General features: G+C 32.3%; 19 protein-coding genes and 1 pseudogene across 22 annotated transcripts in view; 5 read left to right on the top strand and 15 right to left on the bottom strand.

The window, feature by feature from the left end:
• Positions 1 to 3327, top strand: part of LOC125839395 (uncharacterized) — a 7079-nt gene extending 3752 nt beyond the window's left edge. The window contains exons 3-6 of one of the 2 annotated variants that reach the window (XM_049518381.1): positions 1802 to 2084; positions 2170 to 2255; positions 2361 to 2452; positions 2561 to 3327. In XM_049518381.1, the coding sequence (XP_049374338.1) occupies positions 1802 to 2084; positions 2170 to 2255; positions 2361 to 2452; positions 2561 to 2823 (724 nt within the window). In that variant the 3' untranslated portion in view covers positions 2824 to 3327. Of the gene's footprint in view, positions 1 to 1798; positions 2085 to 2169; positions 2256 to 2360; positions 2453 to 2560 lie in introns of both variants that reach the window. The other variant, XM_049518380.1, reaches the window with a different exon arrangement.
• Positions 3328 to 5300: 1973 nt separating this feature from the next.
• LOC125839394 (protein DEHYDRATION-INDUCED 19-like) lies at positions 5301 to 10050 on the bottom strand. Of its 2 annotated transcripts, XM_049518379.1 has the most exons (5): positions 9754 to 10050; positions 9212 to 9411; positions 8381 to 8458; positions 7334 to 7587; positions 5301 to 5829 (listed from the first exon to the last, which is right to left on the bottom strand). In XM_049518379.1, the coding sequence occupies exons 1-5, from the start codon at positions 9800 to 9802 to the stop codon at positions 5721 to 5723; spliced, it is 690 nt and encodes a 229-aa protein (XP_049374336.1). In that variant the 5' UTR covers positions 9803 to 10050; the 3' UTR covers positions 5301 to 5720. The 2 variants fall into 2 exon arrangements, 1 of the variants encoding a protein (XP_049374336.1); XR_007443681.1 differs by lacking the exons at positions 8381 to 8458; positions 9212 to 9411; positions 9754 to 10050 and having other exon boundaries at positions 5301 to 5826; positions 7334 to 7740.
• Positions 10051 to 15078: 5028 nt separating this feature from the next.
• LOC125839588 (tlg2p-like protein a) lies at positions 15079 to 19619 on the top strand. Of its 2 annotated transcripts, XM_049518578.1 has the most exons (8): positions 15079 to 15355; positions 17158 to 17431; positions 17785 to 17874; positions 18115 to 18186; positions 18534 to 18611; positions 18703 to 18768; positions 18846 to 18926; positions 19229 to 19611. In XM_049518578.1, the coding sequence occupies exons 1-8, from the start codon at positions 15165 to 15167 to the stop codon at positions 19334 to 19336; spliced, it is 960 nt and encodes a 319-aa protein (XP_049374535.1). In that variant the 5' UTR covers positions 15079 to 15164; the 3' UTR covers positions 19337 to 19611. The 2 variants fall into 2 exon arrangements, with proteins under 2 accessions (XP_049374535.1, XP_049374536.1); XM_049518579.1 differs by lacking the exon at positions 18115 to 18186 and having other exon boundaries at positions 15158 to 15355; positions 19229 to 19619.
• Positions 19620 to 19672: 53 nt separating this feature from the next.
• LOC125839587 (COBRA-like protein 7) lies at positions 19673 to 22264 on the bottom strand. The gene is made up of 2 exons (XM_049518577.1): positions 21579 to 22264; positions 19673 to 21365 (listed from the first exon to the last, which is right to left on the bottom strand). Exons 1-2 carry the CDS (start codon positions 22162 to 22164, stop codon positions 19933 to 19935), a joined length of 2019 nt encoding a protein of 672 aa, XP_049374534.1. The 5' UTR covers positions 22165 to 22264; the 3' UTR covers positions 19673 to 19932.
• Positions 22265 to 33685: 11421 nt separating this feature from the next.
• On the top strand, positions 33686 to 38343 carry LOC125839561 (cellulose synthase-like protein D5). Its single transcript, XM_049518549.1, has 3 exons — positions 33686 to 34619; positions 35415 to 36225; positions 36571 to 38343. Exons 1-3 carry the CDS (start codon positions 33721 to 33723, stop codon positions 38341 to 38343), a joined length of 3483 nt encoding a protein of 1160 aa, XP_049374506.1. The 5' UTR covers positions 33686 to 33720.
• Positions 38344 to 45125: 6782 nt separating this feature from the next.
• Positions 45126 to 45946, bottom strand: LOC125839455 (uncharacterized). The gene is made up of 2 exons (XM_049518429.1): positions 45644 to 45946; positions 45126 to 45569 (listed from the first exon to the last, which is right to left on the bottom strand). The coding sequence occupies exons 1-2, from the start codon at positions 45944 to 45946 to the stop codon at positions 45126 to 45128; spliced, it is 747 nt and encodes a 248-aa protein (XP_049374386.1).
• Positions 45947 to 54480: 8534 nt separating this feature from the next.
• Positions 54481 to 56159, bottom strand: LOC125839568 (probable galacturonosyltransferase-like 7). Its single transcript, XM_049518556.1, has one exon. The coding sequence runs from the start codon at positions 55764 to 55766 to the stop codon at positions 54663 to 54665; it is 1104 nt and encodes a 367-aa protein (XP_049374513.1). The 5' UTR covers positions 55767 to 56159; the 3' UTR covers positions 54481 to 54662.
• Positions 56160 to 70695: 14536 nt separating this feature from the next.
• LOC125839553 (uncharacterized) lies at positions 70696 to 71416 on the bottom strand. The gene has a single exon (XM_049518540.1). The coding sequence runs from the start codon at positions 71179 to 71181 to the stop codon at positions 70741 to 70743; it is 441 nt and encodes a 146-aa protein (XP_049374497.1). The 5' UTR covers positions 71182 to 71416; the 3' UTR covers positions 70696 to 70740.
• A 5079-nt stretch (positions 71417 to 76495) lies between these two features.
• On the bottom strand, positions 76496 to 79896 carry LOC125839454 (uncharacterized). Its single transcript, XM_049518427.1, has 6 exons — positions 79801 to 79896; positions 78169 to 79611; positions 78058 to 78103; positions 77429 to 77982; positions 77012 to 77260; positions 76496 to 76918 (listed from the first exon to the last, which is right to left on the bottom strand). Exons 1-6 carry the CDS (start codon positions 79894 to 79896, stop codon positions 76496 to 76498), a joined length of 2811 nt encoding a protein of 936 aa, XP_049374384.1.
• Positions 79897 to 87171: 7275 nt separating this feature from the next.
• On the top strand, positions 87172 to 87570 carry LOC125839453 (sulfated surface glycoprotein 185). Its single transcript, XM_049518426.1, has one exon. It carries the CDS (start codon positions 87172 to 87174, stop codon positions 87568 to 87570), a length of 399 nt encoding a protein of 132 aa, XP_049374383.1.
• Positions 87571 to 90742: 3172 nt separating this feature from the next.
• On the bottom strand, positions 90743 to 91219 carry LOC125839621 (extensin-2-like). The gene has a single exon (XM_049518615.1). The coding sequence runs from the start codon at positions 91217 to 91219 to the stop codon at positions 90743 to 90745; it is 477 nt and encodes a 158-aa protein (XP_049374572.1).
• Positions 91220 to 91966: 747 nt separating this feature from the next.
• On the bottom strand, positions 91967 to 93541 carry LOC125839575 (uncharacterized). Its single transcript, XM_049518563.1, has 2 exons — positions 93376 to 93541; positions 91967 to 92636 (listed from the first exon to the last, which is right to left on the bottom strand). The coding sequence occupies exons 1-2, from the start codon at positions 93511 to 93513 to the stop codon at positions 92061 to 92063; spliced, it is 714 nt and encodes a 237-aa protein (XP_049374520.1). The 5' UTR covers positions 93514 to 93541; the 3' UTR covers positions 91967 to 92060.
• Positions 93542 to 95274: 1733 nt separating this feature from the next.
• Positions 95275 to 95829, bottom strand: LOC125839581 (GATA transcription factor 23-like). The gene is made up of 3 exons (XM_049518570.1): positions 95801 to 95829; positions 95643 to 95732; positions 95275 to 95549 (listed from the first exon to the last, which is right to left on the bottom strand). The coding sequence occupies exons 1-3, from the start codon at positions 95819 to 95821 to the stop codon at positions 95340 to 95342; spliced, it is 321 nt and encodes a 106-aa protein (XP_049374527.1). The 5' UTR covers positions 95822 to 95829; the 3' UTR covers positions 95275 to 95339.
• A 1794-nt stretch (positions 95830 to 97623) lies between these two features.
• Positions 97624 to 100129, bottom strand: LOC125839572 (uncharacterized). Its single transcript, XM_049518560.1, has 3 exons — positions 99724 to 100129; positions 98730 to 99110; positions 97624 to 97991 (listed from the first exon to the last, which is right to left on the bottom strand). The coding sequence occupies exons 1-3, from the start codon at positions 100127 to 100129 to the stop codon at positions 97624 to 97626; spliced, it is 1155 nt and encodes a 384-aa protein (XP_049374517.1).
• A 4071-nt stretch (positions 100130 to 104200) lies between these two features.
• LOC125839501 (protein FAR1-RELATED SEQUENCE 11-like) lies at positions 104201 to 108082 on the bottom strand. The gene is made up of 3 exons (XM_049518476.1): positions 107011 to 108082; positions 105528 to 105971; positions 104201 to 105429 (listed from the first exon to the last, which is right to left on the bottom strand). Exons 1-3 carry the CDS (start codon positions 107977 to 107979, stop codon positions 104569 to 104571), a joined length of 2274 nt encoding a protein of 757 aa, XP_049374433.1. The 5' UTR covers positions 107980 to 108082; the 3' UTR covers positions 104201 to 104568.
• A 4894-nt stretch (positions 108083 to 112976) lies between these two features.
• Positions 112977 to 113882, top strand: LOC125839579 (uncharacterized). The gene is made up of 2 exons (XM_049518567.1): positions 112977 to 113312; positions 113604 to 113882. Exons 1-2 carry the CDS (start codon positions 113229 to 113231, stop codon positions 113841 to 113843), a joined length of 324 nt encoding a protein of 107 aa, XP_049374524.1. The 5' UTR covers positions 112977 to 113228; the 3' UTR covers positions 113844 to 113882.
• Positions 113883 to 114994: 1112 nt separating this feature from the next.
• On the bottom strand, positions 114995 to 115849 carry LOC125839562 (uncharacterized). Its single transcript, XM_049518551.1, has 2 exons — positions 115510 to 115849; positions 114995 to 115424 (listed from the first exon to the last, which is right to left on the bottom strand). The coding sequence occupies exons 1-2, from the start codon at positions 115693 to 115695 to the stop codon at positions 115041 to 115043; spliced, it is 570 nt and encodes a 189-aa protein (XP_049374508.1). The 5' UTR covers positions 115696 to 115849; the 3' UTR covers positions 114995 to 115040.
• Positions 115850 to 116265: 416 nt separating this feature from the next.
• Positions 116266 to 126609, bottom strand: LOC125839578 (hydrolase 3-like). The gene is made up of 3 exons (XM_049518566.1): positions 126159 to 126609; positions 125773 to 125847; positions 116266 to 116660 (listed from the first exon to the last, which is right to left on the bottom strand). Exons 1-3 carry the CDS (start codon positions 126607 to 126609, stop codon positions 116266 to 116268), a joined length of 921 nt encoding a protein of 306 aa, XP_049374523.1.
• A 3502-nt stretch (positions 126610 to 130111) lies between these two features.
• On the bottom strand, positions 130112 to 131319 carry LOC125839510 (2-hydroxyisoflavanone dehydratase-like). The gene has a single exon (XM_049518493.1). The coding sequence runs from the start codon at positions 131280 to 131282 to the stop codon at positions 130326 to 130328; it is 957 nt and encodes a 318-aa protein (XP_049374450.1). The 5' UTR covers positions 131283 to 131319; the 3' UTR covers positions 130112 to 130325.
• A 5923-nt stretch (positions 131320 to 137242) lies between these two features.
• Positions 137243 to 138226, bottom strand: LOC125839566 (2-hydroxyisoflavanone dehydratase-like; annotated as a pseudogene).
• Positions 138227 to 143723: the final 5497 nt, after the last annotated feature.

Below are 143723 nucleotides of genomic sequence, written 5' to 3'. Positions count from 1 at the left end.
TAAATATCCGGTGCAGATAAGCTTTATTATTATTGTAAAACAAACTTTCTTCTTATATATAACTTTTAATAAAAGTAATCTATTGCTTGTTCATAAATCCTCTAATGTAGTGGTAAGGTCTGTGCATACTCTACCCTCCCCAGACCTCGCTTTGTGGGATTACACTGGTTATGTTGTTGATTGTTCATAAATAATTAATTGAAGATTTATGTGCTTTGCACGTACATAGAAACTAGTACTGATAAAAACAGTAAAATACTAGTTAATATACTCATTCCATCAACAGACCTTCATGTTTCACTTCATGTGCTGTTGAGTACTTGCGCTTGCCGGTCCTCAATTATCCCGAAAGGAATTCTTGTCCGTGTGAAAAAGATATCTCAGAAGTCAAACTAGCAAGTAGTACTGTTTCACTTTCTTGCTCTCTTGATCATACTCACCACAAGGTCTTAATGAAACAAATATCAGGTAATATAATTAAAAAAATAAATAGATAGTAGGTAGTATGGTCATATTGCACTAGTTGAGGCTGTTGTGTTCCAACAGTGCCAGATTCAATGTGGACTGGATGATTAAATTTGCTCATAACTTGCTTGTGGAAAAAGTTCTTGCAAGAGTTATAAGTACCTAAGCATCAGTAATATCTGTGTTTAGCTGACTCATTCCATGTACAAATCAAAGTTCCATTTGATCTTTGAATAAATTCGTGGTCAGCTTTGTATGTTGCTTGTAATTTCTGTTTTCCTGCTGATACTTGTTAATCTTTAAAAAGTTATAATGAAATGATAAACATGTTTTGTTGCTACAACACAAGTTTTTTTTAATCACATTTGTCATGACTTGCTTGAGCATTGTTGAGATTCTAGTCTGGGTTCCCTTTAAGCTTTATTATTATTGAACTAGTAGCTGTATTTTAGTATATTCTACGTCATCTCGCTAACCATTTAAAACCTTTTTTACTCGATTGGATTAACATTTGTTTCTGAAAGTAAATGCATGGTTCTCTCTCCTTATTTTACTATTATTATCTTTCTGCTCTGTAAAGGGTGTGTTATGGGGGTTGACTTCACCCTACTGTCTTACCTGGATAGGTTATTCGGCGATTCCCTTGCTTTGTAAATGGTGGATGTACTTTTTTAGGGCACCCAGCAGTTCACAAGTTTCTGAACTAACTTCTGCAACTCATGTTGGTTCTGCTAATCCTTTTCATGAAACTAAATTTTTTGGTTTCAAGGCAAAATTTTGTATCGACAACTTTGGATTTTTTATCTGTTTGGTACTTTCCATAGGCTAGTGCAATGCTTTTTGTTAGAGATTCATGATCTGTTTCATGATTTTACCATTCCATGGTAATGAAACACACATGCCAAATTAGCAGTATTCCAAATGTTCTAGGGTTTATTTTATTGTGATAACTGATACCTGTGAGATTGGAACCTGGAACAGCACCTGAAAATGGTTCAGTGAGAAACTAGGTTAGCTTCAGAACTTTAGAAACCCTCTTTAGCTACTGAAGTGACTAAAGTAAATTGGCACTCGGTACATCTTCCATGTATGATGTTGAAACTTGTTCTTTTAGTACTTATCTGGATATGTTCTCCAGAACTAAGCTGTAAACCGAGTAAGAACTGATTGCTGCATGTTAACGGTCTGTTTTACTTGTATGATTGTTAATGTGAAATTTAATTTGATATTTTAGGTAATATTTCTTTCTTTCACCTAAAGGTAACTTGAATGTGGTGCGTCTGGGTATTTAACTTCTATCCTACCTTGTATCTTGTGCTCCTGTTTTGTCCAGCAGGCCTGGTGAAGAGGGTGATGCTGAGTCATCAAGGGAGACCAGCAGTGGTGGAAGCAGTGACTGTGAAGTGGAGAGGCGGTCCATATCCTCTTCTGATGGGCTGCGGAACCAGCATAGTCTTGTAAATCTAAATGCTCAACGACTAAATAGACTATCATTGAGCGACAAGGCTGTCACGGTGTCATCGAGTGATGAAACTGAAATTTCTAAGTCTCTTGGGCAACTCATGTTTGAGTATTTGGAGCATGAGCAACCACATCATCGAAGACCATTGGCTGACAAGGTACATCACTTGTTAGTGTTTAAGAAAAATTCACATTTTAATCCTAAATGGGTGTTTTTTTCTGCATTCTTCTTTTCTTTATCAGATAGCAGTTTTGGCATCTCAATTTCCAGAGCTGAAGACCTGCAGGAGCGCTGATTTACTGCCTTCTAGTTGGATTTCTGTAGCTTGGTATGTTGAAAATTCTGTAGGAGTCGAGAGTAATCTGCAACATGATGAAGATATTTGAAGCTCTTGTTTTGCATTTTAGTTTGCAACTGACACAGTCTATTATAGGTATCCAATTTATAGAATACCCATGGGTCCAACATTGCGGGATTTGGATGCTTCTTTTCTAACCTTTCATACTTTGTCCACGCAATCAAGAGGTATGTCCTGTCCAGTCTCAGTGTGCACAACATATGTATTTGTTTTATGCATGTGGATTTCTACTTCCCGGTGCTTATTCTGAAGTAATGTTTTTGTCATTTTCCCAGCTTTGAGCACAGTTCAACCACGCTATCATGGTGCAACTGGTAGGAAAGTTCTTGGAAATGTAAATGCATGCTCAAGAATTTCTTTACCAGTCTTTGGTCTTGCTACATACAAACTGAAAACCTCAATCTTGAGTCCTGGTGGACCTCATGAATCCGAGCAAGAAAATTCTCTATTGCAAGATGCAGACAGTTGGCTTCGGCGCTTGCACGTAATCCTTCCTGATTACCAGTTTTTCCGTATGCACTATTCTCCTTGGAAATGACACAGCTGTTGATGCTCCTAATTTTCTGCTGATCAGTGGGGAGAAGTTTAGATTGTCAGTTCGGTTGAACAGTTTTGAGATCTAATACCCCAGATTCTGACACCAATTAAAGCTTGGTCAAAGATCCATATCTCCGTTAAGCCTTCCATTCTAGTAGTGTGGAAGGTTTTTGTTTTGAACTGAAGGAGAAAAGCTTGGACAGGCCTGAGAACTCTCAAAGAGTGAGTCTATTTGACTCTCACTGTGGAAAAGTTGCTTCGTTGTACTTTATGATTGTTTCCTGAAATGTGGCAGGAATCCTCATCCCTTGTTACCCTGCCTGTTTTGCTTTGCTAGGGTGGCTGAAACATTATTATGTTCTGTTATGGATAGGGATGATGTCTTTGTTCAGTCAGGAGCAGAAGTTCTTGACAAGTGATAGTGACGAAAAATTTGGAACCTGTATTTTGGATTGCACATACAGATTGATAGAAATACTTCTTATAGTTTGTCAAATGCATACAACCAATATGCTGCATTCTTTCCTTAGAATGTTGTGCTGTAACTCTGTTTTAGAAGATCTTGACTTTGGTCTATGGTACCAAGTATTTCCGAACTTCTACAGACGTTCATGTCAAGAGCTGCATATGCAGCTGAATGATTTTCTGAGTTTGTGCACAAGGCAAAATGCTGCTATTTGATAGGATCATGATCAAATTTTAAGGGTCATATCTTTCTCCATACTTACTCTTTTCTTGCATGCTAAGTAGAGTCTTAGCTGAAATGATCTGTGTACCTCGAGAATAGAAGCTAGAGAACCTGAGTCTGAAGAAGAGTTTCAGTTCGAAGTATAGGGAGAGAGGGAGACTACTGAAATCAGTTGGCTCAACTCTGAAATTTGAGAAGACAAGAATCTGTCTTCACAAACCTGCGGTGCATGAGTGGTGCTTTTTCTTTGCAGCAGTAGAATCCAGTTCAATGACTTATAAGTGAAGTAGGGAAGTAGGAACTGCAATGGATAAGAGGTTTAGGTACCAATATCTTCAGTAACCACACAACACTCTGTGGATTGGGTTGGTAACTATGGTGGAGCTTTAGTGTTTTTTTTTTCTGTGTGTGTGTGTGATATTCTACTCACATACAAAGCGCAAGGTTTAATGGAATAGTGAGAAGGAAAAACAACTATTTTCCAGGATGAAGGCATAGAAAACCTGGTGCCAATATTTAGTACTATTAGATTGGAATTTGGATACAAGACACTAATCCCAATATAATTAACTACCAACATTGACTAATTTTGGTCAAAATGTTATAATACAAGACACTAATCCCAATATAATTAACTACCAAAATGTATTTCTTTACAAACTCATTTTTAGTTTTATAAATTTTTTACAAGAGATCATTTTTATACCTAAAAGGCTAAAAGATTTGAAAATGTCATTTTCTTTCATTCAATTTGGTCACAAGAAAATATTTATTCAGTGAAAGAAGTATATCCTGTAATCTTGCGACAATTTATATTCATGCTTTGCCTTTAGAATATCATAAAATGTTAAAACCGTTTTGGTGAACAATGTTTCTTTGTAACTTATACAAACCTGAAAACTTGATGAAATATTCAAATTAAATTGAAGTGATTTTTACTCCAAGTGACTTTTCAATAACTAATTTAATATCCTCTCTTTACCATGACTTATTAGATTTTTTTTTTCTATAAAGATAAAATGTAACGTTTTGAACTCTGTGTTCAACAAAAATGGTGTCGGGAAGTAGCAAAACTTCTACAAATACAAAAGTAAATCTTGATAAAGGTAGAAAGTGAGTGCTTATGATGACTGGAAAAAGGGAACATTCGTTTAAGTCATTTTGTTGACAAGAGAACCCGCAATCGCTACCCTTCAGATGCGCATGAACAGTCTGCCGACCACCAACCCCACACTAGAGAGGTAAACCGCACTAGGAAATTCTACGCAACAAACACAACTGAGAATGTCTGCAAAGGGTTTCGAACCTGAGACCTCCCATTCCGGAGATCACTTGCTCAACCAACTCGACCACCCTTGCATTCGTTTAAGTCATTTTGTTGACAAGAGAACCCACAACCGCTACCCTTCATATGCGCACGAGACAGTCTACAACCTACCAACCCCAAACTAGAGAGGTTTACCGCACTAGGAAGTTCTATGCAACAATCACAACTGAGAATGTCTTGCAAAGGATTTTGAACCTGAGACCTCCCATTCCGGAGATCACTTGCTCAACCAACTCGGCCACCCTTGCGAGTAAAACACCTCTAAGTCTTTCATGACCCAACTTATAGAACTCACTTTAGATAATTCTCAAACAACATTCAAGTCATAACCCCATTGAACCTCTATTCACTCTACTTTGAGACTAATACAAGGATAAAATAGCATGAAGCTAGGGACTACAACAACAAAGCTGAAGAAACTTGCACCTGATAGTCATCACAATGAATCGAAAGAATTACATCTAATTTCTTTTGCAGAATGTGACAATAACTGTAAACATGCTACTTCATAATCAAATCATTTTGGATCTGACTATAAGAATGAAGAACTTCTGTTTTTTAGTCGGGGATATATATAGTCAAGAAGCCATAGTATATGCTACATCAGTTGGCAGAAAAAAAAAAGGAAAAAGAAATAGCATGCCAAAGTCACGTCATTTGAAACAAGTTCTTCTGTTAAAGCATATCAATTGGACATATCTTCACATAAGCAACCACGTCATCCAAATGGGAGCAAGTCAATAGGAGACGAGGAAAGCTTTAACTCCATCTAATTAACAGCCTCTAGCTGCTAGTAAATTTATCAGCATGTATCGAGGAGCATCTTCAAAAAGCTTCTGTGCTAGTTAGCCATAGAACGGAAAAGCAGCAGGGTGGTTCAATTTCATAACCAGTCTTCGAGTATGGTGGAGAACAATAGTCCTTTCACGAATTCAGATCTCTGGACCTTCTCTTCCTGATCCTTGTCCATTGAAGGAAATGCTTGGGAGCTTCTTTGACAAGGTTTTGAATGAAATAAAAGGAGTCAAACTTTTTTCAATCCAGGCACATTAAAGTTAGGAGATAGCAGGAAATCAAAAAAAATAATACATGCTACTTAGGATAACATGTAGCAATAATCAAGTGAGGAAAAGATGCAGCTAATATTCTCAAAACACTCAAGTTCCAAATTCAGCTCCATGGACACTTGAACAAAAACTTTTTCTAGCTTCCCAAGCTAAAACATTTTGGAGAAAGACCAATCATCGGTTATGTAGTACATTCTCATCACATGCTTCCTGCTATGTTCATTTCAAATAATCTTTATTTCTATCTATACTCGAGTTATTCATGAAGGAAAAACACTGATCTTGCCAATTGAAGGAAAAGAGCATCAGAATTAAAAATAAACCAGCTTCTTTGTCAGTGAAGGTTTAGTTCAGGAGGGTGTTTGCCATAGGGCTAATGAATAAATGTGCGAATCACTAGAACAATTAGAAAAACGGAAGGCATTAAACTGATGAAAGGACAAATTGAAGAAGGACGATGAATTGTCAAGAAGAAATCTAGTAGAAATGAAGTTAGGAAGAAAAGGAGGAGTGAACTTTTGAATGGAAGCATCAGGATTCAGCTATCAGGTTCAACCTTTCCTGGTGGCGCTAAGCAGATTCTCTCTGACAAATTTAAAGAGAAGATGCATAAATCACCTTTTTATTGCCCTACTGTTCTCTGTGATAAGAAAGTTATAAATTTGGTCGAAATCACAAAACAAAAGAGGTTCCATGATTCTCGAAGTTGGCTCTATGTTAAAAACCTTCTGACTGAGGCATTTTCACCTTTTAGCAAATGGATCTAGAGTGTTTTCCATTGCAAGGAAAAAACAAAATCCAAAAACTCAGGGATCAAGCATTGGTATTCCTACCCCACTCCTTGCAAATGGCTGGATTTGGTTCTCTCACAATTCGAGATATATGTAAAGTACTCCTACAAATCCAGCATAGGCAAAATATCTAAGGACGCCTTGTTCTTGAATTCATCTAACTTACCGCTAAGCTCACTACTGGCATAATCCAGAAATGCAATGCGTACAATTACAATAATGCAGCAATCAAAAGAAAATCCAAGTAACAATTCCCAGTATAGATAATTATCCATTTCCATGAACTCCACTTAGCGAAATTCAACCAAGCAAAAATTGAGGCATTTATTATTAGCTATCTGTGTGCTCCAGTTGTCTCAGCAATCATTTCAAGTCCGATTCTAAGTTTGAATTTAGTTACAACATGTTGTTCTTCAATTAGTTCGTAGTAATGACAATAATTGATGGAAAACAAGCTTCTAATAAATGGTAGAATATTAGGTACTTAATCCTATAGATCCAGCTTTCTTTTGTCCACTAACTTGTTGTTTTTCATCATGATAATAGTTAGTGACATTTCATGTTGGCATATGATGACAGAAAACAGGGAAACAAACTATGAAGATGATGCAGAAATTAAAACATAATAACCTTCTTACCTTTCACTAATATGGTCATCTAGGCTGTTCTTGGATAGACTTGGTTCGGCTGAAGTGCAGGGCTGTCTTGTAGGAGATCTTTTGGCAGGCTGCTGATTGCCAACAAATGATAACAGTAGCTGGTTGGTTTCCGTATTTGAGGAAGAACTAACATGGCTGGACTTCTTTTCCAAATAAACACTCAACAACTCTTTCCTCAGTAAGGATAAGGCTGAGAAAGATCCACCATTTCTATGTTTCCTTTTGCAAAGTGCGTAAGCTTGTGTTAAGGTGAATCAACTTAAAGCTCCACGTGTTCTATGATAAATAAAATATAATATTCATTTCTCCTAAAGAAAGATGCAAATTCATGCTCTATGAAAAAACTCAAAAAAAACAAAAAACATGAAAGAGGTCAAAGTTTCTGTATTTTTATTGAAAAGGATTGATGGCAAAGTTTATAACCTTTGGAAGCAGCAAAGTTAATTTAGTACAGCTATATTAATAAAACTTAATTTTACTGAGACAAAAAGAAGGAAGAACATCTGCCACTACCTTTGCACATATAATGACTGAGCAAGATATTGGAGTTATGAACTATGCAGACAGTGCACAGAGAAAAATTAAGTAGCCACTTGACTACTCATGCCAGTTCACCATCTAAGCAAATATCAAGGTCATTATTCCAGATATCAACATGGGAAATTCAATATCATGTTTTAAAAAAGTTTTTTTTTTTGAAAAAAAATACACCAGGGAGGGAGAATAGAAAAGAAGGAAATGCATGTAAGCTTATAATGGGATTTGAACCCTCCACCTCAATTGTGGAAGGTAAGGAGCTCAGCAAGTGAGCTGACACTCAACCCCAAGAAATTCGATATTATCTTCCCAATTAACTATAAAGAACAAGTTTCAAGATACACTGCAACCAAGAGAATATGCAAGTGGTAGAAATTGTAGTAGCTTGATTTGCTATTCTCTTACAATCAGCTATGAAAAATAATAACTCCTATCTCTATCCATTCCCGTGTGGAACTGATAAATTGGAATATAGGAAGTGAAGGATATTTTTAATATACTTTCATGCTGCACGATGACGTGTGTAGCCATATTTGTTCGCACCTTGGTAGCACATAGAGGACATATCTGAAGAAAAAGAAACACCAGTTATAAAAAAATTCAGACTTCAAAAGGCTAAGCCTAAAACTAAGTTGACCATTCAGATAATTTCACGCAACACTGAAGTACCTAATGATCTCAGATAGAGACAGGCCACAAATATGTCAAACCATTGAAGGTTTTTGTATCTAATTCCCAAGATTACAAAAACTTAAGCATGCACTCCCATAGCTTTCACCTGATTAGGCATTTGTTTTGCGAAGTATCATCACATAAAGAAAGATACTATTTGGGGATTTCAGCTCGGTGTAGATTTAATAGAAGCACCTTTCTCCCAAAACCCTCTCTTTTGATTGCCAAGTGTATAGAGTTCCATACTAGTTTTTCACATTTTATCGAGTGAACTCTTTAAAAGCTTACAGGGAGCATATTACTTTATCTATTTAGGCCTGCACTACACTCTTTCGCTTGCAGCTGAATTCTTTTTCACGCAACCTGGAAATGTTTTTTTTTTATGTAGGCAGGTGAGACTCAAACTCAATACCTCTACCTGATACAACTGGTTAATCCAAAAGTTTGAGGTAGTCACACAATCAACAACTAATGAACCTCAAGATAACCTCCTACGGCACATATGAACTACAGGTTCTGAGGGTTAGTCTCCCTATCCTATTTCAAACCCTTCAAGAGCAATATCTCTTATCAAAATTATCAAATAGAAAGACAAAGCCAAACAATCTTCCAAACATGAACACAAAAGAAAACATAGGTATGGTTTACCCCGGTCTTAGCCTCTATCCGATGCTCGCTATCAATGTGACAGCACAATCCAAGCATATCAAAGTCTTCTGAACAAAATGGGCATGCCAAATCCGTCTTTACATTATCATCATGAACATCTTCATCTTCATCATCCTCTTCGTCCTCCTCCTCGTCTTCTTCCTCCTCCTCCTCCTCCTCTCCAACATACATGCCACCATCTATTTCAAGATTCAACATGATTATGCCAATACATGTAGTAATGCATACAAGTAAAAACACACATAACCAAAAAAAAAAAGAACAATAAATACTACTACGTCAACCTAAACTGCTCAACACTTATCATTTCCAAGATTCAATAAACTAAATTTGACCAACATTCAAAAATACAATTTTTCACGTATTGAAAAGAACTAGAACTAAAAACTATTCTTCCCCCAGTTTCCATATATCAAAGAAAAAAACAATCTTGTTCGATTCAGCTCCTAAACAATCAAAAATTACCAAACAAATTGAATTTCTATCAACAAAAAGAGGGTTGAAAAATTAAAAAAAAGTACCCTTTAAAGCTGAGAGCAGAATTTTCAAATCATCGTCACGATCATCCATTGATAGTTTTCTTCCCTGTGCAAGAAGCCTGAAAATTGTATAACTGAAAAATAAAAACGTATATATAAAACTTTGTATACACAAAAGGGGTTTTAGGGCACTTTCGAGCAAGAATTTTTGGTCAATTGAGACCAGAGAAGAAGAAGAAGTAGAATACTGAATCCGACGAAAATGGGTATTCGGGTCGGGTACGAATCGGGTACTTGAATACACGTGGACTCCCGCGTTTTCTGGTCAACTCTCTAAGCAGCCAAATAATGCTAACAGCCTGACGATTTGTTTATTATTATTTATTTTACTAATTATAATATTTTTGTTGTTATTTAACTAATGTTTTTTGTTTCAATTTATTTATTTCATTAAAAAGAATAAAATTTTAACTTTGAGATCACAGAATTAAAGAATATTTTGATATATTTAATTTATTTTTAATTTAATGTTATTATTTAGATCAAATCAAATCAGATAAATAAATTGAGACATATGATTTGATATATGTTTGTTGTTTTGTTATGGAATGTTTGAAATGTATGATATTATTTAAAACTTTTAAACAACTTTTAATAATTTAAATTTACTAAATTACTTATACATGCATTTAAATACAATGTTTGTTCGATTTCTATTCATTATTTTATACTTTCTTCTATCATCTTTGATATATTATGTAAGTCAATTATTTTTTCTTTTAACTTATTACCAATTGTCAAGTATAATATATTATCACATAAAATATAACAAAGGAGTATTTGATTACTTTAAATTATATTTTAAAGTTCCATTCAAGTTTATTTATTTAACAATTTGTTATATTGGGTTTAAAGATTATTTTTTATCAAGTTTTACCTCTTATATTATTGATAGAAAAAAGATAAATAATATGAAAAACTATATAATTAAAACTTTTTATTGCATATGGTGTTAAATTTTATCCTGAAATTTTATTTTATTTGAATTTTACCCTACATTGAGCTTTCTTTTTTCAAAATATAAAATTATATTTTTCATATTTTGACCAATTTCTTGGTGGATTTTTTTAGACTTTCATAAATGAAAGATTCTTCCTTCTCATACACATATACCAAACACCACAACACCATCATAATAAATATTATATTATATTTAAGAATATTTGTCTAAGGAGAAATTATTCTCTCAATAAGTATTATTATATTCTTATATTAGCTTTTTAATAGGTAGGTCATAATCATATTAAATAGTATATTTTTAGTAAAATTTTTGTTGTCTGATTTAGTCATTATTAACTTTCTGTATCGACTTGTTCCCGTTGTTATAGAAAAGCCAACAGGGGAAAAATTGGGGACGAAAAACTTTTTTTATAGTAATTGAATTTTCCCAACCTAGTCCAGATTTGGACGAAATCGGAGTCTTTAAGGTGTAGGAAAAATTGGTAACAATCGGGAGAATTATTTATGATTTTGATTGCATGAGTAGTTAGATAACTCGTTAAGGAACCCGTACAACTTTACGAAATTAAATTCGGGCGAGTAGAACTCCCGAAATCGATCTTAGCGTAAAGGGTATTTTTGAGCGTCGTTGGTTAGAGGTGTGTTGTGAAATGCAGATTTTGGAATTCTTTAAATAGCTCACTGGTTTCGTGCAAGCCGCTTTAACGGGATTGGTGTCGCTCTGGCGAGGCCGTTGCAGCGGAGTGAGGGCAACTGTGACGGGTTCGACGCGACTTAAGGTCGTAAAAAACCCCTAAACGACCTTATTATGCACTTTTCAACTTTTAGAGCTAAGGAACGAACTTGCTTCATTATGATACATATATGTATATGAATGTTGCATTATTGATCACACTTGTTGTAAATGAGATAAATGGATGATGGTTACCATGAAATTATGACTTAATTGTATGATCTTGAGGATATACTTGTGATTGTGATTGTGGTGTGTTGAATAGATCGGTTTCCACGCTTCGGCATAACTAACTTGGATCGGTTGCCACGTTCCGGCATAATTATGGGATCGGTTGCCACGTTCCACCATAATCATTAGATCGGGTACCACGTTCCGGTATGCTAACTATTTGTGTTTGGGTTCCATGAGAGGACCAATGATTTGATATAATTGCGTATCTTGAGAAATGTGAAGTTGTTCATTGTTCGTATATGTTGATGATATTGTATATGTTCGTCATATGCATATGATTATATTGTTGTGATGACTTATGTATGTTACACTTAGTGGGATAACTGCGTGATCCTACCAGTACACTGTGGTTGTGTACCGATACTGCACTTGCTCTTATTTTGTTGAGTACATGGCATCTTCAAGCGGCTACTGACAGACCTCGCTTAGGAGATCAGTGATCGTTCGAATTCAAGGGTGAGCCAATTCTTCCGGGCTACCATGAGTTCTCTTTCGTCTATGTGCACCATTTTCGAACTTAGACTATGTTCTAGTTAGTTTGATTAGTTCATTAGATTGGGGTTGCATCCCTTCTTGTTTAGACTTGTTGAACTTTAGATGTTTTGGTACATTGACTTTCAGGTTCTAGGTTGTTTCTTCCGCATTGTTTAGTTCTTGTTGGAGTTTATGGGAACTCCCTATTTATTTCCTTAGTATTTAACTTGCTTCCGTAACTTAAATGCCTTAGTTTTGGTTTAGTTGCTTGCTTTGAGTTGTAGTAGTGGTTCTCCCACCGGAGAGTTAGTGTGGGTGCCAATCACGACGGTCTGAGTCGTGACAATTTCTCAGGACACGTTATTTTGATAGTCAAAATATGAAACCAATACATTTGGAGATGCAAGGAAATAATTTTGTTTTTCTTTTTTTCCGTTTCTTTGTTTTCTATTACTTTCTCTTAAAATATATTATAATAATAATTTTACTTTTTATTTTTTATTTTATTTTTCTTTAGAAAAAGAAAAAAACGAAACTTGAGAGGCCTGTTATTTTACCCAACTAATTTGAGTGTGAATACACCTAATTTAAGATAGAAATTACAATTGGGTTTATCACCAGCCTTGCAACTTCCATTTGATGCTTTAATGATTAATTATTTTTTTTCCATCAACATGAATCATATTTAATGGGATGGTTCAGATCCCTTTATTCTTAATCAAAAATTTCATTTGAGACCTTAAAAATAGAAAATATCCTATTAAAAACATTGCTATTTAAAATGAATCTAAATATTTATTTTGTACAATTTAGTTATCTTTTTGAATTCGAAATGACTTGACTATTCAAATTTATGTTTTAGTATGAATTGTGATGTTTCTTTCTTCAAACTATTTTTATTAACGTAGAAAGAAAACAAGAGATTAGAAAGAGGAGAATTTATATTTATAGTGAAAAGAAGACGAACTATGCATACTTAAAATCTATTTTAAATTCGTTAATTTTATTGTTTTCTTTGTTATTTTTAGGGAAAAGGGTTCAAAACACACTCAAACAATGGACAAAATTGTTGTTATACATATGAACTTTGCGGGGGTCCTATGACCCCCCAGACTTACTTTTAGTATATTTTATGGGTATTATTTGCTTAGTCAGACCAACAAGTAGACGAACGTATAAGAGGCGTGTGAGGATGGACTTAAAATTATTGTAACCTATATTTATTCACCATTTTTTTCATTAAATATTCCAATGTAGCCGTTGTTCTTCACTAAAACCTCCATTAAAGACACATTGCCCTCTTTGAAAGCTCAAAATCGTTGAAGAGGATTGAAGAGGTAAGCTTTGATTATTATTTTTTTTAATTTTTTTAATTTTTTTTTGTTTATATTCGTGTTTAGGGCTTCTAATTTCTTATCCGATTTTTCTGTATAAAATTAGGGTTAGCTATGGAAGAGGTAAAATTGGATTTGAATAAGATTTGTATAGACAATGAAATCGTCAATTGATGGAAAGGTTGAATCCAAAAATCTGAAATACACACCCACCAAAATGCAAGCAACAACTTTGAATCAGTTGGTTCAAAGTGAAAGATTTATGTGATTAAAGTTGAATTTGTGAGAAAGAGAAGATGAAAAGTCGCTGACCTATTTTCCCTATTTTCCCTATTTTCTAACGTTTTCCTTGACTAAGATATTTTGTGAACGCGCATGTAGGTAAACGTTTAAGTTTGAGTGACTTTCTAGTTTGACTAGGCAAATAATACCCATAAAAATATACTAAAAGTAAGTCTGGGGTCATAGGACCCCCGCAAGGTTCATATGTGTAACAACAATTTCGCCCATAGTTTGGATGTGTTTTGAACCCTTTTCCTTTTTTTTTATAGACACAACAAGAGAAAAGAACCAAAATTGTGCCTTTTTTTTTTTTACAAAAAAAAAACTTTAGACACAACACAATTTTTATTTCCTGTGAAGAGTACTAATTATTAGAGTTGGGTATAAAATACCGAAAATTGAATTATCGAATTATCGAATTAAATCAATTTTTTTGATAATTTGGTTGGGTAATTCGATATTAGGTATGATATTCGGGAGTAAAATTTTAGAATTATGGTATTTGAATTTGGGTTTGGTATGAGACATTATCATTTGGTATTCAGTATTCCTGAAGCCTGAATTATTATTTAATGAAGGTCGTATATCAACGGGTTCATAACTCGTTAGTACAACTTCAAAGAGAAGTTGAATAACATAAACAACCCAAATACACATGTCTTTTAGTTGTGTCAATTTTAATTTTCTTGATATCTTCTTACTTGTTAATCTTCTATTATATCGTGCATCCATATACTAAACTTTTAATTTTATTTTCATTCCAAGAAATTCATTTCTATTAAATATAAATAAATCTCTCCTTACACCTAATGAATAATCACTTTAATTTTTTTAATCATAAATTTTAGTATTTTCAACTCATTAGAACACTTTATTCTTTATTGAAAAAAATCATGACATATATCTTCTTTCCTCGTAAATTTTATTATGAATCTTAAGATTCTTTTCATAAAAATAATTTGAAGAAAAAATAGCGAGAAGAGAAAAATAACTGAAAAATGAGTTAAAAATTCAATTTCAAAACATGAGTTGTGTTAATATAAACCTAAAACCTCTGTTATTTGTAAAAAAATAAATAGAGACCTAATCAGATAAATTTTAGATATTTAAAGAAATAAAATCAGTAAGTATATAATTAAGGGACTTGAAATAATAAGTGTATAATTAAAAGATCAAATTTAATACTAATATTTTTGAATAATTAAATAACTAAATTTAATGAATATATAGTTAAAAGAACTATTTTAGACTAGTTCGAATTTAAAGCTAAAAAAGTCCCTTTTCCCATAAATAAATTCAAACAAAACCCCTCAATGTTTTCTGTTTTGTATTTTCTGGGTTGATGATTTGATCTTCATCTTCCAATTTTTGTAGCAATGGCGACAAGGAATCGAATTAGGGTTTTCCAAAGTTACAGAGATACCTTGAACGAGAACCGTATACCCTTCACTTCTTCAAATGATTCTGGTGGTCCAGTAATCGAAATGGCTACTACTTCTTTTCTCAATTCTAATCGTTCTTACGCTCCTCTAAGCACCGAAGATGATCTGGGTCCTTCTACATCCAGGTATTTTCAGTAATCTAGTTAGATTATTTGGTGAAATTACGTTCACTTTAATTTTTTCTTCATTTAGTTTTTAGGAAATGCACAGAAGAAGTTTTACTTTAGGTCGGTGAAATAGATGCCTCATAGTAATCACATCACGTAGAGTATAATATTTGGAAAGGAAATGATTGACGTTAGGAAGTGATTCAAATACACTAGGTTTTGTTGAGGTGTCTTGCTGGTTGGAGGTGACACGTATCTCGTGAGCTGCGTGTAACCTGGTACAAACACCAAAGTTATAAAAAAAAGAAGGGAAAATGCATAAGTACCCCAACCTATGCCCGAAATGAGACACACTTATACTATACTAAGGTCCTATTACCCCGAATTTATTTTATAAATAATTTTCTACCCCTTTTCGGCCTACGTGGCACTATCAATGAAAAAATTGTCAACACGCGCTGGGCCCAAAAGATAGTGTCACATAGGCCGAAAAGAGGTAGAAAATTATTTATAAAATAAGTTCGGGGTAATAGGACCTTAGTATAGTATAAGTGTGTTTTTGAGATTTCGGGCATAGGTTGAAGGTACTTATGCATTTTCCCAAAAAAAAGAAGAAGAGGTGATAGTAAGTCATTTGCTCATATTTGTCTAAAGTATTTCTTTTGTAGAGAACTTTGGAAGAGTGATTTGGATAAATAGGTTAACATTTTTTGCCATACTGAACATGCAAATACTAATCTTGACTAGTCTCTCATCCTATAATGGTTCTTGGGGGAAATAAAGTAAGCACTATGTTTCTTTCAGTTCATTTTGAATTCTGTGTATTCGGTTTGCAACTATAATCTAGTTTTCATTCTATTTCTTGGAGTAGTAAGTCCCTACTTGATGTTCTTTGAGTTGTTATTACTAATTACCTGTTATTTCTATTACAAATACAAAGAAATCGGAAGCTCCCAACACTTGAGATCGCCCAAGGATTTCAGTGTTGTGAAGATATGAATTTTCTCCTATTTAGTTGTTGCCATATGCAATAAGTGTGGCTACTCATCATTCAACAAACACTTCTTTTTCAACTGTTTTTTCCTGCTTAACATATCGCGGATGCAATTGCTATGACCTGGGATCAATATTCTAGCCTTGACAACTCATTTTCCCCCTCTCCATCCAAATTTGGCTTCTCTACTTTTCCATTTTTCCATGTGATCAACCTTATTAGCTGAGCTAGGCTTACAGTCAGTCTGACCTGGCTTGCTTGGAAAAATCTGGACATATAAGCAGTAGACATATCCAAGTAACAAATACATTAAACTAAAATGGCATGAGATTAAAGATATTGTTTCATTAGAATAGGTAGAAAATGTAAAGACACATCTTTTAAATTTTTGTCAAAAATTCTTTTATCTTCTTTCTCTATGAGGTGATCCATGTAAAAGCTGATCAACAAGAAAACATGAAATATACGAAATTCGGAAGAAGGCTAATCCCTTTACCCTGTTTGTTGCTTTTCTGGAGGTGTAGAAGTGGGTTTGCACAACAAATGGATGGCAAGTCTCAACATTTCTCTCACAATATCTGGCGACCTATATAGTGGAGTAGTGTTTATTTTGTTAACAAAGTGTCAACAATTGCAATAAGACTTATTCTCGTATGGCTATTTTTGTTATCTTATTAATAGATAAAGGATCACTTACCTGATCATCATAAGAAGTGAGTAAAATTAAAATGTGCTCCGTGTGCTCTTTTCTTCAATTTTGTTTATATTAATTAGGTTGTGAGGAGGAAAAAATTGTTGATGGTAAATATCTTTCTTTCTTCCTTAGAGATGCATTTACAGTGGGCTTACCTCCAGCATGGGTTGATGTTTCTGAAGAAGTTGCAGCTAGCATACATCAGGCTCAAGTAAAATTGGCAGAACTAAAGAAGTGCCATGCTAAAGCTCTGACTCCATCTTTTGGTGATGGAAGAGAAGATCAAAATGTGATAGAGGTTCTGACCATGGAGATTACAGATATATTAAGGAAGTCAGAGAAGAGATTACAGAAGCTTTCAGCAAGTGGTTCTTGTGAGGATTCAAATGTTAGAAAAAATGTACAGGTAGAAAGCTGATGATTTTCATACGTGAGAAGTTCATTGTCTTAGACACAACTTCCAATTTATTTTTGACTCAATTCGTGGTGATCTGTTGCATCCTCTTAACTAACTTAGTTTTACTGACTATTTTTTTTCTTCTAAAAAATAGAGTTACTTCTTTCTTAGTTAGCACATCGTTAATTTTGTGATTTAAGAATATTTTATTAATTCCACCAAGGATCGGAGCATTGGATACTCCTTTCACTACGGAGGACTTCTTTTCACTATGGCGGACTTCATTTTGCTGAACTCTGCTGTCATAAAGTTGTTTTAAATGTTGTATTTAAATATTCATGTAGTGATATTTCTTTTTCCAGCGTTCTCTGGCTACAGACCTTCAAAACCTTTCTGTTGAGCTCCGGAGGATGCAATCATTGTATCTTAAACAGTTACGGCAGCAATCAGAGGTTTGTTAAATACTCTTAGGAGCCTATTTCAATGTTCAAGTAAATGCAGCTAATACTAGTGGTAACCGATAAGAGATTATAGTGTAGTAAGAAAGTGGTCGAATCTCTAATAATGTGGATTGGTTCTGCAGTTAATGCCTAATTAGACCCTCTTAATTGTCGTTTTTCATACTATCTTTAGATAGCAGGCGGAACGTTAGACCTGTGCTTATATATATTGTATTCTATTTCCTGGCACAGGCACATGATGGACTTGATTTGGAGATGAATGAAAAGAAGTCTAGCTTTTTGGATGACGATTTCAATGACGTGGTAGACTTTCCAACTTTATGGTTTCTGGTGGTTTCCTGCCTATATTTGTGTAATACTGATTTCCTATTCTTTTTCTGGTTTCTGGATTCTGTTTGTTTCGTTTTTGAAGTTTGGGGATTTTACAAAATCGCTAAAAAGCAAATTAGTTAATGGAGTTTTGAGACCTTAAAAGTCTTCCTAGGAACACAAAGGATGATACACTTAATGAAAACACCTTAAACTAATGAGTATTGACTCAGCGTGGATTTTAGCATAATCAGGGATTACATTTGAAAAGGTTTTATGCACATTATCATATTAGTCGATATTACAGACACTATATTTCATGTGGTTGTTTTATCTTTCAGGGGTTCACTGAACTGCAGATGGCCACTGGTCAGAAGGATGAGCAGTTCACGGCAGAGAGAGAAAGAGAGATTAGACAGGTCACTGAAGGACTTTTCTTAACTTCTATATGTTATTAACATATAGAATAACATGCTTTCTTTTCATCTTACTGACATAAAGTCTTTGTAGGTCCTTAAATCAGTTAATGAGCTTTCCCAAATCATGAAGGATCTGTCAGTCCTAGTTATTGATCAGGTTTGAGTGTACTCCTTACTTGTTTGCCAGAGTTATTTGCAGCAATTTGTGACTCATCAAGTTGAAATCATTTGCAGGGGACAATAGTTGATCGGATAGACCACAATGTTCAAAGTGTATCTGCATCAGTAGAGGAAGGTTTCAAACAACTACAGAAGGTCTCTCTCGCACTCTCTTGCTTTCTCTCTCGTTATGTCTCTCTCATGTGCGTGCACACCTTGCAGCTTAGTAAATATACTTGCATATACATTACACACTATTACAAGTAGAGTTGGAATATAGGCAGTCGGCAGTCCTCATATCATTTCATGTAGTGACCTGGCACCATGAGAATTTATGTGTTCCTTGTGTTTTTCTATTTTCTGATTCTTGGTTTGTGTTAAATTAATTGTGTTGACGCCTTGGACCGTTCTGGCTTATTTTTACTTGGCTAACTGTATGCCCCTTTTTGGAACTGCAGGCAGAGAGGTCTCAGAGGAAGGGGGGAATGGTGAAATGTGCGACTGTTCTTGTTATCATGTGCTTCGTTATGCTAGTCCTGTTGGTCCTTAAGCATATTCTCTTATAAACTTTTCGTCTACTTTCTCCCCTTTTTCTTGGGTATAACTAGGGCTGTAGTTCTTTCTACGCCAAAATTGTAGCGTGCTACACCTATTGGGGAGTTTTCTGGAGGAAGCCCATTAGCTCACTGCAGAGGTAACATGTTGGAGCGGTTAGATGTACATATTTGATTACAATTGAATTTATGTGCTGGTTTGCAACTTGTACCTGTAAAAATGTTGGTTACTACTTCCAAATGATAATAGGAGTCGTGGCATTCTGCGAAAGTTAACATTTTTTTATTAGGGCAGTGAGAAAGTTACTTTTTTATGTGATTAACATAGGCAACACAAGGAAAAGGCACGTTGCTTCAAAAACTAAAAGCAAAAATTCATACTTGAATCTTGTGTGCGTTCCATTGGGAGTATGATTGCAATGTTACCATTTCAGGAATGATAAATGCTACAGTTCACAAGGTGTATTATCTAATTCCTTCTTAATTCTCTAGGTCAGATAGCTGAAATTTTTGTACTGTAATTGGTGGGTGACATTAGGATAACACAATGAAAGAATATATTTGCTATGAGGATAAGAGAAAACAAAGTTACAAAGAACACAGGAAAATCATATTTCTAGCCACAGTGATAGTTGTAGAACCATGAGGACTAGCATGGTTAGAAGAAGACTGAAAGCACTAGAGGCTAGAGGGACTTGGCGATTACTACCAGAAGGAAGTATTACAGGAAGGGAGCACTCCTCCCCATTGAAGTAAACTTTACTTGGAAAACCATCACCGGCTCCTACGTCGATTCCAGGTGTGGTCTTCTTTGTGAAAGATATGACTGATTGCTGGGTACCAGGAACTGGGGGATCTTTCCTTGGATTATCTCCTCTTCTTTCTGCAAGAAGGTAATTTAAGCCTGAAAACCCCTGCATAAATATTGTGTTGTTAGTATCAGGCATGATGGTTCCGTTGAAAGAGTATCCTTTTTCAAAACCTTGGATGGCTTTATCCAACTGTACAGCAGCGAACCAGTCAACAATGTTAGTGTCGCCCCAATTAAACAGAGTTATTCTTGCTGTCCATCCACCTCTGAAATCACTAAACAAATGCCAGTTAATGCTGACTCCACAGTTGTCTCCGCAAGGTAAGGGATTTGGCAAATCTCGTCTTTTATTAAAGTCCTTTGCCATTTCAGTTCGATTGTCAAAGGGCACCAGAAGTGCCTCTGGTGGTAAAAGTAGTGCTGGCTCGGAGGCACTGCACACATTACTGGGGTTCGCGTTGCTGCAGCCACAGGCACATGTGTTACAAGGAACGACAGAATCGTTGAAGAATGCAGAGAATGATACACAACACTTGGGCTTCTTTAAGGTTGAACTGCTAATGTTGCAGATTACTTGCCAACTAGCAACAGCAGCTGTATCTGAAGATAACCCTGCAGGATTAGGGAAGAGGCTAGAGGATACTCGGACTGGCGGTCCACATACATAACCAGGACTGTAAGTTCCATTTATTTTCCAGTTCTGTGGAGGGTGGATAGCACTTATGTTAAGGTCAGGTGACATTTTGTAGACTTGCATTACAAAAGCTGACTTGGACTTGCTTGCATCCATGAAAGGTGGCAAAATGGTTCCATTTCGACAACAGAAAGGAACCATTCCTAAGGTTGTATCATTTGTCTTTTCCAAAGGAAGGTCGATGATTGTGGGTTTCTTTTTACAGTTCAAGGCCTTTGAAAAATCCATGCCCTTGTAATATCCACCCTGCTTACCGAAGATGCAGTCCCCTGTATCAACAACTGTAGGATAAGCTCCCCTCATGCTATAGATGAACTCATCCCTCATCCATTCCCAGCTTAATTTCCAGTTATCAAGACGACTAGTGTTGTCGTTATTTGAGATTGTGACTTGTGCCCAGTAATTAGATTCGGATGAGCTAGTGACATCAAACATTATTGTAAGATCACCCTCTTGCCGAGGTTGGATTTCCTCATGGATCGTGATGTTGGATTTGGCGTTTGAATCTTTTAGACAACAAACTTGGGTCCGATCACCTGCAAGGTCCAATTAAACATGAGACATCAATAAGTTTGCTTTGAGCTACCATCATAATAGGATTCGCCAATTCTGTATCTATATAGTTGGAAACATTTTAGGGGATATATATTGAAGTTATGTATACAATACTTGAATTCTTGATGTAGATGCTACATAGTTGGTTCTTTAAGTAGTTGTTAAGAAAACCGATGGTAACTAACTTTCCCTACCTTGAGATGTAGAAGGAGAACACAAGAAACCATCATTTGCCAGACTGATGGAAGAAGGCAAGGGAACAGCAGGAGATGCAACACCATACTGTGTACCAACCAGCTCGATCCGAGCCTGCATCTGATTGACATCTCCAGCAGTCTGAATCGCGGACTTAAGGTCAGTCGTAGGGAAACCAGCAAAAACAGTTCCATTTCCAACATCACCAGGCAGAGTGGTTCCATCAGCAAGCACAGCATGTGAAGCAGATACCAACAATTCTCTATGTTGGAACCCAACAAAGACCCTCCAAGACTTGAGTTCATCAGGACTATTGTTGAGGATTGTGAGATTGGACCTGAAATTGTAAGCTTGGTTGTTGGAGTTAGATGTCGAGACGTTCGGAGGAATAGGAAAACCAGAAGTATAGACGTAAGTTATGAATATGCCATTACAGTCTCCAGCGTTGTTGGAGGAAGTTTGAGAAATTGAAACAGGAAGAGAAATTAAGAGGATGAGTGGGAGAAAGATTAACAAAGTGGCCATTGTAGTATGGTTTCTTTGTTTTAGGGAGACACAGCAATATAGACAAACTGAAATGACCATGGCTTACGATAAAATCTAAAAAAATAAGATATTTGAATTTGTCATAACAAAGACATATTCAAATATAAAGTAGTAATAATTTAGTTACATGGAAGTGGATGGCCGGCTTTGAGTGTTTCTAATATACTAGTATACTTGTATTAGTACAAGTTAATCAAAGCAAGCAAGAACATCTGCATGGACTGAGTTTAGTTTCTTGTTTAATTAGTCTTAATTATTAGGTATGAGTTTGACAGGTTCAGAACGGTCAAAGGGAAGCAAATCTAATACTCCTTCCATTTACATTTGTTTGATTGACCGTGGAGTTTAAAAAATAAAGGGAGATTTTTGAAACTTGTGATTTTAAACATGTTAAAACATTCGTATGATTAATACTTTTGAAACTTATGACTGCAAACATGTTATAACATGTGTTTCTATCGGAAGCAACCTTTCTACCCTATAAAAATGGGGGTAAGGGTTGCCTACAAAATGACGAATTCGGAATTTTCACTAAGGAAGTTCAAAATATGAAATGTAGTGCCTAAGATTTGAATTTGGAATCTCATAGTGAATTTTGAACGCCTTAAACCATTGAGTCAACCTCTATCTTATGTTTAGGGGATTCAATATGAATGTTTTTGCTGAAAGGGTTTGGGTGAAAACCCTCGCCCTCCTTAGATCAGCCCCTGTGGGTACTTCATCCTCCTCAGACCCTAGTGGTGAGATCATGCTAGGTATTTGTTAGTGTTCTTGTTGGTGGTGGTGATGATCGTAAGCATGCCATAATAATTGTATAGTCATAAAAATTTCTTGTTAAAGTAAAATGAGAAGTTTGAATTAAATTATTTTTAAATTTTTAAATGTGTTTTCTTTTAAACAAACTAAAAAAAAAGAAAGTTCACGTAATTGAAATGAAGAGAATAAGTTCTTTTAATATTTTTTTTTTATACGGGTGGCATTCGAGTTAGTTATGTGCTACCTTCCACTTGTACTTCAAATCTATTAGGTCAAGTTGAAAGAAATTGACAAAATATTCTAAGCTCCTTCAACTTGAATGTTATCACAATATGTTTCCAGTCATGAATTAAAAAAACCTGCATAAATCCCACAAGTTAGGATTCACAATAGTTTGAAATATTACTTATTTGTATCATATTTCTTCCTTTGAATACATATGTTCTTACTCGCCAGATACATGTATTCAACTGTTTTAAAAATACAGATACATACTTTCTCTGTCCCTAATTACTTGTCCGCTTTTGAATTGACATACCTATTAAGAAATCAATAATTGACATAGTGAGTTTACCATTTTACCCCTATTAATTATGAAGTGGATGAATTAAAAACTTAATATTTTCAAGAAATTCTACCTTTTTCAAAGTAATTAATTGAGGGTATAATAGGTAAAATTTTTTTTGTCCTTTCTTGATTTATCAAAATGGACAAGTAATTAGGGACAATTAAAAAATGAAATGTGAACAAGTAATTAGGAATAAAGGGAGTGTTTTATTTGTTTGAATTAAATGATTATAACTGATTTCCTTACTTAAAGGGTAATTGAGGATTTTCAAAATATATGAATAATTAATTCTGAAAATTTAATGGGATTTTGCTCATTGTTTACACTATCATAATTCATAACCCATTTTGACATGATTGTTTGATTGATCATTTTGGGTTCGATCATCGGATCAACTCAACAAATAGATCATGTCTCAATCCGTATAAGTTTTAAACGAGTCGAGTTGGGGTTAATTTCGTCAACCCTTGCTCTAGATAAGTTTGTAAACAAAACTCAACAAATAGGTCATGACTCAAACCGTATAAGTTCTAAAAGAGTCGAGTTGGTTGGGGAGTTGGGGTTAATTACGTCAACCCTTGCTCTAGATAAGTTTGTAACCAAACGCTTAGGACCCGTTTGATCCCAAAAATACTTGGGGAAATTTTGGAAAGTAGTGTTTGGTCATATAATTTGGCAAATATATTTGCTAAGTATCCCAAGTTTCCAAATACTAGAAAAGTATTTGGTCAAGTTCTAATACTTGAAAATTTTAAAAAATTCAAAAATTACCCCAAACTTTTATATTTTATAAAAAAATACCCATTATTTATTGATTTCAACTAATATTTGTTACTACATCCTGCGGAAAAGTTCGAATTCTAATTTGAGTGACTAAATTGAGAAAAAAGAACAATTTATTTTTAATGGGTTATAATTATAACCGAATCAATGACAAGTTTGATTATATGATTAATGTATTGTCTTGCCTGTATTGTTAGTTTGTTGTCGCTAATTGTTATCAATTACTATGTTATAAAGATTATTATTTAACAGAATATATTACTATAAATAGATAATACAAATTTATGGGAATTTTTAATAGTTTTTAGAACTTATGAGTATAAATCATATTTTTTTGAAATAGTAAACTATTCTTAGAAAACTTAGGGCCAAACATATGGTATAATTTGACAAAAACTTGGCTCAAATATTATTGCCAAAAATATTAGAAAACTTGGGATCAAACGCTAGCTTAGTATGAGTATCTCAACAACCTTCAGATTTGAATAAAATAAAATTCTATATTTGAGAAAAATAAGATCATATTGACCAAGTGCATAAATAGATGCACTTACAACTCCTATTAAAAGAAATAATCCAAGTTTAACCATTCAAAATCAATTATGGCGAATATGTATATATATATATATATATATAATAAAAATTCTAGTTGAAAAATAAAAAGGATATAAATAATAAATATTTAGCTTGAGCTTTGAAGCGCAAAATCTTGTTTTCTTTGAGGAGATTCACACGCATTGCAACATAATTTTTATCGATTTAGTAGTATAATTTTGACTTGTCTCCTCTAAAATATAACAGTCCGACAACTTCGTATAATTCAAACAATTTTAAATTATTTGAAGAGTTCAAAGCTCCATCTAGTATATATATATATTCTACTTTATATAGTGAATAAGTTGAAAACTTAGACAATTTCTTTATCTCAACTATCTCCTTTTACTACGCCAATCTCAAATTATAAATATAATACAATGTTCTTTTCCATATACAACAAAATACTTTTCATCCTCCTCATTTCACAACGCAAGGAAGAAAACATCTTTATATAGGACTATAGGTATAAGGTTTCTCCCACAAATAAATGTCTAAAAAGTGGATAGTAATTTTGAGGTATAGTGGAATAATTAGTAGGATACAATATGAAAAACATATTAAAATGGTACATGAATTACAGAAAATAATGACACTACTTTCTCCATAATTACGTCCACTAAAATATTATGCATTTTAATATTTTAATTTTAACATTAAAATACACAAAAACGCTAACTTTAGACTCACGAGATTGAAATAAAAGAATCACTTATTTGTAATTTAATACATCGGACATATGATTTGAAATTAAAAATTGTCAAACTTAATTTTAGACTCAAATATCTGAAGTAGAAAATCGCTTATAGTTATGGGTGCAAATATGCATATTTTGCTAATACATCGTGAGGGATAATTCATAAAATACCTCTTATACCTAGACTTTGTAGGAATTCTATGACCTCTTTATATTTGTTTGTGCTATAATACATAAATACTCTTCATATTCATAATTGCCATAAAAAAAATGAATAGAAGTTATATAGAGCAATTCGAATAGCATCTTCTTTTTTGGTTTCTTTTGTAATTAGAAATTTTAATTTTTATTATTTCTTGTCTGATAGTTTATCAGATGTGACAGCCAAAAAAAAGATTTAATAGAGCATGACTGTTTTATTTGGTCTTTTTCGAATGTAAACTGAGCCTAATATTTTTAATTGAGAATGAGTTAGTTTATTTTTGAGCTTATCGTGTATCCCTTCGTCTAAATTAGAGATAAAAACTTTGTTGAAGTATAAATGTAGGATTGTTACTGAACGAATGTTTATATTTAAGCTATTTCGAATAATTTAAAACTATATTAAGCCCTTTTTCAATTTATGTAATATACCGGTATCGTGTTATAACGGTTTTTGAAAATTTAAAAAGAAGTTTGGGGAAGAAAGCGTAGTCAGTGACAACTCATTATAATATTTTGTCAATTTCTTTCAACTTGACCTACCATGTACTAAAATATTAATATAGTAAAATCATATGCTCATAACATTCATAATTACCTACCTCTTGTCTGCTACATTATAAATTTCATGTGTCTACTAGTTGCAAAATGTCACTCTTTTTAATATATTTGAAAATTTCATAAAAGTAGTATAAATTAGAAAAAGTGATAATTTAAAGTGTTAAAAGATATATAAAAAGTTACAATTTTTTAAAATTTGAAAAACTTAACATGAGAATACTAACAATTTTATTTTATTCAAATAACTACTCGTTACAATCTTGGATTGTGAGTGAAGTAATTACCATGTGATGATTCATTTAGAAACTATTATTTGGTTTCTTATTCTCTTCTTCTTCATTTAAAAAAAAAAATTAATATATTTTCTTAATCTTTAGTATTGAGGTTATGTTTTGTGTACTGATGAGTCGTTTGGTAGCTAATTTGCAAATGAGTTACGTAGATATTTAGTTATGTATAAGTAATATCGTGTTTGGTAACTGGTTATGAGCTACGTTATTTAGGTTTAATATTAATATGATGTTTGATTTGAAATTTAGAAACTCATAACTAGTACACGTATAAATTATGAGAGTTCATAATATTATGTTATAAAAAGTTGAAATAACTAATATATGTACATGAATAACTAAATTATGCTTAAAATAATATATAAATTTCCTCATAATTAATTCATATTTTACTAATATATGTGCATAACTCTAACCAGCTCCTCAACCACCCTTAAAATTCGTTTGTTTTAGATGTAAGAGTTGAGCTATGGCAAACTTGCAATATAGAGATTATTTGTGGTTGGATATTTAGTTTGATATATTACAACTTAATATACAATGTTAATTTAAAATATTTGATTATTAAAAATAAGTTTGTTCACTAATCACTACACAGATTTCTTCATTAAATTTATGTGGGTATTATGTATGAAAAAAGACTATCTATTGAGGAAGTTAAAAAGGAAGCTCAATGTAAAAGTTAGTAAGGCACATTTCCAAAAGTTAGTTATAGAGTTAGTTAGAAGTTTAGGTAAGTTAGTTACAAAGGTATATATAAATACGTATGCTTATTCATTGTAACATATACTTAAAAAGAATATATACTATCTTCATCTTCTACAATTCTATTATCAATCTTGTTTAGTAGTTAATTACTTCATGGTATCAGAGCAGGTGATAGGAATCTGAAGAATTTATCTGCGTATTACTTCTGAAGATCTGAAGATCAGAATTTGTCATCTGTATAAGACTTCTGAAGATCTCAAGGTCAAAATCTGTCAGAAATTGTTCGTTGTTTTTCCGCAATTCAATTCAAAGAAGAAGAAAGATTGTCAATATGACTCAAGGAGTATATGAATAAATAACTGGAGACAACAATACTGATGGAAATCCAAGCTCTGTTCCAACAATGTCTATGAGTCAAGGGGTCGATTACAGTCATCCATTGTTCTTGAGTCCTGCTGATATCAGTGGAATAAATCTGATCCCGTTTCAACTGATTGGAATTGAGAATTATACTTTGTGGAGTAGGTCGATTAAATTGGCATTACTTGGAAGAAACAAGATTGGTTTGGTAGATGGATCTTGTAGAAATGAAAGTGTAAGTGCAAAATTAAGAGGCCAATGGGAGATGGTGAATGTTATTGTCCTCTCGTGGCTCCTGAATTCAATATCAAAAAGTCTTTTAGGAGGAGTGACATTTGCCTCATTAGCTCAAGGGGTATGGAATGATCTAAAAGAAAGGTTTGATCAGTTAGATGGGTCAAGAATCTTTAGCCTGCATAAAGAAATTGCAAATTTGCAACATGGTACTGATTCTGTGTCAGTATATTTTACTAAACTTAAAACCTTGTGGGATGAATTTGAGGCTTTAGTGCTACCTCCAGGATGTGATTGTGAAAAGGCAAGAGGTTTTGTTGATCATTTAAATCGATAGAAATTGTATCAGTTCTTGATGGGATTGAATGAGTCTTTTGAACAGGCAAGAAGTCAGATTTTGTTAATGAGTCTTGTTCATACAGTGAATCAAGCTTATGCAATGGTGATAAATGATGAGTGTCAAAAAATGACTTCTAGCAGGTCAAGTGTAGGGTTAAGTTTTATGACTGATTCTGGTGTAGACCCTATGGTGATGTATTCAAGAACAAGTGGAATCTCCAGTACTCAAGTATTGAACAAGTTCAAGAAAAACTTTCCTACTGTATGTGAGTTTTGCAGATGTAAAGGGCATACTAAGGATCAGTGTTACAAATTGATTGGATACCCTTCTGATTTCAAATCCAAAAGAAAAATAAGTACTAATACATGAAGTGGAGCTTACATGGTTGGGACTGATGTTAACAGTACAAGAAAGAATTGTTATGAGGATTGTTCAGACGGATCAACCTTCAACTATGGAAGTAACACAAATGTTCCTATGAAGAATCATATAGGTAACATAGGTGATTGTTCAAGTCAACTGCAGGGGTGTAGTTTCACCAAAGATCAGTATGATCAAATTTTGCACATGTTAAAGCAGAATCAAGGATGCGGACAAAAATCAGAAGATACAATTTCGGTACATGGTCTTCAAGCTAGTACTGCAGGTAAAACTTTGTTAGTTTTTGAAAATAATCAGGTCTGAATTATAGATACACGGGAATCTAATCATATGGTATCAAATATGGATATGCTTACAAAACATTCTGTTGTCAAGGTTAAGGATCCAAAACCAGGTTATCTACTTACTGGTGAAGTGTCTTATGTGTCTAATACTGGAGTGTGTCACATATCTCCAAGGAGTGTGATTACTAATGTTTATCATATTCCAGAGTTCAAGTACAATTTACTCTCAGTAAGCAAGTTGACTAAAGAGTTAAATTGCTCAGTCACTTTCTTCCCTCATTTCTGTGTATTTCAGGATCTTTACACTGGCAAGGTGAGGGAAGTTGGTAAAGAGGATGATGGTTTGTACTTGCTGCTGAGGAACTTGACACAAAATCACTCACTTGTTGCATTTGAAAATAAGCTAGAGGTTCAACAATTATCAGAAAAAAGAAGTGGATGTATGGCACATGAGGTTAGGACATGGAGCATCACATGTGTTAAGTAAAGTGTTTCCTGTTACTTCAGAAATAATGAACAAAGTGTTGAATGAATGTACTATTTGTCCTAGTGCAAAACAAACCAGAACTGCATTTTCTATTAGTAGTATCAAAAGTAGTCAAGTTTTTGATTTGCTTCATTTGGATGTTTGGGGACCATACAAACAACCTACATTTGATGGTAATAGATTTTTCCTTACAATAGTTGATGATTTCTCAAGAATGACTTGGGTTTTTTTGTTAAAAAATAAGTCAGATGTGTGTGTAGTTTTAGGTTATTTTCTGAAGTTTGTTAAAACACAGTATGAAAAAGAGGTAAGAAAGGTTAGATTTGATAATGGAACTGAATTCATGAATTCAGTTTGTGCTGCCTTGTTTAAAGAAAGAGGGATAGTACATCAGAGATCCTGTCCTTATACACCTCAGCAGAATGGTGTGGCTGAAAGAAAGCATAGACATCTCTTGGAAGTAACTAGGGCTCTAAGGTTTCCCGGGCATATTCCTTTAAAATATTGGGTTAGTGTGTGCTTGCAGCTGTCTACCTGATAAATAGAATGCCTAGCAGAGTTCTGTGAGGTAAATCTCTATATGAGAAAATGTATGGAAGCAAGCCAATGTTGTCTCATCTTAGAGTATTAGGTTGCTTATGTTATGCCAAGGTTCTAACTGAGAGTGATAAGTTAGCATCAAGGACAAAGGTTGCAGTACATATGGGATATTCAGAAACTCAGAAGGGCTATATTTTGTTAGATTTGACATCAAGTAATTTCTTTGTGAGTAGAGATGTGGTATTCAAAGAGATAATGTTCCCTTTCATAACTGCCTTAGGTAAAAGAAAAGAGGGTACATTTGTGAGTAGTATGGACGGTAATATGATAAATGTAGAATGGAAGTTATTGTGTGACAACATGATGAACAAGCAAAAAAGTAAGAATATATGCTTACAAGAAGAGCAATGTAGTCGGGAGTTGAACAAGAACTTGGATGGCAACATTGAGCAAGAGACAATGAAATAAACAGTTCAAGGTAATGAGTTTGTTTCTACTGACCCTCAAACAGTGGTGAATAGAAGATCTACACGAGAAGTACATCCACCATTTTAGATAAAAGATTTTATGTCACTAAATATGGGCAAACATGTGAAGTATCCTATAGCTGACAGTGTTGCATACAATCACTTGTCTAAACCTTACCAGGAGTTTGTTGCTGCAACTTCTGTTCTAACTGAACCTGCATCATTTGCTGAAGCCAGCAAAGATCCTAAGTGGATTGAAGCAATGCAAGCTGAAATACAAGCTTTGCAAAATAACAAAACTTGGAAACTGGTTGATTTGCCAAAAGGGAAGTCTGTTATTGGATGCAGACGGATTTACAAGATTAAATACAAGTCTAATAGAGAAGTAGAAATGTTTAAAGCAAGACTGGTGGCCAAAGGATATAGCCAAAAAGAAGGTATAGATTACAAAAAAACCTTTTCCCCTGTGGTAAAAATGGTCACAATGAGAGCTATTTTAGCCTTTGTTATGTCCAAGTGTTGGCATATGCATCAAATGGATGTACATAATGTTTTTTTGAATGGTGAGTTAGAGGATGAAATATACATGTTTGTGCCTCAAGGTTTTTCCAGCCAGGGGGAGAGTGAGTATAAGGTGTGTAGACTGAAAAAAATCATTGTATGGGCTTAAACAAGCACCAAGACAAAGGAATCATAATTTTACAACAGTTCTACAGAATCTGGGTTTTAATTAAAGTCAGCATGATCACTCTTTATTTACAAGAAGGACAGTTGAAAGAACTACAATAATCTTAGTATATGTTGATGATATTTTGGTAACAGGCAGTAGTTTAAAGCTAGTAGAGGAAACAAAAAGGTCCTTACAACTAAGTTTTAAAATGAAGGATCTAGGAGAGTTGAAATACTTTCTTGCAATAGAGTTTGTAAGATCAAACAGTGAAGTAGCAATGCATCAAAGGAAATATGTACTTCAACTCATTTCAGAAGTTGGTTTATCAGGAGCAAAGACTGCTGGAACACCTATGGATGTAAATATGAAGTTGACATCAAGGCAATATGATGAACAAACTGGACAAAATCAGGAGGAGCCTCTAACATATCAAGTTACTTTTCAAAAGTTGATTGGGAAGTTGCTAAATCTAAACATGTCAAGGCCTGACATTTCTTTTAGTGTACAAACATTAAGTCAGTTCCTACATCAACCAAAAAAGTCTCATATGGATGCAACACTTAGAGTTGTCAAATACATCAAAAGATAACCAGGTCAAGGTATATTACTATCCAGTAATTGTAGTCGTGAAATTACAGCTTTCTGTGATGCAAATTGGACTGCATGCCCCCTTAATAGGAAGTCTGTAACTGGATATGTGATTAAACTTGGAGAGTCTTTGATCTCTTGAAAAGCTAAGAAGCAAACCATTGTGTCAAGAAGCTCAACTGAAGTTGAGTATAGAAACTTAGTTTCAACTGTGACAGAGTTAGTTTGGTTGGTAGGTATGCTGAAAGAGTTAAAGGCTGAGGTACACTTACCAGTTCAAATATATAGTGATAGCAAGTCTGCTATTCAATTATCCTCTAATCCAATTTATCATTTCATTAGGGAGAAACTTCAAAATGGACTGATCAATATTGTCTATGTTTCAACACAACATCAGCCTACAAATTTGCTAACTAAAGGCCTCAACAAGCCACAACATGAATATCTATTATCCAAGCTAGGTGTCTTGAACATATTTGCACCACCTAGCTTGAGGGGGAGTATTGAGGAAGTTAAAAAGGAAGTTCAATATTGTAAAAGTTAGTAAGGCACATTTCCAGAAGTTAGGTATAGAGTTAGTTAGAAGATTAGGTAAGCTAGTTACAACGGTATATATAAATACGTATGCTTATTCATTGTAACATATACTTAAAAAGAATATATACTATCTTCATCTTCTACAATTCTATTATCAATCTTGTTTAGTAGTTAATTACTTCACTATCCGAATATTCTCTATGTTATGCTGGATTTTATAGGAAATAACAAGTAACTTTCTATATCTTATGATAACTCGAAAAATAAATTAATAACTTGGAAGAACTAATCTATATATTTTAGTAGTATTAAACTTCAATTCTATTCTTATGATAACACGAAAAATAAAGCAATAACTTGGTATAACTAATCTATATATTTTAATAGAATTAATCTTCAATTTTATTCTTATGATAACACGAAAAATAAAGCAATAACTTGGTATAACTAACTAATATGTATTAAAACTTCTTTACACTATCAGTAATGGTGACAATAACCACATATTTAATATAATTTTATTAACAATATATAGTGTAATATCACAAATCATATCTAGAAAAGGTATATATAATGTACATATCTAGAAAAGGTATAATGTACGTTATTTTATCCCTATTTTTATGAGGTAAATTTTTTTTATTTTCAATACAACCTTGACTCAGTTTGTAGACTCATATACCATATAACTTAAACTGGTTTACTACTTCTTAGAGACTCACCTCATCCTCATGTAACAACATTGAAATTTTCAAATCTTGAGTTCACCTTTGACCTCATGCAACAACATTGAAATTTTCAAATCTTGAGTTCACCTCTGACCTCATGCAACAACAACATATCAGTGAAATTTCACAAGTGAGATCTGAGAAGGTATAGAATGTATGCAAATCTTATTATTACCTGATGTTTCAGAAAGTCCCTCGACTCAAGTGCCACAAACACCGTTACAAAGACTAGCCACTCTAAGCAACACAACTACACTACCTACTATCTTTAATACACATCATTCATATATCCTCATATCTAAGATCATGTCTTTAATAACTTGAAGCTGTGTAATATTCTACCTTATCACCGATCACCTTCATGCAACTCTAAATAAAATTAAATTTAATAAATAAAGGGAAAAAAAAAGGACTGCCTTTATTTTTCTTTTCTTCCCTGTCCACCCCCCATATCTAGGCTTTATTAAATCGACCGTTGAGTATTTAAAGTGGAAAACTTATTAATTTCTTACTTTTTCTTATTTTAATTTAATTAAAAACTTTACCCCTTTTGACTTTCATGTCCACATCAGAAAATCAATCAGACCGTTCTCAAGTGCCACAACAGACAAAAGATCTCATAAATCTAACGGTCAGTATTTGTCGACCGTTACACATGACACCTTTCATCAATCTCAAATTTTCAAATTTAAGGATGATTTTCATTCTTCTCTTCTTACAATCCGAAATGTCTTTCTTCTTCTTTTCTTAAATTCTTCAAAAAAAATCTTGATTTTCTCTCATAGCTGAAGAAAAGATTGAATCTTGATACTAAAAGAAAAATGGGGTTGATTGATTCTCAATCTTTATCATCTCCAGTTAAAATTACAGTTACTTCATCTCCAACTGGTGGCTGCCATGGCTTAACTAGTCCGATTCGGAGACAGTCGTTATCGACGAATCCTAATTCACCTCTTAGTGGAAAGGGATTGAGGGGTTCTTCTGGTGGAAGGTATCTTTCTATGTCTAAAGAGAGTACTGATGAATTTGTAGCTTATACAGTTCATATTCCACCAACCCCAGATAATCGTACAGTGGCGGATTCTCAGAATAGTCCTGTTGGGGTTGGGAGTAGTAGAAAAAGCTATGGATATGGAAATCCGAGTGATGGGTATATTAAAGATACGATTTTTACTGGGGGTTTTAATTCTGCAACTAAAGCACATGTTAGGAAAAGCTCTGAGGAAGAACCTATGGTGATGAAATGTAAAACAATGTGTCAAATGGATGGTTGTGATGAGAAAAAAGCTGAGGAGAAGTGTGAATGTGGATATGTGATTTGTAGAGAGTGTTATTTGGATTGTGTGGGGTTTGATGGAGGGCATTGTCCTGGTTGTAAAGAGTCTTATAAGGGGATTAGTGATGATGAAAGTGATGAACCGAGATCGGAAGCTAAGGATCAAGCGAATCCGTTACCTTCGAGGGGAAGAGGAGGGAGAATGGAGAAGAATTTTTCACTTGTGCAGTCATTCAAGAATCCAAATCAAGATTTTGATCATACAAGATGGCTTTTTGAGACTAAAGGGACTTATGGTTATGGGAATGCTTTGTGGCCTTCTGATGGTCATGAATTTGGGAGAGGTCTTGATAGATCTGAAAATCCTCCTGATTTTAGTGACAGAAGAAATAGGCCTTTGACAAGGAAAGTTGGAATCTCAGCTGCAATTATCAGTCCATATAGGTAATCATTTAAAGTACATGTCTTGTTATAGTTATGTGTTTATGTTCATATTTAAAGAGTGGAGTTTAAAATTCCTTATTGCTGAATAGTTGAAACAATAGAAAAGATCTTACAGTAGAAGTGTTCTCTCTTTAATAGTTTAGCTTTTAGTTAATTGCCACCCACAAACAGAAATAGATCTTACAATAGAAGTGTTCTTTCTCTAATAGCTTAACATTTTAGTGAAACAGTCCACACACTTCAAAGTAGTACCAAAGTAGGCAAATATCCTCATTTCAGGTCTAGTTGCCACCTTAAAGAATATATTTCTACTTGGCCAAGACAAAGGTATCATATCCACACGCGAGGTGTTAGTGTACATTGGAAGAGCTAAAGGGAGCCAAGGGGGTTCAGTTGAATTCTCTTTGTCGGAATATTATACTGTACAAATAGGGTAAAAACAAATATCGTTGGTTATATATGAACAGTTGAATCCCCTTGACACAAGAAATATTCTAGTACAGTAATAAGTTGTTCAAAAATTGACTTAGATCACAAGTTTAATTTCTAGGTGTGACAACTCTAATAAATTTTTGTATTGCCTTGTATGAATTTCTAGCTCCACATCATGTTCAAGCATAATAAATTGAATAAATTCTCCATTTAAATTTTTAGTTGAGGCATGGTTAGACAATAACATATCGAAAGATTATAGAAGATAGTCATTTGCTAATTGTGACTGCTTTGATTTCAAATGAGAAAATATATGAATCAGTATCAAGATTTGAATTTGATGTATGAATGTTAATTATGCAGGTTGCTCATGGTTCTTCGTCTTGGTGCGTTGGCTTGTTTCTTGACATGGAGGATTTCTCATCCAAATCATGAAGCACTGTGGTTATGGATAATGTCAGTAGTGTGTGAGGTTTGGTTTGCAATATCTTGGCTTCTTGATCAGTTGCCAAAGCTCTGCCCTGTTAGAAGAATCACTGACCTCTCTGTATTGAAAGAAAGGTTTGAAAGTTCAGGACCAAACCTTCGAAACCCGAAGGGATTGTCTGATTTGCCAGGCATTGATGTGTTTGTTTCAACTGCTGATGCAGAAAAAGAACCACCTCTTGTCACTGCAAACACAATCCTTTCCATTCTTGCTGTTGATTATCCTGTTGAAAAGGTGGCATGTTACTTATCAGATGATGGAGGTTCCTTAGTGACATTTGAGGCTCTTGCAGAAGCTGCTAGCTTTGCAAGAATATGGGTTCCCTTCTGTAAAAAACATAAGATAGAACCCAGAAATCCTGAGTCATACTTTGGGCAAAAGCGTGATCCACTGAAAAACAAAGTGAAACTTGACTTTGTTAGGGACAGAAGAAGGGTGAAGAGGGAATATGATGAATTCAAGGTGAGGATAAATGCCTTGCCTGAGTCAATAAGGCGACGATCAGATGCTTACAACACCCAACAGGAGTTGAGGACTAAAAGAAAACAGGTGGAACTTGGAGAGGATCTCTCTGAACCCATCAAGGTCCCTAAAGCTACTTGGATGTCTGATGGAACTCACTGGCATGGTACTTGGTCATCAGCTGAGGAAGGACATTCAAGAGGTGATCATGAGGGTATTATACAGGTAACATTCTTTGTCCTTCGATTTCTCTTGCTTAATACTCCCTCGGTTTCAAATTGTTTGTCTGATTTTGATTTGAAATGGAGATTAAGAAATTAAAGATATGTAGAACGTATCAAAATGTCCGAATCTTGTGGTGTCATGTAATACAACTAAAGAGTTGTAAAAAAAGGGAAGAGTTTTTTTTTGAACCGGACTAAAAAGGAAACTAACGCAAACAAATTGAAACGATGGAGCAAGAAATCTTGTATCATCTAGGATTAGTACTTTGTCTTTCAAGTTCACATTAAATGTGAAATTTTTTACTTCCAACTCTTTTGCTGAGCTCCTGAACTTTGTTTGGTGCAGATCATGTTGGTTCCTCCAAATGCAGAGCCACTTTATGGGAATGAAGCAGACGAGAAGAACATGATTGACACAACAGATGTTGATGTCAGATTGCCAATGCTGGTTTATGTTTCCAGAGAAAAGAGACCTGGTTTTGATCACAACAAGAAAGCTGGAGCGATGAATGCTTTAGTTCGAGCCAGTGCAATAATGTCAAATGGTGCATTCATTCTCAATCTTGATTGTGACCATTACATCTACAACTCATTGGCTATGAGAGAGGGAATGTGCTTTATGCTTGACAAAGGGGGTGACAGGATCTGTTATGTTCAGTTCCCTCAGAGGTTTGAGGGTGTTGATCCAAATGATCGATATGCAAACCACAATACAGTTTTCTTTGATGTTGGCATGAGAGCACTGGATGGTTTGCAGGGTCCAATGTATGTAGGAACAGGCTGCATTTTCCGAAGAATTGCTCTTTATGGTTTTAGTCCACCAAGAGCAACTGAACATCGTGGATGGTTTGGTAGCAGGAAGACTCGAAAGCTTTTGAGGAAACCTAATATACAAAAGGATCAAGAGGATGATGAGATGTTTTTGCCAATGATTGGGAATAAAGATGATGAGGAGGAAGTAAGCAGATCTTTGCTTACAAAACAGTTTGGAAACTCCATTCCATTGGTGGACTCTATTGCTGTAGCTGAATTTGGAGGGAGGCTGCTCCATGAGTTGAGAGGCAAAGGTTGCCAAGGAAGGCCAGCAGGTTCACTTGCTGTACATCGCGAGCCATTGGATGCTTCAGCACTTGCTGAGGCTGTAGATGTCATAAGTTGCTATTATGAGGACAAAACTGAATGGGGCAACAGAGTAGGATGGATATATGGTTCGATCACGGAAGATGTCGTGACAGGTTACAGGATGCACAATAGAGGCTGGAGATCAATTTACTGTGTCACAAAAAGAGATGCATTTCGAGGGACAGCACCAATCAATCTAACTGATAGGCTCATCCAAGTTCTCAGATGGGCAACAGGTTCAGTCGAAATCTTCTTCTCTCGCAACAATGCACTATTTGCAAGCCCAAGAATGAAGTTCCTTCAGAGAGTGGCGTATTTCAACGTGGGGATGTATCCGTTTACTTCCATTTTCCTCCTTGTCTATTGTCTCTTGCCTGCACTTTCACTCTTCTCAGGAAAATTCATTGTGCAATCCCTCAATGTCACCTTCTTGGTGTTCTTGCTAGCAATCACAATCACCCTATGCATGCTTGCTCTCCTTGAAATCAAATGGTCAGGAATCACCCTTCATGATTGGTGGAGGAATGAGCAATTCTGGTTAATTGGTGGAACTAGTGCTCATCCAGCTGCTGTGATACAAGGACTATTGAAAGTTATAGCAGGAGTTGACATCTCATTCACATTGACATCAAAATCAGCTGCACCTGATGATGGAGAAGACGAATTTGCAGAGCTATATGAGTTCCGTTGGACAGTCCTAATGATTCCACCAATCACAATCATACTGATCAACATGATTGCAATTGCAGTAGGCACATTCAGGACAGTATATAGTCCTTTCCCACAATGGAGCAAGCTTCTTGGAGGTGTATTCTTCAGTTTTTGGGTGTTATCTCATCTCTATCCATTCGCGAAAGGACTAATGGGGAAAAGGGGAAAGGTTCCCACCATTGTCTTCTTATGGTCTGCTCTCATCTGCATTGTCATCTCATTGCTCGCGGTTTACGTATATCCGCCTTCAGGACACCAAGATTTCTCAAGTTTTCAGTTTCCTTGAGTTGCTGTGTGTCTGTCCATCTCGGCAGCTCAGCTTTAGCTCATACATTGTTAAAAAAGAGTATGAAGGTTCTCAACTTCATCTCACTGTTTAGTAGTATTACTTTTTTACTTTATGTTAAGATGTATGTTACATTGTGAAAGTTTATTCACCAATGGCATTTGTAAGTGCAAAAAAGATAGGAATTTGATATGGGTATTCATTATTTTACCACAGCTAGTTGAATGTGATGAAGTTCCCCATATTTGAGCTTATGGTATTTTTAAGGGAAAGTTAGTTCCCCATATATACTCTTTCTGTTTCCATTGAAGTTGCATTACCTTTTTCATTTTTCATTTTGTTTCAAACTAAATGGTGTTTCACATAAGATGGTTTTTTAAGAAGAAATTTTCGAGTGTCCCAAAGCTGCCAGATTCATGGGAGATAAATTACACACAAAAAAATGACAAAAGTTGGGCAATCTTTAAAGTTGGCTCGTAAGTGAGAAAATATGTATGAAAAAACATCCAAATTTGCTTTGGGAGTGTGAGATAGGCAGACGGGGAGTACGCAGCCGGCGGACCTATAATGCCCAAGTCATTAGGGAGGTCATATAGTTTTTCAGAAAAAAAAATTTGAATGCCACAAATGCGTCAGATCCATAAGCTACAGGAAAAATTACAGAAATATACTACTTAAGTCTTTTATTAACAAAATATCAATATACTTATATTTAATTACAAACTAAGTTTTTAAATTACATACATAACAAAACATTTAATTTTAGTATTTTATTTTATTTTATTTTACAGATTTTCTCTCTCATACTTTTAGTAATTCGTGCTATGTTATAGGGAGTTTAATTAGGATATTAATATTTATCAAATATTCTCTCTCCTAATCAGTTCCAAATTCACACGTTCATTACCTTTTTTTTTCCGTTTTTTAGGCATAGTGGAAGTCTTTGGGATCCTAATTAGTTTTTTATTTTTTTGTTCTGATAAAGCAATATTTTTTACCAAGAAAGGGTGTACTTTTCAATGTTGAGTGTTAGTTTCAATAAAATCTTGAAAATCTTTTGGGAAGTCAAAAGGGTTTCCTTCCATATTCTTCTTCAACTTTCTCAACCGGACGGATATTCAAGAATTCAACCTTTAATCTTCTTTTTCTTTTTCAAAATTCTTAACCTTTAATCTTCTCTCACAGAAACGTTTCACAAAACAACTAATCTAAAAAATTGCCATTGTTCGATGGAAAAGACTCCACGTAAAAGTCCTAGACTTAACAAATCTGTGGTAATCGTTGATAGCCAGCCGATCAGTTCAAGACCATCTGGTAGATCTAATGATTTTATTGTTATCAATTCTTCATCATCCTACAAAGTTTTAAAAAAAAGATGATTATGGGGCTGATACAAAATCGAAGGGTAAAGAAAAATTGGTAGATGATCATTATCCACATGACAGCGATTTTGAGGATGATATTCCCCTCTCTAAAAGATTAAGAGTAAATCATGATCAGTATACAAAGGTATGTATTTATTTGTTGATTTTTTTTTTTTTTTGACATGCATGTGTTGAATCTTATTCTGAATCGACAGATTTGTAACATTAATTAATTTTTTATGCCATAGAATGTTGATGGGGGTTCGGTGAGCAAATGCATGAATGGTTTAAGTCAAAAATGGACTAGGTTTGTTAACAATAAAAGGAAAAAGGCATCACAAGTACCACTAAAGGTATATTTTTTACCGTCGTTTTATAGTAATGTAATTTTTTATGCAAATATTTATTTTCTTATATTATAAATTCTGCATTTTATGACTATTATAATTTATTGATTTTTAATATATATTTTTTAGATCAAGAAGAAACAATCGCGTTGGTGTTCTTATGTAAATGTCAATGTTTTTGTTGATATAACAAAGCTACTTGAAAAAATTGGTAGTGTTCATGTGTTTAAAGAGTCTCCTTTTGGTTATCTATTAGGCTTGTCCCAATTGAAAGTTCAACCTCAGATTATTAGATGTCTTGTTCATCATTTAGCTAACAATCGGGATGACATGTTTGTGTTTGACATAAATGGTAAAGAAATGCATTTTGGGCTTAGAGAATTTTTGATAATTACTGGGTTTAAGTGTGGTGGGTGTATGGTTTTTGATCATGATCAGAATAGTACATCTAAGTTACTTTCTCGTTACTTTCCAAATGCTGTTGATAAGGTTTTGAAAGCTGATTTCATAAGAGTGTTTAAAGAAGATGGGTTGATTCAGGAAGAAGACTTTTTTAATATGTCTATGATTTATTTCATTAGCAACATTCATTTTGTCATCCCCACCACAATTGTCACATATTCCAAAAGATCACTTCTTATGTGTTGAGTCGGGACAGTACATTACGTACCCCTGGGGCAATCTCTCCTTTTATAATCTTCGTCATTCTATTTCGAGTCAAATGGCAAAAGATCTGGATTATGTGAAGTTTGAAGGGTTTCCGCTTGCGTTGCAAATTTGGTTTTATGAATGTTGTAACAAAGTTGATGGTTCAATTGCAATTCGTAAATCCAATCGAACGCCTAGAATATTCAATTGGTATATATCCAAAAACAAGATATATTTTGACCATCTCCAGAAAGGAATGTTCAGAAAATACGGCAATCAGGTAATAGAAGTTCTTTTGTTATTATTTATTAATCTTATTTTTTATGAGTAGTGTATATTAACAATTTATTATTATTGTGTTAGTATACATTTGAAGATCTTGTGTTCATGGATGAGGAGCTTCATATCATTGAGTCGGAAAATCTTACTGTTTTGACTGATATGCCATTCAATAAGAAGAGTAAACGTGATAGATATGTAAGGCAAAATCAGAATTTACAGACTCATTCTGTCGTTCGACAGAATGTTAAAGATTTGCCTCATAATTCTGCACAAAAGGTTGGAAGTGATCCGAGTTTGTCATTTAATAAAGATTTGCAGAAAATTGCCCAAGAAGTTGTGAAGGTATGATTATAAATTTTATTTACTTTCTGTCAGAATTTTGGGTGAAGAAACATTAATGTCATTTTAATTTTTGTTAGGTTCGTAATGAGTTGGAAAAGCTTGAAAAAAATGTAGATGCTAAGTTTGTTGAAATGAAGGCTTTTATGGATTCATCATTCAAATATATCATTCAAGAGTTGAAATCTCTTCATAATGATGTTTCAACCAACAAAGATTTAGGTGGTGAACGGGTTAGTCTACTGATTAATATATGGACTTATTATTTTCTTATAAACTAATTTTTAGATCAAGATTATTATAAATGTTAATGTGGATATTTTGTGTTGATTTTAAATATTATTAATCTTCTTGTCGATTGTATATCTGTAATTAGCTATATTGTTGTCTTATTGTAATAGTTGAATGACTCAAAATTTTATTTTTATTTAGAACATTAAGGTTGTTGTTGAGGATCAAAGAAAAGGAAATGTTGATGTTCAAAATGAACATTTGCAAGATTGTGGAGATAAAGATGGTATCCAGACACCATCTTCGTTTCGTAATCATGTTATTGATAACAATTGTAAGTTCTTTTTTGTTAGCTTAATTTTTTTTTTTATAACTATTTTTAGTTCATTTCTGATTTGTGTTTAAAATTTCATAATATATAGATACATAAATGATGTTTGTATATCATAATAGGTGGTGTATCTGTTGATTTTGAAATAAATAGAAAAACTCCTACATTGGATGACTTTGTTATGCCCAATATGCGTGAATCACAGTTGGTTGCTCTTGAAACTGGACAAACATACGTGTCATCATTGGAGATGTTGAATCTGAAAATATTTGTGTCACACCTTTGGAAGTTGCTAAAGCTGGAAAAACAAAGTTAAATCAGTTTGGTGTTATTGAGGGTGAAAACACATTTATCTCACCAGTTCAGCATGTTCGTACGAAGATTCCAGGAAAGTATGCCCAATCACCATACACAAACTTAAGTGAATCAGGTGGCACATCGGTGAACACTGTGAAGTACTGTTTATGGAGGCATCCTTTTGTAAATTACAAGGGGTTTGATATGTACAGTGAAGTTATCCTTCAATTTAAGAAATGGGTTGATAGCAAATTATCCAAGAAACGTGGAAAGTATGTATTGTTGTGTAATTGTATTTTACAATTTGTTCATTCACTTTATATACTATAACTACTCATTTTGTTTTATAGGAAAACCAGTTTCTTCACTGCTGCTTCAAATCCAATCGATCCTCCTTTTGAGTTTGGTGTTGGTAGGGTGGATTTGATGGATTGGTTTCACCCTTTGGCTTATCCAGGGCAGCTTTGGAGTGATTTGGTAATTTTTTATGGTGTAACTCTATATTAAAGTAAGATTTGGTATTTGTTTTGTTGTTGTGATTTTAAGTGATTGGTAAGTAAAATTGGCTTCATTGTAGTCACTGAAATCTGGATTTAGTTCTATGGGGATAGTTGTTTTTGGTATGTATGTTAGGAAAATCAACTACTGACAGAAACATAGACTCCTAATTATAGTTTAATTGTTACAATGACACAAACATATAATTTTAAATATAGTCTAATAGGTAATAATCAGATAATGGTTATTCTTTCTACAAGTTGTGATATTATTTTTTTGTTTGGTGCTAACTAATAAAACTTGATATGCAGCATGTTGATGTGATAATGTATTATCTTCGCAAGTTTTGCAAGTATGGTCCTGATAATAGTGCAAGAGTTACTACTACTGACCCTTTTTTCATCAGTTGGGTTGTTCAAATATATGATGCGTGGGAGGCCAATGGCAAAGATGAAAGTCTGATTAGTATACATCATGAGGTTGCACAATATATAAGAGGTGATAGGATTCTTGCTAATATTCCATGGGTGGATGTTGATCATGTATGCATTCCAGTCAATAGTAGTGCTGCATTCCACTGGTTTCTGGTTGTTTTTTCCATCAGAAAAAGGTGTTTATATATTTATGATTCTTTAAATGGTTATGGGGTTAAACATACTAATGCAGTAACAAGTTTGGTTCAAAAAATATCTAGAATGATACCTTTGTTCCTAGTTGCTACTGATTATTATGCTTTAAGGAAAGACATTGACTGGAATACAGATGTGCATTATGCTGGAAGGCCAGTTGGTGATCCTTTGGTATATGGTAATCGTGAAAACATCCCACAACAATGTGACAATTCAACGTAAGTATAATGTGGCTTTTTTTGTTGTTGATTTCACTATGTATTGTACTAATTATTCTGATTGGGTAATATTTGCAGGGATTGTGGTCTGTATACCTGTGCTTTTGCTGAATATGTGTGTCGTGGAGATAGGAACGTATCTATGTCGGGTTTAAATGCTGAAAATCTTCGGTTGAGATATGGAGCCTTACTGTGGGAATATGGAAAGATGAAAATTGATACTGAATCTGTTAGTGAAGATGAAGCTTCTAACCAAGGTCGTCGGTCAAATCTGAGGGTCAAGGAGTAAAAAGTGTCATTTCTTAAGACAGAATTTCATGAATGTTTTATGCCTTTGAATTTTTTTTGTAATTTGGATAGTACTTTAGTTGCGTTTATGGTATTTAGTTCGTTGGATATTGTCTTTATTCTGTGATTTTGCATTTATTTGGTTGTTTTTTTGATTTAATATTGTGATAAATTTATAGTGTGAGTTTGGATTGTACATGTATGAGTTTGGTATAAATTTAGGTATAAATTGGGTTTTATCATTATTGAAAAATTATATTAAATGCTTTTATATGATCGCTTGGTTTCTTTCAAAGTTGCAGGTTGGTATTCATACCAATGTGTTTACCCAGTTTGGTACTTTTTTTCTTTTATAAGTACACCAATTTTCTTCTTTAGCATAGTGTTTTTTCTTTACCAAAAATTTAACCATTTAATGATTTTAAAAAACACAGTCAAAGAAACACCAAAGTATTTTATCAATATGTTAACCATTTAATAAACTTAAAATTAAACAGTCAAAGATTATATACCCTTAAACCAATTCTTAAAATTTATGATTTTACAGGTTATCATCAATAAATGTTGGAAATATTTTTCATATTATTATTTACACCAATTCACATGCTTAAAATACACTAAAATATGTACCATATTTTTATTTTGTGAGGTTTTAATTATATACCATAGATCGTCAAACTTGAGTTTTTTACACCACCAATTACAACAAATAATTTATTAATGCACTCATTTTAACTTATGTATGTTCCTATGTAAGATAATATACCATCATCATTATGACATTTGGTTTTAATATATACCATCATTATTATGACATTTGGTTTTAATATAGGGCCTTTAATATATACCATCACTTATACCAAGCTATGTACCACTTGTAACAAGAGTAAACCAATTTTACAGTCAGTGAGTGTTAATTACTGTAGCGTCCAAACTAATATACTAACATTTATTACTTTTCAATTTATTGTTTTAGGTTGGTAAAGTGCAAACATTTGTTTTACTAACTACACAATTATTATGATCCTTTATTTTTACCATATATTTGTTCTTATTTACCATAATTTTACCAAGAATTTGGTTATATTTTTTATCAATATTTCTGGATATGTGACAACACGTAATCCAAAAGAGTTTATGATATCTACTATATACAACCATTTATAACAACTATGTATTCAAAATTATGAATAAGATAACAAAAAGTAATCAACTTTGAAATAAGGTAATGCAAACAGCACATCTTATAAAAGTAATATAGTTCAACTGTATAACAGCAAAGTTAAAATAACAACAAAAATATCACAAAACTAATTTTCATGTGTTATTTTTGGGCAAGTCTTCTTGTTATGCCCAACTATACCACATTCACTACAGGTTACTTTCCTCTTCTTTCCCTCTCCTTCGGTGAATCCCTTTTTGCGATCATTTTTTGGAGGTCTACCAGGTTGCTTTCTTGTAATTGGTGGTAATACTACCTCTTCCAAGACATGTGATGGAACATCCCAAGTGCTTTCACAAGGCAAGGGTTCAATTGGTATTGCATATGTATCTTGATAATTCTTATTACTATAATAAGCTGAACAATAATCATCGCGATGTTTATTCCTATGTCTGATTGCTGCAAGTGCATGACTACAAGGGATCTCATCATGTTGAAATCTGCCACAACTACACATTCGTGTATTCAGACATACTGTAAACCTCTTTGCACCATCTGTAATGGTATGAAGGTGTATTGTTGATGCGCGTACCTTCATTTTAGAGCATTCATTATCAAAATAAAACCAAAACATAATATGCATAGTAGAGAATTGTTAATACTTACCAGCATACGATGAGACAAATTTCTATTGTCCTCCAACATTTCATTGTATTTACTTGTCAAGGTTGTTGTAGTATTTCTACCTTCTTCGTTGTGTTTCTCATTCCAAGCTTCAATTGTTTTTCTAACAAATTCCAACAATGGTTCCACTGGTAACCTTCTTCCAACTAGAATAGCGTTATTTAGTGACTCTGCAATGTTACTTGTTAGTGTCCAAGTCCTTTTTACTGGTGAATGTGCGCGTGACCATTTCTCATAATTCGCTTTTTGTAGATAAGCACGGTATTTTGGATTAATTTGATCCATCCTTGTCATCAATTCATCAAACTCTTGAACAGTGTAAGCTTTTGCTAAACAGTCAAACAAATACCAAATTATTTACCAAAAAATTAACCATATAATTATTTTAAAAAACAGTCAAACAAATACCAACGTATTTACCAATATTTTAACCATATAATAAACGTAAAAAAAACAGTCAAAGATTACATACCCTTAAAACAATATTTAAAATTTATGATTTTATTAGGTTACCATCAGTAAATGTATGAACTATTTTGCACATTATTATTTACACCAATTCACGTACTTAAGATTCACTAAAATATGTAACATAACTTTATTACGAGGTTCTAATTATACCATAGATTGTCAAACTTGTAGTTATTGACACCAACAATTACACCAAATTATTTATAACTACACTCACTTTAATATATGTTCATAAGTAAGATACTATAATTTGACCAAACAATACACCAAATCATGCATCAGGCTATTTGTTTGGTGTCAGCTATTATTGACAATTATACCAGATATAATACCTAAACAAATATAGAAATACATACTGAAAACTTATTGATATAAAATACTTGCTACCATACGGATCACATCATACCAATTAAACATAAACTTTAACAAAAAACAAATTTTACACATCAGTGTACAACAAAATCATACGAAATTGTTGAAATTACACCAGAATTTGGACGATCCCGAATGTCAACCAAATTGTATGAATTAATTTACTCCAAAATTGACAAAATATATAAAACGAATAACTACCAAAAAGTACAAAATATATTTGTGTAAAATCAAATTCGATCACAAAATAAAAAATCATGAGAATTATTTTTTATATAATTACCTGCTGAGTCCCATCGTCCGTTGTGTTGAATTAGAATTGAGAAATTATTGGTATGCATTTTTTTTCAATAATCGTTTCTGTTTGGCCGATTTTTTAAGTCAGAGAAAGGAGTTATGTTTTTGGTAGGAAACCTTTATTTATGGGAGATAATATATAGCATATTTGAATAAATTAGGGAAGGTAAAATTATTGGAGAAATTTATGGGAAGTGGGATAAGCATGGCTGATTTGGAAAATCTTTTTTTTTTAATTTAAATTCTACTTTTGAAAAAAAAAGTATTGCTATATAATTGAAAAATAAAGTATTGCTATGTTGGTGTAAATACAATTGTTAATTTGTATACTTAAAAAATCCGCCCTAAGCTACACATGAAAAACAACTAAAGTCAGGTAATTCCTAAAGTTGGCTCGTAAATGCAAAAATATGCGTGAAAATAGTGGGAAAAAAATGGGTAATGCAAAGAAGCCAAATCCATGGGCTAATACACGAAAAATAGTGAAAGTCAGATAATTCCTCAAAGTTTGATCGTAAATGTGAAAATATGGCTGAAAAATGGCTTTGCCAATTCATTACGGAGGTCCTCATATAGTTTATTTAGAAAAAATTCAGGTGTCCTAAGGCGCCAGATCCATGGGCTAATAACCTAATACACACGAAAAACGACGAAAGTCGGTTAATTCCTAAAAAATGGCTCGTAAATGTGAAAATATACGTAAAACACAACGGGACAATACGTAATGTTTTCCCAACTCATTATGGATGTCCTCATATAGTTTTTCAGGAAAAAAAATTCAGGTGCCCCAAAGGCTCCAGGTCCATGTGTTAATACAGACGAAAAATGGCGAAAGTATGGTAATTTCTAAAAGTTGTCACATAAAGGTGAAAATATGCACGAACAAATCAGTGGGACTATACTTAACGATTCCTCATCTCATTACGAAGGCCCTCATATAGTTTATTCAGAAAAAAATTATGAATGCCCCAAAGACACCAGATCCATGGGCTAATAAACACGAAAAATCAAGAAAATTGGGTAATTTCTAAAAGTTGGCTCTGAATATAAAATATGCATGAAAAAATGGCGGAACTATACGCAATGTTTCCCAATTCATTACGTAGGTCTTTATGTAGTATTTTCATACAAAAAAAATTTGACTGCCTCAAATGCGTCAAATCCAAGGGCATTTACACACGAAAAACGATGAAAGTAAGTTAATTTCTAAAAATGTCTCGTAAATGCGAAAATATGCATGAAAAACGGCGGGGCTATACGTAATGCTTTCATATCTAATTACGTAGGTCCTTATATAGTTTTTTTAGAAAAAAAATCCAGGTGCCCCAAAGGCACCAAATTCATGAGCTAATACATACAAAAAAATGGAGTAGTCAGATAATTCCTGAAAGTTGGCCTGTAAATGCGAAAATATACGTGAAAAAACGGCAGGACTATATGTAATACTTTCCCTACTCATTACGGAGGTCCTCATATAGCTTTTCAAAAAAAATGATCCCTTAAGACGTCAAATCAATGGGCTAATATTAACACATAAAAAAGGCAAAAGACGGATAATTTCTAAAAATTGGCTTGTAAATGCAAAAATATGCGTGAAAAAAATGACGGGACTATACGTAATACTTCCCAAACTCATTACAGAGGTCCTCATATAGTTTTTTCAGAAAAAAATTTCCAGGTAACCCAATGACTCCAGATCTGTGGGCTAATACACAAAAAAAAAGGTGAAAGTCGGTAATTCCTAAAAAGTTTTCGTAAATACGAAAATATGCGTGAAAATAGCAGCGGGATTATACATAATGATTCCCCCACTCAGTATGGAGGTCCTCTTATAGTTTTTTTAGGAAAAAAAAACCGTGTGTCATAAAGACGCCAGATCCATGGGCTAATACACACGAAAAATGATGAGAGTATGTTAATTGCTTAAAGTCGGCTCATAAATGAGAAAATATGCGCGAAAAAATGGCAGGACTATACGTAATTTTTTCCCAACTCAATACGTAAGTCCTCATATAATATTTTGAGAAAAAAAATTATGAGTCCCCCAAAGGCGTCAGATCCATGGTTTAATACACAAGACAAATGGTTAAAGTTGAGTAATTCGTAAAACTTGGCTCGTAAATGCGAAAATATGGGTGAAAAAAACAGCGGGATAATACGTAATGCTTCCCCAACTCATTATAGAGGTCCTCGTATAGTTTTTTCAAAAAAAAAATATTTGGTGCCCCAAAGGCCCCAGATCAATGGGAACACACGAAAAATGGTGAACGTTGGATAATTGTTAAAAGTTGGCTCATAAATATGACAATAACGTGAAAAAATGGTCGGCTTATACGTAATGCTTCTCCAACTTATTATGGTGGTCCTCATATAATTTTTTCAGAAAAAAATTTGGATGATCAAAAGGCGCCAGATCCATGGGCTAATACACACAAAAATCAAGAAAGTCGCGTAATTACTAAAAGTTGGCTCGTACATGCAAAAATATGTCTTAAAATGGTGGGATTATATGTTATGTTTCCCTAACTCATTATGGAGGTTCTTATAAAGTTTTTTTCAGAAATTTTTTTTGGGTGCTCTAAGGCGCTAGAGCCATGGGCTAATACACATGAAAAACCAAGAAAGTCGTGTAATTCCTAAAAATTAGCTCGTAAATGTGACAATATACCTTAAAATGGTGGGACTATACGTAATGCTTCTACAACTCAATACGGAGGTCCTCATAATGTTTTTTCAAAATTCTTTTTTGGATTCTCTAAGGCGCTAGATTCATGGGTTAATATACACAACAAATCAAGAAAGTCGCGTAGTTCTCATAAATTGGCTCGTTAATGCAAAAATATGTCTTAAAATGGTGGGACTATACATAATGTTTCCTAACTCATTACGGTGGTCCTTATAAAGTTTTTGAGAGAAAAAAATGATTCTCCAAAGCGCCAGATCAATAGGCTAATACACACGAAAAATTAAGAAAATCGCGTAATTCTAAAAGTTGGCTCGTAAAGACAAGCATATGCCTTAAAAATGGCGGGACTATACATAATGTTTTCCCAGCTCATTGCAGAGGTCCTCGTAAAGTTTTTTCGGAGAAAGTTTTTGGGTGCTCCAAGGTGCCAGATCCATGGTCTAATATACACGAAAATCCAAAAAAATCATGTAATTTCTTAAAGCTGACTCATAAATGTGAAAATATGCGTTAAAATGGTGTGACTATACGTAATGTTTCCCCAACTCATTACAAAGTCCTCATAAATTTTTTCGAAAAATAAATTTGGTTCTCCAAGATGTTAGATCCATGGGCTAATACACACGAAAAACGAAGAAAGTCGCGTCATTCCTAAAAGTTGGCTCATAAATGCGAAAAATATGCCTTAAAAATGGTGAAACTATATGTAATGCTTCTCCAATTCATTACAGAAGTCCTCATAAAAAAAATCACATAAATTTTTTGGGTGATGTAAGGTGCCAGCCAGATTCATGGGCTAATACAAACAAAAAATAAAGAAAGTTGCATAATTTCTAAAAGTTTGATCGTAAATGCGAAAATATGCTTTAAAATGGTAGGACTATACATAATGTTTCTCCAACTCATTACGAAGGTTCTCATAAAGTTTTTTCAGAAAAAAAGTTTGGGTGCTCTAAGGCACCAGATTTATGTATCCTTCTTAGGATTTAGGATTTAGGGTTCGGGGTTCGCAGTTCAGGGTTTGAGGTTTTGGGATTTGTATTTCGGGTTTTGGGTTCTGAGTTCGGGGTTCGAGTTTCAAGATTCAAGATTTAGGATTTAGGAGTAAGTAGAAATACATCTTACTTTCTACAAATAAGTAGAAATACATCTTACTTTATTCTAAAAATTACCACTTATTTTGAAATGAAAGAAGTATCATTTGGCCAACTATACAATGATGTTGCGTATGCATATGTAGTAGTAAATTAGCGAGTCATGAAAGTTCAAGTCTATAATCTTGTAAAGAGGGTTTGATCTTAACTAGACTACAAGTTATTCTTTTGGTAGACATCACCTGAACAACACCCTATACAGTTTCTATATTTTATAAATTAGATGATCGAATAGTTTAAACCAGAAATTATCCATATTCTTTTCATTTTTTTAATTATCCCTATTTTTTTAATCCATAAAAAAGGGAATTATGACTATAGTAAGTTTGCAGTACAGCCAACATGATTAACCTACCAGCTTCTTTCTCTAATTAGGCTTAGTGTTGTAGTAAAAGGCACTACTAGAATTACTTTTTTTATCTATTCATTATCAAATTCAATAAGGTAGAATTACCATATCTCATATGATGATTAATAGTATAAAATTAGTAAAGGTAATGCTGTCAAAACTCAGATTAATTATTATATTAAACACGATTACTTTACTCATTCAACTGTAGGCTTTTTCTTTAAATAAAAATAAAATCACAAGTAGAAAAAGAAAACTTCAAAATAATGAGGTAAATTTAGACAAGGACATATGAGCTACGTCGAACCAATAATAGAGCAGCAAAGAAGCCACAGCAAGTCAGAAGAATTTTATACTTATATTTCATAAAATAAAAACAATCTTAAATTCGCGTGTGCTAATAATAATAAAAAAAATTAAACATGAATCTAGCGCCCCGAAACACCCTTTATTTGAATGCTCATTATTGAAAACATATACTAAAACAACTAGTAACGATTCGACTCCTCAATCCACAACAATTATTAACGATGATATTTAGTGCCAACAAAGCTGGCCACGTGTGATGCCAGGGAAAAAGGGATGGGTCCCATACATTGGACACTTCACACGCAACAATGTTAGATGCCACATCAATGTCACAGCTCATCCCCTTGTTTCTTTTATATCTCAAATATATTTGACAAATAAACCATTTGTTGTATCATATCAGATATGCTAAATATTGTTATAACCATTGCTTAATAGTTATCAGAAACATATAGTCAACAGCTCATACATCCGTGTAAAACTAAAATCCAAATTTTAAGAAATTCCAATCATGTTTCAATAATTCATAAAACTTACAAATTTTTCAATTGATAATCATGTATATATAACTAAAAAAATAATAAAGTGAGATGTGTCATGTGATTAACTTATTTACGTAATAAGTATAGATAAAGATCCATAAAAGCTTATTTAAAAAATTTTGAGTTGAAAGTGAGTGCTTAACCGCAACACTTTATCATATATTTAGATGATTAATTAAAACAAATTATAATCAAGCTTATAAATGGATTTAGAAACAAATTTAAGAAGTGATAGATGTATTTCGCCTTTATTTTAGGATTTCGAACGTTATTGTTTAAAGTTTTGCTCATTAGTTAATAAAGGTGTGCCTAATGACCAATGAAGTGAGTTGAAAATTATAAAAAAATTCAATCTAGTAAAAAAATACTAAGCAATTTCTTCCCATTTATCCAAATTTTGATAGACAGCATTACTTGATACATGTGTATAGGGTAAAAAGTTATTCCATAAAATTAATTAAAGTGTGTGCAAGTTAATCCAACTATAGTTAATATATTAAAGGGAAAGACTCAAACATGTTTGACAAAAAACTCATTTATCCCATCCATCAAAAGTTTAGATGATCTATATCATTTCCATTTGAGAAAACGCTCCTCCATGCCATTATTTGTTAACCAAAAACAATTTCAATTTTACAAAATCATTTTTTACATGTAGTCAATTATGAATTTAATCACGTCATTTATTACATGCCCTAATATGCCCTCGAACCTTCAAAAAGAGCAATCCATTAAAAAATGATTGACTTATCTATATCATTTCAGTTAATAAATACTATTATGGACAAGTTTTTTTTCAAATGAAAATGACATAAATAAATCAAACTTGGTATAGATGAATTTTTTTTGGCTGTGAAAGTAATTAGAGGAGGAAATAAAAGGGGTTTATTTGAAAAGAAATCCGTGCAGTTGGCACCAAACAAGTAAACATCACGGCTTTCTTGGATTCTCTTGCCCTTACGACTGCAAAAATCTGGCAATGCCTTTGGATTTATATGTGAATGACAACCATTTTTGACAGTACTTTACTACTGTTTTCATAGTCCTCACCCTATTTTGACAACCTGTCAATGAAACAATACTATCATTTTCTATTATTTAATATTTGCACATTTTTAGTTTATTCTTCTCATGTTGTATGCTATGGATAGATATTCTTTCTTTCTTCTCAAGAATCAATTCCACAAAGTGGCCCGCATAACTCGCTGGCCAGCAACACTAATTATTTTGCCCGTCGCTAGCAACCCCCCATGTGCCACAATGGCATTTCCACTATCTTTACATTAATCCAAAAAGTTGAACCCCTCCCCTTACCCACCCATGGTTTCTATTTTTTTTTATAACAATTGTATTATTTATTCTATGAAGGCTATACGAGCTTCATTCTTTTTGCTCTTTTGATGACTTACGAATTCATAACTCAAGGTAGGAGGGGTAGTGTTGTGAGCAACCCCTTCTTATCAATTTTTCCTCAATTTGTATGTCTATATTGAAAATAAGAAAAATAATTGACTTTCAAACTCTTCTATGCACTACAACACACACCTCACCATCACCTCCATATATCTCATAGTGTTCACCTAAATTAAGAGAAGTAAGAAATATTTTCCTTTGAACCAAACACACCCTAAGTATATGTTTTTTTTTAATGATCGTGGTGTCTAGACAAGTTTTTGCGCACCTCAATTAATTTCACGAGATACATGTCACCTTTCACCAGCAACAAGTATCAAGTAACTCTGTCTACCAAAGCCAAGACTCATAAAAAGTTACTCAACCTATCAAAGCTTAAACAAATGCAAGGAAATCACTATATTTTGTCTTGGTTAGGATTGAATTATGATGCTCTCATAGTTATCATCTTGTTCAATCCCTGATTCATTGAATATCTAATCTTATCTAGATCACACGTTTGGGTGCTATTGCTTGCTTCCCTTTTTCCCTTCATACATTGCTTCAAAACCCCATTTCTCCTAATACAAAAAGTCATGTTATGTTGATCTTTTGCTAATAAAAAAACAAGAATAATTGATCCCTATTACATGCATCATCTTAAGTAAGCACATGTCCATGTTCAAATTAGAGTAGTAATAGATAGTCCCAAATAAAATAGAACAACAATTCATTGACAACACTTAAAAATGAAAGAGTTTAAAAGCAGTAAAACACCAAGCCCCAAATACAATTTATTAATGTGAGAGCTACAATCTACAACCTAACATTCATTTAATCTCACACTTTTCAAAGGGTTCATAAGTACAATTATTTATTAGCATACTTCAAAAGAAAGCATTTTCTAGATCAGAGCTACTATACACTAGCATTATCAATAACTACATTAATTAGAAGATAAAAAGAAAAAACTATAATGTATACATAAATTATATATAGTATTCCTCTCATTTAATTTATTTATAGGCCACTCATTTAGTGTCGGTTACAATTTATCTCGCTGACTTCACATCAGATATATACCCTACTCTTGCTTGCTGCTGAAAAAATGTTATCGCACTCGTATCGAGTATATTCAATGATTTCGAGCAACATAGATATGAATAAGTGAAATAAAATGAGCTTGATTACAACCAATAATTATCTGTAATTCCTTTTTTATTTCAAGCTGCACGAATAATAGAATAGAATACAAATGTCTCTGGTGATGCATTAATGTTCATATGTTAAAATAAAAAAAGAAGAAACAAAATTTGAACGAAATAAATTGAGAAGAAAAAAAAATTAGAGAAGTTAAAAATCCCCAATAATAAAATGAACAGAAAAAAAGAAGTTACTGGGAGGAATTTACCGGCGAGAAATGAGAAATTCACGACGAGAATCCGTACAAATCGTAAGGTGCCCAAAGAGAGTCGAGAGGACACGGCTCTTTTGAGTCGAGCCGAAGCCACGGCTTGCCGGAGCCGCTCCAGTGGAGGAGGCTTACCGGACCGGGATGTAAATCACGGCAACTTCCCTTCACATTATCACCGCCTAAACCGTGCTGGTTCCATCTGTGCTCAATTGGTGCCACGTGTCCGGCGAAGACCAAGAGGTACGGCGGTAATGAACCCAGTTCATAGATCCGATTAGTCTTCTGGATATCCATCCATTTCTCTATCCGCTTAGTGTACCCGACCCGTCTCCATTTCTTCAGATCTATAACCATAACCCCTGTGTTGAAGTAACAAGGTTTCCGGCTGGAAAACGTGCCGGAAAATCTGGGTTCCGACCAGAACGACGTCGTGAAGTATTTCGTGAAATTGGCATGACAATACTCCGGAGCTCCAATAGTTTTTGAACCCAAACTTGTACTCCATAGCTTAGAGATGTCGTCAACAACGACAAGATCCGAATCCAAGTAGATAACTCTACTAACACAGGGCTCCAGAAGATCAGCCAAGTAATTTCTAGCGTAGTTCAAGGGCTGTTCAAGCGCTTGCCTAACGGAAGTGGAGATAATATTTCGAACTCGTTCAGGATCAAAGTAATATACCTTGAATTTCAACTGAGGGAAGGTGGATCGAACTAGGGTTTCGAGATTGGTTTCGGATACCAGAAAATGGAAGAATACACTCTCAGGACATCTCGAATGGTGTAAAATTGAATGCACAGCGGCTATTGAACCTCGAAGATACTCAACATCAAGAGTAATCGCAACATGAACAAGCGAAGGATCGCAAACCCCAGTTTTCCCCAATATTCTTCTGTCATTAGAGGTGCATTCACCGGCATTTCGGAATACAGGGGCTTTACGAAATGAGAAACGATTAAGGGGAACAGCGGGGGTAATTTGACTGGGAAATCGGAGATAGGATTCAAGGTGAGACGATCTAATAGCTTCAGCAGGTGGAAATGATTGTAAGGATGGTGAAAGAACAATCATTACCATTGCCGCAGCGAAAAAGCCTGAAAACTTAGTGACCCAGAACATTTTTACAGTGTAAAATCCCTTTTTTCTCTTCTTCTTCTTTGATATGAGATTATAACGACTGACCCTCCGCCAAGAAATTGAAGAAAAGAGGAATGCTAGGGTTCTTCTAAAGTCCGCCACAGCTAAAGAAAAATAATCCAATCAATGAAGATGGGCTTTTCCCTTTTGGGGTTCTTTGCTTGTTTTCTCTAATGGTATGCCGTGAAAACGAAGCGACCTTGGATTGGTGGAACAGTAGAGAGTGAAGAATCCATGGCGACGTGCGTTGCAGTACTCTTTTCTCTTTCTCTTTCTCTTTCCCTTTCTCTCTCTCTATATCTCTGGGAGAGAAGGTCACACAGTTGTAGTAGAGAGAGAGAGTGAAAAGGGAGAAATTTAGGTTTTTTCAAGCCTTTTCCCAAACTCTTTGGGCTACAACATATACTTGAGAAACAAAAGAATTTGGTTTTAAGTGATTAGATGTTGTATTTATCTAAGAATTCAATAAAATGAAGTGATTATATCTAATCATGTTACTTAAACAATCAATCACTATAAAATGAGTAGGTAATTTAGAGTAATTGTTATAATTTGAAAGAGATGGTTGGTTATCTTGTGAAACTAATCGACCTACGTCGAATGTGTAAGATTCTTCGGAAATGTAAATTAAACATTTATTTAAATACATTTCCAAAATGTAAATTAAGATATTTAGGCCTTTTTTAAAAGACGAAATGAATGACAATTCAACGTGTTATTCGTGAGACTAAAATCGAGAGCCTCCATTTTATCCATATGTGCCAATATAATATGTGATATCATCGTCGATCTTATCATTTTTTTAGATTATAGACCTAAGGTATTTGAGACATTCCACTCTCAAGGATAACTTGTTTATCGATCCTCACTTTCTCATTCATCTCCTATGATGCGATTTTGAACTTTCATTTTGTGCACTCTATTTAGACCTGCTCAATCTAAAACTTTTTTCCATATCTCTAGTGAATCATTAACTTTATTACGTGTATCTTCAATTAATGGTATGTCATTTTCGAATAACATACACAAAAATATGTCCTCCTAAATATATCGTTTCAATTTATTCATCACCAGATAAATATAAACGGTTGAGAGTTGATCCCTAATGCAATCTCAATCCATTTTGAAATTAATGTACAAATAAATTGACTTAACTTTCTATTATAAAAGGAAAATGGTTGTTACAAGACTTTTTCAAAATTTGCTACAAGATTTTTAGATGTTGACTTGATTGCGAGCCTAAGAAAGTTATTCAAAAGATTTTTCACAGAAAGTTACTTGTAAACCGTCTGCACATATTACTTGCAAGTTATCGACTTAATTGCAAGCTTTTTGAAGAAGCTATAGGAATACTTAAATGAAATAACAATACAAAGTACATTTATAATAGAACATTATTAAACTCTCCACTATAAAATTTACAACAAAATTAGGAAATTAGCCCAAAAGAAAATTAGTTGTTTTTTTCTCACAAAGTGATATCATCACTCATCAGCATGAAGATGCAATCGAGTGATCGTTGAGGGAACAAGTCCAACACTATTTCTTATTTGATTTTTTTCTCTAACAGTGGCTCTATTTCATGATCTTATGATGATGAATTTAGTAATTGGTAGATAAGTCGTAAGTATATTCAATGAATGAAAAATTATAGAAATTAAAAGGATCTTTTCTATATAAGTACTCGTTTGGACATGATTTCAGATCATGAGGTAAACTAATAATTCTTGTAATCAGATTGATTTATAATTAAAATTTTGTTAAAATTTAGATTTTTTGAGTTGTATTTTTCTTTCAAATGTATACCCTCCCTCAGTAATTTATGAAAACTATCAAAACCTTTTTTAACTCTTCATTGATCTCTTTTATAAATAAATATTTATGATTACATGTTACTACAATTTTACAAAGATTCATTAGTTCAGTAAATCAACAATAGCAATAACTAGTTGCTCTTTGATAAATTATTCACAGATGGTGCAAACAATCTATTCGCATCAACCATGAGTCTTCATAGCAAAAATAAAAATCATGGGTCTTTTTCTTTGTAAAAAATGTTGGGTTTAGCAAGGTGTGAATGAGAAATAAGAAGAGATCGAAAATGGAAAGTGGGGGAAGTGGGGGAACCAATTTTGGAGGGAAAATGAAAAGTCATTGCAAAGTGCAAATGAAAAGTCATTTTTTACTATATTGGTAGAAGAAAGGAAATTGATGTCCTTATATTAGGAAATACTTCCTTTAGTTCTTAAAGGGATAAGAAGAAGGTGCCCCTCGCGCCGTCGTCGTCGCTCGCTTGGCCTCGGATTTGGCAAGTGATTGATTGATAACATTTTTGGACAAAATTTATTTAATCAATCTTGTTAATTCATTTCCTTCTCTTGTAAATTAATTTAGAATGTTAGTTAAATAACAGAATTAATTTGGCGCAACAGAATTTATTTAAAATTCATGTGTAACGGTAAAAATGTTCTGAAGGGACCTATTCCTTCCGAAAAGTCGATACTTTTCCCAAAAGACACAAAGTTCTGAAAAAAAAATGGTTTGAACAGACGCTTTCCTTACTGTAAATGGCTATAAATAAGAGGTCTTTTTTCCGTTTTTCAAACACTGAAATTTTTTCCTCTTTGCATACATTTTCTTACATAAACAAAATTGTCCATCGACTGAGTCTGTGTGTGCTCTTGTTGTTGTTCTTGCGTTCGCTGAAATTATTGAAGTTTGAGGTACCGCTACTTCTCTAACAGGTTAATCTGTTTTATCTTGGGAGGAATTAATCTACAACATCAGGTACAATGAGGGGATTAAATTTCTTAAGGAAACACAGTGATTTCTGTGGACTCGGATTACTTACATTTTGTCTATTTCATCTTTTTTCTGTTTCTGTATTTTTTACTAACTTGAATACAGGAGATAACAAAAAATATAAATTATGGGTCAGGTTTATAATTTCAACCCTATTCTTTTTTAGATTTAAAATCATGATTTGAAGAAAAAGTAAGAATTTTGTGTAAATTTCATAAACAAACACAAATTGAAAGTCAAAATTCAAAATCAGGCTCTCCAGTCCTTTGATCAAACGACTACGAGAGTAGTAGAGGGAAATGACAATATGGATGTGTGAGAGTAGGGAAGAAAACTCATCCAGCCCGGGGGCCGATCTAGGTATACCCTAGGGATGTTACGTGACACTGCTTTGATAAAAGCAAAATAATATACAGAGGATATATGTTTTAAGGTGACACTACTTGACAACAAAAGGCACTCAACTTAACTGGTTAAGCGTGCCTTTTTCATAATCAAGGTCGCCAATTCGAATCTAGAAAGCGTCAATTGCTTATTTTTTATATATTTTTTCTTTCTCGCCAATAAAATTAAGTAGGAATAATTTATGAAACTTAATGAATAATAAGTTGCTTAGTGATCATTTGGTACTTAATATAATTCTTTTTTATATTATTATATTTTTTTAAGAAAAGGTAGAGTAGTGAATGTGAATTGTTTTATATATGTATAATTTAAATATATATAGTGTCATGTTATTTTATTTATTATTTTTCATTTTAAAGGGTGATATCCCTCTAAAAAAAACTCATACGTACGCCATTGAACCCGCCCTACCCTACTCTACCTTTAAAAATTCTGGTAAGTTCTAGGGTTACCTATTCGAGGTAAACGTAAATTGTATAAATACTGTCATTAATTGTTGTTGAATGGCATTAGTACCATAACTTATTTTTCACGTAAGATAAGTAAAAAAAAGACGTTACTTACCAGAGTCCAGAAGTGTTATTTTTTATCTGATCCACTTACAATATTATAAAATGTAAGTGGACTTGGAGTGATCCAATAACAATATTATAAAATGTAATTGGACATAGGGCGTGTGTTCCATAGGAAAGAAAATATTTTGATGAAAAATATATTTTTTGTAAGTTATTTTTCAAGAAAATTCGTAAGTATTTTTTTTCTATGGGGTAGGTAAGTCAAAATTATATAATATTTATATATAAAATTAATATGATATTTAATTTATAATTTAAAAATGCATATAACTAAATAAATTAATAGTGATATGGGTAAAAAATAAAGAAGAATAAGATAGTAAATTACCATTATTAGCAATGTAAGTCAGGCATTGAATCTGCTGTTGGATTTCAGTATTAGACAATTGATATGTCCCTTTCTTACCCGTACTTAGCCGTTGGCATAATTGGTATTAGTAGTTCTAGCTACCACTCTTCTACTATAATCATTGACTATTTCCAATATTTAATAGACAAAATACAATAATTAATTATTCCAATAAGGAGTATTTTATTCTATCTATTTTGTGTGTAATGGCATCGAACTTATAAAATTTTTATTTTACGTTTAGTATTCGAAAATAGTCTCTCTATATCGAGTGATTCTTGATACACTCTCGCTCTCAATACCATTTTTAGTTCATTATGGTTCTACCCTGTCACAACAAAAACAACCCAATTTAAGCGGTTGTTTGGTGTAAGGGATAAAAATAAATAGTCATGGGATAAGAAAATAGTAATGAGATAAAATTTATGTGTCTTGTTTGGTTGTCATAATTGGGATAACTTATCCCACCATTTATACCATAAGAATGGGGTAAGTTTGGATACATGGTGGGATAAGTTATTCCACGATAGCTAATTCCAGATAACTAATCCTGATATAAAAATTCATTTTATTTTTTAAAAATTTATTATCAATGTTATTTTATGCTAATAAAGCAAGGAGGAAAAGACAAGAAATGGTGTATTATATAGCCGTTGAGTGGTCATTGTCTTTGGTGTCGTAGTACTTATATATTCTGTGTATATTAGTGGACATCAGTATAAGACCAGATGGAAGAAGAAGAATACATGATTATGAAACAAAGCTTAGTTAATTAAATAAATTATAAAAGTGTCATTAGGGGTCTTTTTCATGATTCAATTAGAGAACCTATTAGCCACTCTATTTTGTCGGACCTTTTTTACACTTTACATGTGGAAACTTTCGTCAGTATCGCGATTCAATCGAATTTAGTAAATTTAATCAAAGTTTTGTATTTCTGTTAAGAAATTTATTCAATATAAATAAATAGTTAATTTTTAAAGGAGGTTTAAATTCTAAATTTATAAATTTTAAATTCCAACTTCGCCTATTAGTGTCTTTATAAGCTAATAAAAGTTGAAATAAATCAAAGATTTGGTAAATCAGTAATCCTATCCTAATCCCTAGTTTGTCGAATGTTTGTTACTTAGGTCCATAGGGATTTCTATCATTAGTTCGTATCGTATTAATAATATCACTAACAAAATCAGTAATTATAATAAGAAAATTTAGAAAAATACAAGAACGGTATATTTAAGATTTACAATCTAACGCAATCTTTTAGCCACTTTTACTAGTACACAATCACACACTAACTCTTCCGCTACTCAAATATTACATGCTTTTATTATTTTTTACTTGATTTAACGATAACTTGCAATAAAGAAAATTCAATTAAACCCCTCTAAAACGCTTAGCTATAACAATAATTTCCATATCGATTTTCATGTGACATTTTGTGTGCAACTATTTATGTTAATTTTAAAATAATATCATGTACTTGCTCTATTTCATTTTATGATACTTAATTTCTCTTCTATCATTTGTTTTGCTATAATTAGTTAGTGTAATTAAAAAATTTCATATGTATTTTTAAATGATATAACTTCTATTTCAAATGACTCAAAGACATAAAAAAAAATTAAATTTGTTTGGCCACGAATTTTGCTTTACAAATTTTCAAGCCAGTGTTTGGAATTTTCACTAATAAAGCTTTAATTTTTTTCAAGTAAATATATTTCCAAACATAATTTTTCAAATTTCGAAAATCACAACTTCAAAAACTCAAATTTTTAAATTTTAAAGTTCGACTTCATAGATCTATGGTCAAACGAGAGATAAATAATAAGCTTCTTGGTGATAATTTTTTACGAAATTAATTTGAGATTTCCTTTTAGACAAATGTAGTCTTCATCATTAATCAACCTAGTAAATGTGACTATCAATGATCGTGATGGAGTGGTAAGTACTATTTATTCTTAACCGGCGGTCTCAAGTTTGAATTCCTTTGAATACATAGTCGTTATTATTAAGAAATGTCCCTGATGTAGAATTTTTTTATGTGAATTCACACGGGGCAGAAAATCAATTGTAGTAAATGTGAAAAACATTTTAGCATAAATGGCCAAATATTGTGGACGGAGGATGGGAGGAGGGAGACTTGTGAAAAGACCCAATTTTGCAGCTAAAAGTTAAATAGTAGAGAACCAATAATTGGTTGCCATTTCCTTTACAAACGTTGGAAATACACTTATCTTTTTGTAAAGATCTTGTTTGTAGATCTTTTTTTTTTTTTCAGTTGATTTATAAACACTAATGAAAACGACTTTTAAACAATAGTTTTATTTATTTTTTATTTTTTGATTTTTCATTCGATATTCGGAGTCTTCATTGGAGGACTGACTAAATCTAGGTCAAGCATTGCAGAGCCTATTCGGGAGTGGTGCTCCCAACAAGATTTTTTTCATATCCAGGGCTCGATTTCGTGACCTTTGGTTAAGGGTGAAGCAGGCTCACCACTGCATCATTATTTATTTATTATTAGTATAATTTTGTATTTATACTCAATACTTTAGTTGGTGAAAATGACCCCAATTTGGAAATTATTCTTTTCATTTGGCCGAAATATGATAACGACTTGATTTTTGCTAAACATGAGGATTAGTGTTTGGAACTCATAAAAGAAAATTTTGTCTTGCAATATTAGTTATTTTGTGAAAATATATTGGACATTATATTTGTAATTATATGAATTTTCATAATTGTGAAAAAAAAAAAAATCAATCTACCTTGGTTAGAATGTAACAAGCATTGTATACTTCACATATTTTTGTTACATGTTGGGACGGCTGCCGATGGCTAGCCAATTGGGGAACCCAAATTTGAGTGGCCTTTAACGATAGTTTGTCAAAATATCAAAACGTAATTGTAGCTAGCGTTTGGCCATAGATCCCCAAATATTTTTGGCAAATATTATTTGGGTGAAATTTCATCATGTGTTTTGGCTATATTATTTGAGAAACATATTTCACTCTTTTAAGAAATGTGATTTATACTCATAAGTTTTAAAAACTATCAAAACTAACCATAAGTTTGTATTACAAGTCAATTGGATCTTCGTTGCAACAAATAACAAGTAGAGTCCATGACACTGGAGCAATGTGGTAGTTTGGAGTGAGTGCAACAAACATCATTCCATACATCATGAAGTAGACAAAACACATGACTTTGTTGCCCTGAGCCGATTGTTCATCATTTTCATCAACAACCATATCACCACTTTCATATTCATTGAATATTTCATCACTACTTTGGTGTTCACGTAAAAAATTATGTAATACACCGCAAATAACTACTATAGAGGGTGTTTTTGTAAAAGATAAAAAATTGGTGTAGAATTTGAATTTCTAAAAGATCTCAAATAATGTGATTTGGCTCAAATATTAGTTTTTTCTAGTATTTGAAAATTTGGGTTATTTGCCAAAAATATTTGTCAAATAATAACAAATTGTATGGACTAACACTATTTGTCAAATTTTATTTGGGAAATCTATGGCCAAACGGGTCCGTAGTTTACTTTAAAGAAAATCTCACGATATTGTATATTGATTAATTTTGTATCGATTTGTGATGGTCAAATTGAACAAATATAGAGTGAACTAATACACTGATATAAAGCAAATTGAAGGGAAAAAGGTCTGAAATATATCTGAACTTTGACAGAAATCGCGGTAATAATCTCAAATTTTGAACAAGACCTATTACTCTCATGCACTATTTAATAGTGTATTTTAAAGATATATAAGTGTCCAGCTAAACAAGTTACTATTTATAATGATGCAATGTTTATGATGTCCACGTGGACACCTCTATATCTTTAAAATACACTATTAAATAATGCAGTGGGTAACATGTCCTGCCTAAAGTTTGGAATTGTTACATCAATTTTGGTCAAAGTTCAGACATATTTTTGAATATTTTCCCCCAAATTGAAATAGCTTTTAGGCAAGCAAGGACAAAGCAAAATAGGTAAAATTCAAACTTTCGCTATTTTGGAATTTTACATAGCAAATATATGTCTTATGTTATCATTTTATGTGCCACTTCTAAATAACACAAGAAATGAGGTTGAAAGATGTCAAAAAGATCAATGAATTTTGACGGGAAGGTCCTTCATAATTTTACTTGTATATTTTAAAAACTAAAGTTGTTAGTTACATTAAATTTTTATGGGATATCTTTTTTAGACGTTGTTTTTAAATTTGTACATTATTCTACACACTTGGAAAAAACTTGGACGTATGATATTAAAGATAGATTCCATAAAATCTAATGTCGTGTGATTGAAGTTTAAGTAAAAATAACTATCTAGATTCAATCATATGAAATTTTAAAAATTACATGTATGAAGTTATTCGTAGACTTACAAATTCTTACGCACTATAAATATAACTTATCGATGATTTTAAAAAAAAGTACAGTTACCTAACTTATATTGCAAAATATAGTCAAAACCCGACATTACAAATCTTTAACCCAGAACATAATTTGATGTACAAAATATTATACATCCAACATACAACAATATACAAAACTTTCATATTTTATTTTTACAATAATGTTTAGAAACTTGATATACAATATTATCCAGTCAATATATAATATTATACAAAATTTTAACAAACATTTATTCACTCATATATAATATTATTTAAAATATTGAACTCGTATCCTCCCTTGAATTCAAATACCAGATTCATCCAATAACCCCTCAAAACTTACATCAAATCACCCAAAAATTCAAATTTAAACTCCCCAATACGTAATCGATCAAGACTCTCTCAAAACATAGCTTTCTTTTTTGCGAAAAATCAAATTTTAAATTTCAAAGTATTCGATACAGTAATAATCACCTATGAAGTTACTGTACAAATTGGAAACTTCTAGAAGTTTTAAAGTTTTTAGAAATCCATATTTTAAACCCTTAAATTCGCCACCGACTTAGAAAACGATAAGCATCGACGAATTTGAGATGAAACTTGGAAGTACACCATTGATATTGTTGTTGGTTGTTGAGTAGATAAATATGTTCCAAGATTGGATGGTCACTTGACTATAGTACAACCTAAAATGTGAATTTTGTGGTAGAAATTGTTATGTACTGCAATGCTACGTGGGTTGGGGTAGCATACTAGCATTGAGTGCTACTCTTTGATATATCAAATCACAGGATACCAATTTCACTAAGGAAAAAAAAAATAATTGGTGTCTTTGAGTTGCTAGGATAATAGATAAAAAGTAAATTTCAATTTATATAGTAATTGAGTCAAATTAGATAAGAAAATAAAACCTTGATAAAATTTGATAGCATTGTTGCTTCAACTATAACTTAAGTGGTAGTTCCCATAATTCATATATGTGCACAATGCTCGTTAGTTGATCCAGACAAATATTTTTATGATATTTATTAGTTTTTCCTATAGTTTGAAATAATTACATATTATATCACTAATTTATAATTTCATACCAAATTTCAAGTCAGATACATGTAGATACATGTATTTCTGCTACCAGATAAACTAAAATAGGGAGCGAGGCGAGAGAAGGTGAGAGGTGAGAGAGATAGGAGGGAAGCGAGCGAGATCCACAAATACATACAAATCACACTAGATACATGTATCTGGGATACCAGATAAGAGAGTCAGATACATGTGAATTCACTTGGATACATTGTATCAAGAATAAATTACACCTAGTTTTGATCCCATGATATCCGAGATACATGTATTTTGGCGTATCTAAACACGCCAAATACATATATCCGAAGTCAAAATTCTAGTAAGACTCGTAATATTAAAATTTACAAACTAAAATAAATTTAAGTGATTAACTCCTAAACTAGTGGAATTTCTGTAATTACCCTAAAATAAAACATAAAACATTTTAGGCTTTGTATACTTTTACTTTTTACTTTAGAAGGAAGTCAGCCCACAACCAATATAAAGGTATTAAGGAAGGAACAAAAGAAGTGAAAGAAGTGCACAATAGGCTAATTTAAGGCCCATTATAGAATCGGATTCTGGTGACCAATAAAGTGGTATCCAATCTTCAAAACAGCTTGAAAAAACTTCTTTAGATTCTATTTTGATTTTTTTTTAAAAAAATATTCTTTCTTTTTAGAAGCTACCTACTTTTAATTAGATAATTCCAAAAAACTATAATTCAGGCTCCTAGAAAGATAAAAATAAGAGAACATATTAGAGTCGTTAATATGGGCTAGGCTCGTTGGGCTGGCCTGGTCTAATATGTGATTTAACTGGATTGGGCTAAAAAAATTGGAGTTTAATTAAAGAAAGGCAAAAGGGTCTGGTGAACCCTTATACTTGACTCGGATTGTAAATTGGACCCTTCTACTCCACAAAGTTTCAATTGGACACTTCAACTCAAATAAAATAGAAATTTAAAGCCCCTTTGACCATTGACCGGCCTTAGGTGGCGTTAAATCAAGTATAAGGATCTACCAGACCCTTTTGCCTTTAAGAAAAATGTCGTTTAGCTCGGTCCGGATAAGCATGCTGATTTATAGGGCTTGAGCAATATGAGTTGGGCCTCCCGTTGGCTAATAAATATAGTATAAAAAATAATGAAAGTTCAAACTCAAAGTCTATTCAAAAGTTATATTAAAATTTAGAATCATCAAACATGATGTACTTAGTATTCCTGTTACTATTGAATCATCAGAATAATAATATAGCATTGGTGGATGTGTTCTCACCAAGTATAAAATTGTATCCATCATGAAAACATTTAAACACTTGTTGCTACCCGAAATTGGTTCCATGGTATATATATCTTGTCAAACTTAATAGGACAAATTACTTAACTACAATCATTTACTTACCTTAATATCCATTTAACCCTACTTATTTCAAAATTTTCAAAAATTCCTTATTTACCTATGTATTCCGTGCACAATGATATGTATCCCGCTATGTGGAATGTATCAAACGTTATGTATCCCGCATGTATCCCGTGCACAACGCTATGTATCCCGCTATGTGGAATGTATCAAGCCTAATGTATCCCGTGCACAACGTTATGTATCCCGCAAACATCATTTTTAAGGGATTTTTGGTAAATAGAAAACTAGAAGGGATATGATGTTATTTAGTACTTATAATATGTGGTTCCTATAATTTATACAACTTAATAAGTATTACACCCTTTGTCCCAATTTATGTGAGTTACTTTCCTTTTTAGTCAGTCCCAAAAATAATGATACATTTATATATTAAGTAACAATTATCTATAAAATGCTTATTTTACCCTTAATGAAATGATTTACGGCCACACAAATCTCTATCATTCATTTTGGATCACAACTTTTAAAAGTCTTAATTTCTTTTTTAAACTCCGTGCCGAGTCAAACTACCTCACATAAAATGGGACGGAGAAAGTATAAAGATTATTTTATTTGTGAATTTGATTAGCAAGTAGTATCCTAACACCATGCAATAGTATCTTGTCAATATGTATGTTATTATTTTAAAATTATAGTTTAATCTAAAAAATTATTTTAAAAGTATATTTTTTAAAAAGTAGGCTGACTTGACACGGTTTGTAGCCCACATACAGATGGATTGGGTTAGTTGTTTTCTGGCCCACAAAAAAAATGAGTCAGTCCAACTTGATCCGTCAAATTTCAAAGCTCGTATAGGCTATTTCGTATGGGATAGACTAGCCCATATTGATAGCTCTAGTACAAATATCGAAAATATTTTGCTTACACTATATATCTTAATTGTAAATTTGTAATAGTATATAAATAGACACAATATGTGATACAAAACATATATACTTGAAGAAATAAGAAAATGCCATCTCTTTCTCTCTATATTTCTTGTTTTATATTATTCTATTTTACTCTCAATTTATAAAACATGCTAACTAATTTTTGATGAAAAATATGATATAAATTATTCCTTTTTTCCAAAACAAAATATATGTATTTATAAACTTCAATATAAGTACTATAAATCACGGATTATACTATTCAAACATAATTTACCTTTGAAAAAAGAAAAAGAAAATCAACTCTTATTAGTTTTGGGATGAATGAAATGTTGCTTTCGGTATTTGCCTGTGTTTTACCAGATTTCTGTACTGTTATGAGGCACGTGTGAACATTATGGTGACACGTCACCATATACGAGCACAAAAATATAGAATAAATGAGCTCATAAGTAATAAGACCCTATTTAAATTTTGGTGTGTCACTGAATTTTCAGGTATAATTCAGGGTACTTGTGTTTTATACTCTTTTTATTTCTTCTACTTATTCCTTGGTCAACTTTGTAACTCTTGTATTTAAATTACTTGATTTTACAAACATAACATACTCAATATAGTCTTATCAGGTAAGATTTTGAAAGAACAAAGTGTACATAAATTTTATCTCGAGGTTAAGATGAAACTTACTTTGATGAAGCGATAATTTGTTTTATTTTTTGAACTAATAGTATCAAATTCATGTCCTTATCCTCACCAACCAACATTATGAACTACCAATTTGTCAACTTAGACAATGATGTATTTTGTATTATTGCTTTCCATCATTCTCAAGGAATCTTAGAAGCAAGTTTACTTCTTCTTTTAATTTAGACACAATTTTATTTTCCCCACTAGATAGAATTTTATTATTCCATGGCATCACTATAATTGATCCACTTATATAATGCTTTAATGCCATTAATTCTACCACCAATTAGTAATCAATAGCTTTACCTAAAGTAGCGGCGCATCATGAATTATTCCCTACATTTTGCCAAATTTTTATGGTACACTTCTCATCTTTCGCTCTCAAATAATGTCGTGTTTTTCTTTTATCTGTCTTTTAATAAATATGAATTAAAAATAATTTTTATTTTTATTAGTATTTGAATAATATTTTCTTTCATATTGTTTATGCTACAAGTTATAAAAAATAACTTCTTTATCTTTCTAAGATAGAAATAAACTTACGTACACATTATTTTTTTCATATTTGATTACATGTGAAACTATATTTGATATGTCATTGTTATTGTTATAAGACTCACTTCTTAAGATGTTTATAGACTTAAAGAACAATAACTTACTAAGAATAAAATGAGATGAAATAATCAGTGGCGTAGCTACATGATGGTCAAGGTGTTCAATTAGACACCCTTCGTTGAAATAAAATATCGTATATATAATTAAAATAATATACGAAATGATTAAATAACATATTTTGTATACCCTTAACTCAACAAGCTATTGTAGCCAAATGGTTTTAGATGATTGAAATGAGGCAGTGCTCGCGTGTTCAAATCTTACTTATTCTACTTTTTAAAAAGAGTTTTGGCTTCGCCACTGGAAATAATTAATCATGATAGATAATTGAGATAAAGAAAGTAACTGATATATGTATTACTTTCTCGATTATTTTACTTGTCATATTTAAGCAAATTATTCTTATTTACTCTTTGATTTCAATGACTACTCTTTTTAAATCACGTTAATAGCGTAAAAATATTCTTTCATTGTAGAATATCAATAACTAATGTTTAAATAATCTGATTATGTTAGCTTATTTTACACCGTCGTGCAAGTGCTTAATTAAACTCAATCTTCGTGATCAATAATATGGTAGAACTAGAATAGAGGTTGTACATGGTTTATCCTTATTAATTAAACGGATTTGACAAATAATCATGCCAGAGATAGATAGATGGATCTTAGTTGTTTTTTGGGTTTTCATTCTGTTTTATTGGAATCCGATTAAATTTGGGATATTATTTGATTTTGATTGACTTAATAATTTAGAGTTGTGCATCGATTGATTTTGGTTCGGTTTTATGTATTATCGGTTCGGTTTATCGATTTTCGTTTTTTATTAAGCTAAACCAATAAGATATTCTTTATCGATTTTCGATTTATGGATTTTTGGTCATTAATGATTCGTTTTTCGCTTTACCCAATAAACATAAAATAAATATATGATTTCTCACTTCTCTAACAATTTGGCACGATACAGACAAACAAATCAACTGTAAATGCTTTGATATAGTAAAACAAAAAATATAATGAAAATTTGCATCAATAAAAGTAGATGTAGTATAAAAGGCTACAATAACTTGTTATAACCAAAACATAATATGGAATTTGTGAAGTAGAAATACTATAACGTGTGAAGTGTGTAGACCGTAGGGTAGAGTATTGATATAGTGTCTAGTTATGTTAAATTATTAATATTTAATATTTATGAAGGGTATAATACTAACTTACTATCGTCTTATTGGATTATCGATTTTACCCAATAACCACCGATACCAAACCGATAACCCAATAATTTTTTTATAAAACCACTAAAACCCGTTAACCCAATAACATTTTTTTCGATTTGTTTATTGGTCGGTTTGATTTCTGCTACTTAATATATTACTTAAGAAATATTTAATTAAAATAATTTTATTTGTAATATTTTTGAAAGTTCTAATTGGCTATTGTCATTTTAATGGGAGTACGAAGAATAGTATGAGAAAAACTTTCATTTTACTGAAACAAATACGTAAAATGAAATGAAGGGAGTACATAAACATGTTTATGATGGCAGGTTGTAGATTTCATCGTAAAATTATTCGAGGTGCGTACAAGTTAAGCTCTGATAAAATCATTTGGAGCAACATAGCGTTACAATTTACAACACATTTTTTCCAGTCTGCAAGATTCGCCATCATTTTTTAAAATTAAGTAACAAAACCTCAAAAGGAAGAAGATGAATACTGACTGTTAATTACTAGTATTAAATCTCATGATTAATTAATTAATTACCGTTTACATTAATCTCAGGTCCAATTTTAGCAGTAGCAGCAGCACCATCACGAGGGCCTAATTTTCCCTGAGAAATTATCATAGACTTGTAGATCTCCACCAGCACTTTCTCATCGTACTCTTTAACGCGCCGCATCCCAAATCCGTCGATTCCGCCGCCGTAATCGCCGCCGAATCCCCGAGTATTCGCAATCCTCAGCATCGCATTCACATAAGCATCACGCAGCCCAATAAGAAGCTTCTTCAGTGAGAATCGTTTAAAATTGATTTTCAGCTTCAATTTGGGGGTTAACTTTATCTTCCAGAACTTTCTCTTTCGGGTCGAACCTTCTGTTGATAAGTCGACCCGGTTGTTCCGATTCAACTTCTGATAACCTCTTCTTCTCCAGTAACCCTTTAATCCTCTGTATACCCGGGTTGATACCCCTTCCATTTTTTTGTCTGTTTGTGAAAAAGGGATCGGATCGGATCGGATCGGATCGAGCTGAGAAATGGTAATTTACATTAAAGGAGAATGATACAAAGATAGAGAGAGAAATATAGGTTGGAATTTGGAGGATGAAATGCAATTAGCTTTGAATGTGAGTATAAAGAAATAATGGAAATTGGTGAGAGAGATATGAGAGTATTTAATATCTGTTGCAACTTTACCTGTATTTCACTCGGGATATTAATACCTTGTGACTCATGGTTGACGCAAAACTACTCCTTTTAAGTATCTAATGATCGTGGTGGTGACGTGGTAAGTATTTTTTCGTTCTTAATAAAAGATCTCAAGTTTTACTTCTCTTGAGTATGGAATTGTTTTTATTAGGCAGGGATTTACTTTTAATATGGGATTTCATGCGCAAATTCGAATTTAATTGGACTTTGATATAACTACGGACACTGAGTGGAAAAACATAATGAAAAAAAAAAACTCCTTGAATAATGCTAAGGGAAGAAATTAGATTTTTCGTGTCTTAATTTATGTGATGTCTTTTAAATTTTGAGATTTAAATAATTTGTTTTTATTATAATATTGTATATGTTTTTAAAAATATTTTAATTTTTTTTTATGATTTATAACATTTTAAAAGTAGTTTATATATATATAGATTTTATTTTTAAAAAAAAGTTAAGATCTCATGTCCAACTTTGTCATAAAAACTAAAGAAATTGAGTTTAGAATTTAAATTGTGACATATAAATGAAAATAAACAGTAATAGAATATACATAGATTATAACCGTATTGTTACTTTGTTAGAATGGTATAACAAAATAGGTAGGAGTAGTTCTTCAATAAGGAAAGAGACCTCATGGTGATAGAGTGCTATTTTTGGAAAATGTTCTATTTAAGTAAAAAAAATCAAAGAGTAACGAAACGAAAAAATGTAGTAAAAAAACATAATAACTAATAAACAACAATTTAAAGCATTCCATATCCCCCTATCCTCCTAGATGAAAAAATGCTCAAGGTTCTATATATTCTTTCTTTGTTCAATTATTTCTATCCTTTTTATTTTTAGTCTCAGATTTCTTTTCCTCTCCAAGCCAATCAATCGCCTTCTTAGTTAGCTGCGGAATCCGAACAATAACATCGATAATATAATAACGTATGCTAATAAATATCAAAAGTTTTAAACTAAATGAATAATGCTAGTACTCTGACAAAACCCCCGATCCTCCATACTACGAGCAAACCCTATCAACTAATAATCTTTGCTATAATTCGAGATCATCATATCTAAAATCATATTTATTTTCAATAAGTTGAAGTTATATCATGTTCAGTCTAATTATCTTTGCCCAATAATTTTTTGACCTATCTTTACCTCTTTTCGTATTCGCAATACCTAACCTATCACGCTGATCATTGGCCTTCCCTTCTCTCATCCACATAGGTCGATTCCTTCTTGTTATATTCGAATTCCTATTTGATCACTTTTCGTATGACATCCATCTCAATATTATCATGCGCAACTTGTTTCTTCTGAACATGAAATATTTTGGCTGAACAATATTCTGTTTTGTACAATATATTGAAGTCGGTCTAATCCATTTCGTAAAATTTATCTTTAAATTTTGATGATATCTTTTTATCATATAAATTTTTTTTTAAAAAAGACCTTATTTTCATCCATGCCACATCAAAATTAAAATTAAAATATTTAAAAATTATATAAATTGATTTTTTCATATCATTATAATAAAAATTTATTTTAAAATTAGTATATTTTGACTTTCGTAAAATTAATAATGACAAATTATTTAAGAGGGAGGGATTACTATTAAATAACTGAAAGGGAAGAAGGAGTAGCAAAACTTAACTTTGCTAGCTGCTATAATGTATGGTCCCTATCTTTCTTAATTTATAAACTATATAGTATACTAGATATTAGGTTCCCGCGCCAGCGCGGGCCCAATATATATTACTTCCTCCGTCTAATTTTATGTGAGGTAGTTTGATTCGCCACAAAATTTAAGAAAGAAATGAAGACTTTTAAAATTTGTGGTACAAAATGAATTATATAAATTTGTATGATTGTAAATTATTTCATTAAGGGTAAAATAAATATTTTATAGTCAAATTGTTACTTAATATAGAAATGTGACATTCTTTTGGGACTGACTAAAAAGGAAAGTAAGTTACATAAATTGGGAGTAGTTCTTTATTTCAATTTATGTGACACCGATGAAATTTGGAGAGTTATATAATTTTTTGTATGTGATTTTGTTAAATATATTTTGAAGTTGTTAATTTATTGTGATTTATAGCACTTCTTATATCATTTTCAAATAATATATATTACTCTTTCTGTTCCATTTTATGTGACGTAGGTACTTTTACGAAAGTCAACTAAATTTCTTATATGATTCTTAAATATTTTTAGTTGTTATTTTACTTTAATTTACAGTACTTTTTATGTTATTTTCAAACAAACTTCTTTTGTTTCAATATGGAATTAAAGAGTCAATAAAATTTATTTTATGATTTTTAATTATATTTTTTTTAATATCTTATATTATTACATTGTGATTTTCAGTACTTTTTATATAATTTTAAAATATAGAATAAATTAAAAGAAAAACAAGGAAAAATTTAAATGAAGAAAGTACTAAAATTTTCAAATAATAATATTTCTATATAAAAATGTTAAAAACTTTAGAACTCCACATATATGCACAGAATAATATACGGAAGACAAAATAATTTTTAAAATATGTATTAAAGCTCTTTCTAATAATATCACATATTTATTCTATTTTTTAAATATGACTCCTTCCGTATCAATTTATTTGAACATGTTTTTTTTATTTCACTTAAAAAAGAAAATTACTTCTTAATTTTAATTTTTTTACATAGCGTATCTTTGATTATAAAATTAGAAATACTTTTTACTTTAATATATGTGATATATTTTAAATTTAAGATTATAAAAATTAAAAATATTCTTCATATTTAACACTTCGTGCAAAAAAAAATAGATGAAACAATTAAAATGAAAGAAACAATATAAATAATTTATTAATGAATGAATGAATTAATAAATAATATTCAAAGATCCCTGGAGGATAGAAATTGGAAATAATAAAATATAAGAACAATGCAAGGAAAAATGAAATGGTGTACAAAAGTAATAATAGGGCCCACACAATTAAAGGCGTAAAAGAGGGAAAAAAGCAAATGGTTTTTGTGTCCAACAAAAAGGAAGTACATTTATGAAGTAGGCAAGTACAATTATTTTTCAAGTTTGGAAAGTACGAAATACCATAAAGCAGCCCTCTATTTTGATTTATTTACGCAAGTTCCTTCATCGCCCGGCCCACGTGGAGGCTATTAACTGATTTCGTAGTATTCAGGTACTCAACACTTACGTAAAGTAAAGCATAGAATGACAAAAATAACCCTTAAATTGAGTGTATTTTCACGTAAGCACACGTGTTGACAGAGAAGAGTGTGCTTATTCGCTCTTCTTATATAGTAAAAAATACCAATAATTCCAAATTTAAAGTGATAATAATTTAGTAGGCACTATTGATTGATTTGGAAATGGATGATGTAATGTTAAACTAATTTTATACTTAAATTAGTAGCATGGTATGTGAACGTAAGTGAAAACATGTAGAATTAACAGAAAACTCCATTAACAAGGAGCTAACATTGAAGAAGAGAAACTCTCATTGTTTGAGTTCAAAGACTAAGTAATACATCAGTGTAAGACTAGTATTTATAGCTAATTCCTATTACATTGTGTAACTAACTTCTAGAATCTACTAACAGAAAGTTAGTTATAACTAATTAGTTGGAAAAGACTAATCTGCCCTTTATTAACACTAACAACTTTAAGTTGTACTCTCCTTGCTTCATCATCAGCTCATATCTCAACACTCCCCTTCAAGCTAGGAGGTGTAAAGATGTTCAACACACCTAGCTTGGATACTAGATGTTCATGTTGTATCCTGGACACTCCTTTTGTCAAAATGTCTGATGGTTGCTCTTGTGTAGGTAGATAGCCTATTTTGATCAAGCCTTGTTGTAGTCTTTCCCTTATGAAATGGCAGTCTATCTCTATATGGTTTGTCCTCTCGTGATACACTGGATTTGCAGCAATTTGTATGGCAGCTTTACTGTCACTATATACTTGCACTAGCAGCTTAATATCAGCTCCTACTTCTTTCAACATTCTAAGTAACCACACCAACTCTGAGACTGCAGATGCTAGGCTCCTGTATTCAGCTTCAGCTGAACTTTTGGACACTGTGGTCTGCTTCTTTGCTTTCCATGACACCAATGACTTGCCTATCTTGACCATGTACCCTGTAACTGATCTTCTAGTAAGTGGACATGAAGCCCAATCAGCATCACAAAATGCAGTAACTAGTTCATTTGAGGAACTAGCCAGCAATAGACCTTGACCAGGTTCCTTTTTTAAGTATCTCACCACTCTCAATGCAGCATCCATATGTGACTTCTTTGGTTGCTGTAGAAATTGACTCAAAGTCTGTGTGCTAAAGGATATGTCTGGCCTTGTCATGTTAAGATATAACAACTTTCCAGTTAGTTTCTAGTACATTGTCTGATCTGCCAATGGGTCCTCAGAATTATCTCTCAGTTTTACCTGTTCATTATACTGTATTGATGTTAACTTAACATTGACATCAATAGGGGTTCCTGCAGGCTTGGCTGCTGTCATACCAACCTCAGTTATAAGCTCCAGAGCATACTTCCTTTGATGCATTAGTATACCATCTGCTGATCTACTAAACTCAATACCTAGGAAATACTTTAGTTCACCTAGGTCCTTTATCTTGAAAGCCTTTTGTAGTGCCTGTTTAGTCTCTTCTATTAATTCAAGACTGCTGCCAGTAATTAACATATCATCCACATAGACTAGCACAATACAAATTCCAGCTTCTGACTTGTTGATGTATAATGAGTAATCATATTGGCTTTGTTTGAACTTAAGAGCAACAAGAGCTTCAATCAACTTGTGATTCCACTGCCTTGAAGCTTGTTTGAGCCCATACAGTGACTTGGTCAGTCTACACACCTTCTCCCCTTGACTGACAAAACCTTGAGGAAACTGCATATAAATTTCATCTTCTAGATCTCCCTGCAAGAAAGCATTAAAAACATCCATCTGATGAATATGCCAGTGCCTTGAAGATGCAAGAGAAACAATAGATCTCACAGTCACCATCTTAACAACTGGTGAGAAAGTTTCCTTGTAATCAATACCCTTTTGTTGGCTATACCCTTTAGCTACCAACCTGGCTTTAAACCTCTCAACTTCTCATGTAGCTTTGTACTTAATCTTATATATCCACCTGCAGCTATAGGCTTCTTCCCTTGGGGTAAATCTATGATCTCCCAAATGTTGTTGTCTTCCAAGGCTTGAATCTCAGTTTGCATAGCATCAACCCATCTAGGATCCTTAACTGCATCTGAGTAGGTACAAGGTTCTTTCAGAGATGAGGTAGCAACTATATAACATTGATAGGTAGGAGAGAGATGACTATAGTTCATGTAGTTGCATAAGGGATACTTCACATCCTTATTTATGTTGAGAGAAACGAAATCCTTCATCCATAGAAGTTTGTGTGTAGTTCTTGAGGATTTTCTAGTATCAACTGGTACAACCTGCACAGGAACTTCTTGGACTGTTTCCTCCATGATGTCAGTAGCCTGAGAAGTGGTCAAGGGATCAGGTACCTCTAACTCAGGTTCTCAATAAAAAGAAGTTGTTGTAACTGTATCTTCATTACAATTAGGTGTAACAGGAGCCTGAGGAGAAGTGGCGTGAAGGATAAAATCTGAAGCCTGCAAATTGTCTACAAAGACTGGTTGGCTATCAGTGATGTATGTATGTGAAAAAGGGAACACATCTTCCCTAAATATGACATCTCTACTGACAAAGAATGATCTAGTAGCAATGTCAAATATAATGTACCCCTTATGTATTTCTGAATATCCCATATGAGCTGCAGTTCTAGACCTGGGCATCATCTTATCATGTGCAGAAAGAACCTTTGCAAATCATAAGCAACCAATAGTTCTGAAGTGTGATAAGTCTGGTTTTCGACCATATAACTTCTCATATGGAGTTTAAAAGTTAAGCACACTACTAGGTAGTCTATTAATAATATGTGATGCAGCTAGCACACAATGTCCCTAGAACTGTAAGGGAATTTTTGCCTGAAACCTTAAGGCCCTTGTAACCTCAAGTAAATGTCTGTGCTTTCGTTCAGCCACTCCATTCTGCTGAGGGGTGTAGGGACATGATCTCTGATGAATAACTCTCATCTCCTTAAACATAGTCTCACAGACAAAATTCACAAACTCAGTACCATTATCAGTCCGTATCACTTTGATGGTTTTAGCAAACTGATTCTTAACAAACTTTAGAAACAGTTGTATAGACATGCTCACGTCATATTTATGCTTTAATAGAAAAATCCAGGACATTCTTGAGAAGTCATCAACTATCGTAAGAAAGTATTTATTTCCATCAAAAGTAGGTGTGCTATAAGGACCCCAGAGGTCAACATGAATCAAATCAAAACTGTTTGAACTTTTAATGCTACTAGAAGGAAAAGTAAGCCTTGTATGTTTAGCATAGGGACAAACTAGACACTTAGACACTCTACTCATACTTTGATTATTCATATCAAGCATCCTAGCAAGAACTCCTGAGGACACATGTCCTAGTCTTTGATGCCACAGCTCCAACTCTGAGGCAGTTTGAGCAACTGACAGTGCAAAATCTTTCTTATCAGTGAACCAACATCCCTCCTTTTCACAAAATATTTTTTGAGTTTACAGACATCCTTCTTCTTCACCAATCTCCTTCACCTTTCCACTGTAAAGTTCCTGGAAAACACAACAGTTAGGGAAAAAGTGACTGAGCACCCAAGTTTCTTTGTTAGTTTGCTCACTGACATCAGATTATACTTGAATTCAGGTAGATAGAAGACATTGGAAATGATACTTCTATCTGATAGAGCACAAGAACCAACATGAGTCACCTGTGTAGTATTTCCATTAGGCAAATACACACTCTTAGGAACCTCTAACTTGATCACAGACCCTTTGATAAACATATCCAACTGAGATACCATATGGTTTGTTGCACCAGTATCTACAATCCACACATTACTATTTTCAGAAACAAAGAAAGTTTTACCTGCAGTGTGAGCAGCATGTGCAGGATAACAGTCTGAAGAAGTAGATTCATTCTTGTTTTGGAAACCTGTGAGAATATGATCATATTGTTCCTTTGTAAAAGTGCAACCCTGAAGAAGATGTTTGACCTTCATCTCAGCTTGACTCATTGCTTTGTGCCCTTTGGAATTTTCTATCACTTCATCAGCAACCTGTTTAGTATCAGATTTCCTTCCCCATGCTGGAACAAGAACATTGGTATTCATACCATATGAGAAGTGAGCTAACTGATGGTGTGAGTCTGAGGAAGTCCCATGTACCTTCCTTTTAGACTTGAAGTCTGGTGGATATCCAACAATCTTATAACAAAATTCTTTGCTGTGACCCTTACAATGACATAAATCACATACCATAATAGAATTCTTTTTGAACCGTTGACTTGGTCCTGAAGAAGTACCAGTTTTAGAAAACATAGCTATAGAGTCTCCTCCAACTGAGTTTAATCCCATGCTGTTAGTGACTGAAACCACAGCCTTTTGGCACTCATCCCCCACTATCATAACATATGCATGATTAGTAGTTGGTAAGGGATTCATCATCAATATTTGGCTCCTAGCATGATGATAAGACTCATTTAACCCCATCAAAAATTGATATAATCTTTGCCTATTCAGATGAGCAACAAATCCTTTAGACTTGTCACAGTTACAGCAAGGAGCAAGAACTAAAGCTTCAAACTCATCCCGTAGTGTTTTGAGTTTCGTGTAGTACACAGACATAGAATCAGTACCCTGATGTAATGAGGCAATGTCCTTATGTAGACTGTGGGTTCTAGATCCATCTATCCTGTTAAACCTCTCTTTTAAATCATTCCAGACTTGAAAAGCACTGGATGCAAAATCAATACTACTGAGCAGACTTTTTGACACTGAATTCATTAACCACGAAAGTACAATTGCATTAACCCTTTCCCATTGTCCCCACAGTTCTTCACCAAACATCTCTTTCATACAGGATCCATCTACTAGCCCTACCTTGTTCATTCCTAGTAGTGCTAGTGTAATGGAACGATTCCATAAGGTATAATTCTCAACACCAATCAATTGAAAGGAAATGATGCTAACTCCACTAATATCAGCCGGACTAAGGAAGAGAGGATGATTGTAATCAATACCTTGTCCAGATGCAACATGAAGTGGTGTGGATGTACTCTCATTCTGGCCATTGTTGAATGTTTAATCCAGATCTACAGTTGCTCTGTTAGTTTCCATTTCTCTGAAGCTCCAATCAATCAATAGTCGCGGAAGCAAATTACAAACAATACAATTTGAATAACATATCCTAGCTTAGATCTGCAATTCTACTGGAAAAACTGATAAATTGGTAGCTTAGATTTGCAATTATACTGAAAAACTGATGAATCTGTGAATCGAATACTCAATTCTTTTATCCAAACACCGATCACCTTTCACAGAGATTGTTGTGGGCGGCTCTGATACCATGAACGTAAGTGAAAATAGGCAGAATTAACAAAAAAACTCCATTAACAAGAAGCTAACATTGAAGAAGAGAAACTCTCATTGTTTGAGTTCAAAGACTAAGTAATACATCAGTGTAAGACTAGTATTTATAGCTAATTCCTATTACATTGTGTAACTAACTTCTAGAATCTACTGACAGAAAGTTAGTTATAACTAATTAGTTGGAAAAGACTAATCTTCCCTTTATTAACACTAACAGCTTTAACTTGTACTCTCCTTGCTTCATCATCAGCTCATATCTCAACGGTATGACTATATATATATATATATATATATATATATATATATATGTGTGTAACTTACCTAAATTCCATAGTGTAAAGATCTAAATTACATTGTATCCCTACTGTTTTTCAATTTACAAAAATCCCTCAAAATCAGTGTTATCCGGATACATAGCAAACAAGTCGGATACATTAATTCCAATACATTAAAACAAATTCAGTTACACTTTTAAAGGAAAGGTAATTAATTTTGAATGTGAGTTCCCCAAATCACGCTAATTAATTTGTTGTCAATCTTTCTCAAATGGTAACTGCTTCAATTATTTCAAAATTCAAATTTTCTTCTTTCAATTCTCTTCCAAATCCTCCTAGCTTCAAACAATTCAATCAGAAGCAAATCCTTCTAGAATCAACAAATTCAAAATTCATCGTCTCATGTTCATCAAATAATCATTCAAATCAGATTCAAATTTACCGAAAATTTGATAAGATACATAATGAATAATTGTTGGGCAAATAATTTCTTTTATGAATCTGAAATCCACCATTGTAGTAGATCGATGAGATGAGGAAAACTTGAAAATCCGATATATAGTAGAAGGAAATCCTTCCGGAATCAAAGAAAGTGGAGATTTTCTTTCGGAATCTGAAGCAAATCCTTTCGAAATCTGAGAAAGTGAGGTGAGGTATGAATGATACAAAAGTGATGAAATGGTTGTTGGTCAAAATATTGATTTGTGAATCTCAAATCAACCATTGCAGCTGAATTAAGGATCGATGAGTTGAGGAAAAAATTGGAGATCTGATACATCGTTGAGGTGAAGAAACAAGAGTTTGGATTTTCATTGTATCCGTTATGGATTGATACAACAAACATAAACTCTAAAGAGATCCATACCTTTGATGGATCATTCATACCTTTTATAATTTTGTGTAATTGTTTTTTGAATTTTATTTTCGAGATGGATATTTATCAATACATTACTATTTATGTATCTGGTAGTTGCTACGTATCAGATACAATTAGCGTAAATACAAATTTATGTATCATGTCTAAAAAATTGTGTATTTGTTCATGCAAGAATAGAATGTTGTGTATCCGATACATAGCAACACCTAGATACATGGCAAATGATACATTTAGTAGAAGTTATATATCAAGTATCAAAATTAATATTTGAACACGATACACTGTGTATGATAAAATTGTAATGTATCATAGTGTTGAAACAGAGGCATTATACATTAATTTAAGAAACAAAATTAACTAGATACATTAAAAATCTAGTTAATGTATCCCAAACTATAACCGTAAGATAATTTAGTAATTTGAACACGATACATTGTACATAATGAAATTGTAATGTATCATAATGTTGAAACGAAAACATTATACATTAATTTAAGAAACAAAAACAACTAGATACATTAAAAATCTGAACACATATATATTAGAAAAAGATGAACAAGAAAAAATGAGGGGAAAAAAATCAAATTGATATGAAAATTGTAACTGATAAGATTGTAGAGAATCCTTTTGAAAATCAAATTGATATGAAAATTGTAACTGATAAGATTGTAGAGAATCCTTTTGAAAATCAAATTGATATGAAAATTGTAACTGATAAGATTGTAAAGTGAAATTAGGGAGAGATTAAAGGAGTGAAAAAGGAAAGGAAATCATTTGTTAAGGCTGAAATACTTATGTATCCGTTTGACTTGAGAATTGACGTAAAATTTATCTTTAAATTTTGATGATATCTTTTTATCATATAATTTTTTTTTAAAAAAAAGACTTTATTTTCATCCATGCCACATCAAAATTAAAATTAAAATATTTAAAAATTATATAAATTAATTTTTCATATCAATATAATAAAAATTTATTTTAAAATTAGTATATTTTGACTTTCGTAAAATTAATAATGACAAATTATTTAAGAGGGAGGGATTACTATTAAATAACTGAAAGGGAAGAAGGAGTAGCAAAACTTAACTTTGCTAGCTGCTATAATGTATGGTCCCTATCTTTCTTAATTTATAAACTATATAGTATATACCAATAATTCCAAATTTAAAGTGATAATAATTTAGTAGGCACTGTTGATTGATTTGGAAATGGATGATGTAATGTTAAACTAATTTTATACTTAAATTAGTAGCATTGGTATGACTATATATATAGCGACGTATATACTTATCTTTATTTATATATTTATAACATTATCCCTTTCGTGAAGAATAAAAAGAACATTAATTGTAACTTTAAATCTAATGGGGGGAATCATAAATAGTTAGTAACGTATTAGGAAAAAACTTCCCTCTCATTCATGTTTACGTACCTAAATAAATACTTCATCAGTTTATATTAGTCGATCACTTTTTGTTTTACATACTCCCTCTATATGAAATTAGGGACAGAGGGAATACATATTAAGAAATCATAAATTAAAAAAAATATGAATTCACCTCTTATAAAACATCTTGAATTTTATAAATACATGTGAATACTTTGAAAAAAAATTAATTGAAAGGGTAATATAGAAAGAAACAAATTAGTTAATGTTTTCTTGATTTAATAAGGTGAACAATTAATTAATATGGGACAACTATATTAGTATGATGATCAACTATTATGAGATGGGGGAGTAGATAATTTGATATGTATCTGTACATAAAATTTTATATTTAATTGTGTTTAATTATACTAGCTTGGTTAGTTAAAATTTCAAAATTTGTTTCAAAATATTTTTTATCAAAAGTATTTTCAATTTTTTTTTAAAAAAAATACGCTCTCTGTTCCATATTAGATGGAAATCTTACTAAAATAGTTATCACATATTACTTGATCAATTACTAAATCAGGATAGAATTAATTGAATTTTTTCCATATAATCCCTAGAATTAATATGGCCCGTGGAATATGAACAATTCTCAAAACTAGCTATTCTTATATTCTATGTATATTTTTTCCAACTTATTTTTATGTGCATTGATATGAACAAAGAATAAAATAGTAAAGCTGATTAATTTGTCAATAATTTCTTAATCATCATATAAATTAAAAAGTATCCATCTAATATGAAATGAATGGAGTAATAATTCATGTTTGGTCAATCGATTTGAAAAGCAAATCTGCTTATGATTTGGCTAATAATTTATGCTTTATCGAAATTTCAATAAAGCTTCTAAAAAAAAGTAAGACTATAAACTCTACCAAAAAAAAAAAACTTTTACTAAAAGCATATGTTTTCCTTAGAAGTTTAGCCAAACATCTGATTGACATCCTCAAGTCATTTATTATTTAATCATATTATAATATGATTAATCTTGGTGTGTAAGTTGAGTGCAAACAAACATTTTCACAAAGCAAATTTCTTATGATATATGAAATTTAACTCGGTTATTGCTAAAGTTAATAAATCTGTCATTTCTTAAAATCTCTCTTATGATGCAAAATTATAGTGTAACGTGTATCTTTCCTTGTTCCAGATTAATAAGCATGACTCATCAATTATTTGAGGTTCATGAATTTGGGCCATAAACCTTGCATATACATGTATAGTCGCTCGTTAACAATTGATGGCCCAACTGAATGTGATTGAAAAATGAACAATTTCTATATTTCATCATATTTCTTCTATTATTATGCAAATAATATTTTTTAAAAATTGAAAAATAATCATGTGAAGAAGTACGTATGAGTGCAAATATGGAAGATTTTTTTTTTGGAAATTTCGAGAGAAACCCATAATTACTATCATTTGAATACGTATTGTGTAAATTATTCATGTGCAATAGCTTCTAAATCACACAAGAGATGTAACTGCACTAGGCAACCCCTGTACAACGAATCGGACTAAGAAAGGGACCAAGTGATGAACACCCCCTAGCATCCTTTTTTGGGATAGTGTACTCACTACGCCAAACTTAGCCAATTCCGAAAGGATCACGTGAGATTCGATCCCTACTCTCTCTTATTGAATACTCTTGCTATACTATATCAGCAACCCTATCGAGTTAAATAAAGAATTGAAGATCTGTGTTTCATTCCGTTAACAAGTTAAAAATTTTAACTTGTGATTTTTGACTTATAAGTCATAAGTTATAAATCTATCCAAACAAACAGTCATAAGTTATTGTGTCCCTCTTGAAGTTACCTTTAACTTTCACTAAGTTCCTATATTGTTTATTCACTTGTTTCATGATCCGATTAAGTACAATATATGTAGTTGGTTCGATATACTTTATCAATCATCAAAACTCATTAAGTTTAACAGAATTAATTAAAATGCGTGCAAATTAATTCAACTACAACCTTATAAAAAAAAGAAGAGGAAAATACACACATGGTGTTTTGTTATCTGCTATCCCATAGTGATACACCTCTCCATACATTTGCCATTTGGATCCACACATCAACTCTGCCCTTTATTTTGTGCATGTTCCCTGCCGACAATATGCCATGAAATCCTTTCAATTCTCACTTGTACTAATAACATGGGAAGTGCTAAAAATTAAAAAAATTATAATATTTTTTTTATTTTAAAACAAACTAATCTTTTTTCCATTTTTAGTTAAAAAGAATTAAAGTTAAAAGGATAAAAATGTTTAAAAAGGTAAAATAACATAGATAAAATATCATTTTGATCAAACTCTGATCAAATTTTCTGGTAAATATTTTTTTCCCTAATAATGGGATATTCTTTTCTTTTGAGTTCTTGGAAGTTTCTCTTACCCATACTCCCAAACTATGCAAATTATGTATTACAGTAATAAAAATGTCGAGAGAATCCCAATGGGTCAACTTTCATGCCAACCTGTATAGTATAAAGCATCTTTTGAGATGATAAAATCGATTCCATAAAGGGATTCCCAACATTTTCGCTATCAGAAATTAGTTGAAAATATAAAAAGAATTTTTTTTAGAAATAACAAAAATAATAGATATAATAACGCTTTTTACATGTGAATTCACTTGGATACAGTTGAATTTTCACTATCTCAAGTCAAATTCGTGAAAAGAAGATTGCATAAAAGTGCATACTAAAAATCCAAAATAAACACAAACAAATAATATAGGGTAAGTGATAAAATAGTATTGTGAAATATTAAGTAAGGATATAATTGGAAAAAGAAATTAAGTAACACTGGGAACACACCAAATCGGTTGTTCCATAAAATGGGATTTTCATTGTTACGTTATAACAAAATTTAGCAATACAATACATTTTAAGTAACAATCAAAACAAACATTGTATGTATGGTAACAATACAATATAATAGGTAACAATACAATGGGTAACAATACAATAAGAGTATGCAGATGACCAACAAAGGGTTGTAGAGAAGTGGTAGGTACTCCTTTATCTCTAACCAAGAGATCTCGAGATTGAGTCCACTTGGATACAGAGTCGCCGTAGACTCCAATTTTTTTCTAAAACTAATTTTTAATTATATTTTACCTTTTATAGCGCAACAACAATTTTTAAAACAACACGTTCTTTGTTTAATTAATCATTTTTATAGAAATAGAATTTCTAAGATTATCAATAATAGGAATAGAAATTCCAACCATATATTTTGATATTTTGCCAAATTGTTTTGGTTCGTTCGTTTTTTTCCTTTTAGGTTGTTGTGGTAACAGGTAACCTGTTGATTATTTCTGTATTAATAATCGCACTAATTTTTAATTAACCTTATAATCAATAAAATTACTCATTTTAGTGATTTTACACATATCTAGTACTGCTTCGATCTCTTTTTACTTGTCAAATCATATTAAGAAAATATTGATTGGTATAGTGAATTGTCATTTTATCCCTATTAATTGAATAGGATCCCAAATCATATTTATTCACTATATTTTTCAAATTAATATTTATAATTTTAAAAAAATTATTCTTTCTTGATTTGTCAAAAAGTGACAAGTAAAAAAGAACATTAAGTTAGAAAATATTGACAAATAAATATGGACGGAGGGAGCAGAAGAGTTGAGAAAGTTCAATTGAATTTAAGTTGGTAAAAGAATCATAAAAATTAAACTCAAAACTCGTAGTATTACATACTTCCTCTGTCCCTAATTACTTATCCATTTTGATAAATCAAGAAAGGATAAAATATTTTTACCTAATTACCCTCAATATTTTTTGAAAATCTTAAATTTTTAATTCATTCACTTCATAATTAATAGGGGTAAAATGATAAACTTATTATGTCAATAATTATTATTTTTAATAGATATGACAATTTAAAAATAAACAAGTAATTAGAGACACAACTGAGTATGAAATTAGGACGGTGATTTACAAACTGAGTGCCCCCCAAGAGCGCCGTGCCTGCTGGAAATTCCACAAAAATTATATATATGTACCTTCACTTATTTAATTATACGTTAAAAGTTGCAAGTCCCAGCGCAAGCAAACTGCCTACTTTGCCTTATATTATATTTCCTCCGTCCCAATTCATGTAATGTACGTAAATTTTCTTTTAATTTTTTTTTTTATCTAAAATAAGTTATAGATATTTATGTTTCTATAAATCATCTCATTATGAAAAATTAAGAATTCATAATTTTCAAATTTTAGATTCTCCTAAGTTATCATGTGTTCTAAAAAATATTTATAAATAAGACCTCCTATCTTCCACTCAGCTATGACCTTGTCGCATGGGACTTGTCTAGTGCAATTTATATTTTATGTGCAGTGGCGGAATCAGAATTTCACGTTAACTAGTTATTTGTCACATAAAATTGGTAGCGTAGAAGATGCAACACTAGAAATAGTGCGGTCTTCAATAACATGCACTAGTCCATCAAGCCCACACATGCACCCATTGTCTTCATATATATTCCCTACTTTTCCATCAACTTAATGTATTTGTTACATTTCATACATTTGAACTACAACTTCTCAAAATGTTTGCTCCAAATTCTCAATTCCAAATTTTTCTCACCTTCAATTTTCTTCTTCTTTTCTTCCTTTCACTAAACAATGTCCAAATTACTCAAGCCATGTCAACAATCACAGCAATTTCCAAAGACCAAATCGCTTGTGAAATGTGCACCACTTGTGAAAACCCATGTCAACCTATTTTGCCTCCATCACCACCACCACCATCACCGTCACCTCCGCTTTTATGCCCTCCTCCACCATCACCACCACCACCACCACCGTCACCGCCTCCTCCACCACCAGTCAATTATTGTCCACCACCACCTCCACCACCGGCACGACGTTCATGCCCGGAAGATTGCTCTCTACAACCTCGTTCACCACCTTATTCCATATATCCTTATTTTTCGCCACCTTTAGCTTACTCTAATAAATCCACTCGATACAAAAATCAACCTTTCGTTACTTGTCTTATTATTGCCATTGCATGTCTTTTTAAAACTTTCGGGCTAATGTAATGTTAGATCGTTCGTTTTTGGTCAAGTCTGCATAATTTTTCTTAAAACGTCTTGTTGTACTCCTATGATTAATTCTTATTGATTTTTAGTATCAGACTTTGTTCGTATACTCAACATAAGCGGAAAAAAAAGCATAGTGATATGTATAACATTTAATGTTTGTTTGCTTATATAAATAAATATATGTAAGTTTCATGTTTAGAGAATGTGAAGGGATCTAGCAAAAAGAAATTGAAGGGGCAAGAAGTGGTGGATAAAAAAAGATGGTGTACCAAATTGCCAAAAGGAAAGAATTAATGTGGATTCGAAGGACATCTCATATGCTTCTATAAGGGAAAGTAGGAGTAGCCTTCTTTTGCCCTTTAGGCAGTGGAATTCAATAAAGTGACTCAAATGTAATACAAGAGTCACATGCTTAGTTTTTATATCATTTATGATATTTTACTTAAATTTACTTATTGTTGGATACTAATGTACTCATCTATTCTATAAAAAAATGAAGCATCTACTTGGTTTTTATTTTCTTTTAAGTTCTTTTGGTTTTTTGTGAAATATTTTTTTATAGTCCGACTAATTTAGATACGAGCAAAAAATTTCACTTTAAATATAATACTTGTCATCGCATTATAACTTTTGGTGAATTTTTAGATGATCATTGATAATTCATAATGTTCATGTTTCAAAAGCTTCAATATTATTTATCAAACACATTGGTTGCCAAATCACACAAGAAGAAAAAAGTGGGAAGATTATATTGGATTATAATTCCAATAGTAACTTCCACCACATAATCATTAAAAGCAAATGATTATATAGATTATAGGAGTAATATTTTTGGGGTGATCTTGGAAAGTTGGAATAAAGATCAATTTTTAAAGCGTGACAAAAGAGCATCGTATAATAAGGAAAAAGTGTCTAATAATTATATGATATAAACTTTTTGGATTTTCATCTGCGGTTTATGTTTATTTTAAATTTCGATTAATTTAAATTTGCATTGTATAAGATCTATTAAAAGGAGAGATTTTTCGTACTAAATTTTTTCCATTCCTAGGACTCGTATTCCAAACACCCCATTAAAAATGGACAAATCATATTCATTTCATCACAACCTTCGATGGTAGTATATTTTCTTTGTGTTTCTATGTTCTTTTAAACCTCTTTTTAATATGAATTTGGTGAACTTTTAGGAATGAATTATTTCTTCTGCCACAATATAATAGACTTGATTGGAAGTTACTATATGTAGAATAAAATGTTCGAATGGATTATTGATTTATTCAAAATATTGAGTTAAATGTGAAAAGTAAAATTGAAAAGTACAATATTAGGGCCTCGATTAATTCAAATTCACGCCTAAACGAAACAGAGAGAAGGGAATTCATTGAAGGAACTAAGTAACAAATTAAAGAAAAAATATTAGTTGTTCAATCGAAAAAAGGAGGAGTATATTTTTTGAACAAAAGAGAAAGGAAATCGATAGAAATCATATTCCATGTCCCTTTATTCTTATTCCCATTTCATGGCAGTCAGTCTGAGAATGCTGAAATAAAGAAGGTGAAAAAGCTAACTTTTTTGTGCTCTGTTTGATTGACACTGTTCAACTGACTTTAGTTACGCTGCTGTATTAATAGAGAAAATTTTAGAAATAGCAAATATAATAAATAGGAGTATAATAAAGCTCTACAATTATAATTTTAATAATTGCACTTCATAGCTTTAATTTCGTTTGGAAGTTGCTGTTTGCATTCTGTCCGTTTGTAGAATTCACTTGCGAACATACAAATTTTGTATTTATATATTTAGGAATTTTTTAGACGTCCGTTTGTATATTTCACTTTTCAATATACAAACAGGACAATTTATTATGATTTTTTAATAAATCATATATAAATAACTAGAATAAACATATACAAAAATCTGAATTTATACAATTAGCAATCGGATTATACAAATTTTGAATTTATATAAATCAAGCGAATTATTCAAATTAGGCAATTAACAAGAATTGAAAAAATTGTAACCACGAATTATTATTTTCTTAAACTATAGCCATAGTATCTAATATAAGCTAAATGTTTGTTATTCCGCATAATTTTCCCTATTTAATATGTAGTTAGGGAATAAATTAAATATTACTAATATGAATACAATACAATGAAGAACAACACCATCCAAACAAGGTGTTAGGAGCTAGCGACTGGATTAACTAGTTGGGCCCCATCAGTTTTGGGCCTGCATTATCAGTCTTGCTCAACACTTCCACAACCTCAGCGCAACAAAAATGTTTAATTTTTGATAGATTCAAAGACATGTTAAACTTAGTTTAAGGATTTCCAACGATATTTCAAAAAGAAAAAATTACCTTATTAAATCATATATACTAATTCTATCTATACTTTCAAGCTTAGCTTAAGTGAGAAGTGTATATCATCTAAGCAACATTCTATTGCTAAGCTTGAGTTTTTTCTACACCTCCCTAGAGTTCTCACATTTTAATGTCCTTGACGACTCGAACTCATAACCATAAAGTCGAAAATAAAGGGTACTTACCATCCGAAAAGCAACGACCTAAGGCTCCTCCCCACTGTCCCAACAAAAGTTCACTACACCACATTTATCAACAAAAAAAAAAATAGCACGCCAATATAATTAACAAACAAGCTAGGCCAATTCATATTTGATACGTAAGGCCAATTCATATATATATACTGACCAAACAATAACAATAACATATCCAGTAGTACGCATATTTGACTTGACTCTTGTTTTCGACCCATCGTACATTGTAGGATAATCAGAATTTTAAGGAGGATATGAAAATTACATGTATACAACAATAAAAAAAAAACCAGTACTATCAACAATAATACATGTAATAAGACAGACTGACTCTCTATAATTCTACATACCACATCTACAAAAGTAGATTAGGATGTCCTCAAAGCAAACACTCTTAAATTTTCTATGGAGATTTGGTGGCACAATTTGTTTAGTCCACTACTAGCTTCTTGACTTCTTAAACCTATTGCTCGTGGACGTAACATGTATCCCATGAAATTAGTTGAGTTGTGCCTAAGCTTGTCCAAAACACTACAATTATTAAAGAAAAAACAGTGTCTCTAAGCCTGAAATACATATTTTGATTGGTTAAAATGGAATAAAATTATGGTTACAGACACAAGAAAATGGGTAGAACAAGAATGAGACAAGTGATAAAAGGATGGTTCTTGAACTGAACAGATTTGGAGTCAACTGTATAAGGTGAAGGAGGGTTGTGAAAATAGAAAGGGAAATATGGCAGAATGGGGTTTGGAGGTGGAGGGATTGGGTATACAGAAGGGTCTGTTGGAGGATAGTAGTAATCACCATCACCGACACCACCACCACCGCCATCATAAGGTGGTGATGGAGGCTGCTGAGAGCAACCTCCCGGGCAATATTGTGGTGGATGAAAATTATAGTCAGATGATGGTGGTGGTGGCGGAGATGAAATGGGCTGACATGGGTTGTCACAGGAGGAGCACATTGTGCAGGATATTTGGTCTTTGGCAATTGCTGTCGTTGTCGACGTGGCATGACTTAATTGGACATTGAGAAGCAAAATGAGGGTGCTGAAAACTAGTAATTGAGAATGCAGAGGAGACATTTGCATGAAAACAGAGGAGATATGAAACAGGGCAAATGAGGTTTTGAGTTATGCACAAATACAAGAAGTGAAATAGAAGAGTTGTTTATGGTACTACAAAAGAAGACAATAATAGTGAGAGGCTAAAAAAAGTGAGAGGCTTAGAAGATAATGAAGAGAATGGGTGTGTGTATTGATGACCGCACCATTCCTAGAGTTTTATCTTCTAAGCCACTACTCTCTATTGTGACAAAAATATTACTCCCTCCGTTTCACAAAAAATATCTAAACTTAGCACAAAATTTTAAAAAATAAAAAAAACTTTTGAATCTTGTGATCCTAAATTAAAGTTATGTCAAATATACAAAACTGTTCTTTAAACTTGTGTCCTTAAACATGCCACGTGAAAAATTGATATTAAAATGTTACCAAAAAAGAAAGAGGTCATTCTTTTTTGAAACGGAGGGAGTAATTCCCATTGCCCTTTTCAAGTGTTTGATATAACACACACAAGAATGTGAACGCAATCAGATATCTAAAATTTAGCTCTACGCACCCGCCTAGTGGTTCAAAAAAGGAGGTGGTTTTAGGTTCAATCTTATTGGCATACTTCATACAAAGTCGTATTTCGTATTTGTTAGGAAGTATTGTCCCTCAACATAGATAGAATTTTTTCAGTGCTAATTCAAATTTAATGGGATATAAGATCATCTGCCAAGAAGCAGAGGTAAATTAATTCCCAGCAAGTTATGATGTCGGTTTTTTTTTACCCATAATACCCTTGAGTCTTGACATTTCCATTTACAAACATGATGTCTGTTTTCATAAAAGAAAACAAGACCAAATCATCATAAAACATAAATCACCAGTTTTCACCACGAAGCTTTCTAAGAATCCTACCTTGAGGTGAATCCGGATCACCTCTCATAGCATTCATTTTCCATATCTCCACAGCTCTCAAAAGAGCCTCTTCAGCCGTATCCAATTGTTCCGGCCTCCACACCATCATCCCGCCCCAAGGGGCGGGATACAGAGCAATGCCATCATCCGCAGGCGCATCAGTCGCCTGCGTAATTGGCTTCCTCGTATCAGCCATCTCCATTTCCGCTAATGGAGATGGCTTATGATGACTAAAATACTCTTTGTCATCTTCAAATTTATCTCCCCTGCTTTTCGATTCGTCAGGCCACGGAGAATCATCCAAATCAGCACAACTAACATCTTTTAATGACGTTTCATCGGTAGCATTACTAGATTTCTGTCGTTTTTGTTGTGTCAATGGGTCTATAGGTTGGTTAACGCCCGTGCTTTCGATCTTTCGAGATGACCTGATAGGTGATTTGTGTGGCACAAATGCATCCTTGGTGTTAACAGACTTTATATTGGGTTGTTTCTTTTCATTTTCTGCTACCTTTACTGATTCCTCCAAGTCATCTCCCTGTAAACACAACATTGTAAGGCGATTTATTCAAACACAATTTGGACACTGCAATAATAAGACGTGACAAAATTGTAAAATATAACTCTAGACCTAACTCAACCCAAAAATTAGTCCACAAAGGAAGATTTGTCATTATCCATATAAGCAAACGGTAACCCACTCTAACAAAAATTAACTCACGGATTAACTAAGACCCATTAGAACAAAAACAACTTTTAACGGCAATAAACAAAAACATTAGTAAAGAGTGCTAAAATCATTATCGACATTAGTTAAGTGTCATTAGATCGCTAAAGACTTTAGAGACATTAATAAAGAGTGCTAAAATCTTTACCGGCATTAGTTAAGTGTCATTAAATCGCTAAAGACTTTAGAAACATATACCAAGAGTGTTAATTGTCGCTAAAAATGCATATTTGATTGCGGCTAAATATCATATTTTATTTTTTTATGTAGTGACCCTCCGTGGGAGGGAAAATCATGTAAATAGAATCAAATTGAAAATGAACAATTAAACTATAGAGTTAAAAAATAGGTAAAGATAGTGCAATGATCATTTTAAGTGGATTGATTTATGCCTAGTACACTTTAGGCAAACTGAATCGTAACCCATTTAATAACTCCACCAATTTTAATTGCCAAATTCATCAAATTATTGAACTTGAAAATATTCGAATGGTAAGCACTCACTCTCCACGTCGAACTCCAAAAGGGAAAAAAGAAAAGAATTGCTTACTTCAAGAGGTCCAGAATGAATGGCAGGATCAGCTGTTCGACCTCCACTAGAAGAGGAAAATGATTTGTACTTTTGAGATTGTGCCAATAAGAGTCGATGAAGTTTTGTAGATGAAGAAATCGCCAATCTTGTTTGCATCTTTTGAGCTTTTTTATATTACGCAACGAGTAATTAAACGTTACAAATTTTCTTAATACTTGTATTGGAAATTAGGTGAGATTATATAAAAGCAACACTAAAAAACTTGTCACTTATGGGCACTGTAGGCATTTAGATAACGTGTCAACTTTTGTAGACGTGACTAGAGTTTTCTAGTGACTCCTCCACTCTTCTGTTTCGTGTCAAATTCTACACTTTTCTCTTCCAGAATTGCCTAGAAATATTCTACATAACATTTTTATTTTACCTTTTTCCAAATAATTCTACATAGTTACAAAATTATGATTTTACTACTTTTAATTAAGATAATTAAGGATTTGCCAAGATACTCCCTTCAATAAGCTCTACTATTATCAAATTATCGATCACATCCCTTATTAGTAATAAAATTTTGAGTTTCGACTCTAATTATGAAATCTTTTCATTTCATTCGAACTGAATTATATTTAGTTTTGAACAACATGCTACTATTGCATTACCATCATTGTTGACCTTCTCCACACAAACGCAAACACAACCACAACTAGCTATCAATTTACAATTATTTTTGTTGATTACCATCATAACTTGTCATAACATCAAGCTTTTAAAGCGCGGTTCATAAAAAACTACTTACTAGAAAGGGGTAAAAGTAAATTTCTTACTTTCTTCCCCACTTTTCCACCATCCAAACAGCCATGTAAATTTTTTTCTTCATATTCCTTTATCTCTTTTCTTTGTGTCCCTAAGCCCCTAACGTTTGGCCCAAGTTCTTAAATTATATTATTATTTTATAATTAATATGTTTCATTAAAAATAACATTATAATATCATGGATAACAAACAACAATAACAAATGACAATTTAGGCAAGACAATACATTAATCACATACTTAAACTTGTCACTGATTCAGTTATGATTATAACTCATTAAACACAAATTATTCTTTTCCTCAATTTTATCACTCAATTAGAACTCAAACTTTTTCGAAGGAGATAGTAACAAATATTTTAGTTAGAATTAATAAATAATGCTTATCTTTTTATAAAATATAAAAGGTTTGGGCAATTTTAAATTTTTTTAAAATTTTCAAATATTAGCACTTGACCCAAATATTAATTTTTTTTCAATATTTTAAAACTTAAAATACTTGACAAATATATTTATCAAGTTATATAATCAAATATCACCTCCCAAATTTTTCTCGAATATTTTTGAGCCATACGGGTCCTCAATACACTGAGGGGCAAGCTTACAATGACAATAAATGTGATGATAGGTACCAATTTAATAATTTTGGCACCCTGTTACTGCTGCCAACTCACAATTGACACCAACCAAAATTCATATACATATATATATATATATTATTATTTTTTTAGCAGTGATAAGCATGACGTTGATAGTAGAGTAGCAACTTTCTTGGCGATGAGTTAATTCTTATACTCCCCTTTGGCCCCAAAATATTTATTATTATTATTATATTTTGTGTGATTTAATATGGTTAATTTTTTGTATAAAATTAATTAAACCCAATTTAAATATTAAAATATTTCGAAACGGATAGAGTAATTAAATCAGGTGGATTTTGAAATTCAATTTTTCCCTCGAGTCGAGAAATTAATGCAGTCTGCATTCAGAACTGATAGATCCTCCACAGAAAGTACCAAATAACACCACAAAATTCCAAAATTTGAATCAAAATTCAAAACATTACTACATTAGCAATTACAACTGAAACTGAAAAAAAAAAACTCTTGATCAAAATGGGTCAATTAATTAGTAAAAATTACAATGGGTTTCTGCTGCAAGTAGGAATTGAGGGTTAGAATAGTAATTTTCCAACAGATCCACAAGAAAGAGCCATCAATAATATCGCCGCTTGTTCTTCTTCTCTTAATTTTCCTCCAAATCCCATCAATTTACTAATTTCTCTACTCTTTTCCTCTTTACAAACAATTCTCCTCTTCTTCTCAACACCCAAAATCTGTCTCCTCTTCTTATTATACTTGATCCCACATGCGTTACACAACGACTAAAACACAACAAAAAATTAAATTACACTGTATAATCACCGTCTATCAAAATAATAATCAACAAATATATATTGATCTAAGTTTATTTTTACCTTGGGACCTGATGGACCACTTCTCCAAAGAGGTGTTTTTGTGGTATGACAATAACTACAAGATTTCATTTCCTCTGCTTCTTCTGATCTCTAAACATCATAAGAAAATTGAGATCAGTGAGCAGAAAGAAAAAATAAATATAAGTAAGGACTCTCACCTTTACTTCCTTCAGATCCATCACTACAAATGTTATTGTAAATGTTAATTAAGATCACACAGTTTGTTTGTGTGGGAAGAAAAAAGAGTAACTTTTAAACGTGTTGTAAATTGCAAGGCGGGAGAAAGATTTGTAGTGTTGATGTGGCTAAAAGAGATACACAATTGAACTACAATAACTAGTACTAGACTACTAGTAGTAGTAGGGTGAAATGGCTAAAAAAATAAAAATAGGGGATAGGGAAGCTAAAACTGCGACATAGTAATTCCTCAGTCCACTATTGTTTGTCACAGTAAGATGCACAATTCTTAAGAAAAATTTAATATAATATGCAATTTGACTAATATAATCTTACTATCAATCATTATTATAATGATTTGTACTTTTTGAAAATTGTAAAATTAATTTTTTTTCATATTAAAGTAGTCTTGTAACTTTAAAATGACTACTTTTTGAAACTAATAGTTATGTAATTATTAAGGACAGAATTGAAAAAAGTGACAAATTATTTCTTGATTGTTTAAATTGACAATTAATTTTGGATAACTATTTTTTGTATACCTAACAAACAATAGTGGACGGAGGGAGTATTATTTTGTGGACACGACATCATAGTTAAATTTAGATTCCTGTTTTGGGGAATTTTACATTAATACCCTTGTGATTCAAATAGTTTACTCTGAGTCAGAAAAATCTCAACCGTTGAATTCTCTTATGATACGATCGAGGGTTGTGATGGGAAGTACCATGGGCATGGTCCCGAGGGTTATCGCTATCGAATGGAAGTAAGTGGCAGGGGAAATAGTTCGATCTCAAACTTTTTGATGAAAAATTATATTATATTAGATAAAAAAAAAATAAAAAAAATTGGTAGGAGTAATTTAATTAACATTGAAATTTGTGGGGGAAAAAAGAGATTAAAGGCAAGACTGATAAATTCTTAAGGTAATTTGACATGAATGTTTCATTGAAATATTCATTTTTATAAGAGGAAGAAATTAAATTTATAAGTTTAAAAATCAAAGATTTGAAATAACTAAATTGATAAAATCGAAACTGAACTTAAGAGGATCGATCATTTAGATTTTAGATTCTTAAATACAAAAGAAAATCTAATAGAATGAAATTTTCATATTCAATCTGAACTGTCGAAACGTCCGCCCCTAGAGGCAGACCCAAATGCAAAGTTGGGGTGCACGTGCATCCATTAACCTTGAGAAAAATCATGTATATCTATGTTGGAAAATTGACAAAAATTATATATTTGTAAACTACGTAAAAAGTACTATAAGTCACAATAATTGACAATTCAAAATAATTAAAAGATATATGAAAAATTTACGGTCAAAGATAGACTTGTTTGAATCTCGAAATTCGAAAAGTATCACATAAATTGAGACAAAGTGAGTAATTAACAGTGCACCCATGAGGAACATAAGAGTGGTTTGTGCCATTGGTATACGCCAAAGGTACCACCCGTGAGACCAATGCTCAATTTTACTTGAAGCCATATTTTGTTGTTTTTCGTTTTAAGTTTAGATTGATGTATCCAAAGTCTTCAAATCCTATGTTCACCTCTGCAAACCTCATAACAACAATAGATAATTTATCAAAGCAAATGTCACTCATTTTATTTTAAGTTTAGATTAGTGCACCCAAAGTCTCACTCATAATTAAACAGATACAAACGAACCATAGCCATTAAAAACATATATAGTTATTAACCTACTTTACTTATATCTAAACATCCAACAGCAAGAACATCATTAGTAGAAAACACAAATACATATGCTAATACAAATATTTGCCTAGAGCCTTATTCTTCACCATTTTAGCTTGCCTTTATGTTTCTGGGCCAGAACATTGAAAAGTTGGGCCAGACAGGCAAAAATGCTGGCTATAAAGCACATAAGACATGACAATGCAAATAATGCCCAATCCTTAAATGTTTTCTTGACAAGTTGAGCTCTGTCTGAAATAAGCAATGATCTGTAAACAGCTTCAGTTACAGAATATGCTGAGATTGGATCATATTCATCTGCTAATAATCCATATTCTGTTACACAAACTATATCATATATTCCATTAGTCTCTGAGGTACCAAGATGTTTGCATATTTTCAATCGACAGTCGATTCGATCCTCAGTTGATAACTTGTCTCCATGAGTTAAAATCAATATGGGGTTCCCATCTGCAATACGAATGTCTGAGTTTAACTTCTATATACTGATAATATAAAAAAAAAACTTGTTTACTGTAACAAGTGGAATTAGAGATCTAAGAATACAAGAGAGTAGGAAATGTCCAATTGGCACTTGTGAGTTGTGACACAACGATTTCAAATTATGTTGTTTTTTTTTAATTTCCCACTCGGTCTCCGGAGTACATATTTAAACCCCGACTAAATCTAGATCACGCATTATAGAGCCCATTCAGGAGTGGCGCTCCCAACATTATTTTCTTCATACCCAGAACTCGAACATGAGACCTCTGATTAAGGGTGAAATAGTTTCACTATTGGACCACAATTGAATTATGATCTCTTAAGACTAGGAAAGAGACAAGCTTGTACTCTCTCTAGTCATTTTTATCTGACATTTAAGGTTTGACTATAATTTACTCCTTTCGTCCTATTTTAAATTTTCTTCACGTCCATTAAGAAAAAAATGTCCATACAAAGTATAATTTACTAATTTATGCCATCTATAATTTTATTTTTTTTAGAATTGAGCAATAATAAAAATGACTACTTATTTAATGTTAAGAGCATAGTTGAAGTTAAAATAGTTCTCTACTTTGATTTTGAATTTCTGGGGACAAATTTTTCTTAAGTTAAAGCGACAGTTAAAATAGGACAGATGAAGTACTTGACTGAATGAGTAAGGATGAGTAATAGAGTAATAAGAGAGAATTAATAATTAAAACTCACTAGATTTGTTGAGTGAAGATGAGCAATAAAGTTGCTTCAATGCATCCAATGGCTTAAAATCATCGAGTTTGAGAGACTTATATATTTCATAAGCATTAGCCACCATCATAACACAATTGACACTTCTCTTTATGAACATTGAAGAAGAAGCATCCTCCAATTCATTATTTAACATTGGTACAAGTACATGATCTTCTTGTCTGGAACACAGCTTCTTATGGTGGACTCCATCAGGAGCCATCCATTCTTTCAATTCTAGAAGAGCTTCATCAACTCTATCATAATCGAAACCCCTCGTATCGTAAATGCAGAATCCACTTCGAGTTGATCTTAACACGTTGTGTTCCTCCATCGTTAATGTTGTGTAACCACAATCATTTCCTATGATTTTAAAAAAAAAAAAATATACAAGAATTAAAGTCTTAAGAAGAAAAAATATTGATATGTACAAAATTTGTGGTATTTTATGGCTATAAAAACATGTCCTTAACAATAAGACATTAAGTACAAAATATACAAAATTAAATAACTTTAAATAGAGAATATGTCATTCTTTCTGTAACAAATTAAAAGGGGATACTAGAGTATCGTATACAATGAAACAAATAAAGCAATATAGGATTCTTATAAGCGATTCCAACTAGTTTTGGACTAACGTTTCTCTTTTATATCATCTCAAATGTTCCTTATAAGTTACTCTCTCCGTTCTCTTTTACCTGTTCAGTATACTAGAAATAGATTTTTAATTTAGTCGTATACTTTAGCAAATTAAGAGAGAATTGACAAAAGGGAGTTTTTGGATGATAAGCACCCTCACTTCCAACATTAAGCCTCAGAGTTCGAGTTACCAAAAGAGCAAAGCAAATACAAGGAACATACATAATTGACGTAAAAATAAACACTTGATTAGCATTTTCTTAAGGAAAAAATGCAAAATGTAAACTGGACAAGTAAAAAAGAACGGAGAAAGTTGAAGGAATGTTGCATTAAGTACCTGAGGAAGTTTGTGCAAAAGGGATGAGACCAGATTGACCAAGAACACTATACATAAGGTTGACAAGTGAACTTTTGCCAGCATTATGAAAACCAACCAACAATATAGTATTCACAGGTGGAATATCCAAATCCTCTTTGTTAATTCCACCAATTGGCACCCAAAAATCCCCTACTTTATAAGACATTAGCTTTTGTCTAAGCTCATCAAAACTCTCAATGGACATCAAATATAACCTCTCCATTTCTCTAAGCACTTTAAGTATTGGTGTCAATTTTGACAAATTTTGTATTTTTTCAAACTTGAATTTTACACACTCATCAAATTTTGATGCTAATCTCCACCAATAGTGCATAGCTCTACTTTCTTCATCTTGTTTGTTAAGATCAAAATTTTCATCCCTCATTGTAGTAGAGCTAGCACTAGTTTTTTTCATGTGAAGCTACAGGAGCTAATTTGCATTGCTATTTAAAGTAGTTCTTGTCACTACTAGCTTGGTACAAGCATGGCTGAGCCAAAGGGTTACCTATTGTTTTCGATCGAACTTAGTAACTTGATATTTGTATTAAGAAATTTATTGAATATGTATAAATATTAAATTCAGAATTCAGTTACTAACCCTTAGCTTGCATTTGAACATGCGATATGTAATCATGATTTCAAATATCGAATTCTTTAAAAAGCACGATTTGGGATTTCAAATCCTAATTTCAATTTTTTTAACATATAAAACTTGATTCATAAGTTTATATTTTATATATTTTTTTTAAAATACCCGAATTTTTTACAAAAGACTTATGTTCGGCATGAAAATTTTGTTTGTACCATGTGAAAAGATTATAATAAAGAATAACTAGTTAGTAGTAACTACTATTATTGACTAGTTGATCTTTATAAAATTATGCGTATTTGAAAGTTTGTAATCACAAATATTTATTTATAAAAGGAACACAGAGATATGTGATTTATCCGTTCGATGCCTTATTAGGATATTTCGATATCTTGTTTATCAACTATGGTTTGATCATTTGGTAAGATTGTATAAGAATTGAATAAATATTAATAGTTTCCACAACATGTGGGGTTTTCATGTTTATATATTAGAAAAAATACAAACTTAAGAAATTCAAATTGTTTGTCCAAATAAAATTTCGACTTTAAATCACTAATTCCAAATCACGATTTTATAACGCAGGTGCAAACCGGCCTTAATGTCACTATCCTAAATTTATAACTCATTAAGTTCACATTTTGATTCTCCCTTTGGGTAAAGTGTTTACTTCATCTATCTTAATTTATGTGGCACCATTTGACTGACATACTTTTTATTTTGAAAGACATTTAAAATTCCTCATCTAAAACAAACTTTAGACATTTGTTTAACAATAAATCATCTTAGTAAAAGTAAAAAAGAGAACTTTAAAGTTAACCTATTTGTGACTATAAAAAGGTGATATTCTTGTTTGGACAGACTTTTAAAAAATTGTCACATAAATTAAAACGGAGTATAAAAACGGGGACAAGAAATTGTACCACCAATGACGCAGTGTTTGTTTTGCACCACAACGGTCAACGGCTACTCATTTCATCCTTTCATTTCGCTCACTAGGAAGTTTCTAAGAACCTTCAATCCATAACAGTACACATGGAAATTTTCGGACATGTCCCATATCAACAACGATAATATATTCAATGTATTCTCATAAAGTGAAGGTTTAAAGAAAATAGAGTGTACACAGATTTTACCTTTATCTCTGAGGTGAGTTTGAGAGACTGTTTTATAACTGACCATTGACTCGAGACAGAAAAAAAGACTAGAAAAAGACCTAATAAAAATACAAGAGACAATAAATAGTAACAAGACAACATATAGTAGCAGAACAAAACTACAACCAAATAATACTATAATTAAACAATATGAAACAATAAATATCATAAAAAATCAAACAACATCCATATGCACTTATTCGTACAAAGTGTTTATACTGAGTCAATTAATGTAACTTATCATAGTTGAGCAATATAATGAAATAACTAAAGTTAAGTGATAGTTGTAGATGTTCAAACATGTATCATGCCTCTATTTGCTATAACTACAAATAAGTGATAGTTGTATATGTAAACAATTGTTCAAAAAAATTCACGTTTTCCTCTATATGCTTTGTGGATGTACAATTTTTTTCTTAATTCGCAAAATCCTTAACTATTTTGTTCATTATGCTGTGTATGTATCAACAAATTCACTCCATTCAGGTTGCAAGTGTATTTTCTCCTCTAGTTATGTTCCGTAAATATGAAAATTGTAGCTATGTTTCAAAATTATGTCCTAAACTAAAGCTATTTACGAAAAAAAATTAATCTTGTTCCATTTTTGTCTCTGGTTAGCCCATTCTAGATTTGGGCGCGAGCTACTAACCCGTTTGGCCATAGATTTCTCAAGTAATATTTGGAGAAAAAATTGGCAAATAGTGTTTAAATACAATTCGTCATTATTTGGCAAATATCCCAAATTTCCAAATACTAGTTTTTTCTAGTATTTGAGCCAAATCTCATTATTTGGGATCTTTTAAAAATTGAAATTTTACACCAAACTTTTTTCTTTTACAAAAACACCCTCTATAGTAATTGTTTGAGTTGTATTACATAATTTTTTACGTGAACACCAAAATAGTGATGAAATATTCAATGAATATGAAAGTGATGATATGGTTGTTGATGAAAATTATGAACAATCGGCTCAAGGTAACAAAGTTTATGCTTTGTCTACTTCACCATGTATGGAATGATGCTTGTTGCACTCACTCCAAACTACCACATTGCTCTAGTGTCATGGACACTACTTGTTATTAGTTGCAACGAAGATCCAATTGACTTGTAATACAAACTTATGGTTAGTTTTGATAGTTTTTAAAACTTATAGGTATAAATCATATTTTTCTAAAAAAGTGAAATATGTTCTCCAAATACTATGGCCAAACACATGGTGAAAAATTCACCCAAATATATTTGCCAAGAATATTTGAAAATCTATGACCAAACGCTAGCTAATAGTGGAGCCAAAATGTGGGGAATATGGTGAGGATGAAAGTTGTAGAAAGCACTAGATAAGGTGAAAAAGAAGGGTAAAGTAGTTAAAAAAGAACAAATCCCCTGGTTCCATTACCATCATGTAAAGAAATATACTAATTTTTAGGATGGTAGATAAGGAATTGTTTTAGTGTCAAGCACAAGCATCCTCTCCATTAAGAAAAAAAATGAGATTCCTCTAACCCAAAAGGGCTATCCACTAATGCTTTGTTGTCAGGGCAAGTTACACATTTAGTCGGACGGCCAAAAATAATTATATTCACTTAGTCAGATATACGTTTATCGACTAGTATTTTGATGGGCAGATATACAATTTAAAGCACTAAATAAAACAAAATGAGCTATAGCTTCAATTGCAAAAATTCATAACCCATAAACTTCAAATCCTGACTCAGTCTCTCTACCTATGCTTCTTGTATCTTTGGTCTATTTATGGGAGTGATATTAATGAAGATACAGTTAAAGTATGATGATGAAGGCAGCCAATTATTAAAGAAGATACAGTAAAACTATGATGATGAAGGCACTTTGTAAGTGTAATATATTATTCCTTCTTACTTAAGAGACATTAATAAATGCATGCAATAGGATTTGCGTAAGAAGTAACCTTTCGGCTATATGAAACTTTGCTTCAAAACTCCTCCAACTTTATCTTTTTAATACCACCATCAACGACCCAATTTAACCGTCCCCATTCATGTCTTTTGTCCCCAACTCCAAACTCTTTATAAACATTTATTCCCATTAAAAAATAGTTCATCCACTTCTTGATTTCCTTCACACCACCATACTACTCCTCCACCTTTGGTGTTTTTCTAATATAATGGCGGCTGAGAAAGCAACTTACGGAGCTTGTGAAACCTACAACACCAGTGGTTGCCACGAGGAGTGTGATGATGGCGAGACGAGGCAACAAGATCACAGCAAAGATTCCAGGGCTGAGTACCGGCTTTTAGGCAAAGCATTGGCACATAGAGCTGTGTTTGGTTCAGGCAGCCGTCAAGGAAGAGCCAGAAAAGTCAGGAACATGAATGATCTTAAGACATTGCCCAGCAGGCTAAGCAAAGTTTCCTTAGCTGATGAAGATCAAAATTACTAGAATGTTTCATTTCATCATGTTATGGCATCACAAGTGCCAGTCTAAACAGTAGTATCACATCCTATAGGTAGTCTTGTAAATGTTGTTTGAACCGAATACAAGTATTAAATCGTAATCTATACTACATAAGCTTAGAATAGATATCCAACTAGTGGAATGTAGACCTGCGCTTTTTGCACATTAGTCAACTTGTACCATTGAACATTCATCGAAACAAACACAGAACGCCATTATCACAGGATGAAGGGAAGAAAAAGAGAGAAGAATCACATGTCTCTAGCAGCAGTTGGATTTCAACTAAATATCAATATTATATCATCTAACCTCGCTCTCTGTTTTCCCGTTGAGGCATGAGAATCATAGAGCTACATCTTAAATGCTTCTTTTTTCCTCTTCTTTTAGGAGTTGAGATTGGTAGAACAGAAATAAGAATGCTCCTTCTTTGGTCCCTGAAAGGAGGACCTTCATTTGTTACAAAAAAAGAATGTTGGTCAGAAAGTGGTGTTCCAGTATATTAAGAGTCGATTTTTTGGGTCACGAAAGTTTAAAGATATAAAGCATTTGCATTAAGAGAGGAGAAACTGTCGGTTATGGACAGAAGGGATGGTATATATTCCCTACTTCCTCAAAGCGCCTAGCTCCATTTCACAACATTCCTGCTATAAAAAGCCAAGTCTATCTCCATTCAAATCTTCACCTTCCATCATTGGACAATCATTTGCATCATGGCCATACTGCCCACAACATGGAATGGAGAAACGTCTCCTCTTTCCATAAAAATCCAGTCCATCTCTGGATCCTCTCTCTTTCAACTTTGCCAAATTTATACACTCGTGAAGGTTGCAGGTGAAGCTTTGACCAATGCCTTCAGAATCCTCAACCTCTGCAAGAATCAGTGAGTCTGATGGGCTCTCATATGCAATAGCATTACCCGAATTGGATGCTGTAGGTAACCCCTTAATGCGAGATAAAACTGTAGAAACTTCATCACAAACAACATTGAGGCGTTCTTCGGTTTCAACTGATTCATTAATCAGTGTTGAAATCATGGACTGCAATAACTGAACTTTTCCCATATGATCACTTGGTAGGGAAAAGAGTGTGGGCTTAGCCAAAGAGGATGTAAACTCACGCCAGCGCATGGGCAGATATCGGTCTGGAATGTGAAAACAGTTGTTTGTTGATAGAACACGAAGCACATGCCTGCAGAGAATACCAGTAAACTCAAAGTTATGGCAGCTACAGCTAATGAACTCATCATGTGGAACCCAGAGTACTTTGTAACCCCCACCCATTTCCTTATGGTGTCTCACAACGAAATAACTTTCATCTACCATCAGTGATGCATATTGTGGTGCAAAAACAAGCTCCTCTTGTAGTTTTGAGAAGGCATATGGTGTAAGAACAGTAGCAGCATGAGATTCTATTGGTGAACCTGTTTTCAGGGGAACCTTTTGAACAATTCTCTGTACTTTATGTTTTGCTCCTGCTTGATCTTTAGCATCTACAACCCGAACAACCTGCAGTACGTTAAGTTATCAGAAAAAGAATTGCAGAAGAATCAAACGAGTAATAATTAAACTTTCTAAGAAACAAAAGTTAAACGAAAATCTCACACCTGCTCCACAAAATTACCAAGTACAGATTGAGCACTCAAAAACCTCTGGATAAAAGTATTTATTGTCTCCGACTGAAATGTACTCGTCATTCCAGCAAAAAAGAAAGATCTCAAAAAGGGCAGTGCCCAGTATGAACGTAAAGCATATAGACTGGCAATGTGTTTATTTCCATCCAGCCGGTAGGTTTCGATCATCTCATTCCATCCCACTTCATATTCCTCAATCGAATGTAAATTGTAGAGGCGATGGAACTCAGCCTTCCAATTATCATATTGGGATCCGAGAAGTGTCGAAAACCATTCTGAAAACCTCGAAGTTATATTCCAAATGCAAAATGCATGTTTTACTCTTGGTATTTCAGTGGCAATTGCTTCTTTGAGCCACAAGTTTTGATCAGTCAAAATGGTTCCTGGAGTCTTGCCGTTCATGAAGCCCAAGAATGTCTAGCATAAATTTTAGAGAAGCAAATCAAAACAAAGGGATTTCATATTAGCATGGAACCACAGGAGTTGCAAGCTATGGATAGAAAGATGCATCTCAAAGATATCTGCAATTGTTACAGCTAAGTTTGTAGCTTATGCATACCAGAATGGAACTGAGATGGCTAGACCTTATGCCCGTAACAAACATATGTACAAACAAAAGATGATAAGGAGAGGGGATGATTGGTAAAAGGATATAAGTAGTGAGTTTTGTATCATTAAACAGAAAAGAGGAAATTCAAAGAAAGATTACAAAGCCAAGGTGAAACATCGTCATTGGGATAAAGCGAGTCAAGCAAATTATAAAGCTCAAGCCAACAAATGGATAATAATTTATTAAGCAAGAGATTTTCCAACTAGCTGCAGCATGCAACATATTCTTTTATTTTTGATGAAGAAAATGATATATTCTTCTTATAAGCTTGAAACGTGTTGTGTATATATATCAGCTGCACAAAGCCTGTGCAACAACTAATTTACCCCTGCAAGATACTCATACTTTTTATGATTTGGGTACAGCCGAACAAACCCTCTTCATCTTCCATTTCTGATGCCTCAGAAGTATTTGGCAACTTAAATATGACCTTTTGTATTTCAAGAATCAAACAACATTACTCAAATTTGGAATCTGATCTAATGAACTTCTTTGTTAATATACTTGCACACTAATTACAAAATTTAGTTCAATAATTTCCTCTACCACCAATTTATACAGTTATCCGAACTAGCTCCATAACATCTGAACTGATGAATAATCCTTTTTTCCTTCTTAACATATGAAGTAGTAAGTAAGAGCAAGGAGTAAACACATATTTTTTGCACTAGTTTCATCAGTATTTTCTGGGAACTCTCGCGGACTCCTATTGTTAGGCACATGATAGGCATTTCAAGCACTTGAACATTTTGGGTACTGGAAAATTAAGTGGGTTTAAAGAAAATTCAACACTTAATAAATGCAATTAGTATAATGGTACAGTAACAAGATTGCACGGCTTCATACCTTCAATGCCCAGGAGAACGACCGCATATTTTCATCCCGAAGGAGTACACAACCAAAGAAACAATGACTCCCATGGTTATCCACTCCAATCCATATCCCAAGAAGCATATCATAGGCATCCAAGCGGTGAGTAGTGTCAAATACTATGGCATCACCAAAATCCTCATACAACCTCATTGATGAAGCATGAGACCAGGCAATATGCTCCAACCTGTTATTACAATCTATCTTATAGTCGTATTTGAATTTCAGGTCTTTGTCTTTCATCTCCTTGCACATTTTGAGAAGATCAATAGGGTCGTTATCCTGGTCCACATTTCTAAAAGATTGTAGGAAGTTTCGGACATCGACCTCTGTGAAGGGTAAACAACCCAACTTAGTTCCCTTCTCTAGCTCCATCAACCTCAGCATTTGCCGAACTGACATCCCAGCTTTCGCAAACAAGCAAATGCGACTCTTGTCATCAGGAGACATGGTGCAGTAGGCAGGAATAAGCTGCATCTCAGTTGACTTTAAAAGTTCATGGTTATGAACATTGCTGAAACCTGTAATCCGCCATTCGGGGACATTAAGATCTGCTCTTTTAACAATTCTCATGAATGCCTGGCACCCACAACGTGATGATTTTCGATTCCTTTGCAGCTTGCCATCTTCTGAAGGCTTTAGTTGTGGATAGCCACCACGATGGCATGTAAAATCCCTTCTTGTAATGCCCCTACCAACTCCATCCTTCCCCCGAGTACGATGACGTCTAATTGAGAAGCCGCATTGCTTTGCAAAGCTACAGTAAAATTCATATGCAGCGTCCTGTGATACAAACCTCTGACCACTGAAAGGTATAAGGTTCACAGACGTTTGTCGTGATAAGATTGTGTCCTCAGGCATTTCCTCAACGGTGCCAGTATCATCCTGAGATGAATCTGTCCCATTTTCAGATGTTTCTTTTGCTATGTTTGTTATCTCGGGCATTTCCCAATTCTAGAAAAGTCGGATTATGGATATGATAATACCATCTTCACATACTATATATGCAGCCAATAATGCACAGCGAGCCAATGTTGCGGAGAGGAGAGAAAGACACAAAGAAATGATATGGATCAGAAGGCAAAAGCACAAAACTGAAAACAAAAGAAGGAGTCTAGTGTCATGAAGGTTCTGAACCACTTAGATTATCATTGAAGTGCTAAAAATTAAGGCATGATCGTCACAATTATTATCATGCAGCCTGTAAAAGGATATCTATTAGCAACTCTCACCAATACAACGAATTATTACAGGCAGAAAGCAGGCTTCAATTTATCAAATACTCTGTGAAGAGCAACTATACCGTGTTACATGGATCCTTCATTTGCCTTGATATACCCATATCTAAACGTACTTCACGAGGATTTTTCATAATACAATAAAAATAGTCACAAAGACACTAAACATATCAATATGCTTATCCATAATCAAATCTGAACATAGATAATACCCAGGGGAACTTGTAATCACTCCTTGTAGTGAACTCTTGACAGCATCTCTTGTAGTAGACATGTTAAAGAACTGGTTCTTAAATAGTTCTTTGTCATAACTACTACCCGTTCTATTTGAGACATGTATGATATTTGGTTCTTGCATATGTTTGTTACTCCCTCTGTGACACACTTACCTTTCTAGTAAGTCTAAAAAAATGACACATTTGTATATTTAGTAGTAACAATTTAACTTTAAAATGCTCATTTCACACTTAAAAGATGATTATAGCCACACAAATATCTATGGCTTATTTTAGACGACAAGTTTCAAAATTCTTTCTTTCTTTCTTTCTTAAACTTCATGCCACGCCAAACATCACATAAATTGGGACAAAGTGAGTATGTCTTACTAATCATTTGTTAATCATCAAAACTTCATCTTGTTAGCTTCATTTAGCTCTCAGGTAGCCTCTTAAGGAGACAAAACAATTTGGAGAAGAACTGCCGAAATTAATCAATACTACTACTTGTATTTTTAGTAAATTAGTTCCTAAAGTAAAATAGAACACGAATACCATGAATGCTTTTGCACTGGCGCAGTAAGCCATTTCAAGTCGCTCCATTAATATATCAATATTTCAAATTCCAGAAAAGCATAGTACAATAAATCAGATATCAGAAAAGGAAATTTTCACAAATAATCAGCACAGCACATACAATGAGCCTGAATAGAGCAAAACAGATACAGAATATTGACATATTTGATTATCTAGTTTGTGATTATGGCATAGAACAATAGCTAGCACAGCCGGCCTGGCACATAAATCAGCTACGATACCAAATTAAGCTTCAAATACCCAAACACTCTATCTAGACACGCTAAGAAAATAATAACAAGAATACCTTGTGTTGGAGAAGGCGAACACGAACGCCGGTGGGAACCACGGCGGAGCGGCACGGAACTGGCAGAGATGGAGTAGCCGGGAATCGACTGAGCAACTATGAGATTTGAGTAAAAGCCAGGTTTACCCCGTAGTCCAGTTTTATATGTTAGGGCAAAAATGTAAATATGTAGCCTTATCTCCTTATATGATCTGCTCCGCGAGCCAAAAGGAATATTTTAATAAAAACCATACAAAGGGTATTCTAGGAAAAAAGATTTAAATATCTCTTGGAAGGTGACATGAACAACGTAGAGATTAGTTATGCAAGGATTAGTAATGCAGGGATTAGTAGTGCAGAGATTAGTAATGCAGAGTTTATTTTTATCAAGTGTTTGGTTCATTATTTCCCATCCCATCTTGTGTTTGGATTAAAACTCTATAAAAAGTTTATTTCCAATTATACCCTTGAATTATTAGGTAACTGGGTCAAGGTAGATAATTGTCGAATAAAATTATTTTTGTATGTCCTTCTAACTAGCTATGAGAAGAACAATTTTGTTATCATGTTTGTTATTTTTTCACTTGAATTATTTGAGGATAAATAATTGTCATCTTAATAAATTGATCACTCACAAAATGTCATTTTTCAATTTAAAAAAGATAAACCATCTACTTTTAAAATCGAAAAGACGGTCATCAATGGTAAAATTGAATAAACCATCTACATTTACACATAAAAATTGCAAGTTGTAGTTTTAATATGTATGTTTTAAATACTTCAAAATACAAATAATTAGAAAATCACACAAATATATATATATACACACACGCACATTCAATTAAGATCACAAAAGTCATATACTCACATTTCAAATTTGTATTGGATTTATTTAGTAACAAACAACTCTCTCTAAATAATTTGTAAGCTAATTTATTTAAATAAATTTACTAGTACAAATATAAATTATAAAATCAAGAAAATAAATAAAATAATTAAAATGATTTGAGGGATATTTTTGTCTTTACATAGGCTTATCCCATGATATTATTTCCTATGTATTACTAATACCTCCAAATGGAAGGTATTAGTAATACACCATATAATACCATGTATGCGGTATAACTAATCCATGGATTAGTTATACATAGGTCCAAATTCCTACCAAACATAGTATTAAATAATACCTTACCTAATATGTGAATTATTTCTTCTAATGCGGACTATCAAATGACCCCTTAGTAAACAATGTCAAAATGACATATCGGGTCTCACATAAAGTGTTTAAAATTATTTTTTTAAATTAAAGTGTCTAAGTTAAAATTGGCGTCAACTTCAGCTCACCGATGGATTCAATCTCCAAGCAATAGAGAAGAAGTTGGGGTTTTGAATTGTGATGGGTTTATTTTTTGGTTAAAAGACCAAAATGTCTTTCCTATTAATGAGTTTCAATTAACTATCAGGAATACTTAAAAAGATGGATGCAACGCGCAAGACCTGTATATTTGTGTGAGAAGGAAAAATTTAATTTGAGGTGAGTTTTGACGAAGACTCAAGGTTTGAATAGTCATTTATTTGAAAGAGATTAAAACATCTCAAATATATGAAATCATAATTTGAAATTATCATATGAATTTAAAGTTTTGTTTTGACATGCAGTTTGAACTTTTTATGTTGTATGTTTTATCATAAACATAAAAACTCCACAAGTTGTATAACTATTAAAATTATATTGTCTCAATTCTTTATACAATCTTACCAAATAAGCAAAAGTTTATAATATCTCATAATACATTATCACAAAGATATTTTTTAAAAATACAATGTTTATTGATCAAGCTTTAATTCAATAAAAAAAATTAACAATTAAACATATATAAGTTGTGGTGTACTAGTCTTTAATATAGTCCTCCCACATGGTACGAACAATCTTCTCACGTCATCTTGCATTTCTTATTCATATAACTGAGAAGACGAACCAATATTGTTACTTTGAGCCATTTGTTGATCAATTTGATTGGTAAATAAATTTGATAAAAAATAATGAATTTGGTGAATATAAATGGTAAAGTAGAAATTGATTTGAAATAATAATAAATCCTATGTTAGTGAGAATAATCATTATATGAGATGTAAATGGTTTAAAAAGTAAAGAAATGAATTATAAATTCTATTTACATATGAAATAAATGTGGGGTTGTTTTTACAAAATATAAATTTGTGGGTCAATTTTTGTATTTGAAAAATCTCAAATCATGTTTTTTGGAGAATTTGAGATTTCATCTCGTGATATAAAATCATGTGATAAATCAACGTGAAATCACTTGTCCAAATGCTGATTTCAAATCGCGATAAGAATCCACCTATATTAAATGATGAAACAATTGTGTTATTCTAGATGTAAAATCAGTTGAAATTTGTTGCAGCAATTTTGAAATAAAAAAGTGAACGTTAAACGATAAATACATTGTTGTCTTTTGAATACATTCGGACACAAAATGAAGCATTGAAGAACTAGGTATGAACAAATGATTTTTAGTTGTTTTGACTAATCTGAATGGATCGAATTATTAATATCTTAAAAAAATTTCGTTGATCACCTAGTTTCCGGTAATTGTAGTGGACTTCGACTATTTTGTGTTAACATTGTGTAGGCCCCATTCAAGAGGATACGATAAGGATTTTTTCATAACCCAAATTCAAACTCAAAATTTTTAATTAAAAATTGAACAGTTTCATCCACTACAACAGAAATTTCTATGGTGTCAACTAGCTAAAATGTCTTGGGAAGTATAATTGGTGTTGGAGACTGGTGTTTTGTGGGCATGAGTGTCTTTGACCAAAATTAGTGGGTTGACAATCTTTTACATTATCAATATATTTGAATCAATCACGCTATATTATATTTTGAGGTTAATTTTATCAATGGTCACTAAGTTTAGTCTCCAAGAAAATTTAAATTATTTTCAATTCGTTAACGCACTTAACGGTAATTTAAAACAAAAGGCATAATCAATTTTCTCCGAGTAATAAGTCTAAATTCAACACTTAAAAGGAAATAACAAAACCAAAACATTTTCCAAATCTAAATAATTCCTTTTGTTTCAAAAAGAAAAAAAGAATGACTTGATTTGACTTGACACAAAATTTAAGAAAATAAAGAAGAATTTTCAATTTTGATTTTCCAAATTAAAATTGTATCAAAAATAATAAAATATTTTTTAAACTTGCGATCTTAAACATGTCACGTGAAAATAATAATTTTGGAACTTCAATGACTATGTTCAACGAATATTCTGAATAATGTGCATGAAATTCTTATAGTCATATCTATTGATTTTAATTAATTTAAGTATTAATCATCACTTTGGATACCCTTTTGGTGTAACTAGAATAATTGTGGACTTTTCTGATCATGGCCAACCAAAATTAATTATGATTACTTTTAAGGTGACAAGATCGATACCATCGAGGTTGGCACGACATAATAATAAATCCCAAGCACCATTATTTTCAAATGTCCATAAAATTAATTTTAACACCATAGTACCAAATAGTCATAAAAACACCCTATTTAAATAATGCTGCAAATAAATAAATAAAATTAAAGTGTCATCGAGTACTGGGTTACCACCATTACAGAATCTAATCAGAAAAAAAAATATTTGCCCAATTACAGCTAAAGTTCTGTTCCTTGTTACAGGTGTCTCACTTTCTTTTTTTTTGAAAAAAAAATGTTTTCTGTACTATAGTTTATTTAGAAAGCCTATTGCAATAATACCATTTCACATTCCCAAATGTATTCTTGAATTTTTCTATATCCTCTCGGCAAGTTTACATTTTGCACTCTTTTATATAATATATAGTCTACGATTACATATGGAAGAGTTCCGGCCGAGTTTCCGGTGCTCCGATGACCGGAGATTGGAGATCGTAAGCGGAAAGGGGTTCAACATCAATCAGGTAATTAGCAACACAAATGTTCAACTGAATCTAATACTTGTTTTATATTATCCAAAGATAAATATATGTACATGCAAATAAAAATAATAATTAGTTTTGAACCTATAATTTTGATGAACTTTAAATAACACCCCTTATCTTGCGAAGCTAGGGGTGGGGGTTTATTTGAGTATCTACATGGTCAAAATAAGCTTATCTAAATGTTGGTCCATTAAATATAGTTTTTTCATGTTTTTACATTTTGAATTTTCTTAATGAAAATTTTGTTTCTGCTGCTGTTCACCTATATAGGTAAATCGGGCTCGGTCACCGGATCTGGCTGGGGTAACGAGCAAGGGGACGTGGCCGAGTCAGGTGGCAGCAGCGCCGTCGTCGAATAAGCCATGGGGATTCAATGATCCAGAGATGAAGAGACGAAAGAGAATAGCTAAGTACAAAGTTTACACTATTGAAGGAAAGGTCAAAACTACAATTAGAAATGGACTAAGGTGGTTCAAAAATAAATGCTCTGAAATCATCCATGGATATTGATTAATTATCCTTTCCGACTCTACTAACACGAGATGTTTTGTGCATCAAAATATCCTGTCTGGTCTCTTCTTTCTCAAAATGATCTGATTGAGGAAGGTGGAAAACATAGAGGTGGCAGGTCTAATTTCATATATTAGTACTTAGGATGTTTTTTGTATTTTTTTTTTTCAAATTGAAATTCTAATTTGTTTGCATGTCATTTAATCATGTTTAACAATTGAGATTATTTTTTCCTTAGAAGCTTTAAGTCATTATTCCTCTAGTTAATGGTTTGCCAACATTTGTTGTTATGATTTTTCATGCCTTTTTTGATTAGCAAAACTATGAAATTGATTTATCATTTTTCAAAATATAGGTAACTTTAATACATTGACTTTGACAGTAGATTTATAAAATTGAAAACCCAACTTGGGCTAAAATTGGCAATGAATATGATTTTGATTTGCAACTTTTTTTTTTTTTTTGTCATCATAATAATTGGTTTGGAACTTCAAGTTGACCAAACTGGCCATCAATTTGAAGGATCAAAGATACTCTAATTTTAGTCTTCAATTATTATTTTTTTAGCTTTCAATTTGTTTCAGTTTATAAGCCAAACAGAAGAAGTGGTTTGTAATGATCCTGAAGGTTATTTTTATGATTTTTGGTTCTTTTTCCATATTTAATCCTTCACATAGTTTTGATTAGCTGTTATGAATTGCAAGGATGGGTGACACGATTTAATATATAGAAAACATATGTCATGAATCGATTAAGTCAGTGCAAACATCGAGTAGTAGGATAGGAGAGTAGAAATGAGGTATCTAGTAAAATAGGAGTGCAACAATTGTATCTTAACAAAAAAACTCTCTTAGATTTGGATACATATTCTTTAATTACGATGTGATCCATCGTATTTTCCTTAGCACATTTAAAACAAACATAATGAAAGAATAATTCAAATATTTTGGATTTTCTTTCACTAGTTTCTTGATGTAGAAAAAATAAATTCTGCTCCTTTTGGAACTAATTAACAGTAGATATCTAAGAGACATTAAAGCAAAAGGCAGTGATATTTCTACGTTAATTCTGAAATATTATGCCTTTTGCCAAAAAAAACGTACTTAAATTAAATTAAGTATTACTACTACAAAATGAAGGAAATTAATTTGATTAGGTTCCGTTCATGCCTTCTATGTGTTTGATTAATTGCCTGAATCACTTTTGAAGCCTCATTTGTTCGTAAAATTGAGCAATGAAATTCTCTGCCTTTGCATCAATCATGTCATCTCCTCCAATTGCATCAAATACCTGATCAGGATCTTCCTCCTCCTCCTCATCGTCGTCGTAGAGATCTTGTAGATTATTTGCTGAAGCATATTGACTCATGGTGCCAATGGAGGACGTTGATGGGGTTGGAGAGTACAACGACGAAAAATGTTCACTGAATTCTACAGGTAGTGATGTAGATTTCACCGGTGGTGGTGGTTGCGGGTCATGAGGACTCGGTGGTGATTGGTTGTCTTGGAGATGTAAAGGCCTCATGGACCCTACCAGTTTTTTCCAATTTTCTCCCTTTGAATCAGCAGGGGGAGCGGGTTCCTGTATTACGTATTCAGAATTTAAAATAAGTGAATGTACGTACATACGACTATATGTCTACAATAATGAAAATTTTCTAGCGTACCGGAGTAAATTTCTGTTGCTTTAGATCAAGGGAACGACGACGAAGCTTGAGTGATGCAGCTCTAAGGAAGCCAAAAGCACCCTGTTTTTTCTTCTGTTTGACAATACTGTTGTCAACCGGAGATTTATTATTGTTGTCAATGTTCATGTTGGTGTTGGTTGAGTTCATGACTACCTCTTCCGTCATTCTATGGAGGAGAATGTTCCACGAAAAATATGGCTTCGCTCTGTTTGTCAACGAACGATGGTGCACGTAGTTATTAATTTGCCCTCCCTGCAATGCAGGTCGAGTTGTTTATAGAGACGTTGCGAAGAAATGAACCTTCTTTTGTTGTATATATATAGAGATGCTATAAAAAGGGAAGGTAGAATTTGTAGTGTTTGGTGTTTGATACTTTGTTGAATAATTAGTTACGGTATAACTATATAACCACCTCAGGATATTTGTGTGGTTTACAACCTAGCTAGCTAGGAATAAGTTGGAACATAAAACTACTAGAATGCCTATTATAACCATAAGAAAAAAAAGAAAGACTTATTTAACTCAGGTTCTGAAACAAGTTATTCTCTTCGATCCAAAATAGTGGACAAGGTTCGAAAGGTACATACTTTAAATTTATGATGTGCACCTAATTACCAATACATCATACATTGCGCATCTAGCCTTGTAACATTATTAAAACTCAAGATCACTTATGTTGGATGAAAGAAGCAAAACGCTTTATCACATCTTTAGCTTTCTCAACTTGAAGATTCTTTACAAAGAAGCAATGTTCTTCACCTTCAACTCAAGAAACTCCAATTCACCATTCCATCCACTTTTCTTCACACCTTCAACAAATCGAATCATAATTTCTCGAGGAACCAATACATCTTGCTCAGCTATAACCATAAATAACCGCGAGCAGCCTAGGCTCGATAGACTTGGAGCCTTTTCAGCAAGTGGATTAATCATTGGACTATCAATTGGCGAGTATCTATATTCTATTTGACATATGGTGATCCAAAGTTGGTAAGCCAGATTATTCTCCATATCAAGACTATCGTCTTGCATCAAAAAGAAGGGACACGCAAGAATACAACCCATTATTTTAACGTCTCCGTTTAAACTTTCTTTGCCAGCTCTCATAGCCATGTGATAGGCTATGTTACCTGTTACAAAAATTATATAAGCGAGGGTTGCTCAAATGGTAAGCAACTTCCACCTTCAACCCTGAGGTTTTAAATTCGAGTTATCAACGGAGCAAGAAATGTGGAAGGGGTTCGAGTCATAAGCGAGGTGGGAGCTTCTAGAATGAAGTTAAAAAAACACAAAAGGCATGAACTTATAGAGGTTAAAAAAAATTGCTTTGTATATATAAGGTATTTTTTTTAATGTATTTATATAGATTTTGAACCTTTTGTACAAAAGATTAGAGGTTGCTTAGCCGTTCAAGAGGGATTCAAAATTCACCTTGAGGTGTCAAGTTCAAATCTCAAATTCTCTTCTTCTTTATATATATATTACGAGTCTAAAATTGATTGGGAATGGACTTCAAGTTAGTTAAAAGAAATAATTTTGAATTTTGTGACCTAATTTAAAAATGAAGACAATCTACTATAATGTCATTTGAATACAATAATCTTAAACATGACAGATGAGATGTTATAATTAATCAAAAGTTGGAAAAAAAAAACGAAAAAAAAAGCTCTGACTTCTCTCTTACTTTTCTCTCTCTAAACAAATTAGCCGTTGTTTATACCATTGCAACCCAGGTGACTTTCGACCGTCGGACGTATGTCCACCACCGTGGACCTCTCAGTCCTCGGTGACCGTCGTAGACTAACCGCTCCTCAAACTAAAGAGATCTCCTCCAAACTAGATCAGTTTCCCCCACTTCCCTCTAAGGTTTGGAACAAAAACTTCTGTCAAAATCCACAAAACTTTGTTCCTCCAAACCAAATTCTTCCTGGTGTCGTTCCGGTGAGCAAAGCAATGGAAAATCCAAAACCTACATATGCCAACCTTGCAACCAATCGTAGTTCCAGAAACTCAAGGATCAGACTACAACCCAAACCTCATGAAATCCAAAATGGAAAACCTGTGGTATCCTTCTCTAAAGAGGAAAATGAGATGCTGGCTCAAACGTGCAAATGGGCCATTATAGGTAAATTCTCTCAAATCCGTCCTTCTATTGATATCATCCGGAGAGAATTTACTAAAATCATTCCGGGTAAAGGAAATATTAAGATTAGAGCCTATGATATGCATCATGTATTCCTAGATTTTGACAACATCGAGGACCACCTCAATGTGCTTTCTAGAAATTTTATACACTTGGGAGGCCTAGATATTATGAAAATTATGAAATGGTCGACAACCTTCAAACCGAATTCCGACCACTCTCTGGCACCAGTGTGGGTGAATCTGCCCGACTTGAAATGGCACCTCTTTGAGTGGGATGCCATTTGTCGAATCCTTGAACCGATTGGGACCCCTTTACTGCTTGATAAAGCCACCCTAACCAAAACTAGACCCACCATTGCGAAGGTAAGGGTGGAAATAGATCTGACCAAACCTTTTATCGACGAAGTGATCTTGGAAATTACTAACAGGGATGGACTGACTGAGATGATCAACCAAAGAACTGAGTATGAAACCATCCCAGCATTCTGCTCTGTCACGACCCAAGCCTAGGGCCTAGACGTGACATGGCGAATGAGGAACCCGAAGGAACCCCAAACAAGTCTCTCAAACTTGTCATCACACTTCATCGGTCGCGGAAGTACATTCAACATTAATTAACGGGAAATAGGGACTAAGGGCAAACCATTTCAAAATGACATCATAGAACAAGAGTCAAGCTCATTTACAAAATACTCGTCCAACGCACACCTCTACATACATAGATAGGACGGGGCCATGACATTCTACCGGCTCCCCTCATAGTCAAAATACAATTGCAAGCTAAAGTCTCAAAACATAGGAGTAGAAAACATCACATAGCCCTCGAATCATTGAGGACTCACCAACAACTCGGATAAGCACCGTACTAGCCACGTGAATGAAGAGAAGGATCAAGAGTAACTCCGGTCCCTACATGGTGACATCATGTAGGCAAAATATGCGTTAGTACTTGGAATGTACTAAGTATGCGGGGTGCAACACAACAATAGACAAGGACACAATCGAAATACAAGAAATAGTTTCATAGGCATTATGAATAACAATATGAGGATACATGATCAAAGTGAAGTCAAAACATGTTTAAGTAACTCTATACTAATAGTAGATATCATATGTGTATACATGATCCAACCAATTTATAACCCCAACTTAGGATGGGGGATGCCGTTCACACCCGGACACCCTGGTGGCAAGGTATAAACCCCTCACATGGTTGATGTTGGTCACACCCCAAGCATCCTAGGTGGTGAGATATAAACCTCTCACATGGTTGATGTTGGTCACACCCCAAGCATCCTAGGTGGTGAGATATAAACCTCTCACATGGTTGTCCGGTTCTTTTCCCCCGGACCGGGCATGGTCATGCAACACTTTATATAGGAAATTCTCATTAGGCTCTAATGCAATCTCACGTATGAAATGAACATATACACAAGCTTAGTTTGTCATCAACACATCTTTGGAGTTCCATACTTCTCATAACTCAAGCTTTAAAGCATCAATTTATCAATTCTCCATAGTTGGACATTTTGTCAAACACCTTGAAGGCATGTAATGGAATCAAAGAGCATGGGAAATAGGGTAGTAATTATGCAGCCAAACCAATGAACAACCTACAACAACACCTTTTTAACACCCACAATACCACATGAAAATCTCCACATCCATTCCAAATTTAGGTTCAAGTTCTAGGGTCACAACATGCTCAAAACAATCACTTTTCATGTTTAAAATTCAATGTGTAGGAAATTATTACAAAGAACAAGACTAATATATGAATCTTAACTTAAACCATGAATTAGTGAGTAGAATAGAGTCTAGGCACTATGGGTGGAAGGACTCATGAGTTCAACATCACATACCTTGAGTTCTTATGAAGGTCTTGAGAGTGTCTTCAATGGAAGCTTGCAACTTGGGACAAGAGTCCCTTCAATCTTGAGGAAGGTTTTGGATTAGGGTTCTTGAGAGAACTTGAGAGAAAATGTGTCTAAGTATGGGAGAGGTGTTTTGGAAATGTTTTAGAGATGAAATTTGAACTAATGCTATATAGGAAATAACATATGCCCTTTGGAAGAAAATTTCGTCCAACACTTAGAAAAAAAAAAAGGGGCGGGTGAACAGTAAGAAAGGCTACTGGAAATTGCATTCCCTGCCGGACAGACTTTACGAAAATGGGCATAACTTCTTCGTCCGAACTCCGAATGAGGTGAAACGAAGTGCGTTAGATAGCTAACTCAAAGGGTTTTCCATGGATATATTATTGGCCACCAAATAATTTGTGTGCTAGGAGATATGACCCTCCAAAGTAGACCCTCGAAAAGGCTTCACTTGAAAATTTCGGATTTTGATACGGTTGCTCTAAAATTTGGGTTAGACCCATTTCTCACTCAATTTGACCCCCTAAACAAGAATATGAAGTCAGATTTTCGAAAAACGAAACGGATTTTGAGATATATGGAAATTACAATTATAGGTGTTTCCGAAGCACATTTTCGGACATTTTTGGGGTCGTTTCATGCTCGCACTGTAAAATGCAAGGTCATAGAGATGAAAATTGCAGAAAGCTTCATCCTAATTTACAAACCAATGAGGCGGAGAATACACTCAGTGAGCAAAAAACAATGCAAGCTACCACCAATGTGGAAGTTACAACAGATACCACTAATTTGATGGATAGAACAACTCAAAACTCAAAGGAGAGTCCAGACGAAATCAATGAGGAACAAGAATGGCAAACAGTGACCAACAGGAAAGGAAAATACATCAACAAGAGCAACTCAAATGGAAAGATATCTCAAACAAATCAAGACAGAGGAACAAGTAGCAGCTCAGAAATTAGCAAGATGCGGGTTTCCAGTATCAGCAGTGAAATAGTAAACCTATGTCTTTCCGAACCCACCAATAAAGGAACGGAGGATATGGAAGTTACTACTCACAACGAAACGATACCAGCAGAAATGAATTTTTCCAAGAGCAACACTTTGAGAACCCCTACCAAAAGAAAGGAAAAAAAAGCTGAAAGAAAAGAAAGGAAAGCACATCACCTTCAAATCATCAAAAACAACACTATGAAGGTGAAACACAATAAGGAAACTGCGTATTTGGAAGTTAAGTTAGATGATCAGATTACCAGTCAACTTGTTGAGGTGGTAAACTCTGAAAAAACAAAGAATCTCAACAAGAAAAAGAAATTTTCATCCATTGTGCAGATCCCCCCAGATATAGTCTTCGATAACAAGGATTCTGTTTCAGTGGAGATCCACCAACTCAACTCCTCAACTGCTCCCTTTTTTGGACTAAATCAAAATCCACTAGAAAATATTACAGGGAGGAAGGCGAAAGAAAAAGAAAAGTTAAGCTTGCCGGATGACCCTAGATCTAGGAACAAGGGTCCTCAAGGCGAATTCATTACTCCAACCCACAATGAGAGTCATGAAGACTCGACTTTCAAAGATTGCGAAGAAGATCTGTACATGATCAATGTAGAGGAAGAATACTCAACAGCCCTCTCTTATGATGAAGCTATCAGAGGTGACATACCTTCTCTAACTTGTGTAGTTGTTGATCAATCTAACCAGGTGCACCACAAGGTAGAATACTACAACAACCTCTCTCTTAGAGGGAGAATAGACCATCAAAATAAATTATCCCTTCCCCCCACTGTTTCCCATGATTAATACTATATCATGGAATATTAGGGGAATAGGATCCCAAGGTTCTCTCGAGAGACTTAAGAAGCTCAAACGTCAACATAAATTTCTGTACATGTTCCTACAAGAACCAAAGATGGACTCGAGGAAAATTGACAAATTCAAAAGGAGATTAGGGTACACTTTCTGTTTTCATAACTGCTCCAACAAGATTTGGATTTTTTGGTCTAAAGATTACATTATTGACATTATTGAAGATCGAGAACAACATGTGCTTATCCATATTTCGCATCAACACGAGCCTGTTAACTTTCACATATCGGTTATCTATGCTAAATGTGAGGAGCTCCACATAATTCCTCTCTGGAATGAGCTTAGGGACATCTCTAATAGAATCTCTGGCCCCTGGGGGTTGTAGGAGATTTTAATGTTATCACAGGACCAGAAGAAAAAATAGGAGGTCTGCCCTACAGAATTGAAGAGAGTCTTGATTTTATATCTTGTTTGGAAGATTGTGATTTGCAGGATGCTGGATATCTTGGGTCAAAGTTCACTTGGAGTGACAATAGAGACCCGCCCAATACAATCTGGAAAAGGCTTGACAGATTTGCTTATAACAGCCACTGGTTTGATGTTTTTAATGGGACCACGGTTACTCATCTCTCTAGAACTTTCTCTGACCATGCCCCCCTCTTAATGAATTGTAGTCCTGTAAATGTTAACTTTATTAAATATTTCAGATTCCTCAATTTTTGGACTGAAAATGATGACTTTCTTGGTGTTGTACAGGAAGCTTGGTCTCAAGATCAAGAAGGAAACGCCCTTCAAGTCCTTCATAAAAAACTCAAGGCCACTATCAAAGCTCTTAGTGCATGGTCTAGAATAGCTTATGGAGACTTTCATGAAGAACCTAAGAAACTAGAAAATATTATTAAAGACCTGGAAGAGAAATCCATCAACAATAATACTCCGGAGAACAGGATAAACCTTTCTAAGGCTAAGGTTGAATTCACTAGATTCTTGAAAATTCAAGAAAAAGTCCTAAGCCAAAAGGCTAGGATTAAATGGCTTGAAGATGGTGATACTAACTCTGCTTTCTTCCACAGGGTAATCAAGGATAAAAGAAAAAAACTCTCCATACACAAAATCAAAGATCACGATGGTAATTGGGTAGAGGGAACTACTCAAGTTGCTGATGCTGCAGTCAATTTTTTCACCAATCTATTCAAAGCTGAGCCCACTGAGGAATATAGTAATATTTTTAATCTCGTAAAAAGGGTTGTCACCATTGAAGACAACAACAACCTTAATGGCTTGTCAACCCTCCAAGAGATCAAAGACATTATTTTTTCAATTGATCCTGACAGCGCCCCTGGGCCTGACGGACTAAATGGAAAATTCTACCAATCAACCTGGCAAATCATAGCAGCGGACCTCTATGCAGCAATCATTTCATTCTTTCAAGGTGCTATCCTTCCAAAAATTTTCTCCCTCACTTGTATAGTGATGCTTCCTAAAGTTAATTCTCCTCAAGATTTTTCTGAGATTAGGCCTATCAGTCTTTGTAATACTTCGTGCAAGATCATTGCTAAATTGATCAATAAAAGGCTTTCCAAAATTCTTCCTAATATAATTAGCCCCAACCAAAGTGGTTTTGTTAAAGGGAGAGCTATTACTGAAAATATCCTCTTTGCCCAAGAAATTGTCAATGATATCGGCAATTCTAATTTTGGGGGGAATGTAGTTATTAAACTAGACATGTCTAAGGCCTACGATAGAGTCTCTTGGTCTTTTTTGTGCTTTATTTTGAGGAGGTTTGGTTTTGCTGAAAGTTGGATTGATCTTATTTACAGGTTCATCTCCAATAATTGGTATTCTGTTCTTGTGAATGGAAGTAGCCAAGGTTTCTTTAAATCTGGGCGGGGTCTTAGACAGGGAGACCCCCTCTCCCCTAGTCTCTTTGTTCTCTCGACAGAATTACTTTCCAAGATGCTTAATTCTCTATATAGAGTCCCTGCTTTTAGAGGGTTTTCTATGCATCCATATGGTCCTTAAATTAACCATCTCTCTTTTGCAGATGACACTATCGTTTTCAGTAGCGGAAGAAAAGCCACTGTTCAAGCTATCCTTAAAACTCTAGAAAGCTATGAACGAGTCTCTGGACAATTAATCAACAACAACAAATGCTCCTACACCATGGCTCCTACCACCCCTCTTATCTCTATCAAAAGGGTTGGAAAAATTCTACGTATGAGATACGAGCATCTTCCTATTAAATATCTGGGATGTCCCATATATAATGGGAGGAAACTCCTCGAAATCTTCACTGATCTGATCTGTAAAATTACCAATAGAATTAAAGGGTGGCATCTTAAATTGTTGTCTACAGGAGGAAGAACGACTCTCGTTAGGCATGTCCTGCTTGCCCTAAATGTTCATTCTTTGGCAGCAGTCCATCCCCCTAAAGGCACCCTTGAGGTGATTGAGAGGTACCTTACTCGGTTCTACTGGTCAGGTAATGAGGAAGATAAGAAATATCACTGGGTTTCTTGGGAAAATCTTAGCTACTCGTACAATGAGGGGGGATCAAATTTTAGAAAACTCGAAGACACTTGCAAGGCTTTCACGGCTAAACAATGGTGGAGATTCAGAACTACTGAATCTCTTTGGACTAATTTCTTGAAGGCCAAATATTGTAGTGTTGATCACCCTACCTTGTCCAGTGGAAACCAGGGCAGTCTCATAGTTGGCAGGCAATGCTGAAAATTAGAGAAGAGGTGGAACAAGAAATTTTTTGGAAAACTAACAGGGGGAATTCTAGTTTCTGGTTCGATAAATGGAATGAACTTGGTCCGTTATACGAACTCTTGGAGAACACCCTTATTTACCAACATATTACTATTAAGGATGTCTTTCAACAGGGTCACTGGAACTGGAATGCCCTAAACCCTCAACCCCCGGATCACATCAAACAAATCATTACCAATTTTAACATCAACTTGGCAAATAATCTTGACGATATTCCTCTCTGGACTGCTGCTGAATCTGGGAAGTTTTCAGTATCTTCAGCCTGGAAGCTTTTGAGAAAGAGGAGACCTTTTGCTCGTATTGATGCAAAAATATGGCACAAACATATACCATATAAAATGTCTTGTGTTACATGGAGGGCAATTCATAATAGAATGCCTACTGATGATAAGATTGTCGATAAGTTTAAAATAACCACTGTTTCTAAATGTGTTTGTTGTGTTGCTACAGGTATGAACCCGAGACTTGAATTCTCAGAACACCTATTTTGCAAAGGAGACTACGCACAACGAATCTGGAGCTCCATAATTGGCAGAATGGGCATTATCACCAGGCACACAAATCTCAGAGAATTGCTCCAAAGATGCTGGAATTTCACATCCAAAAATCCAGTCACTGAATATGTTTTAAGTATCATCCCTCCAATCATTATCTGGGAATTATGGAGATCAAGGTGCAACTCTAGATATGAGGAAGAGAGACCATCCACCAAAAGATCTATTTCTCTGATCGTCTTCAACATCTGTCACTTAACCAAAAAGGTTTTCTCCAACATTAACCTTCCGGAGAATTGGGAAAGCCTACTTAAGCTCATGGAAATACAACTTGAAGACACTATCCACACCACGGTTAAATGGTCGAGACCCTCGCATCACTCCATGAAGTTGAATACGGATGGCTCTTGTATTGGAGAATCTAGTGGAGGAGGTGGAGTGGTGCGAGACTCAAATGGAAATTGCATTATGGCCTTTATTCTTCCCCTGGGAAATGGAACCAGCAATACTGCTGAAGCAAAAGCCTTCCTCTTTGGCCTGAAGTGGTGTATTGCCAATGGACACATCTTTACTACAGTTGAAACTGATTCCCTCCTCCTCCTAAATAGCATTCTCAATTTATGGTCTACTCCTTGGAGGATGAGAGAAACGGTGGAAGAAATCAGAGAGTTGATCCTCAGACACAATATTCAGATCAATCACTGCTATAGGGAAGCCAACAGAGTGGCTGACAAACTTGCTTCTTATAGTCATCTAACCAACACTACCATAGTTATTACCGACACATCCGGTCTGCCATCACATGTTAAGGGACTCCTCAATTTAGATAAATGGCAATTTCCATCCTTTAGGATTAAAAAAAAGAAGCCTTCCCTGATTTACTATGACCCTCCTTGAGAAGTCTTTTGCTAGTTGTCACCTTTGTGCAACTTTTTTTTGCCCATTGCTACTGTAATCTTCAAGAAGGCAAGGTCTAAACCTCCTTCTCAAATTGTAATTGTTTCTCAGTGGCAATGATAGATATAAAATTTCAGTTTTTTTTTTAAAAAAAAATAATTAATCAAAAGTTACTAACTATAAAAAAAATATAACATTATTTCTATAACAAACTAAAAAATAAGACATGTAAATTGAAACAGAGTTACCTCCAGCGCTTTCTCCACCAATGAACACCCTGTTAAAATCAGCATAGCTAGTTAACCATGAGTCTTTACTACTCCCTCCGTCCCTATTTACTTGTCCATATTTCCTTTTTTAGTTGTCCCTATTTAGTTGTCCATTTTGACAAATCAAGAAAGGACAACAAATTTTTTTCTATTATACCCTTATTTACACTTCTTGAAAATTGTAAAAGTGTATGTTGTTTCCCTCCAATTTATTTCACTTGAATTCAAATAAGTGGTTGTAATTTTGAAGTGAAAAGTTGTCATAAGGGTAAAATTGTAACTTCACTGTGCTAATCATTGTTGCCTTAATCTGTGTGTCATTTCTAAAGTGGACAACTAAAAAGGGACGGAGGGAGTAGTATTACTGGATCCATTGTTATTCTCACTGTGATGACTAGCCACCCATTGAAGTACGGTCCAACAATCTTCGTACAATATTGACAAATCATTCTCTGGGGCTAATCTATACTCTACTGAGACACAAATTGCATTAGATTTGGAAACCAAGTCATTCAGAAAATAATGCACCTCGTTGAAAAAAGCAGATCCAAGTACAAGTCCGCCACCATGATAAAATACTAATACAGGAAGTTTTTCGTTACAAGTAACATTAGTATTTTTTGGAAGGTAGAGTCTAGCAGAAACGTGAGATGAGATGGTAATGTCTTTAGAGGAGACCCCGGTGGCTGGATCTTCCATCGATGGAGGAACACAGAACATGTTAAAATTTTCGTTGAAACGTTCTACGCGGCCATTTTTGTATAGTCGGAAAACGGGATGGAGATCGACGATTACCTCGTTGATCTCTGAAGCCATGGCAGCAGAAAGCTAGGAACGATATATTTTTGTGATTTTTTTTTTTTTTGTTCTTTGTTTCCAATTTATAATGTGTAGCTAAAACGAATAGTTTTTTCTAAAAAATGAAAGAGGGAATATTAACGTTGGACTAAGATACAATTTTTTACAGGAAATCTTAATTGTTAATTCTTTGTGCTACTACGACGTAAAAAATTATTGATTTAAAGAGATCTCGTTTGATTTGATTTTAAATATAATATGATATTATGATTGACACATGGAGGATAATTTAGAAATGTTATGAAATTTCTTTTTGGGTAATTTTGCAATGTTGAGACGTGGAAGACATTATCAGTCATCGTGCACAGTACTCCAATTTTTTTTTGTAATATTTAAAGGTTACTTGGAGTATTAATGGATATTATATTTTTTTTATTAAATGTGTCAAATCATATTTTCGGATAAAATCCTATTGTAGAAGTGTATAAATTATTGGCGGAATGACTTTGAAATGTTTTGTAGTTGGCTCCGTTTGTCAGTTAGCTCTTTTTTGTTTAATTGTTTTAAAAAAAAATTAAATATAAAATATTATATTCACTCGTTGTAAGACGTATGCAATCACTCTTTTTTTTAAAAAAATCAGCAATGTGAATGTCACCTAAGCTTGATCAATGGTCAGGGGTGTTTAAAATATTGTGTTTCAATAAATTTAAAGATTCAGTTGACAAAATCGTGAGTATAAGGGTCCAACTGACAAACGGAGCGCCAAGTATAAAGGCCTACCAGGTCATTCCACCTAAATTATTTATATTGGATTTAGAAGTGTATACAATTATTTTTTGATAAGTATTGTTTTGATAAATATTAACTATTATATCGAAAGTGTTATTTGTTTTGAATAAGTTATATTTATTGATAATTATATTCTTAAGAATTAAACGGTTTAAAAATAACGATTGTTGAATATTTTGTATTTTAATACTAAGTTGTTACTTGCTTGCCCTTGATATATTTAAGAAAAGGTTTACATTGAAATTTGGATTATGAACACTGATCCAAATAAAAGAAATTGAGACTAACATACTATAAACCTACATTTAACTATCAAATGTTTTGGGAGTTAATTGTGTTCACCAAAATTGACTTAAGATAGATTTTACTCTCTCTATTTCAAATTAATTAAATTGTTGAGGTGTTTCACACCCTTTAAGAAAAGAAGATTGAGACATAAATTAGGCATAATTTTTCCATTTTTATCCTTATTAATTATTGTCAAATTTATGATTAAAATAACTAAATATTAACTAATACAACTAATTCCAATACTAACTAATGAAGGATAAAATTGGAAGAACATTCTAAAAATAGTCTTGAAAATTGAATAATTAAATTAATGTGAAAAATAAAAAATATCTCAATAATTCAATTAATTTGAAATGGAGTAATTGTTATCCTAAAATTACGCTGCGTTGATATACACATAGATTTTACAAAATAGTAAAAAGGTTATAACACAGTATCCTCATTAATATGATTGATTCGATTCTTATAATATAACAACGAAATGACTTAAGCAAATAAGATACGTGATACTTATTGCTTGGTTGATCACCTAATTGACATTGGGATCTTATATCAATATTGGTGTCCTCGTATAATGTAAATAAAGTATTTAAATACATTTAGGATTAAAAGTCATAAATAATTTCAATGAGTTGAAAATGGCTTACCAAACACATCCTACAGAACACAAGTTTCAAAAAATAAATAAATTGCACTTCTAAAAATTTCACAACTTTAGGAGCTTCATTTAGGTATACACTTGTTAACAATATTACAAATCTTATCAAAAAAATTTTGAGTTCAGCTACGTTCATACTTCATATACATGTATTCTGAGATACATAGATCAAAAATTGATGTAATTTGTTGTAGATGCACTGTCTTCAAGTAGACTTGTATGTATCCAGGGCAAAAAAACTCACTCGCCTCTCACTTGTTACTCTCAAATATAAAGTTTGATTTCAACCCTCACTTTCCAAACTTAGATAACATACTATAGTTACTAAAAAAGGATATAACATACGATAGTTACTAAAAAAAGAATACGTAACTATGATATTCTTTGATAGAATAATTTATTCCAAACTTAGCTAACATACGATAGTTCCTAAAAGAAAGATACATAACTATAATATACTTGATAGGATAATTTATTCCAAACTTAGATAACATACGATAGTTCCTAAAAGAAGGATACGTAACTATAATATACTTGATAGGATAATCTATTCTAAACTTAGATAACATACCATAGTTACTAAAAAAAAAAGTTTACGTAACTATAATAAACTTCGATATTAATTATTTTTGTTCCTATATTATCGTTCTCTTTTAAAGTCTTCACATTTATTTGTAAATAATTCTGAATATTTTTTTTTAAGGAATGAATTAGTAAAATTATTTTCTTATTGATAATGTCTTAACATACGTATAAAAAAAAATCAATTAATATAAAACGAAAGAAATATCACGTTTTCGTGAGAAGACAAATATGTTGATTTGCGTAGTTAGGCGGCGGAGAATTTAAGGATGGGCGCACGCCGCCGCCGAATTTAATTGACTTAAGCAAATAAGATACGTGATACTTATTGCTTGGTTGATCACCTAATTGACATTGGGATCTTATATCAATATTGGTATCCCCGTAAAATGTAAATAAAGTATTTAAATACATTTAGGATTTAAAAGTCATAAATAATTTCAATGAGTTGAAAATGGCTTACCAAACACATCCTACAGAACACAAGTTTCAAAAAATAAATAAATTGCAATTATAAAAATTTCACTAGTTTAGGAGCTTCATTTAGGTATACACTTGTTAACAATATCACAAATCTTATCAAATTTTATTGTGTTTAGCTACGTTCATACTTCGTGTACATGTATTTTGAGATACATAGATCAAAAGTAGATATAATTTGTTCTAGATACACTGTTTTCAAGTGAATTTGTATGTATCTAGGGCAAAAAAAATCTTACTCGCCTCTCACTTGCTACTCTCTTGTTCTCGCTCGTTTCTCTCTATTTAAGTGTATATGGTAGCAAAAAATATGTATCTAAATATATCTAACTAGAAATCTGATATGAAATTATTAAATAGTGAAACAAAATATATATAGAAAATTTGATATATATGATAACAATATTTATGTAATTAGATAGTTATCCATTATAATAAAAAAAAAAAAAAAAAGACACTCAATTAGAAAAAAAGAGAGTAAAACAACAAAAAAAAAAGAAGAGAGAAAAACAACTCTATGACGGATAACATAAAATCTTGAACCTAAATAACGTGAAAAAATAGCAAAGGACTAAAGTAACACTCAAATATAAAGTTTGATTTCAACCCTCACTTTCCAAACTTAGATAACATACAATAGTTATTAAAAAAGGATACGTAACTATAATATACATGGATATAATAATTTATTCCAAACTTAGATATAATACTATGATATTCTTCAATAGAATAATTTATTCCAAACTTAGATAACATACAATAGCTACTAAAAAAAAGGATACATACCTATAATATACTTCGATAGAATAATTTATACAAAACTTAGATAACATACCATAATTACTAAAAAAAAAGTTTACGTAACTATAATAAACATCGATATGATCATTTTCTTAACATTTCCCAAAATGTTCATAGCCAAGAACAGTCGTCACACACAGCTCTTTTTGATAAAACTAGCTATTTCCTTAATCAGAATTTTGGCTTTTTCAGTTTCAGTATCAAAAATCTGAAAGCAATGATCTTCACCTTCAACATCAATCAATTCAATTTCCCCTTTCCATTCACTGTTCTTCACTGCTTCAGCATACTTAATCCCAATATTTCTCAGTTCATCTTTCTCTGCAACACACACTAAAATCTTTGAACAACCCAATGTTGATAAACTTTGAGCTTTTTCAACAAACGGATTAATGTTTGGATCATCAACTCCGTCTTTAGTTGATGGGTTTACAAACCCCCAAAGCTTACTGGGTAAACTGTCTTCTTTAAAATCAATTGATGTTAAAAAGTATGGAAAACAGAGTAATGAACCCAGGATTTTGATTCCACCATTTAAGCTTTCAGATCCAGATCTGAGAGATAGATTATGAACTATGTTACCTCCCGCACTATCGCCTCCGATTAGTACCTTCTCGAAATCGCCATGGTTAACTAACCAAGGTTCCTTTTCGAACCCGGGTTTTGCTTCAACATGGGATCCGACCCATTGAAGAGCGGCCCAAGAATCTTCATACGCTACTGGAAATGGGTTTTCCGGGGCAAGACGGTATTCAACTGAAACGGCGATGACATTAGATTCGGCGACTATGCGGTTAAGGTAACGGTGGTCGAGGAAAGAGAAGGCGGATTCGAGACAGAATGCGCCGCCATGATAGTAGACTAAGATTGGGAGTTTTTGGTCGGTGGAGTTTGTGAGCTTTGGGAGGTAAATTCTAGCTTTGAATTCCGGCGAAATGTCTATGTCTTTTGAGGAGACGCCGGTGGCAGGATCTTCCGGCGACGGCGGAACGATCGGTGAACCGAACAACCGCTCAACACGGCCGTTTTTGTAGACACGGATGTAATGAGGAAAATCGACTACCACCTCGTTATCGCCGGAGTCCATGGTGTATTAGTGATAAATAATTTTTGAGGTGCAAATCAGCTACTAAGACTCTTGTCATTTTATAATAAAATAACCGACCATGGACTACAATGGAAACACGATATAATATTTTTTTTAATAATAAGGTAATATCTCTTATATTATTAAAATTAATATTAGTTCATCTTACTAAAATTTGTAATCTCATACTTCCTCCGTTTCATTTGATATGTCAATCCTTTCTATAAATAACTAGACCACAATATTTATTCTTTTATAAAATTTATGCATAAATTACCATATTTTGTCTATTATATCCTTGATAAAATAGTTAATTAATTTTGTCATTTATTAATAAAATTGACTTAAAAAAATATTAAATAAAGATAGAAGGATAAAATTATATTATTTTTTAATGTAAGTACAAAGTAAAAATATGACATATAAAATGGGATGGAAGGGAGTACTATTAATTATTCGTATCACTAAATTAAAAAATATTGATGAATTTTTTTATATATTATTTTTGTAATTAATTAAGTGTTCACGTTTGTTCATAAAAATATTATTTTTTAATAAGCCTACGTAGCTGATGAGGTCATCTGTATATACATATTCTCATCGTCCTAAAACAGGAAGAGGCCGTCAGTCTTGACTGGTAAATATAGAAAGGAAAATGGCGAAAATAGAGTTGAAATTAGTGATATAATTTATACTTATTTAAAACTAATTTTTTTTAAAAATAATATAATTTGAATTTTTAAAATTATATTTTCTCCTAATAATGAAATTCTAACGAGTAAAGAACAAATAAATAAATAATCAAAACATATTTATTTATGAAAGAGTGCCTTCAATTAGATTATTTGCCAAAAGTTGCATCATTTCTACAATTTACTTGTTTGATTAGATTACTTCACCTTAATTCTATATTTTTTCCAAAGTAAAAGCTTCAGTTTTTCAATATGTAATAATCAAACTCAAAATCTTTATTAATCAACTAATACTGGTATTTTGCTTTTCACGAGAAAAAATTATCTAAATACACAACTTATTTTATGATATTCTCTTAAATTTAATATCATTTGAAAAATTACAAAAATCTCTATTCTCTTGTGTTTTCGAATACATCACTTTTACGTGATATATAGAAACACAATGTATTGAGAGCAATGTCTTATATCAACATGTGTAATATATCGAGATGTGATGTATCCAGACGTTGAGTATGTACTGAGATAAGTGTTTCTTGTATCAACAACAAATTAGGTAGTGTATCGGGATCAGTGGTGGAGCTATAATTTTTAATAGGAAAAATCACCCCATATACACATTTAAGAGTCAATATTACATGTTTTAAATCTACTTTTAAAAAATTCTTGTTTATAACAGTTTAATTACGGGTTATAACATATCACTAATTATTTATAAAATAATTAAATTTTACTTTATTAAATAAGTATTTTTTTTATAATTTTATATTATTATTAAATTATTTAAATAAAGAATACCCCATAATTATTTCTTATACAATTATAAGGATTTTACATTGATTACACTTCCTTATTTAATGTTATACTCATAACCTCCCATTAGTCAATCCCACCACCCTTCCCCCACACCTATCCAACTATATACGCTATCACCCCACTTTCACCTTCTTCTCTCCCATTTTTCTCACCATCCAACTACACCAACATTCAATCTTTCGTCCAATTTTTTTTCCAACAAAATTATGTCTAAGAAATCCATTGAAACGCCTTGAAAGAGTCCCACATTGGGTGAAGGAACATCTAATGATGATGTTCATGTTTCAAATTTTAATATATTAACTCACCCCCCCCCCCCCTCCCCCGCGTAAAATTGTTGAAAATCCGGCAAATATTCAAAATTCGACGACAGATGGTTCATCTAAGTTGAAGGAGCGACAAAGAGAGAAAAAATGAAGAAAAAAAAGGTCACCCTTGCAAATCAAAAGGGGAAGAAGAGGAAGGGGAAAATTGTTGAAGTTGGAGCATCTTCAAAACCATCAACAAGAAGAACAACAATTATTTTTTTTTAACTTTTGGACAATTTTTTTGTGTTTAAGTATTTGATGATATATAATATCATATGTTTTCTTTCAGGCAGATACCGTTTACATATGAATTGTTGATTGCCTATTACAATTTCAAGATACAATTTTGAAAATATCAGTGTGTTTCCAAACTGTACATTTATTGGACGAAATCTGTATGAAATCTGATTAATATGTGTATGACTACGCTTTAATGTTTTGATTTTGAAAATATTATGAATTGTGATATAATAATGGTATACAAATGGTACGAATTGCGTTTTAACATTGGTATGACTATCTATTAACTGTGTTTATGGTATAAATTATTAAATTGGTATGAAAATGATATGATTTGTCAAACTACTAATTTTGTTTAGAAAAAAATCACATTATGCTTACTTTGTATTCTAAACATGTTTTTGGATGAAACGTGTATGAAATCTGATTAATATGTGTATGCCTATGATTTAATATTTTATTGTTGGATATTGTATGAATTGTGATATAATATTGATATACAAATGGTATAAATTGTGTGATTATATGAATTTATCAATTTTTATACATGTTGTTTGGATAAAATGTGTATGGAATTTTGATTAATATGTGTATGACACTAACTGAAGTTAGTGTGGGAATGAAACAATAACTGCAATTTGTTTTAAATTTATTTATAGTATGACACCAGTTGAAAATCAAATTAATATTCATGTAAACTTACATTAAATTAAATACTCATGATACCATAATTACCTTTTATAATTATCACTAATATTTACACTATCTTATGTATTAAGCTGGAATAAATTTTATTTTTAACAGTATGCAATCTGTATGATTAATGAATGAACCGTGTATAAATAATAAACGGTATATTAAACACTAAGTTTATAATGCACTTCAAACCAATTATGTTTCATATTAAAACAAAACATTAATCTAAACGACAAAATAAAATAAAAATTATATATAGTCTAAACAAATAAACAATCATTAGTTTTGCACATGATAATTTGAACATGCTTCATGTTGTGGCCAACTTGACAACATCTAGTGCAAGTAACTTTGAACCTTTTGAATTTCACATCAGCAACCCTCTTTCATATATAATTCATTTCATTTGAAAATCAACATAATTCTCTGTTTCATTAAAAAAAATAACAATTAGTCTAACATTATACAAATCAATTAGAAATATGTTAAATAATATTAACTTTTCATTCCAAAGACAATACAAATTTCATCCATAAAAATCATTATAATAGCAACAAAATTATACACACTCATCATTATTTTTTCATACAAATATCATTCAGACTAGGGGTGTGCATTTGATTTTTTGGTTTGGTTTTTCACTATTCGGTTTGAATTTTTCCGTTTCTGGTTTGTAAAAGTGTAACACAATCCGATCCAAAATAAATTTGGTTTGGTTTTATTTTCCTTTATTCGATTCGGCATTTTCGGTTTGGTTATTCGGTTACGTCAATAATTTATAACATAACCAAAGTAATAATATTGATTCTCTTAAATATACGTTATAATATAAATCATAAGTAAAACTTAAAACACAATACTTATAATTATAACTATTATAGATGTTCAAATATAAAATATAAACGTAATCATGATGAAAGACAATAACCATAAAGGGACAAAAGTGGTTAACTCCAACTTAATTCTAAACCTAAACATTTATATATATATATATATATATATATATATATATATATATATATATATATATATATATATATATATATATAAAATTCGGTTTTTTTCGGTTTTTTGATTTTTATTTTTAAAATCCAAAACCAAACCAAAAAACCAAACAAAGTAATTTATTGATCTAAAACCAATCCGAAAAACCAAAAAACCAATCCAAATAAAAATTCGGTTTGATTTGGTTTGATTATTCAGTTTAATCCGAATAGTGCACACCCATAATTCAGACAGTACATTACAAAACAAATTTCATACAAAACATAATATTTCACATTTAATACTCACTTAATACACATTTCATACAACAATCATCATTCATACCAAATTTATACATTTTCATACTCATTTAATACACATTTCATACAAAACGATTATTCATTCAAACTATATACATTTCTCGTCACAAATAATTAATTACTGTCACCCAACTTTATACAGAAATAACAAAACTAATATAAACTCAACAATTTCACATTTAATACCAATTTAAAACACTTGTAATGCACTTCGTCAAGAATTCCTTTTTTTTTCATATTTCTTAAAACATTTTTCATACATAATTCATTCGACTTATACTATCAAATTCATTATCAAATAAAATAAATTTTCATAAATTCGTCAACATTATAATTAAATTATTTTTATAGAATAATTAGCACACTTTCATACAAATTTCATTTAATTTATTCTATCAAATTTATTCATAAAATCACATTAAATTTATAATTTCACAAAACAACAACCGTATACAAAATAAACAAAAAAACACTAAAATTTTTACATTTCACGACTGTAAACATAATATGATATCAACAGTTAACAAAATATGACTCCACTTTCAATTAATCGACAGTTTGATCATTTTTGTTTCATTTCGCTATCATTCTAAAATAAACGTTAAACAATAATAAATACTAACCCGAAGGATCCCATCTTTCACCATGTTTGATTAAAACTGATACGTAGTTGTCCATCACAACAAAATCAAGAATTTTCAAAGATGAAAAAAACTTCAATTACTCGAATGTGGGATTTTTTTGTTGAAAATTGAAGAGAGAAACGTTGAATTTTTTTGTTGCAAATTGAAGAGAGAGAAACGTTGAAAAAAGAAGAAGATAAAATCTGAATTTTTATTTGATTTTAACTGATTTGAGTGAATTAAGGATACTAAATAATCTTAATTAGTTTAAATCCCTTAATTCGTGCTATTTATTAATTATCTACAATAAATTCAAATTAAATTAACACCACAATTTCAGTTTATTACCTGTTTTCACTAAAAACGTTTTTTTTTCATTTTTCTTTTATCTCTTTATTTTATTTAAACAACTTTTTTCAATTATTAAAACAGTTTTTTTTTAAAAAATTGTTTGTTAGAACCTGAAATTTTTAATGTTATAACTTGAAAGTCTAAATCTACTGCTATAACTTGAAAATATTACTATAATATATGACATATATAAAATTTACACTTTTTAATAAGGGGGTTCAAAATTTGAAGGACTAAACACATGAACTAACCAAAAGGGGTTCGACATCTACTATATATATACATAAAAAAATAAATTTAACCATGTATAAATAATAATATTTTCCGCTGAAGGGGGTTCGGATGAACCCCCTTACAGAAGGCTGCGTCCTCCCCTGATCGGAATGTTGAATGATATATCCAAAATGGAGACGCAAAGTATCGAGACGTTAAAGTAATGTATCAGAAATCCTTAAATTTTAAGAGATTTTTATAATTTGAAAAAGAAAAAGAATATGATGTAATTAGTTCTTAGCATTATAAAATTTGCATAATTTGCATAAAATATACAAAAATTAATTCATCATTTCTTTTTCGAGTCGATATGTCAAGTTTTGTAGTGTATAATACCTAAAGATTTACAGAAGATCTACATGGATACTTACCCAAATGTTTGCCAAATATTTATCGATTATAAGTTACAGAAGTAAATAATTTTATAAAAATTTCAGCATGCTCTGATTTTTCTAATTGAAAATAATTTTATTTTGCAATAAACATTCATCAGTAACAACAATTAAGATAAAAAAGAGAATTAAAGCAAACAACAAAAAAGTTACAAATCCAACTCACGAGCGTAGCAAATTTTGTTTGTCACAACTCACAACCCCTTGAGGTGTTGTTTTCCTGAAACTCTGCATTAGGACACTTTATCTATCGAACTGTCTTTTACTAGCGATTGATGAAATCAGCATAACACTTCATCATACGTTTAGCTTCTTCAGATTCAGGTTTATACATCTGAAACGAATGCTCTTCATCAATCTCAACAAACTCCAATTCTCCATTCCACCCACTCTTCTTCACTTCTTCAACAAATCGACCCCCAATTTCTATAGGAATTACATCATCTTTTTTCCCCATACATAACAAAAGTCTCGAACAACCCAGCCCCGATAACAATGGTGCCTTTTCACAAAGCGGATTAATCAATGGACTATCAATTGGGGACAATAAACCAGACTCCAATGTTGGACAAATATTAACCCAAATCTAATAAGCTAAACCTTTTTCATCAATATCGATATCTCGAATTAAAAAATATGGGTATGCACAAATCGATCCAGTAATTTTCACCTCATTATTATTCAAGGTTTCTTTGCCGGCTCTCATAGTCATATGGTAAACTATATTGCCACCGGCACTGTCCCCAACTAAAAACACTTTACCAAAATCACAAAAATTCGTTAACCACGAATCTTTATTATTATTATTACTGGACGAATTTTCATCGGCGTGTGATGCAATCCATTGAAGTGCAGTCCAACCATCTTCGTAAATTGTGGGCACTTCGACTTCAGGGGCTAAACGGTAATCTACCGAAACAGCAACGACGTTTAATTCGGAAGCTAAAGAATTGACATAACGGTGAGTCCATGTAAAAAAAGCGGATTCAATGCAAAGTCCGCCGCCGTGGTAATATATTAAGACGGGGAGTTTTTGGCCGGCGGTGGTGTTTTCCGGGAGGTAGAGTCTGGCAGAGACGTGTGGTGAGATGGTGACGTCTTTGGAGAATGCTCCGGCAGATGGATTTTCCGGCGACGGTGGAACGTAGAAGGAGCCGTGTACGTCGTAGAAACGCTCAACGCGGCCGCTTTTGTATAACCGGAAGTAGTCGTCGACTTCTTTGACTACTACATTGTTGTCAAAAGCCATTGTAGTAGAGAAACTTTGTTAGGGAGAACTATCTAATGTGAGAGTAATTCATCGAGCTGAATGCTTGGTTGAGTATTTTATTGCGTCGCGCCAAAGTAATACTCTCTTCGTATTTAAGATAGGAAGGAAAACTTTTATAATTTATGATCTAAAATGAATGATAGAAATTTGTGTGGTTATAAATCATTTCATTAAGTATAAAATTGAATTTTAAATTAAAATTTTTATTTAATATAGAAATATATAATTCTTTTTGACAAAAAAAAATTAAGTCATAAGACAGAGAGCATTAGATTAAAGGTTAATTCTGGGTACAAAACTACAAATAGAAAATTGACAAAAAAGTGAAGTTGAATAAGTATGGTGACTAATTGTTTGGTAGCAAAGCGACCGTTTTGAAATTCCTATTATGGATTATAGAATGATAAATTATTTCATAAGACAAATATATAACGTCATGGATGACAATTATTAATGGTGAATTATTAATCTTGTGAGGATAATGTCCTCATCAATATCTAACAATCTCAACCACCTTTGTTATATTCGATATCTGTCGTATCATGTTTATTCATAAATATCAATGAGTAATACCGTGCCATGAGGATAATGTGCAGGGGCGGTTCAATGTAATCGGAGGCCTAAAGCGAAATCTTAATTAAAGGCCTAAAATCTAAATAAACTTTACATGCATTTATTTAAAATTTATTTTTCTTACATTTTTAAATGCAAAGTATTACTTAATATCTTTTTTATATATAAATAATTTATTCGATTTCTTTTTCAATTATTAGTTTTAAAAAAGATTTTATTATTCAACGTTGAAAAATATTATTTTACTTAGGCAATCATTATATGAATTGTTAACATAGTTCTACAAGTAATAAGTTGACAAATTTCAAATAAATATAAGAGTTAGAACCATAGCTTTGATGAAGTTGATAATTTGGTTACCCCACATTTTACTATGGTTATTGTAATGCTTGAAAATCTAAGAAGAAATGGAAAAAAAAATTACAATTTAATTTGTTCAACACTTTTCGACTATTAATTGATATTTTTGACAGAATATTACTCTAACTTATCAACAATTTAAAGAAGAGAGTGTAAGAAATAAAATAATATTTTCTTGATTTCTTCTATTTGAATGGGGTTGAAGAGAATAAAATAATAATTTTAAATATATACTTTTTATCATAAATAATCAATAATTTTCTATAAAAATTAACACATAATTTATTTTTGATAAAAAATTGAGGCCCCCTAAAATTGGGGGCCTAAGGCTAATGCCTTATTAAAGTACTAGATATAGGACTCCGTGCCAGCACGGGGCCCAATATATATATATATATATATTAATTTTAATTTATGTCATATTATGGAATTTGAGAAGTTATTGAAATTTTTATATGATTTTAAAAATATTTTAAATTTTTAGCTACTGTGATTTGTAGTGCTTTTTTTTTAACATAATTTTGAAAAAAATATTTATTACTCTGTTTGTTCTAATTTATGTGGCACACGCAGAATTTTAAATATTAAGCATTTTTTATATGTCTCTTTAATATATTAAGTTGTTAATTATTGTATTTTATTGTACATTTTGAACCTAATTTTTTAATAATATATGTTATTTGCCATGTCCCAATTTATGTGGCATTAATTGATAGATTTGTTGGAGTTGAGAGATTTATTTTGTTAATTATTGTAATTTATATTTTTTTTTCCGTCAATTTCAAACAATATATGTTGTTAATTGATAGAATACTTTTAATGTAATTTTTTTAAAAAAATATGTGTGACTCTCCATGTCTCAATTTATGTGGCACATGTAAAGTTTTGACAATTAACCAAAATTTTAATACATTTAAAAAAATATTTTTAAGTCGTTAAATTTTAAGTAATAAGTAATTTAAATTGTTGTATTATTTATTACAATTTATAATGCTTTTAAAGTAGTTAAAATATTGTACAATTTATTATGATTTATAACACTTTTTTTAAAAAAATTATGTCATATTATGGAATTTGAGAAGTTATTGAAATTTTTATATGATTTTAAAAATATTTTAAATTGTTAGCTATTGTGATTTGTAGTACTTTTTTTAACATAATTTTGAAAATAATATTTATTAATCTATTTGTTTTAATTTATGTGGCAGATGAAGAATTTCAAATATTAACCCTTTTTTATATGTCTCTTTAATATATTAAGTTGTTAATTATTGTATTTTATAGTACATTTTGAACCTAATTTTTTAAGAATATATGTTATTTGCCATGTCCCAATTTATGTGGCATTAATTGATAGATTTGTTGGAGTCGAGAGATTTATTTTGTTAATTATTGTAATTTATAATTTGTTTTTCGTCAATTTCGTCGACTATTTTTTTTATTAATTATTGTAATTTATTGTTTCTTTTTCGTCAATTTCAAACAATATATGTTTATCATATAATCCATTTTATGTGGTACCAATAGAATTTAGAGAGTCAATTAAATTTTGTATATAAGTTTTAAATAATTAAGTTGTTAATTATTGTAATGTATAGTATTACTTATAGTATTTTTAAATATATTTAAATATTATATGTTAGGTTTTTTATCCTAATTTATATGGCATTGATAGAATTTAAAGTGTCAAATAATTGTTAATTATTGTAATAGATAATATGGAGTATTTAAGTCATTTATAGTATAGTATAATTAATATATAATATGTAGTATTTAAGTGTTATATTATGAAATTTGAGAAGTTATTGAAATTTTTATATGGTTTTAAAAATATTTTAAATTGTTAGCTATTGTGATTTGTAGTACTTTTTTTTTACATAATTTTTAAAATAATATTTATTACTCTATTTGTTCTAATTTATGTGGCACATGCAGAATTTCAAATATTAACCATTTTTTATATGTCTCTTTAATATATTAAGTTGTTAATTATTGTATTTTATAGTCCATTTTGAACCTAATTTTTTAATAATATCTGTTATTTGCCATGTCCCAATTTATGTGGCATTAATTGATAGATTTGTTGGAGTCGAGAGATTTATTTTGTTAATTATTGTAATTTATAGTTTCTTTTTCGTCAATTTCAAACAATATATGTTGTTAATTGATAGAATACTTTTAATGTAATTTTTTTGAAAAATATGTGTGACTGTCGATGTCCCAATTTATGTGGCACATGTAAAGTTTTGACAATTAACCAAAATTTTAATACATTTAAAAAAATATTTTTAAGTCGTTAAATTTTAAGTAATTTAAATTGTTGTATTATTTATTACAATTTATAATGCTTTTAAAGTAGTTTAAATATTGTACTATTTATTATGATTTATAACACTTTTTTTTTAAATTTATGTCATATTATGGAATTTGAGAAGTTATTGAAATTTTTATATGATTTAAAAATATTTTAAATTTTTAGCTATTGTGATTTGTAGTACTTTTTTTTAACATAATTTTGAAAGTAATATTTATTACTCGATTTGTTCTAATTTATGTGGCACATGCAGAATTTTAAATATTAACCATTTTTTATATGTCTCTTTAATATATTAAGTTGTTAATTATTGTATTTTATAGTACATTTTGAACCTAATTTTTTAATAATATCTGTTATTTGCCATGTCCCAATTTATGTGGCATTAATTGATAGATTTGTTGGAGTTGAGAGATTTATTTTGTTAATTATTGTAATTTATAGTTTCTTTTTCGTCAATTTCAAACAATATATGTTGTTAATTGATAGAATACTTTTAATGTAATTTTTTTAAAAAAATATGTGTGACTGTCCATGTCCCAATTTATGTGGCACATGTAAAGTTTTGACAATTAACCAAAATTTTAATACATTTAAAAAAATATTTTTAAGTCGTTAATTTTAAGTAATTTAAATTGTTGTATTATTTATTACAATTTATAATGCTTTTAAAGTAGTTTAAATATTGTACTATTTATTATGATTTATAACACTTTTTTTTTTAAATTTATGTCATATTATGGAATTTGAGAAGTTATTGAAATTTTTATATGATTTTAAAAATATTTTAAATTGTTAGCTATTGTGATTTGTAGTACTTTTTTTTAACATAATTTTGAAAGTAATATTTATTACTCTATTTGTTCTAATTTATGTGGCACATGCAGAATTTTAAATATTAACCCTTTTTTATGTCTCTTTAATATATTAAGTTGTTAATTATTGTATTTTTTAGTACATTTTGAACCTAATTTTTTAATACTATATGTTATTTGCCATGCCCCAATTTATGTGGCATTAATTGATAGATTTGTTGGAGTTGAGAGATTTATTTTGTTAATTATTGTAATTTATAGTTTCTTTTTCGTCAATTTCAAACAATATATGTTGTTAATTGATAGATTTTTTGGAGTGGACTATTTTTTTTATTAATTATTGTAATTTATTGTTCTTTTTTCGTCAATTTCAAACAATATATGTTTATTATATAATCTATTTTATGTGGTACCAATAGAATTTAAAGACTCAATTAAATTTTTTATATAAGTTTTAAATAATTAAGCTGTTAATTATTGTAATGTATAGTATTACTTATATTATTTTTAACTATATTTAAATATTATATGTTAGGTTTTTTATTCTAATTTATATGGCATTGATAGAATTTAAAGTGTCAAATAATTGTTAATTATTGTAATAGATAATATGGAGTATTTAAGTCATTTATAGTATAGTAATTAATATATAATATGTAGTATTTAAGTGTTATATTATGGAATTTGAGAAGTTATTGAAATTTTTATATGATTTTAAAAAAAAATTAAATTCATAACTATATATTTCAATGTACAAGATTTTGATAAAATAAAATCTTTAAAGTTAAATTATAATGTTTTTGAAATTTAAATTATTAAAACATATATAATGATTTTATAGAAAAAATAATATCATATAAAATTAAATGAAAAGGATAATAAATTCAACTTTTACCATGATAAGGTTGAAAAATATTATTTAAGTGGAAGGAGGTGGGCCCCACTTATATATTTTATATAGTAAGTATTGGACATTTGTAATGATTTAATTGGAACAATGGTAGTAAATCCTAGACTCTTCTAATATATAGTAATACATAGAGCCGGCCCTGATAATGTGTATATTCAAAAATATGTTCATATAATCACCTTTCTTTATTAATTCATGGAACTCTAACAGAAAATTTCAGTATAAATTACGTTGCATTGAACTAATTACCAAAGCACTGAGTTTTTTTTTTTTTTTTAAAAATAATACTACTATCCTTTTTGTCGTAGTTAATTTTTAACAGTAAAGAGAAAACAACATGGACCCAACTATAAATAATTAGAGCTAGCTAGTATTGGGGTACAAAGACTCAATGTAAATGATTAAAAAAATGAGCATGATTGCTCATTTGTTTGATGGCAAATATTTTAAATATAGTACTGTACTATCCTTTTTATATTTTGAATAAGGATAATGTGATCCAGT

The sequence above is a fragment of the Solanum verrucosum genome, unplaced genomic scaffold (genome assembly GCF_900185275.1).
Source record: "Solanum verrucosum unplaced genomic scaffold, falcon-dt-bn FXZP01000306.1, whole genome shotgun sequence".
NCBI classification, from domain to species: domain Eukaryota; kingdom Viridiplantae; phylum Streptophyta; class Magnoliopsida; order Solanales; family Solanaceae; genus Solanum; species Solanum verrucosum.
The sequence above is the reverse complement of the archived record's forward strand: the minus strand, read 5'-3'. Positions and strand labels throughout refer to the sequence as shown.

Bases quoted from the DNA above. Each gene is read 5' to 3' on its own strand.
- LOC125839394 (XM_049518379.1), bottom strand. From the start codon at position 9,802: ATGGATGATCGTGACGATGATTTGAAAATTCTGCTCTCAGCTTTAAAG. The intron at 8,459-9,211 runs GTAAACCATACC...CTTTTTCTTCAG, and splicing joins GGATAGAGGCTAAGACCGGG to ATATGTCCTCTATGTGCTAC. The intron at 7,588-8,380 runs ATATCCTTCACT...ACACAAGCTTAC, and splicing joins AGCATGAAAGTATATTAAAA to GCACTTTGCAAAAGGAAACA.
- LOC125839588 (XM_049518578.1), top strand. From the start codon at position 15,165: ATGGCGACAAGGAATCGAATTAGGGTTTTCCAAAGTTACAGAGATACC. The intron at 18,612-18,702 runs GTCACTGAAGGA...AAGTCTTTGTAG, and splicing joins GAGAAAGAGAGATTAGACAG to GTCCTTAAATCAGTTAATGA. The intron at 18,927-19,228 runs GTCTCTCTCGCA...TTGGAACTGCAG, and splicing joins GTTTCAAACAACTACAGAAG to GCAGAGAGGTCTCAGAGGAA.
- LOC125839587 (XM_049518577.1), bottom strand. From the start codon at position 22,164: ATGGTCATTTCAGTTTGTCTATATTGCTGTGTCTCCCTAAAACAAAGA. The intron at 21,366-21,578 runs GTAGGGAAAGTT...TGGACCTTGCAG, and splicing joins TTCTCCTTCTACATCTCAAG to GTGATCGGACCCAAGTTTGT.
- LOC125839561 (XM_049518549.1), top strand. From the start codon at position 33,721: ATGGGGTTGATTGATTCTCAATCTTTATCATCTCCAGTTAAAATTACA. The intron at 34,620-35,414 runs GTAATCATTTAA...TTAATTATGCAG, and splicing joins GCAATTATCAGTCCATATAG to GTTGCTCATGGTTCTTCGTC. The intron at 36,226-36,570 runs GTAACATTCTTT...TGTTTGGTGCAG, and splicing joins ATCATGAGGGTATTATACAG to ATCATGTTGGTTCCTCCAAA.
- LOC125839455 (XM_049518429.1), bottom strand. From the start codon at position 45,946: ATGGATCAAATTAATCCAAAATACCGTGCTTATCTACAAAAAGCGAAT. The intron at 45,570-45,643 runs GTAAGTATTAAC...TCTAAAATGAAG, and splicing joins ATTTGTCTCATCGTATGCTG to GTACGCGCATCAACAATACA.
- LOC125839568 (XM_049518556.1), bottom strand. From the start codon at position 55,766: ATGTTCTGGGTCACTAAGTTTTCAGGCTTTTTCGCTGCGGCAATGGTA.
- LOC125839553 (XM_049518540.1), bottom strand. From the start codon at position 71,181: ATGGAAGGGGTATCAACCCGGGTATACAGAGGATTAAAGGGTTACTGG.
- LOC125839454 (XM_049518427.1), bottom strand. From the start codon at position 79,896: ATGGTATCAGAGCCGCCCACAACAATCTCTGTGAAAGGTGATCGGTGT. The intron at 78,104-78,168 runs GTGAGCAAACTA...TGTGTTTTCCAG, and splicing joins TCAAGTATAATCTGATGTCA to GAACTTTACAGTGGAAAGGT. The intron at 77,261-77,428 runs GCAAAAATTCCC...TGATTTGCAAAG, and splicing joins CAAGGGCCTTAAGGTTTCAG to GTTCTTTCTGCACATGATAA.
- LOC125839453 (XM_049518426.1), top strand. From the start codon at position 87,172: ATGTCAACAATCACAGCAATTTCCAAAGACCAAATCGCTTGTGAAATG.
- LOC125839621 (XM_049518615.1), bottom strand. From the start codon at position 91,219: ATGTCTCCTCTGCATTCTCAATTACTAGTTTTCAGCACCCTCATTTTG.
- LOC125839575 (XM_049518563.1), bottom strand. From the start codon at position 93,513: ATGCAAACAAGATTGGCGATTTCTTCATCTACAAAACTTCATCGACTC. The intron at 92,637-93,375 runs GTAAGCAATTCT...TTGTGTTTACAG, and splicing joins TTCATTCTGGACCTCTTGAA to GGAGATGACTTGGAGGAATC.
- LOC125839581 (XM_049518570.1), bottom strand. From the start codon at position 95,821: ATGGATCTGAAGGAAGTAAAG. The intron at 95,733-95,800 runs GTGAGAGTCCTT...TATGATGTTTAG, and splicing joins TGGATCTGAAGGAAGTAAAG to AGATCAGAAGAAGCAGAGGA. The intron at 95,550-95,642 runs GTAAAAATAAAC...GTTGTGTTTTAG, and splicing joins GTGGTCCATCAGGTCCCAAG to TCGTTGTGTAACGCATGTGG.
- LOC125839572 (XM_049518560.1), bottom strand. From the start codon at position 100,129: ATGAGGGATGAAAATTTTGATCTTAACAAACAAGATGAAGAAAGTAGA. The intron at 99,111-99,723 runs GTACTTAATGCA...TTAAAATCATAG, and splicing joins TTTTGCACAAACTTCCTCAG to GAAATGATTGTGGTTACACA. The intron at 97,992-98,729 runs GTGAGTTTTAAT...TTCGTATTGCAG, and splicing joins ATCTTCACTCAACAAATCTA to ATGGGAACCCCATATTGATT.
- LOC125839501 (XM_049518476.1), bottom strand. From the start codon at position 107,979: ATGCCCGAGATAACAAACATAGCAAAAGAAACATCTGAAAATGGGACA. The intron at 105,972-107,010 runs GTATGAAGCCGT...AATTTATGCTAG, and splicing joins CGTTCTCCTGGGCATTGAAG to ACATTCTTGGGCTTCATGAA. The intron at 105,430-105,527 runs GTGTGAGATTTT...AACGTACTGCAG, and splicing joins TTGGTAATTTTGTGGAGCAG to GTTGTTCGGGTTGTAGATGC.
- LOC125839579 (XM_049518567.1), top strand. From the start codon at position 113,229: ATGGAAGAGTTCCGGCCGAGTTTCCGGTGCTCCGATGACCGGAGATTG. The intron at 113,313-113,603 runs GTAATTAGCAAC...TCACCTATATAG, and splicing joins AGGGGTTCAACATCAATCAG to GTAAATCGGGCTCGGTCACC.
- LOC125839562 (XM_049518551.1), bottom strand. From the start codon at position 115,695: ATGACGGAAGAGGTAGTCATGAACTCAACCAACACCAACATGAACATT. The intron at 115,425-115,509 runs GTACGCTAGAAA...TACGTAATACAG, and splicing joins AGCAACAGAAATTTACTCCG to GAACCCGCTCCCCCTGCTGA.
- LOC125839578 (XM_049518566.1), bottom strand. From the start codon at position 126,609: ATGGCTTCAGAGATCAACGAGGTAATCGTCGATCTCCATCCCGTTTTC. The intron at 125,848-126,158 runs GTAATACTACTC...ATAGGGACGGAG, and splicing joins TGAGAATAACAATGGATCCA to GGAGTAGTAAAGACTCATGG. The intron at 116,661-125,772 runs GTAACTCTGTTT...TTTTTGTAACAG, and splicing joins TGGTGGAGAAAGCGCTGGAG to GTAACATAGCCTATCACATG.
- LOC125839510 (XM_049518493.1), bottom strand. From the start codon at position 131,282: ATGGACTCCGGCGATAACGAGGTGGTAGTCGATTTTCCTCATTACATC.